This window comes from Halichoerus grypus, chromosome 2, assembly GCF_964656455.1.
Source record: "Halichoerus grypus chromosome 2, mHalGry1.hap1.1, whole genome shotgun sequence".
Classification (NCBI taxonomy): Eukaryota; Metazoa; Chordata; class Mammalia; order Carnivora; family Phocidae; genus Halichoerus; species Halichoerus grypus.
Genome location: NC_135713.1, coordinates 184,667,014 through 184,779,732, shown reverse-complemented (window position 1 = coordinate 184,779,732; position 112,719 = coordinate 184,667,014). Strand labels below are relative to the sequence as shown.

Below are 112,719 nucleotides of genomic sequence, written 5' to 3'. Positions count from 1 at the left end.
GGGGAGGGGGTGATGCAGTAGGAAATAGACCCCTCCCAGATTCTCCAGTCCCAGACACCCCTGACGTCCTTGTCGCTCCTGGGCGAGCAGACCAGCCACTTGGGTGTAACACTATCCCTAGGCTCTGGGCTCCCCCACATCTGGAGTCCCAGCTGCCGACCCACCAGAGAGGCTGTGAACTCTTCCCCTGAAACCTGCCTGGTCCCAACAACAGGAGAAGAGCCGAGGGGAGCAGCAGCTGTGTGTGCTGGGCTGTCTGGGCCATAGGCAGGCGCCGGGGTTCTCAAGGGGGGCCGGAAGGGGGGAGGATCCGTGTCTCACCTGCCTTTATGGTAATTTGGGGGCTTACAGTTGGTGTTAGGGTTGGGGGCGTGTTTGGGATACTGTTAACCTTATCCCAACTTTGGTCTGAATTCAAGGAAACCCAGAGACAAGGACCCCCAAACCACGTACCCCTCAAGTCCCCCACTGAGACCTACTGGACTCCACATAGGCTCACTGGACCACACCTCAATACTGCCAGGCCGGGGCTGGAGGTGGAGATGGGTGGGGGCTGGGGCAGGGCATGGGGTTCCCTCATACCCCATGACCCCCACCCCCGCCCCCGGCATCCTGCCCTGAGGTCGGTTGTTCTCAAGCCCCCTGGATTTGTTGCTGAGTAACAAAGTGCCACAAATTTAGCAGCTTACAAAACAACACACATTTATTATGTCATGGTTTCCATGGGTCAGAGTCTGGGTCCAGCTTCACGTCAGGGTCTCACAAGGCTGCGGTCAAGGTGCTGGCCAGGCTGCACTCCTTCCTGAGTTCGGGTCCTCTTCCGAGCTCCCTCTTTTCTTGGAAGAATTCAATCCACCTTCTGGAGGCTGCCCTCAGCTCCTTGCCATGGGGTCCTCTCACTACAGGGCAGGTGACTTCTTCAAGGCCGACAAGAGGCTCTTTCTGATCCCCCTCTTAAGAGCTTTCACCCGATTAAGCCAGACCCACCCAGAACCAGCTCCCTTTTGATAACTCGAAATCAACTGATTTAGAACCTGAGTTACATCTGCAAAAGCCCCTCACCTTTGTCATATTTTATTGGCTAGAAGCAAGTCACAGGTTCTGTCCACGCTCAGGGGGAAGGGATTATCTGAAGGTGTGATTCACTGGGCATCACCTTAGCCTTGCCTCCACCACACCATCCACTGAGGGTCTTTGTAACGTAACTACGTCTCCTTCGCAGACCCCTGCCATTTCTGGGCTGTGTGACAGCGACCGTGCCCCAGGCCAGGGGAAGGGGGCCAGGTATGGACACTTTCTTTTCTCAACTTCTACTTAACAAGGGGCAGTTGAATGTGCACAAGGCATGCAGATTAGTGAGGCCATGACTCTGGCCTCTGAGACCCTCATCCTCAAGGGGGAGCCCAACCCCACATAAAGAAGCCATTTTATACCTTTAGGGGCATCCAGGAAAGCTTCTGAAAGGAAGGATACTCTGAGCTGGCTCCGGTGGGATTGTGAAGGCAGCCAAGGTTGGGAGCCGGCAGGGGAAGGGCTGTTCTGGCAAAGGGACAGCTTGATGGCAGTAAATTTGGGGAGCATTATGGCTGCTGACCACAGGGCTTCAGACTGAAAGATCAGACTAGAAAGCCGAGAGGGAGGGCTGAGAAGGGACCAGCTGGGGAAGAAGCAGGGGGTCGCGAACATGAACTTCTACGAGCAGGGGAACGAGACATGACGATATCTTGTCAGGGACAACTCCTGAGAGTCCCGCCTCCCTCTCTGTATTGAGCCCCCACAACGAGACAGACACTGGGTTTGACGCTGTGAACCCAATATTGAATCAGCAGAGTGGGGACCTCAGGGATCTCAGACGAGTCAGGGACACAGACATCAACCAAGTCATCAGTTACATCTGGAATATGCGCTAGGACGTGTGAACGGGCTATTAAGAGCAAAGACCTGGACCCTGACCTAGTCTGCTGAGTCCACTGAGGCTGGGGGCGGGTGAAGGTGGCCCGTGTGTCACACCCCAGCAGCGCCAAGATCAGGGGAGAGCGCCTGGCCTGCTCTCCCACATGCATCTTCAGTCTGAAAGCAGACTGTCCCTAATGCTCATCCTCTCTCAAAGCAAGGCCACCAACACTGCTGCGTGCCCGGGACTGGGCCAGCACGCTCGCTCCCTCTGCCTTCCCACGCTGCACGGGCAGAGGCCACCGCCAGCTGGAGGAGCGCAGCCCTGGGCCCCCAGGCCCAGGGAGCCCCGCTGTGCCACCACGACAGCCCCAGGGACCCTGCTGCACTGTCTCGCAGCTCTGCAGACCCAGCGCCAGATGTTCTCACGCCCCGTCGTCCCAGACAGAGCCCCAGACAACTGCACAGCTGGCTGGCTGGCCTGTGGGACAGGAGGGCAGAGAGGGGACACCTCAGACACACAAAGCCAACTCCCTGAGCCAAAGCACACACAGGTCAGAGGCCTGAGCAAGCAGGCTTTGTGTGGGTTTGTGTGTGGGGGAGGTTAACTCCTTCTCTCCCAGCGCGGCCCCAAGAAGTCCCCCACGAACTCATCTCTGCCATTCCCCTGCCTCCAGCCGGATGTCTGCACTCCTTAACCGTGCCGGCGGAGACTCTTTGGGCTGGACAAGGAGAGTCCTCCCTCGCTCTCCAGCGAACAAGCTCACTCATTCACTCCTGTGTACAGAAACAAAACCCAGTTGTGGTCCCTCAAGGAGCCAGGGTCTGGAAGTTCTTTCTGTTGTCTGACCTTGCTCCCACCCTGCCTGGGTCACCGCTGTCCATCTGCTATGGCAGCGGCTGACCACCCCCCTCTCATCCCTAATTCCCCTCAGCCTCCAAGCAGAGAGCCAGGAGATGGGTCTAGGAACAGTCGGAGCAGAAGTGGGGGTGGCCGGGTCTGGAGGAGGCCCCTGTGGCCCCCGGACAGGCAGCCGAGGTCTCTGCTACCGTGTCCGTGAGGTGGCGTCCGTGCTGAGCCCCTAGACCCATGTCGGCACACCGTAACTGCTCTGCCAGCGCCCTCCTCGATCCTTCCCACAGCAGCAGTGCCTAGCTTTCGCCAGCAAAGACCCAGTCCGAACCATCTGAATCCACACTTTAGTGGCCGAGACGGACACTGATCATGTAAGCAACCAGCAAACAGGATCATCCCAGACTGTGACAGGTGACAGGAAGGGACTTAGAAGGTGGCGAGCAGAGCTCTGGGTGGATGGTTGGGAGGCAGCGTGGGCGGGCTGGGTGTTCATAGAGGGAGGCCGTTGGCCCCTCTCTCCAAGTCTGTGTCCTGGTGTGCGGACAGAGATTTGCAGGTGAGAAGCACCAGGCCCTGTGCCCAAGACTTCCAGGTCCTGATGGATGCTCAGAGAGACACAGGTTACAGGGGCCCAGAGCGGGCAGGGGGGAGGAGTGAGGTTTGGGACCACTGGGGAGGACTTTGAGGCTGGGATGATGAAGGTCTTATGAGGCCAGGTGTGAAAGGCTCTGAGTGCCAGGCAAGGAGTCAGGATGCTCCTGGGGCAGTGGGGAGCCATGGAAGGTTTGAGGCTCGGAAGTGACAGTTTCAGGTGCTTGTTTTGGAAGGACCATCTGGCTGTGATGAGAAGAGATTGGAAAGGCTGCCCCCCACCCCCTCAGGGGTAGAGGGAGCCAGGGAGCCCAGGCAGGGCCACGTCTGTGTTTAGGAGGAGAATCAGTAGCTCCTGGAGACTTCCTGGACCTGCAAGGGGAGAAGCGCATTCCCCCCAGAAGCCAGACTGGGACTCCCCACACACTGTTCACTTCAACACCTCTCAGTGAGCACCTGCGGGGGGCCAGGTGTGGTGCTGGTGCAGAGAGAGCTGCAAACAAGTCCGGTGAGGATCTCGTAGAGATCCCAGCCCCTGGGGGAAGACAGACATTACACAGATCGCAAGGGGAAAGATGGACTTACAAAGTGTCTGCTGTCGGGCTGTCTGCTCTAGACCTGGGCTCCCTGAGGACAGGGGCGGTGTCTCCCCTTCACCCTAGAGATGCCTGAGGTCAGGGCAGTGTTTTCTCCATGGGGCTGGAGGGTCCCTACGAGAGGGTCTGCCTCCTGCCAGTGCTGGGGCTGGTCACCCGCCCTGCTCCCCACTCCTCCCAAGGGGCCGAAAGGAGAGGGGAGCGGGTTGTGACATCCTGGAACACTCGCAGGCTGCCTGCCATTTCCTGGATGAGTCCACCGCCGCTGGGGTGGCAGGGCCCCCACCCCCACCCACCTCAGGCACACCTCTGGGGTGTGGCCGGGCCTGGGGACAGTCAGCTGCCCACCGAGTCTCCCCTGGGGCTCAGCCCTGCTGCCTCCTGCCCTCGCCCCAGCTGTAAGCTCACTCAGCTGCTGACCTCAGCGGGGACTGCTCACTGGGGCACTGGGCTGAGGCCACAGGTCTACACTCACCGTCAGGAGGGGCCTGAGGGCAGGAGCAGGGTTGGAAGAAGACCCAGGAGAGGTTGCTAGAACAAGGAGGGTCTAGGGACAAGTTCTGGGAAGCCTCAGGCCTCTCCCCTCAATTCCTGTGGGCCCTGGGCAAGCCCTTTCTGTTCTATTGGCCTGTTTTCCCACAATGGGTTGGGCTTAGGAGGGTCACTGCGGTCCCTTCTGGCCCTCAAGTTTTCCCCTTTAATTACAAAAGGGACAGTACATCTTGGAAAACTGCAAGGTCAGGAGACCTCATGTGAGAGCCCCATGAAGTCAAATGAGAGGAAGTGCTCCAGTGTGAGAGAGTTGAGGCTGATACTAAGAAGGACTTTCTGGAAGGAAGGGATATGGGTCCCTGGACAGGCCCTGTGTCACTGCTTCCCAGGACCCCACCTGGCTGAATAGCAGGAGGGACCTGTGGCCAAGGCAGCATGGGAGGGGGGGGTTGCGGGGCGAGGGGGTGGGGATACCTCCTGGCAGGATTGGGTCCTGGTCAGGCTGGATTTCCCTTCCAGGCACTCTGACATTTGACCTTTGACCTTTGGCTTAGTCATGCTCTAAGGCTGATTGTCCACCCCCCACCCCCTTAGGGTTAGGATTGTGCAGAGCCCCAGGCTGGCTCTGAGAGGGGCTGGCAATTGGTCCGTCTGTCCGGTCCGTCTGTCCAGTCCATCTGTCCAGTCCACCAGTCCATCTGCAGAGCCCCAGGTTGGCTCTGAGAGGGGCTGGCAATTGGTCCGTCTGTCCGGTCCGTCTGTCCAGTCCAGCAGACATAACCCCTGCTCTCGGGACACCCTCAGGGAGCTCTCATCCAATGGGCCATACTTGGCTTCTGCCTGCAGGGCCCCCAGTGGAAGGGAAGGGCCGTAGCCCCTGCCTCAGGGAAGAGAACTGTCCCGGGGAGATATGACCCAGGAGTCAGACAAACACCAGACCCCCGACTCTGGAGGCAGCTGGACCCCCAACTGCGTGTGAACCTGAAACTGGAGGCAGAGGGATGGCAGCGTGCCCAGCAGTGAGTGCAGTACGGCGGGGGGCTTACGGGGGCCAGGACACCACGCACCCCTCTGCCCCCCGCCTGTCTGTAGACATGTGCAGGGGTGCAAGGGAAGGGGGGTGGGCGAAGGCCCCGCTGCAGGCTGTGCGCACCTGTGGGCCGATGTCGGGTACCTGTGCTCAGGCCTGGGGGATGGGAGTGCCCAGGTGAATGGTTCTAGGTGCTGGAGCAGGCTCCCCACGGAGACTTGGCCATGCGCATGCGCATGCGTCAGGATGTGGACCCCTGGTGAGGTGGGAAGCCTGGGCCCATTGAACCCCATGAAGTCGTGCTGGGTGTTCTGCATGCCCTCCCCAGGCCTGGGGTCCCCTGCACAGAGAGGGGGGTGTCAGAGGGCTGTGTGAGTCTTCCCCAGCTCCATCGATCTGTGCTCTAAGCTTCAGAGCAAGCCCCAGGGGCACCCCCAGGGGGCCTGTACGCCCACCTCCAGGCCTTTTGTCTGCCCCTGATCCCTGTCCTGTGCCCACCAACTGTGCCTGACCATCGAATGCAGCCTGGGCCAGCTGTCACTGTGACATCCATTCTCCTCGGAGGGCTGGGAGCGCCCACCCAGCTCCCAGCCCCCCTCCCTCCCCCCTTTCCCCCTTCCCATGGCACTCCCACAGCTGGGGATCAGGCTGGTGGCACCTGGGAGCCTCCCTGGGCCATGGGGTCTCCTGGGGTTCTGAGCCTTAATCCCTGAGCTGGGAGGGAGCAAGGTGACAAGGGGCTCTGCTCCCGGCACCCCCAGAGCCCCCACTTTCCACTGCCCCTGTCCTGAGGACTGCCGGGGCCTCAGCCCAGACCGGGAAGAAGTCTGCTCATTTGCATATCACTCACATCTGATTTACATGTGCCTCCTGGCATGTCATTTCCAAGTAACCCCGGATTCTGATCTCAGGGGTTGCTGAGCCTTCTCTAGAGGCTTCCTGCTCTCCACCCACCCCATCCCGATGCGGCCTAAGGGACAGTCACACACACCCACAGCCCCAGTGCCCTCGGCACACCCAACTCAGCTTCACCCAGAGGCCCGGGGCCTGGGCTGGTCCCCGTGCCCCGGCTGGCTGCCAGACCCCCAAATGGGCAAGACTGGCAGGGGTCCTCACAGGAGGCAGCACTCATCAAGCTTCCCCCCCAGCGGGTCCCCAGGCCACTGCAGTCCTGTAGCTGGAACCTTCTCCCCACTGAGCTCCGCCCGCACTTTCTGGCCTCACGCGGCCGCGTGGCCCAGACCTTGCCCCAGTAACCCTCAGCACAGCCTCCTTGGGTGGCTCTGCCTTCTTCCCGGATGGGCTTCCCTCCCGACAGCACACGCCTCAAGTCCCCCCTCAGATGTCACCTCCTGGGTGAATCAAGCAGAAGTCACCACTCCTCACCCCACAGCTCCAGACGCTGAGCAGAGGGCTGGAAAGACAGGGCTGGCCCCGGTATCCGTACAGGGGCGGCGGAGGGCTTTGGGGGCCTGCGATCTTCCATTTGTAAGAAGGTGCTAGCAGATGACATGGAGAGCACTTGGGTCTAAATTATATTTTATTTTAGGGGGAGGAGCTCGTGCACCAGGGCCAGACAACGGTGCTTGCACCCTTTCTGCTGTGAGCCTTTGGGCGAGTGTCGCAGACTCGGGCCTTGGTTTGCTAGTCAGTAACGTGGGTTCACCGCAGGGGATTATGAGGACCAAAAGAGAGCTTGAACATTTATGGTCTGAATTCTCATTCATCAAACAGTACAGACTAATTTGGCTCCAAAGATTTCTTTTTTTTTTTTTTTAGATTTTATTTATTTATTTGAGGGAGAGAGAGAGAGAGCCAGAGAGCTGCATGAGCGTGGGGAGGGGCGGAGGGAGAGGGACAAACGGACGACTCCCTGCTGACACAGGGCTCCGTCCGAGGACCCTGAGATCGTGACGGGAGCCGAAGTCAGACACTTAACCAACTGAGCCACCCAGGCGCCCCTGGCTCCTAGGATTTCTGCGTACTTCTCTGTCTCCCACTGGACCCTTCAGAGCAAGGGCTCTGTCTCTATCTACAAAAATGAGGATAATAACAGAGCAACCTCATGCGCTCACAGAGAGGGTCAGATGAGTTAATTCGGGTACTACTCACTGTTTGTTCTGGTTATTACTACATACTCTACCGTTCACTTCTTCTAGCAACCTTGTGTGGCTGAAGATACTGTTTTCCCTACTTTACGGGTGGGGAAAGTGAGGCCAAGTGTGTAGGGCTGTCCTTGCCCAGATTTGAAGCTGGATTGGACAGAGTCTTCACCACGGTGCCCTCCTGCCGCCCCATCGCGGTGACAGTTCTGGGCGAACTGATCAAGCGCCCAGCCCAAGACTTGCCCATACAGCTTCTCCACACATGTCCACATCCTGCACTGTGTCTCTAAAGCACACAGGTGGGGGCTCCATCTGGACTCAGGGACCAATGACAGTGTAGGACACCCTGAACAGGAGCTGCCCATTGGCCCGATTCCCAGAGCCAACTGAGGTTCATCTGCATCCTGAGAACAGGACTCCACATGGGGAAGGGGACACAGGGGAGGGGCTTGGGGTGTGGGGTCTTTGTCCACCCGGGCCCAGGGTGCTGACCATTCAGTTCCTCCCCCCACATTCATTCAGCATCCCAGCCCCGAGTGCCTGGCGGGAGAGACACTCTCCACTCCACGTGTCAGGTGGCTGGGGCTCCTCCTGGGAAGTTTGCCCTGGAATGTGTTTTCCTGAAGCCCCACCAGCCAGGCCTCACTCTCACCACTGGCCCACGACAGACCCTGGACCAACAGCTTAATGGGGGCCCCAGTCCTGCGGGGGAGTGATCCTGAGGACCACAGGGGGCCGAGGAGGCAGGGCCACATGGGTTTCCCTTTTGGCAGCTGGGCAACAGCCAAGCCAGAGAGTGATTTCTCTACTTCACACATCAAGTCTGGACCTGCTCAGCCCCCGGAATCAGTGGGAGTCCCCTTTCCTTGGCCCACAGGCAGCAGGAGTCCTCCATGTTCTGCTGAGGACCTGGTCCACCCGTGTGCCCCGTCAGCTCCAGGGAGAGTAGCCCGGATGGCCAGAATCCCAGGAGGGTCAAACGAGGCGTCTGAGAGGCAGCAGAACTTCCTCTGATCCTGGGACAACACACGCCCAAGAGCCTGCCGGGTCTGGGATGGCAGAGCCAATGAGGCATGAAACAGGGAAGGAGGAACTTTCTTGGGATGAGATGAAGCAAGACACGGGAGTGAGAAGCCTGCAGCTCGGGGCTGATCCTGCACACAGATGTCGGGGCTGGGACCCAGCCAGCTCTGTACTGGAGGGGGGGGGGGAGACACTCCAGGGAGGGAGAGGAGAGACAGGGATTAGAGGCAGGGGCATGGAAGGAATGACTTCTTGAGCCCTTCAGGCTCCAGATCCAGCCTGCCCTCTTCGGCCCAGGCCCAGAGAACCGGACACCCGAGTCCTGTGGACATTGGCGTGACCAGGGGAGCAGAGAGGAGGGTCCGTGGATGGGGAGGCAGTAGACGCCGGGGCACACCCAGGACCTCAGCCCGCCGCGAGCGGCTCTGGATCGCGCGGAGTCGGCCGGGTGCGGCGGCGCCGCAGCGCCCTCTGTTGGCGGGAGGCGGGGGCTGCCCGTTCAGAGCTCTGTCATGGGCGGGAGGGGGTTCCGGGCAGCTGCGGGCTCTGGCCAGACGACGCGAGTTCCCTGGGTCCCAGGAGTCAGCGCCATTGATGCGGCCATCCAAGCTGGGAGAACCCTGGTGACCCCTGTGTCAACGCCTATGTTATTGTTGGAAAAGCTGAAGCCAAGAGAAGGGAGATGACTAGCCCCCACAGGGGCTTGGGCCAGGGGCTGGACTCTGGGACGGGCTATGTCCCAGGGATGGAGCCAAAGGATGGCCCCGGATTCCCAAGTCACCCCCGCCAGCCATGCTCCCCACCAACCACCCCAAATCAACCCACCTCCAGCTGACTCTAGACACGCCTCCCGGTTCCACCTCTGCCTCCCACCCCTTCCACCCAGACCCTTCCTATAACAATTCTAGAATCTCCCTGTCTGCCCCCAACCCCTCTTCTGCCACCATACCCTCCATCCTCTTCAGCTCACCCCAATGCCCAGCCTCAGGAGACTCCCTGCGCTCCCCGACACACCAAACCATTTCCCACATGAAGCCTTCCACTTTTTTCTTATGTTTCCCCAGGAAATGAAAACTTTAATTTATTTCCTTTCTTTTTTTTTTATTAACTTTATTGGATTTTCTTTTTAATTAGAAGCCATAATACTACATGTTCTTCGTAACAGCTTAAACAAACCAGAGGGATCTAGAGAAAACGTTGATAATCTCCTCTCTCCCTTTCCAGCCCCACACCCCTGAGGTCACCAACATGGTTAAAAGAGTGTTGTCTTTGTTTCTCTAAGGCCATTTGCTCAACAAGTAGGAAGCAATGAGACCCACCACACGTTCGCTGCCTGCCCTGTGCGAAGCCTGGACTCCCCGGGCAAATCAGCCAGCAGTCAGGATGCCCGCCGCCCTCACAGGGCTTTTGGAGGAGGGGAGGCAATAGAGAGGAAATGAGGATCTTCCAAATGGCGATGAACTCTCTGGGGGCGATGGTGGGGTGATGGGCTGGGAGTGATGGCTTCCGGGGCAGGCACCAGGCTGCTGTAGGGGGGCACTGCCAGGGAAGGGCTCCCTGAGGAGGGACATTATGAGTGGAGCCCCACTGGAGGGCGCTGGAGGCCACTGTGACGGGGTTGAACGTTATTCTAAGGGCACCAGAAAGCCACGGTCAGCAGGACAGGGTTTCACAAGTACCAGAGAAAGCTGTCCCTGTCTTCTGGGGAGGGAATGAGAAATAACAAAGTGACACGGGGCGCTGAGGACAGGTGACTCTGGGGGAACAGTGGTGGGAGACATGGCAACTCCATTTCAGGAAAGCTTCAGGAAGGAGATGCTGCCTGAGGGGGGGAAGCCCCCGCAGGTGAGCAGGGGCTGCCGGGCAGCTGGGACCCGAGGCCAGCGGAGCGAGCCGTGTGCATAACGGCACCAGGGCCAGACAAAGCCTAGTGTGTGGGGGCAGCTGCAGGCGGTTCCAAGGCCCCAGCAAGGGGGCGAGGGTAGGGACGGAAGGGGAGAGAGCTGCTGGCCGGGTAAGCAGGGCCAGAGCGACTGCCCTTCTCCGCGGAGGGCGCTCCCGTGTGCTCGCCAACACCTGGTCCGGGGCTGGTGCGTACTGAGCACCTGTCGTTCAGTTAGCGACTTCTCTTCCCTAGAGTGAAATTCAGTTTCAAGTGTATGACTCCCATAAATGGGAAAACAGTATCCCTTGCTGTAAGTAAAGGAAAGTAGAAGAAAAGCTGTAAACAGAAACATTTCTATGGAAATTAAAAGTGTTCATCTGTGCTATTAAAAAAAAGGAATCTCCTCACTTCCGGACACCCTGGCGCGGTGGGTGAAAGTGTGCGCTCTGGAAGCCAGACCGCCCGGGTTCGCATCCCAGCTCTGAAGAGTATTCACTGTGGATCCTTGGGAAAGTCACTTTGTCTCTCAAAGTCTGTTTTCTCTTCTGTAAAATGTGGCAGTAATAGAAACGACCTCACTGGGTTGTGCAATTCAATGAGAGAATTTGGGTAATGTTTAGGGAGTGTTCTCAGTCTGGCTTGGCTAGTTTGGGGCTGTGGCCAAACTTCCAAGGATTTGAAACAAGAGAGGGAGACCATCTCGTTGGCGTCTTGGAAATCAGTCTCCCTCTGGGTAGGGAAGGAACGATGGGGACAGGCCATTGGGGGGCTGCTGTGGCCCCAGTGAGCAATGGTGAAGCCATGAAGCCTGCGGCGTGGTGGAGAAAATGCTATTGGATACTGGGGAGAGAGGCCCACAGCGAGGCTGGCACCTCCAATGAGTTGGAGGGTGGGGCCCCTCGTGGAGTGGGGAACACAGGGGCCACATGTCTGCGGGTCAGCGTGTGCGGAGTGTGATTTTGCATTCCCAGAGTTGGCACAGTTTGTGAAATCCTGGAGGTGGCTGACTTCAGGCCTGGCATTCAGGAGTGAGGAGGTTATGCCTTCGGGCTGAGGTCAGGTCCTACCGGCCTCCAAGGGCCACGAGTAGGCTGGTGCTGAGTTGGCAGGAAGTGGGTGCGGCAGTCACACTCCCCTGGTGGTCCAGGACAGAACAGGGATCAGAAAAGCATTTCCAGGGGGCATCCCTCCCGCTGCCTCTCCAAGTCTGCTGCTGGTCCTTAGGCCTCCACGGCTGCAGACTGAGGCCCCCTTCAGGCTGTGGCTATTCCTAGGCTCACTCCCCACCCCGCCCCCAGGCGCTGCCCCACACCACTCCCACTGAAATCTTGGGGCGCTGAAGCACCAGAGGGGAACAATGATGACCCCAAATGGGGTGGAGGGAGAAAACTTAGGGAAGTCTTCATCTGAACTCCCTGGTGTTTCATCTGGCTCCTACCCCAATCCCCTCACTCCGCCTGCTCCATCTGTGATCTAGTTCGGATGGAAAACCCCAGATTCCATCTCTCTAACAGAAGCCCGGGTCCATGCGGCCCCGGGAAGCTCTTCTACCTCCTGGATCCCTCTGACAGCGCCTGTCCCCCATCCCCACCCCCCACTCCTACCTAGCGGTGCCCAGCGCTGCCCCTAAGAGCTTCTCCGCAGGGAGTCCTTGCAGGGTCGAGGTCGCGGTTGTCCCTCCCTCTGCCGCCAGGCGTCACCACAGGCCTGGAAATGGAAGGCGCAGCCCGGCGCGTCCAGACGCCCTGGCGACAACCGGCCGGTGAGGGGCAGAAGGGCCCCGCCAGCCTTTTGGGGTGGAGGGTGGGGGGTGGGGGGCGGGACGCTCCCCGACCTCCGGAAGTGGCTGCCACTTGGCGCTCTGGCCCCATTGTCTATGGGGGGGGGGTCCAGAGGGGCGTGCATCCCTGTATTCAGGGCGGTGTGGCCGCGACTCAGGAGGCAAACCCGAGGACCAGGGGTGCGGGAGAACGTGCGGCTCCTGGGGTGCCCTGTCTCTTCGCCCACCCCGCGCCCCTTCCATGAAAAGGAAGCGGGAACTTCTCACTGCAGATGTTATATTGACCCGTTTCATAAATTCAAAACCCGAGGCTCGTTTCCGGGCACCAAGTCATAGGAGCCCCTCTCCCCCTGGCAGCTGGGGCTACCTCCCCCACGGAGCTACCCCCCCACCCAGCGTCCGGCGTTTGAAAATCCGTGGTTGAACGAGTAACTGAACGCGAATGTAAGAGCCAGCATTTATTGAGCTCTTACTATGTGCCAGACGCTGTTCTCAACGGCCGTGGATACTGTTATTGTCCCCACGAGGGAGCTGAAGCACGGACAGGTGAAGTCATTTGCCCGAGCCATATAGCGTTCCCAGGGCTGGGACCCAGGCCATCTGGCTGCAGTCCCGGGGCGCGTAACAACGCCTCTGAGTAGCACTCGCCATGGGTTGTTTTAAGGGGTCTTTAGGAAGCGCCTGGACGCGGGGCGCGGGACCGGGGCGGGCGGGGAGGTCTGCGCACCAGCAGCCGCGGGGTGGGGGGTGGGGGGTGGGGGTGCGCTGCGGGCGGAGGTCCTCGCCTTCCCCGGGAGCCCCAAGTGCCCACCAGGTGGCGCGCTGACCCCACTGGCCTGGACCCGCCCCGCCCGCGCAATCTCTCCATCGCCCCCTGCGGGAGTTGGTGTTGACCACAGCGACCCGTGTCCAGCCGACAGGTGGCGGACAGGTGACCTGGTACCAGGTGTCAGCTCCCTGCCAACGTGTCCTGCAGTTTAGTGGCCCAGCTCGGGCCTTGTTTTCTCCCCCTTGCTCCTCACCTTTGAAGATACTGAGATGTAGCAGCAAGGAGCATGGCCAGACGCCTTTTGTTCAGTGCTTCTCTGTTTACAAAGCCCTCTCCACTAGCTCAGTTCTGACCAAAGACCGGGGCGGGGGGGGGGGGGGGTGTCTATGAGCCCAGTAGAGAGCTAGATGCTCTCTCACTCATCAGTCCCCACCCCATGAGATGGGCACTCTGATCCCCCTTAACAGGGAGGTTGAGGTCTGAAGAAGAGGAGAGATTCACCCAAGATCACCCAGACAGCAGATCTCAGAGATACGCCCTAATCCAGGCCTGCTGGATTCCATGTGCTCGCCCTCACCCCTCTAGGAGAGCACATGTGGGAGCCTTGACAGCCAGGAGAAGGTCCCTCTTGGCTGGTGAGATCCTGCGAGAGGCAGGGGCATTGACAAAATGACCTCTCAAAGCTTGAGGCATGCAGGCTTGGGATGTGAGTGGGCAGCTTCCCTCAGGGCTCTCAGGGCCAGCGGTCTCCCACCTGCTTCCCTGGCTCCTCTGCCCCTCCCCTGTCCTGGTGCCCCCCTCTCTTCCCTCACTCCTTCCTCTACGACCGGCCCTGGCAGCCTCATTTTACACACTTGCTGTGCTCTTGTTCTGTGCAAGCTCCTCCCAATCTCACCTCTGCTGATCCTCCAGGCTCCTACACCTCCCAGTCTGGTCCCTCTAGGGGTCCTGCACTGCCCCTGAGCACACCATAGCACCCGATACTCCATCTGTTGAGGATGGGCGCTGCATCTCCTCCAGCAAACCTGCTCTTAGTCCCGTTCTCTGGGCCAGAAATCCGGGGATCGTCTTTGCCTCCTCAACCCTGTGCCCTGAAATCAAACTCCTCTCCATCGTACCCCTTAAACATCTTTCAAGGCCATTCCATCGGTCCCATCCCCCTGGAGTCTGCCCTAAATCAGCCCACCCTCACCTCCCAGCCTCCAGTTTACCCCCTCCCAAATCCACCCTCGACGCTGTTATCAGAGTGATCTTTCTAGTGATTGTTCTGAGTGCAGATCTGACCCCGTTTAAAACTTGTAATCAACCCAAACCACCTGAATCACAGGATGAAACCCAAAATCTTTAACTAGATTCATAAAGCCCTGGGCCATCCAGCCCCGCCCACCCGGCTGGCTCTCAGTCTCCTTCTCCCCTCCTGGGCCACACTCCGAGGTGCTGGACTCTTCCTGGTCCCAGGGTCCTAGCATGTCTGGTCCCCTCTGCCTGGAAGCCCCTTCCCCCGCTGTGTGGCGGCCCAGGCCTCCTGGCCGTTGGATCCCAGCTAAAATGTCACGTCTCGCAGAGTTTTCCTGGCCCCTCTTGAGCTTCCGTCTCGCTGGGAACTTGCTGTTCTACCTTCACACCACTTGCCACCATCTTAGAGCTCGTGTTTCCGTGTGCTTGGCTGGTTCATCTCTGTCTCCGTCAGAGCCCAAATTCTGCGAGCGCGTAAGGACTGCCGATCACAGCTGTACCCCCACACCCAGCCCGGGGCCCGACATAAAAGTCGAGGCCCGATGCCTATTTGTGGAACAAATCATCCTTTCATCTCGGCCTCTCCGAGCCCCACTCCCATTGCTCTCATCTCTGGCCTTTGCAGTCGCTTCCTCTCCCAGAAAGCTTCCTTCCTTCCCCTCCCACCTGGGCCCATCCTCATATCACAGGACCAATTTCTCCGCCACGAGTCCTTGGCCCCCTCATTGGAATTAGGGTTTCCCTCTGGGCTCCCTGAGTCCCCTGTACATAGCAGCCCATCACAACACTTTCACCTTGCAAATTGCCACGTAAAACATGAGAGATTGTTAACAATCAGGATCTGCTGCCCTCCCCGCCCCCCCTCCCCGGCCCAAGACCTCTTGGCTCCAGCTGGCGCAAGGGCATCCACTCTCTGCCTTTCAAAGCATCAGGAACCCCATTTCCCATCCATTCGATAAGCGCCCATCAGGCACCGCCTGTGCTGTTTGCTTTCCTGCTGCACTTGGGGGGGCAGGAGGGGGAGAGGGAGGCCGACAGGACCCCGCCCAGGGTGAGGCTGAAGCAGGTGCAAGCGGAGGGGCTGAGCAAAGGCCAACCGCACCCAGCGCGCCGTGGAGGCACCGAGGGGGCCGGGACCTGGGGGCCAGGGGGCAGGCCTTGTGCCCTGAGTTCTGACCCTTCACTGAGCAGCTGCCCTGTGTCCCTGGCATGGTGGGGTCGCAGCCTTGGGGACACGGGGAGGTTAGCCATGCGGGGCGGGGGGGGGGCAGGGGGTGCTGTCCCCAGCACAGCTGTGCACAGAGTTCACTGTCGCTCTGTCTTCCCACCCTGGGGGCAGCTAGAGGGACCCCGGTGGGGTACAGCTACCAGACGAATCTCAGCCAAGCCCAGCGGTCACTTCTCCGTCCCTCCCTTGCCTCGGTTCCTTTGAGCGGCGGTTCCTCCCTCTTTCCTGACACTCCCCACACACCAGGGTTTATCGGAGTGAAGTTCAGAGGCAACCTCCATTGGCATCACCCGGCAGGGGCTTATAAAAATACATAGTTGGGGGCTCCCGTCTCCTGAAAAGCTCCCTGGGTGGGATTCTAGAATCTGCATGTGTTGTAAGAACCCCCACTCTGCTTGGCACGCTCAATTGTGAGAAGCCCACCGCTGCCACGGCTTCCAGGACCGGCCTGCCTGCCCTCCTTGCCCCTGGCGGCCCCAGAACCCACTTCCCTCCCTGCCCCCCGCCCCCCGCCTTTGGTGCTCACCTCAGCAAGCATCCTGCCTTGTTGCCCACGCCAGAAACTTATACTCAACTCCCTTTCTCCCTTCCTCTCTCATCTCAGCAACAACCACAACCTGATTATTTCGCCTCCTAAAGACGTCCTTGGCGTCCCCCCTCTCTCCCCAGACCCTTGCCTCCATCCCCTAACCGGTTCCCTCCCCTTCCCTCCCTCTAGTCTCTCCTCTTTCCAGTCTCTCCAAAATGCAATCTGACTATATTCACCAGCCCCCTGAAAACCCTTCAAAGGTCCTAGCGCATGACCCTCCCGCTCCTGCCTCTTCTCCCCCCCACCCTCCCCTCCATGCTCCAGTGACAGCACACGGCTTCTGCTTCCAGCCTCCTACCTCTGACCAGTCAGTGCCCTCTGCCAGGAATGGCCCTTGCCTGGCTGACTCCTCCTCACGGCTTCGGCGTCACCTCCTCCAGGAGGCCATCCCTGATGCTCCCGGATCCTGCCCGCACTGTACTTGGTGCAGCCATAATACCTGTTACAGGGATCCGTTATTCCACTCACCACACTGAATTATCATCATCGATTTCCGTGTCTCGGTTGCACACTAGCCCGTGAGATCCTTGAGGGCCGGGATGGTGTCCCATCCATCTCTGTATCCCAGACCCTGGCCTCGCACCTAGCACCAAGGACAGGCTCAGCTAGTGCTAGGTGGATGAATGAAGGGGGGGGGCCCGAAGGAAGTGAGAGCCAGAAATGGCCGAGAGGGCAGGGAGGGCAAGCCTGGCAGGAGGCACGGCAGAGCAGATGTGTGGGAAGTAGAAAAGCGAGAACTTCCCTTTATTGCACTCCCACGACTGCCCGAGAGCCATTGTGCCTGAGCTTTGTTTGCACATGTGTCTCTTTTAGTTCTTGCAACAACAGATCAGGAAACTGGCATCAGAGAACCAAGCAACCTGCCCAAGGTCACACAGCTGGGCCTGGAGTGGAATCCAGGATTGTCTGGCCTGAAAACCTGTGCTCGTTCTCCTGAGCCGCACTGCTCTCCTGGGGCTAGGACCTTCTGGGGATGGACAGGGAGTGGGCCCAGCTACGCCTCTGCCTGGCTGAGCGCTGAAACCAGCTGCCCACGCTCAGGCCAACAGCTTCTTCCTCCCAGCCGGACCCAGAGGCTCAGAGGCCAGACAAAGATTTATCAGTTCTTTTTTCCCCTGACTTTGGGGGTCTTTGACAGACATGCACACACACACACACACATCCCCCCACCAGGGAAGGGCTGCTGCATCCTGGTACTGCCCAGGGTGCCTGGGGAACGCAGGGGGCTCTGTGATGCTGTCTGGGTTCTGCAGAATCTGTCTCCCTCATCGCACTTGGCCCAGGCTGATATTAAGATTCATCTGCATTCCCCGCGCACCCGCCTGGCAGATGGTGGGGGAGGAGGCTGGGTGCGTGCTGGGGGCTGCGGCCAGAGACCAAGCTGGGCCTGGAGGGCCCCAGAGCCGAGTGCCCCCGCTCCGAGTGCTCCCTGGGCCCCAGCCCAAGCTGGGGCCACTCCAGCTGCTGGGGTACCTCCTCACCCTCACAGCCTCCAAGGGGTGCTAGGACTTGACCTTTGCTTTTCCTAAGGACTAAAGAGGTCCTGGAATGCCAGCAAGGAAACATGGATATGAGTGGGATGATGGAGGATGGGACCCACCATTGGGGGTTTCAGATCAGGGTCCTGCTCTTCCTCCTTGCCCTGGAGGTATGCAGAGGCCAGACATAAGGAAGGACCCCGTGGGGATAGGAGCACAACGTCCCAGCCTGGTCACTCCCTGAGTCACAGGGAGGGGAAGTAGGGAAGAAGGCAGGCACAGCTTCCAGGGAGACCTTGCCCGCCTCAGTCCTCAGCTTCTCAGGAGGCTTACCTCTAACCCCAGCCCCAGAATTCAGCCCGGCCCCTAGTGACCTTTTCAGCCCAGGGCTCTGGCCAAAGGTTTCCTGTCACAGTGATTGGACAGGGTGGGGGTGGGGGGTTATCCCAGCCCCTCTGAGTAAAGTAGAAGAGGAAAGAAACTGACATTATAACAAGGGAATAGAGGCTAGACACCTAGAAGAACTTCCTTCCGCACAGAAGCAAGTCTTGCAGAAAGAAAGTGACTTTCAGCTGTGGGGACAGGCTCCTCGTTATTGACGTTCTTTTTTGGCTGTAGGAATGGGTTTGGAGAAAATAACCTTTCCCAAGTCCAGGTCTCCTGGGGCTCGGGGTAGGGCAGCTGATTCCCAATGCCCGCTGCGGAGGAACAGGCGTCTTGCCAGAGGGATGGAAAGGGTAGGGTCCCTATCCCAGGGCCACCACCCTCTCCCCTCCTCGCCGAGAGTTCCTCCGCCCCCGCGTCCTGCCCCCCTCGTCCTAGGTCCCCGGGCTGCGGGCCGGCAGGGGAGGAGTTAACTCCGGAGGTACCGGCTGGGCTCACCGTACCTGCCGCCGCCGCCGCCGCCGGTGGGAGGGACGAGGAAGCGGGAGCCGCCTGGGCGCCAGGAGCGCTCCAGTCTGGCGGGGCGCTGCGCGGGGAGCGGGCGGCGGGGCCCGGCGCAGCCAGGGGCGTCCGCCAGGGGGCGCGCCGCGACGGGGCGGGAGGGGCCGTCTGGCCTGGGGAATTAGCGCCAGGGACGGGCGCGCGCGCGGGTCCCCAGCACATCTGGGCGAGAGCGGCGCCGCTGGACCGAGGGGGGCGCCGAGCGCAGATCTGGAGCGGCAGAGGCACCGCGCGGCTGGGGCCCTTCGAGGCGCTCGGGGCGCACATCTGGGACCTCGAGAGGGGGCCGCGCCGCGCACAGCTGGGCCGGGGGAGGGGGGCGGCGGCTGCACAGCTGGACCGGAGGGGGCGGGGTCGGTCCCGGGCGGCCGACAGAGGGGAGGGCCGCGAGCCGCCGGGGACTGGAGCATGGGACGGCGCGCCTGAAGGAGCAGGGGCGAGGCAGGGGCCTGGGAGCCCGGCAGGAAAAGAGGAGAGCAAGGGGCCCGAGAGCAAAGGAGGAAGATGCAACTGACTCGCTGCTGCTTCGTGTTCCTAGTGCAGGGCAGCCTCTATCTGGTGAGTGGCCCGCGGGGAGCTGCGCGGAGGGGCGGGGGCCCGGAGGACGGGGGAGAGCCCGGAAACTTTCTCCCTTCTTCCCCCCCTCCCCCCCGACATCCCCGGGATGGAGGGGAAGCCGGAGGCCGGGGGAGAGGGCGGGTCCGAGGACCCAGACTGGACCGCAAGGGTTAATAGGGGCGGGGAGAGGGTGCTCGCCTGGCCCACCCACTCGGCCGCCGGCGGCGGGCGGTGCGACCAGCACGAGGGAAAAGGCCAGCCGCGGGGCGCCAAGGGTTACTCGACCCGGTCCCGACGCCCCGGGACGCGCAGAAGGGGAGTGGGGGTGGGTGGCGGAGCTGACCACCTGCCAGGTCTAGGGCCATGGGCTCTTCTCTGACCTCGGGGACCCCGAGGGCCCGGGACCGGGGTCCCCCGGCGCGCGGAGCCTGTTCAGGCCAGGGGGGGCGGCCCCCCGCGGCCCCTGCTCGCGCCTTCTCCCCCGCTCCCTCCCTCCCCGCCTGTTGTTTTCCTCTCCTCTCCCGGCCGCGCGCAGCCCGAGCCCCACAGGACCTGGGCAGGCGGCTCCCGCCCCGGGCACCCGCGGCAGCTGAGCGGAGCGCCCCAGAGCCCGCTCCCCGTGCGCTCGCTCGCCGCGTCCCCGCCGCCCGGGACGCCCGGGAGTCCCACCCCGGCCCCCCGCCCCCAGTCCTGCCGTAGAGAAGCCTCGGCCCCACGTCTGGACCTGCCCGTTTCCTCAAAACAACCCCCCACCCCGTGCCACCTCCCCTTTGCCACAGTGTGGAAGCACCCTTCCCTTCTCCTGTCCGCATCTGCGGCCCTTCTCCCCATCCTCCAGCCATTCAGCGGCGACCCCAGGGCCAAGTAAACACGGGGCTGCAGCCCCAGGCCCTCCTGGCTGTCCCTCTACCCTACCCCTGGGGCCTAGCAGGGAGGGCCATCTGGCACACCTCTGAGGGTATGGGCTGGGGCCAGAACGGGGGTGGGGGGAGACCTGAAGACCCCGGGGCCCCTTTGGAGCCCTCCAGATCCCAGCCCTCGGGCATCCCCCCATCCTCACCCCAGGGGTCACCAGCAAACCCGAAGCTGCCTAGCTGTGAGCTGGTGCCCCAACTGCTGGTAACAGGACACATAGGGCGAGTACTCTCTTCAGAAGCTGAGTAAGCACACACCAGGCGGCTGCCCTCAGGAAACCTCGTCTACTCCCTGCCGCCCTCCTGAGCCGTCCGGTGTCTGAGCCGGGTCACGCTGTCCTGCTAGCCCTCCCCACAGTTCCTCCAGGAGGCCTGCCCAGGTGCTGCCAGTTGCCGGAGCCGACCCAGCAGAGGCCGGCCAAGCCTTGGCAGTTGGGCACAAGATTCCGGGTGGGGATGGGCTTGGATAAGAACCTCCACAAACGGACCTATCTTGTCCCTGAGGCCAGGAGTGAGCGGTGGAATGGGAGGGTGGACCCTATGTGACTCAGCCTTGTAGGGATGTCGCCTTTGAATCCTGGCGGCCTCATCTGTAGAATGGGCATAAGAACTCCCGTCTCGTGGAGCAAGTGTGTGGGCACATCCTCACTGGTGACCCCCAGAGTTTTTGACCTTCCATATCTTGGCCATCCTGGGTCTGTTGGTTCTCTTAGCCTCAGAGGACAAAATATCCTAGGGTTAAGGGCGGTGGTGTCTCATCCGACAGACGAGGAAGTGCCAAAAAGCAGGGCTGCACCTCTCCCGTCCACCCCGGGGGCTCTCCCAGCATAGGGATGGAGCTTTCCTATTCTACTCGGGGCTCCTTGAGGGCAGTGACTGTGCCTCCCCATCATCACCTTGTGAACTTCTCGGAGGCAGGGAGTTTCCTCTGTGAAATTGTGACCCTGTAGCCTCTCCTATAAGACTGGGGGCTCCATCAGCACAAGGCTACGCTTCTGACATCTGATGAGGACTCTCCCAAGATCGGGAGCTAGACCTCCCCCATCAGACTGGAGACTCCCTAGGGGGAGGGACAGTGTCTCTCTGGTCCACTGGAGAGAATTCTTGATCATCCTTCCAGACTTTGAGTAGTGGCCAAAGGCAGGACGGAGGTGGGGGGCTGGGGGGGCGACCTGAAAGTCAGAAGGTGAGCTGGGACCATGACACAAGGCAGAGTGTACACCCAAACCCTAGCGAAAGTGGGTGATGTGCGGGGGTCCCTCAGCCTCAGGTCAGTGGAAGGGACAGGCTGTTGATGGGGAACAGGGACCGGAACTCCTGGGTCCTCCGGGGACAGGGCTCTCACTCTCCTCCAAACTCCCCCCACAGGTCATCTATGGCCAGGAGGATGGCCCTCCCGGCTCAGAGGACCCTGAGCGCGATGACCATGAGAGCCAGCCCCGGCCCCGGATACCTCGGAAGCGGGGCCACATCTCACCCAAGTCCCGCCCCATGGCCAACTCCACTCTCCTAGGGCTGCTGGCTCCGCCTGGGGAGGCATGGGGGGTCCTTGGGCAGCCCCCCAACCGTCCGAACCATAGCCCCCCACCTTCGGCCAAGGTGAAGAAAATCTTCGGCTGGGGTGACTTCTACTCCAACATCAAGACGGTGGCCCTGAACCTGCTCGTCACCGGGAAGATCGTGGACCACGGCAACGGGACCTTCAGCGTCCACTTCCGACACAACGCCACTGGCCAGGGCAACATCTCCATCAGCCTCGTACCCCCCAGTAAAGCTGTAGAGTTCCACCAGGAGCAGCAGATCTTCATCGAAGCCAAGGCCTCCAAAATCTTCAACTGCCGAATGGAGTGGGAGAAGGTGGAGCGGGGCCGCCGGACCTCGCTCTGCACCCACGACCCGGCCAAGACCTGCTCCCGAGACCACGCTCAGAGCTCGGCCACCTGGAGCTGCTCCCAGCCCTTCAAGGTCGTCTGCGTCTACATCGCCTTCTATAGCACGGACTATAGGCTGGTCCAGAAGGTGTGCCCGGATTACAACTACCACAGCGATACTCCCTACTACCCTTCCGGGTGACCCTGGGCAGGCCACAGAGGCCAGGCCGGGGCTGGAAGGACAGGCCGGCGCACAGAGGAGGCCATCTGGCTGGATACTGGGCAGGGAAAGGAAGGGACCTCGGGCAGGGAGTGGGGGGTGGAGAGGAGGAGATGCCGAGCGAGGCCAGGGCCAAGTCTCCAGTGGTGGCAGGGAAGGGGTCCCGAGTGCTGGCCCAGCCTGAGGCTGTGGAGCGACTGGGACATGGGAGCGCCTGAGGAGCAGTGGGTTCTCTGCGCAGCCCCGCAGGGCTTCCCCACTGAGCAGCAGGGAGATGCTGGGTCCTGGAGGCTTCTGGCGAAGGCAGACCAGTGTGGCCCCAATAAAGGGATGAAGAGGAGCCCAAAGCCTGGGCTCCCTCCTTGCCATCCTGAGGAAGAGCAGCAACAAGGAGAGGGGCATTTCCTCAGCGTGGACTCCAAGCAGGCGACAAAGGACGGCAGAGATGGGGCTGCCCGGGAGCCAGCTCTGGGAGCGGGGAGGGGCGGGGGGCAGGAGGAGCTCTCGGGCCCCACCGAGGGGACCTTGTCCTGGACTGTGGACTGAGCTTGGCTTGAGGCTGAAGTGGTGACCCTTGAAGTCTTTTTGATGTCTTGACAAATAGACCCTCTGTTCCCAGCCAGGCCATCCCTCCAAAATTCCCTCTCCTGCCATGGCTGCGGACCCCGTCACCCCCGCCCACCCTTGTGCTGAAGGGACACCCATCCTTAAGCTGAGACAGAGGGTGATTGTGGTTCTCCCCACACCAAGGCCACAGATGGAAGCCCGTCCTTGCGCTGTGTCCCTCCGCCACCCCACCTCCTACCGGCTCCTCTGGGAGTGTCCTTGTCCAGCCAGCGAGCCTTGCCTGTCGGCCTGGGGCTCCCCTGGATAGAGCCGGCACCTCCCTTCTTGTCCTTGGCCGTGGGGCCGGGGGACGCCAGACTGTCCAGGGCGTGCTGGACCCGTTCCATGGTGTCTGTCTGTGGGCGCGGGAGGGGCGGGCGGGGTGTGGAATCACCTGATTGTCAACTTCTGTGTGCAGAGTCTTGTTCTGGAGCCGGGAATAAAGCTTTCCCAAGGCACTGGATTCCGAATTGTCCGGGGAGGGAAAGGGCCCTGGGCGCCCCAGCGTCCAGCCAGCCCCGCCCAGATGGCGGCAGGACATGTCCTGGAGACCAGAGCTCCGTGAGGGCTCAGGGCTTCCCTCTCCGGCCCCCTTCCTGGAGCCATCGGGAAGGCTGGACGGACACTGCCTGACGCTCCGGGCGGGGGGGGGGGGGGGGGGGGCAGCTGCAGAGCAGCTTGGGGAAGAAAAGCTGGAAGGTGGGATGGGCCCTTGTGTTCCTCGTTGCCTCCCTAGGCGGCCATCTGGGTGGGCCCGGGGTGGGGGGCCCTCGCTCTCGCTCTGTCAGTATTTTGCTCCGTGGCCTCGGATAAGTCCATTCTCCTCTCTGGGTCTCTTGCCGCTTTTTGTAAAATGAGGAGCTTGCCCAACCCCGAGCTTCTCCCGTGTGAGTGGGCCTCTGAGCCACTGAGAGTGTTGGTTAACACGCATTTCTGGGCTCCGGAGTGTCTAATTCGGTAGGTCTGGGGTGGGGTGTAAGGATTTGCCTTTCTGACGAGGACCCAGGGAGACACCGATGCTCCTGGCCCCAGGGACCACACTCTGAGGACCACTCATATGACCTCTCCGTTCCTCTCTGGCTCTGGTTCCCCGACATGGACAGATACCTGTGAGGCGCTCTCCCACCTGTGACTTCCAGTTGCTTCTCCTGCGCAAATCTCCTGGAAGGGTCCTTTCAGGGAATCGGGGTATTGGGGTTTCAGTCTGATGACGTGCTGGTGCAGGAACAGGCCGGGTTGGGGGGAAGTGGGGACAGAAGGAGGCTTGAAAGCAGCCATTGCCCTGCCCCCAGCCGAGATGAGGGCCTTGGGATGGGTGTCTGCCCGTGGCGCCCGGCCTGGGAGTCAGCTGGGCCCTTTGGGGCTCAGTGAGCAGAACGCTGAGCCCCAAGTACCAAGATCACAGTGCCCTCTCTGAGGTCATCCTAGGTCTGCTCGCTTGGGAGGGCAGCACTCAGGTCCCCTGGGTCCCTTTTGGCCATGCACAGCGAGGAGAGTCCTAGCATGAGGGGAAGGGGGTCCTGCCGCCCCCAGCCTGTCTCCCCCTGCACACCGGCACTCAGCACGGCCCAGTGCTCCCCTCAGTACAGAGCAGAGCTGGACGAGGCCTTAGCAGCCTCCTTGCTGTATGAAGTGACCCAGAAAGGGCACATGACTCAAGCTCACACTCCTGTTGCAGCGTTCCCCTGCACCATGCCTCCTGGGGCCACCTCTCCCCAGCAGAGATTTGAGACGCACCCCCGCCTCGGCCATGGGGACAGGTGCTCAGAATTCAGACAGGCCCAGGGGCTCAGGCTCTGCCCTGGGGGAGGGGGGTGCTGGAATCTGGTGTACTCTCTCACCTGCGGATGCCCCCCAGGCCCCACCACCTCCCACAGTCGTGTGGGCGCTGGAGGAAGAGAAGCAGGCCAGTGATCCTGAGGCCTCCTCACCTGGCCTGGTTGAACTAGCAGCAGGCCCCGGGGGACACTGCCCCACCCCCTCTGGCTCCTCTTTTGTGGAGAGCCAGATGCCACGGACAGCTGGAGGGCTGGCCCGCCTGGCACACATTCCGCCTGAGCGGCGGGGGAGGGGGGGTCCATTTTAATAACTTCATTTCACCCTCGCGCCCACTCGGCTGCCTCATCCCTCCTTTTCTGCCTTCCCCACTAACCTGGCTGCTCCTCTCAGCTAGGATCTTGCTAATAGATTTTCTCCTGAGTTGTAATTCTTTTGGAATAGACCTCTGGGCCCTGATATTCTCGCCACCCGCCGATATTTCCTATGCCCCCTTGGACCTCACAAAGGTAAGGGGTCTATCCAACTGCCCCTCGTTAAGAAGGCACCAACCTCTGCTCCCCTCGGTGAGTGATGTCTGTGACATCTTCCCAGGGGAGATGGACCCCCAGTCACTCCCAAGTGCTCTCTGATCGTCTGATCTTGCCATTCCAACACAGGGGAGTGGATTCCTCTGGAATGAACCTGTCTCCTCTCCCAGGAAGAAGCTCTAGGTCCTACCCCCACCCTTACCCTTCAGTGACAAAGCTTTTGGTCCCATGGTCCAGCTCCCCAGTCTGCTCAACCCAGCTGGGGAGCTGCCCCAGGGCAGAGTCCTTGTCTCCTTCATCCGAGTGGAGCAAGCTTTGAGGTCACGGCCCATATCGCCCTATGAGACTGAGGAGCCAGGGTCTGTCACCCTGTGAGGCCGGCACTGTGCCTCCCTCATCAGACTGGTCTCCCGAGGGCAAGAACGGCAGTATGGACACAGGTGGGAAAGCTTGCCCTCAGAGCACCCAGAGGCTGCCTCTGCCCTTGGGCCCTGGGCACAGGTATTGTCTAGGCCTCAGTGTCCCCGTCTCTGACGGGGTGAATCTTCCCAGCAGTCTGTGAAGCTAACAAGAGGGAATCCGTGTCGGGTCAACTGGCAGCAAAGCCGAGTCTTCCTCTGAATGAAGCTTGAGGCAAACGCAGTAGGTGTCTAGGTCCCTTCTCTCTCCTCCTTCCCCCTCAGTTTTCCTCCCTGGGATGAGCAAGCGGGAACTGAGTCACCCCCTTCCCCATCCTTGGCAGGGATGCTGGTGACCCCGCATGTGGCAGTGTCCCGAGGCGAGGCCCGTGGCTCAGAGCTGCACGAGGTGGTGGGTGGGTAGGGAAGTGGGGGAAGGGGTGTACGGAGGGTGGAAGCAGCTGAGGGTCAGGGGTTGACCGGGGACTGGGATCATCAAGTTGGGTAGGTGTAGGGGCTTGTGGGAGACACACGGGAACCAGGTGCTCTGGGTTGGGAAGTGATCCAATGCCATGGCGGGGAGTGCGGGAGAGAAATGTTACTTCCAGAGACTGAGTCCCGGGGTCCGGCAAGGAGAACGGGGGCTGGGGCGACAGGCGAGGAGAGGTCCCACGAGGCGGAGGCGAGATTGGGGGGGTGGCCCCTGCCAGTTATGCCAAATTCCTGGAGAGGCAGCTGCCGCCATCCGGCCATCCGCCGGAGGAGACCCGGCACTCGGTGGTCGGGGGCTGGGCTCTGGTTCCGCCGGACCCCTGTTTCCTGTCGGCCTGCCAAGCTCAAAATGCAAGCAACGGATGCCTACTTCAAAGCTCTCCAGTGCACCATGTCGGGGCCACCTCCCGAACCACGGAGGCCGCCCCCGAACTGACATGTGTGCCTGCAGGAATCAACATCTGCGTCCCCATTAGCTGGGTGGCTTTGGGCAAAGGACATCATCTGCCAGACCTCCTTAGGTGGAAACCTAGGGATCTACCTACATTGGAGCACTGGGGGGGCGGGGGAGGAATTAAGTGACTTCGTCGACAAATGTTACCTCTTCCTCCTTTGTTTTGGGATGTGGGTATACGTCCACTTCAGCCTTGCTCCTGGTGCAGCTGGAAGGGCCCCCGGGGCTGGAGCGAGGAGCCCGGGCTTCTCATAACACAGGAGGCCGAGGCCGCTAACTGTCCCGTATTCGCCATGTCCCCCTTTTCCGTAGGAATGGACTCCTCAGTGTTTAGCTGGGCATATGGCTGCCTGAGATAAACACTACATCTCTCTGCCTCTCTTGCCCCTGGACGTGGTCCCGTGACTGAGATCTGGCCAGCGACACGTAAGCCGAAGGGCTATTTGGCAACTTCTGGAAAGAGTTGATAAGACAGTTGAAGGACAGTTCTTGCTGCCATCAGAGACCATGGGCCTAAGAGTCACATCCCGCAAGTGGCAGAACAATGAGCTGGGGGAAGGCTTGGTTCCTGAACGCCTCGTGAAGTAGGAAGTGGTGTGGACCAGAAACACCATGCTAGCGCGCGGCTGCCTCCCCCTTCGGCCTTTTCTGTGAGAGAAAAATCAAATGTCTGCCTTATGGAAGCCACCGCGTTTCGGGTCTCCGTTTCTTAGTTGAATCTATCGCCACCTGACCCAGTGGATGTGTTTGAGCGCTGCCCTTCTGCGGACCTGTTTCCTCATCTGGGGAAATGAGAGAAAGCGCCCGGATCTTGCCGCACATCAGTCAGGTTCTGTAGGCTGGCGGGCGAGAACGAACTTGGGAAAGCTCTCCCCCGGCTCCCTGGCATCGGGGCACAGAGCCTTCGTTTTCGGGGTGCCATGAGCTGCTGCGGCGTGGCCAGGAGCCCCCGTCTGAAAGGCCTCCAGTCCCCAAGTTCAACCCCCGCACGTCTGAGTCCCCATCCGCATTCTGATGTTGGTGACACACAATCCTCGTTAAGGGCCTGGCTGATCCCAGCCAGATGGGATCCTAATTTAATTAAAACCCTTTAATTACCTGCAACAACACAGCTTTGGAAGTCCGGTGCAGGAGGGCCCCTGTGATGGGAGGGGAGAGGGCAGGACAGAAGGGTGGCTGCCCTCCCATCACCCTGCGAACCCAGGCTTTCGGGATGGTTCTCCCACCCGGTGGACACAAACTGCCCAGAACAGCCAGTGCAGCCCCCGGCTCTGACTTGGGCTGCAGCCAAGCCGGGGAGCCGGGCCAAGCAGGCCCCGGGGAGCAGAGCAGCAGGCTCTAGAAACATGCTGGCAGGCTGCAGAAGCTCAGGTCTCGGCTGCCTGAGACCCTGGCCCCGCCCAGGACACTGGGTAAGAACAGGCATGCTTCTGATTCCCCCCCCAATTAGCCCAGCCTATTCAGAAACAGGGGTACCTCCGCATCCACCAAAGCCATGCCCCCCCCCGAGAACAGGGTCTTCCCTCCAGGTGTCATCCCCCTGGGGAGGGGGATGAAAGCGAGAAGCTGAGGTGGGCTGCAGACGGCCACGTTGTTTCTTGGGTACCAGTAAGGACCGCCCTGGCACTGGGCCTTAACTGGCTCCTCCCTAAGAAGGCAGACGGAAGGGGCCCAGGCCAGAGCCCACCAAGCCTTGGCAGGGGCAGATTCTGTGAGCCAGGCTATTCTTAAGCCTTGTGGACATCATACACTAATACCCATCTGTTCTCCCTTAGTGCTCATTCATTCAACAAATACTGTTTAATAAAGCCTCTGAAAGTTCCAGCAGGTCTCCATGGCGCCAGGAGATCCAGAAGAGGTTTCGGTTCATACCTGAGCCACGGCCTTCAAGGAAACGCTCTATTGGGGTCAGCATGATGTCAGTGGTTGGATTTGGAGCAAGAAACCCCAAGGGGAAGGAGAAACGCAAGGGGAAAGATTAGGAATCATTAGGCCCTGCCACTCCACACCCCAAAGGTTCTCCTTCCAAAGCTGAGCTGGGGAGACTCCGTACTTTGCTCTGTTGGACACACTCCCTGGGACCTAGGCCTTTCTGCTCCCACCCTTCCCACCACTTTCCCCTCTTCTTGCGCTCAGCCTCACCCTGTGCTCCGTCCCGTGTCCTCTGCTGTCCCCTGACCCCCCACAGCTCTCTCTGAAGATCCTGCTCCTATCTCGGACTCTGGTTGAGCCTGCAGTGCTGTGTCCCTGCCAACTTGGGGACCGTAACAATAGGACATGTGGATATCCCCCCTAGACTAATGAGGGACTGGACACGGGAGCTGTTGCTCCCTCGGAACGAAACGGAGACTCCGTGAGGGCAGGGGCTAGGTGCCACTAGCGAGCTGGCCTGCGGGCTCCCCAGAGGCAGAGGCCCTTCCTCCAAGGCCTAGCTAATGAACTACCCGCACCCCAGTGTCCTGCACACCGAACCCTCCATGCCCAGGCATGACCACAGCTGGGGAGGGGAAGTGACGACAGGAGGACAAGCCGCTGTCCCCACTTGCCATGCCCGATCTCCTGGCTAGGAGAGAGCCCCACCCCTCCACCCACCTGTCCCCGGTATTGTATGTTGTCTTCTCTAGAAGGGTCCTCAGAGACCCAGGTTAGCTCCTGGGGCACAGTGAGGGGTAGGGTCTCGACCTGAATCACTGAGAGTCATGGGAAAAGCCAGGGCCCTCTGGATCCTAACCCAGTACCCGCTTTTTCCATTAAACCAGGCTTCCTTGCCCCAGATCCCCTTCGTGGCTTACAGGGTAGCCCCACCGGGGGAAGAATGGCCTGCTCAGTCCCAGGGAGCCAGGGCTCCCCCACCTTGGGGTCAAAGCAAGGCCATGCCCCAACTATGATGCATTTGGAGAGAGTGGGTATACTTCTTAGTTGCCATGTGATCTTGACCTAGTCTCACCGGGCTTCTCTGGGCCTTGGATGGCAGTTCTTTTCCCCACCTGCTCACATGGTTACAGTAACGGACAAACCGACTCTGAATGGCGGCACCATGTCAGGCAGGCCTACTGGCATCTAGCACCGCCCGGCCCTCCGACCCACCTGCCGGGGCCCAGGGGCATCCCAGAGCCTCACAGGAAGGGGGAGAAACCTGGTTTCTCTTTCTTTTTTTGGGTAGGCTGTGTAGGGTAGTGGTTGCGAGCATGGATCCTGAAGCCAGGCTGCCACTTCCTAACTGTAGACCTTGGGCAAGTTACTGAACATCCCTGTGTCTCGATTTCCCCATCTGTAAAATGGGGATAATCTTTACCTATCGGAGGGCTGTGGTGAACTGGAATGTGTGTGGCAATTGGAACTGTGTTTGGCACCGGGGCAGCGATCAGGGGAGCTGCTCTGAAGAGTCCCACAGTATGGCCCTCCCGATCTCGGCCCAGCCTGGGAGGGAGGGAACGAGGGAGAAGAATGGCCATGGGCACATTCATTTCTCGCTGCAGGAAGAATGCGCGGGAGAAAACCGCACAGGGGAGGTCAGAAGTCTGTCATGTCTACAAAGGATGATGCATACAAAGGAAGCTACTTTTGTTTTCCTTGGTTCTGCCTAAGAGACGGGGCCCTTGGTGGCGTTGCTACTGCTCCTTGGGCCCAGAAGCCCATGTCTGCACTCCAGAAGCCCTGTGGTGCACTAAGGAGGTTCATCTGTGTTCGCCCCGCCCGAGACCTCTCCTTGTAAACGTAACACAAGGCTCAGAGGATGCAGGTGGCCACAGGGTCTTTATTTAGAAGCACGGAATTACAGAGCAGGCAGCCAAGCGTATGGAGGCAGCCTGCCCAGGGCCCCTCCTGCCTTACGTCGCCCTACCCCCTACCTTGCCTGTCTTCGTCACCTCCACCCGTCACCTCCATCTGTCACCTCCACCCTACGGATCAGTTTCTCATCAGCCTGGAGGGCCCGTAGTCCCTTGTCGGTACCCCCCGAGAACTAGGCGTACGAAGCATGCCCATCTCGGACTGTACCCCTGAGGATGAGTCCCCCTGAGGACTGGGCCTGTGTGACCCATTTCTTCCACACTTTGAGAAGGGCCAAGGGCATGGGGTACACACACAACCTAGCCAGTCGATCTTGACTCACAGACGACCCCTGAACTTCATGGCTATCGTGGGACCATTTCACAGGGATAGGGACAAGAAGGGGAGAGACACAGGTCAAGAGGGAGCTAACCCCTGCTGGGCAGCATCTACACGAGACAAGAACGGTGCTGGTTTGGGGAGACAGGGGCTAGGCGCAGGATACAGGAGCATGGAAGGGTATACAAATGCCCCATTTACCAGTCTTGGCAGCACCAGGCCTGGGATAGGAGGGGCTGCTTACTCAGGCTCTGCCATCTGCCTCAGCTCAGCAGAGATCAGCACTGGAGGGCTCGGTGTAGGCAGGCTTTTTTATTTTTTTAATGCGGCAGGATCAGGCTCAAGATGTCACTCCAGTGAGCCGGACTGGAGACGGGGGAGAGAAATGTCTAGGAAAACAGGGGAGAAAGAAATGGAAGCTTCCATGCTGCAGGAGGAGGGAAGGACAGGGAGTAGAGAAGGAAGGAAAAAGGAAGAGGAGCCCAAGAAGGAAACTGGTGTGGAGATGGACTTGGTTTAGCGACTATGCCTCATCCATCCTTCCCCGGCCCCTCAGAAGCCAGCAAGAGCCCGAGAAACAGGGCTCCTGGGTCCCAGAGTTACTCTTCTCACATCTGCAAGCCCAAGGGCTTCTGCCCCGCCTCCCACCTTCCTCTCTGGAATGCCTAATGCCAAGCGCTGCTGGCTTTCTGAGATGGTGACAGTGGTGACAGGGGTGACCATACACGCGCTATCCCAGGTGACTGAAAGATTTGGCGCAAGCGGACTCCTTCCTGGGACCTCTGCAGACTCCCCCTCCTCCACACACGCCCGCAGCCTAAGAACTGGGAGCTCACAGGACACCAGGCTCTCGATGCAGGTCCTCTCCCCACAGGGAATTCTGCTTCAGAGGATCCCCCCATGCTCCCAAAGGTGCCCATTTCAGTGTCTCATCAAAGATTTATATTCCATTCCAAGAAATCCTAAAAGGGAACGGACTCCGAAGGCTATATATGGGGTAAGCTGGAACCAGCGCGAATTATGTGGTGATCACATTAACATTAGCAGCAGTGTGTCTTTCTTGTTCAATGGCAGTCACTGAATTAAGGACTTGACATATGTTTTCTCATTAATTTCCCAAGAGAACTCTATGCAGGATGCCCATTTTATAGATGAGAAAATTAAGGCTTACGGAGGCAAGTACTTTGGCCAGGACCGCGAGTGGTGGCGGGAGCGCAGAGCCAGGCTCCCGGACTCCAGATGCTGTGCCGCCACACACCGGCCCGGGCTGGACCCTCCGCGCTGCACTCAGTTCAGACCACTCCTCCACCCCACCCCGCTCCCAGCAATTCTCAGCCATTGGCCTTATTCCCTAGTAACACCGGAAAACATACAAGTCCCCAGAGGCAACCTTGCTCAACTTCCCACCCTCACACAAAGGCGCCTGTGTCTGCAGGACTCTCCTCACCCCCAGAGAGGGTCCCTCCTCTTCCTTCTTCAGCCCCCCAGCCCCCTGCGTGCTCAGAACCTCAGGGCACGGACCATCCCCTCTCTACTGGAGCCTTCCCATCAGCTTTAAACAAATAGGTTTTGTCCTCTGGAAAAGCCCACCTCCCTCTCCTCATTTCCCTCCTCCAGGCACTGCCCGAGCTTCTTCCCTTCACAGCCATACCTGAAGCCCGCGCCTGTCCTCCCTGCTCATCCGTGACCTCCCCCCGCCCCCAGTCCCTTCCCTGAACGACCCCGGCTAAGGTCACCAATGACTTCCATCTTGCTAGATCCAACAGGCATTTTTAAATCCTTGTTCTTATTTGACAGCATTTGACACTTTTAACTCTTCGTATTGGTCCTCTTGACTTTGATTTTCTTCCTATCTCCGGCCACTTCTCCTTCGTGACTCACCTTCCTCTACCGGCCTTCAGAGCTAAGGGTTCCTTACGGTTTAGTCCCAGGCCCCCTTCTCTCCACACTCTGTATTCTTCCTTGGATCCAACACACCCAGGGCTTCAGTTCCACCTATAGACCAGTATCTCCTGAACCTTCTCTCCAGTCCCCATTTCCCCTCTGAATGCTAGGCTCATACATTGAACAGCCCACGTGATGCCTCCACTTGGATTTCTCAGGACAACTCATGATCAGCAAGTCAGATGAAATCAGTGATCTCATTTCCCTCCAGCCTGTTTATCTTCCCATCCATCTCTTTTTGGGGGGACTCCATCCTGGTGGCTTCTTTGTCCCTACTCTATCCAACCACCATCAAGTTCTGCCAAATCTGCCCCCTAAATCTCTCTCAAATGGATCTACTTTTCAGCTCTACCACCTCCCCAGTGCAAGTTCTGTTATCTCTGGTCTTCCACTGTCGCCACTGTCAACATTAACTTTTCTAAACTCTAGCCAGAGATCTTATTAAAATGAAATCTTGTCACCCTCTTCTGCCTAAACCTCTTCAATGATTTCCCACTGTTCTCAATTAAGTACCTAAATCCTACACGTGACCTAGGGAGGTGCTCCCAGCTCCGGCGTCTAACTCACTGCCACGCTTGTCCGCAGGCCAGCCACCCAGCCTCCCGGGTTCCTCGAGTGCACCGAGCTCCCTCCCGATGCTCAGGACTTCACTGTGCCATTTCTTCTGGGCAGAATGTGCCTCCCCCACCTTCCCAGGCTCACAGCCCTTTACCCTTCAGCTCTCACTTCAAAAGCTGCTTTCTTAGGGAAGCCTTCTGGATCCCCCAGATGAATTCCCTACTCACAGGCTCTCGCAGTGCCCCATACATTCCTTTCAGAGCACTCAGCATGGTTTGACATCACGTATTCGTGAGATCATTAAGGATGCTCTCGCCTCATCAGACTCTAAGCTCCATGGAGGGCAGGGAGCAGTTGGTGGAACTCCCTGTTAACCCCTAAAAGCTAGCCCAGCCCCTGGCACATCATATATTGAATGTGTAAATGAATAATTAGCAAGGAAAAGGGAAGAGAATTCATTCTTACAAGGCCACACCGAGGCAAGGGTCTTAGACTTAGGTTGGAGTGGAAGGCCCTGGGGATCACCCAGTGGTATGCTGACCGCTCCCAAATGCTTGCGCTCCTTCGCTTTTGTTCAGAGGTCACGGGGGCAGCAAGGATACTCAGTGATCACATCCCTGGAATGACTGGAGGTTACGCCGGATCATGTTGTCAGGGGATATGCCTATTTTTCATTAGTGGTTCAATAAAATACTTCTAGTACTGATAAGAGATAGAAATAAAATGTTTATTTACCCAGAGAGATTAAAATGTGTAATAGGACTATTGGTTCACGTTATCAATGTCATTCTATCTATAGATTTCTTAAATGGGTTTGAACTGCATGGGTCCACTCACGTGCAGATCTTCTTTGATATGGTGCAGTACTGTAAATGCATTTTCTCCTATGATTTTCCTAATAATATTCTTTTCTCGAGCTTGAATACAGCATATAATACACATACCAAATATGTTCATCAACTGTTATTGGTAAGGCTCCTAGTCAACAGTAGGTTATTAATCATTAAGTTTGGGGGGAGTCAAAAGTTACATGCTAATTCTTGACTGCTCAGTGGGAGTGAGGGTTGCCTCTAATTCCCTTGTTGTTCAAGGGTCAACTGTACTTCATTTTACCATTAAACTAAGGAGTTTAAGGCATTTGTAAGTGCTGTGGGATAACAGGAAATAATGAGGTGCACAGATGTTGGGAGGACAGATTTGAACCACACCACTGGTGCGTGCTAGAGCTGGTTCACCCTGGCTGTCTAGGTGAACTGTGGACAACATTTTTAAGAATTTTGAGAGCTGGTTGTTAAATAGCCAATTAAAATTTAAATTATGTTAACGTGCAATTAACAGCAAAGGTAATAAATGCTCCAAATTCATCTCTTCCGAATTCTTTCCCATTCTACTATTGCCTACGCTCTTGAGGTTCTATATGTCTACTGTATCTGCATGGTGGAAATACTAGGCAGCAGTGAGCTGCGTGCTTTCCAATTCTGCGCTCCTGTGATGTCACCTTTGAAGTCTGAACTGGGCCCTGGTGGGAGTATTTACACCATGGAAATTGGCAAAGCTACCAATCACGGCGTACATTTTGGGGTACTAAATGTTATACCTTTTGGTAGCTCAACGCTGAGCCAAACCCCTGGCTCCTTAAAACATTTTAAAGGTCTCTAGTAAATGTGAAGCAAACTTTTACTTGGAAGATGGATAGGTTGAAGAAGTACAGAAACATATGTCTGTCTAAATTTAGGAAATCATTCTCAAAATTGTGTTAAGGGCTGAAGGTGATTGTTTTCTTCTTCAACTTAAAAGCTGTAATTATTCTACATACATTTTATTACAAAGATCAGTTACTGAAATGTAATTTTATGGAACAACCTGTACATGATGACTTCTAGACAAAAATAAACGTGTTGACTAAATTGAGGCGTAAGTCCTTAAGAGTGGGCGGGAGAGATTCCTTTTCTCTCTCCCTGCCAAACTTCTGGAAAGCGTAGCTTCTACTCATTCTATATTTGCTTACCTTCTCATCAGTCTCGGCTTCTACCTCCTGCCTCCACCATTTGACAGAAACTGCTCTCAGGTAACCACTGACCTCCTTACTGCAAAAATTCTGTTCTTCTCTTCAGTTCTCAATGTTATGACCTCTCTGCTTTGTTTCTGAGGGCCACTCCCCTGCCTCCCCCATTAGACTGAATTGGTAGAGCAGAAATCCCACCCTCCACCCCAATCCTAGCCTAGCACAATGTTTGGTACCTTCTGGGTGCTCGGCCATTGTTTGCTGAATCGCTGGCCTGAGTTTAATCCCTGTGACCTTGAACGTGTCGTCTCACTTGGCTGGATGTCTGGTTTGCTCAGACATCAAAAGGTGAACCGTGTGTGTGTGGGGGGCTTCTTTCCCTTTGGCTTGTCAAGACTCACCTTTAAGGTCTTGAGAAAGTTACAACTCTCCCCATTTCAACTGAGCCTTATGAGTAGGCGTGTGTCCACTTCACTGCCAGGCAAACTCTTGGATTTTCATTTTCTCTTTGGGCCTTGGGCCTAAGGCCCAAAGCTACTCCTTTGCCGTCTGTTGCTTATTAGCTCAGAGCCAGGTTGAGTGACCTTGAGCAAGTTACGTTATCACCTTCCCAAGCTATACGACTGGGATGAATGGGAGCCGGGCAAGACAAGCTGGCAAGTGTTCAGAACTCCTGCGAGCTCTGTAAACCGCGGGTCCTGATGCTACATTCCTGTACTTGAGTTACACGTATTTTATCTTCATAATGTCTTCCCCCTAGAGTTGATCCCCTTCAACTCCTTAATCATTTCTGTTGCTTGTGCTGCATTCCCTCAAGTCTAAAATTCTTTTTTTTCCTAGAGCTGCAGGAATCAGAACCAAACAGTATTCCAGATGCTGCTTTCCACTCCAGCATTATGGGATTTACAAAGGGGGAGCGGCTTAGCGGCATAAGGATCCCATCAGTCAACAACATTCAAGTTTCTGCTCTCATCTCGAGGTCAAAGCTTCTGGTTCTCCCAGCTCATTATCCCAGATACTGATCGTCCTACATTTGCTTTCTTGCTCACTGCCTCCGTGAAGTGTCCACCTATTGGGTCAAAGGCCTCAACGTGGTGCGGTCACCTCTGAAATTAAAAGGGGGAAAACACATCCACCCTGTGCATACATGTACATAAAGAGCAGTCCAACGATCCTCACCTGAATGTTAGATTAGTCAGCAAGCCATTAGAAATGAATCTAAATGATGTAGGACAGAGTTCAGTGAAAAGTCATGAGATAAAGGAAACACACGGGGCCCGGGCTGATTAAAAAGATAATTGGTTGTGGAAAATAAGGTTGGGCTCCAGCCAAGAGTTTGTCTTTGACGAAGATAAACCAAAGGATCCAATACAGTTATGTTGGGGGATTTAGCTGCTGTTCTTGTCTAGGAGTTGAGCAGCCAGAACAAAGCAACAGTCAGTTTTAAAGTGCAGCTCGACTCCCCCTCTGTTTGTTGTTCTGCTCATAAACATACAAGCTGTTTCCTTTCATCTGCACAGGCTCACACAATACAGAGAACCCACAATAGGTTTAAACCAGATTTATAAATGGATGCGCAGAATGGGGAAGCCAGAGATCTTTTGGCCTAAGAAAGGATCTTGACGTCCTCGGCTAGAATTAAAAAAAACAACAAAAAAAAACAAAACAAAACCAAAAAAACCCGCAAGACTCTCTTCTAAAGACCCGCAAGCCCAGCAGACTAGCCAGTGATAAGGAAGAGAGAGGCCTCTCTCACCTGAATTGTTAAATCCCATTAAGGTGTTGAAGACGCCTAATAGCAACACAGACAGGTTTCATCTGCACACAGGGAACGGGAAGATCTTCCACGGATGGCCAGATATAGGGGGGCTGACAACAGGGAGGAGGGGGAGTGGGGAACGATGCCAGATACTCTATTTGGACCTCAAACCTCAACTCCAAAGGTTCTGTGAAACCACTTGCCTGAAATATTGTTTAGAGAAATAAGCTATATCCTTGTGGACTTGCAATCTCCAACTGTCCCACTGGCACGGACATCTGTGCAGTGACAGCACGTGCCCCAGACTGTGGGGTTAACTTGAATTAAATTTCAGATGTGGGGGAGCTGAGGGAGGGGGTGGTGGCGGTGGGAGGTTTATGAACAGTACGCTGGGGCTCTGATGTTGTCATAACCAGATGGCTTCAACTGTATCATTTAAACCAAAACAAACATGTCCAGAAATAATGTAATAATGACAGGAGAAGCATCGAGCAGTTTCACCTGTACCTGAAATCTTAACAGCTTTGTACCCACAGTAAAGCCCATATTGGAGATTCCAAAAATATTGGAAAATCCCCAAAGAGACCTTCCTCCTGATGAAGCTTGGCACTAGGACTGCTACCCTCCCGAGGACATGCTCCCTGAACCCACAGCTTTCTATGAATGAAGAGGAAAGCAAATCTGAAGCCAGGCTGGTCCTCCTGGCCCCTCAGAACAGGACAGCAGACGGATCTCTCTAGAGAGCTTTGCTCTCGCTATTCCCATAGGAAGGAAGCTTTACCACCGATCTGGTACTGAAACTTTTCAGAAATGGAACTTCCTCCTGTTCCTTACATAATCTTTTCAGGGGACTGTGTCAGAAGAACTGTCACTTGACAGTTGTGGGATCTGACGCATGGCACTTGACTTCTCTGGGTTTCCACTTCTCTGCGCTATAGAATGGGAAGGTGCTGTCTGTCACTTGGTTGTTGGGAAGTTTAAATGAAATACTGTATGTGAAGGCTCAGTGAAAACCGAGAAAAGCTGAGTGAACTAGCGAATGCAGTGGCCCGAGAGGCCACACGGGCGGAGGAGACTCTGTGCATGCTAGAGCCCCGGGCCAGTGTGCTGAGCTGGAAAGCAGGGACGAGGCAGCACAGGACACTTCCTCACGGACGTGACCCACGGGAGGAAGCTGAGAAGTACCGTGGAGTGGTTTCTAATAAGCACATCCTGTGTGTGGTTGTATTGATGCCAGACCACAGCTGGTCCAGTCTACGACCGGCAAGATGAATGAAAACTGGAAAATCTGCAAAGGTCAAAGTCACTGAAGGGAAATGGAAGGTGGAATACGTTGAGTCTCCATCTAAGGTCAAACGGTACACACCCTGACCACATGGCCACTGCATTTTCCAGTGTGTCCCACTGTCCTGTCCTGTCCAACACTGCTGTGACAAAGGCGGAGGAGCCCCGGAGTGTCCTCGTGAGCCCACTGGGAATTCAGACATTAACTTTTCTGGAAACACATCAAGTCAGTGACAGAACCAGTCAGAGATAATGATTTCCCTTTATTTAATCTCCACATTCATGTCCCCTTGATCTTTTTATAGTTAGCCAGGAGAAGGGAGATTGGGAGTTAGGTGTTAGCACATGTAGGGTGTAGAAAAGCCCACTCCCATTACTTGCCTTGGCAGAGGCAGGAGCCTGATCCCTCATTAGAATGTGGCCTGCGAGATACTGTAGGAGGACAAGACTCTACTAGATGCTGGGAGCTCACAGAGGCAGCCTAGGATGAGGGAGACGCAATAAATCCCCACGGATAGCCATTTCTCAGATAATCTCTGCAAGCTGAAGGATCAAACTAGGCCTTTGCAATCCCTTGAGGAACTCAGACCCAAAAAACCAGCCAGGTGAGTGAAACAAAAGACCAGAGATACCACACAGTACAAAATAGTAATTATTTATATTTTCAAAAAGAAAAAAATTAACATTTGGAAGTTCTCCCCTGTAGGAAAGGGGTGAATTGGAAGGAACAGGACCGGCTCCTATGCAGGTGGCAAGTCAGGTACAAAGAGCTGAGCAATCTGGGCTGGGATTTTTGTCACACAGCATTAATAATAAAATTTCCTTTTCTTTTCTCTTCTTTTTGTTGTTTTTGTTTTGCGTTTTATTTTTTTAGAAAAGGGGGGTAGGGAGGAGAAATAAAATCAGAGAAAAATGCCAAAAAACATTTTCCACAATATCTAAAAACAGAGAACCATAGTTCTTGTCAAGACAGTATGAATTCTGGATGAATTATTTTTTCCAGTTTTCAACACCAATAAAGATTTTTTGCAAAAGCCACCACATCAGAACACGCATCTTCCAGCTCAAATAACCTCCTTCCCCTCTCGCCTTCACTTGTCATTTTTCATAAAAGGATAAAAGGATGTATTCTGTTCTTGCAAACAATAAGTGCTAACAACAAGAGAGCTCTTCTGATACTTGTATGGTGGTGAGGAGTTGTCACAAATATCCAAGTTTTAGCACAGCTGGATGGACTAAAATTTCTCTCAACATAAATACTACTGGAATCCACAAACTGATTTTTGAGAAATTCTGCAAAAATCCTTTCTTCTTTCCTTTTCGTTTCCCTTCTCTTAAAACTAAATGTCCTTTTTTTTTTTCCTTTTTCCTTTTTGCTCCAGGCACCTGACGATTTGTTCTGCTCAGTCAGATGCATACAGGTTTCTCCGAAGTACCACCGCTGGGACGTCCTCAGGGCCGGCGCCTAAACTGAACCCCCACAGTATCAAACTCGGCCAGGCCAAAGGGAACACAGTGACGCAGCAACAGGGTTTTCATTAGGTTGAGCAGCCCCAGGTCCCGGGCCCTTCCCTCCCCCCGTTTCCCCCAAGTTTATTTAGTGCTGTTTTGAAAGTCTGGGGGCCACGATGCAGTCTCCTGCCCCCACAAGAGAGTAAAAGCTCCACAGATCGCGCTGTCTACCTGGTGGTCAGTGGCAGCAACGGTGGCTGCGGCTTCAGGAAAACAAACGGAGTCTTACGACAGGCAGGATCTTAGGACTGCTTCAGGCGCTTGCGCGGGGGTCCCAGAAAAGGGCACTGTGCTGAAGCCAGAGAGCGGTAGGCCTCAGCCACCAAGTGCGGATGTGACACCACCATTGACTTCCACCCAGAGGTCTCCAAGACATCCGAAGCATGACTAGGAGAAATGCGGAGAGAGGGATTACCAAAGGCGCGTGAGAGGAATGGGGTCAACAGCCCCCGGGGCAGTCTAACCTCCCAGAGTTCGCTGGGAAGGGTGCCACTGGGAGAAACACTCAGGCAGAACCCTTACTAGACACTGAGTCTGTCAGACACCGTGCAGACAGGTGACCAGGCTGGGGCTGCCGCAGCTCTGAAAACCTGGACTTTGAGCCCCTATACTCTCAAATACGAAAGGTGAAATGTTCCTCAGGCCCTTCTCTATATTGTCAGTGCTCTTTATACTCACTGCTGATGCTAATACAGAGAAAGAGCCAGGGCTCTCTTGGTCAGGCAGCTCTGAGCTTCCATCTGGCTTTGCCATTATTCTGGTCCCTGACCACAGAGCAGATCATAGCCTGGGGCTTATTCGATCAAAAAGGAGGGGATCATAACCACACTCTACTGAATGGTTAACATCTAAAGAGCACCAAGCAAGTGTCCAGCACGGAGCGAGCAGTCACTAGAAGGAACATTTAGGGGTCTCTTCCCACCTGCCTTTGCCGTAACTGGTAAACTCCTTCGAAACAACCTTACAAACAACCTTACATTGAGGAAGTTGATTCCTGTTTGGGGGCATTTTCTGTGTTGAATAATGTTCACCCATCTACTCGGCAACCTTTTAGGCCTGCCTCAGCCCAGAACTGCTGCTGTGAAGGCTTTTTAAGGCCTGCTTCTCCCCTTTGGGTTTTTCCCTACTTTTGTTCTCCAACAGGCAAGGGAGCAGAACATGACCCACTGAGAATTACTGCAGGAAGTAGTAGGTCATTTGTCATTTAGGATGAAGGGACAGATCTACTGGAATGAACATTTTCTTTTCCAAACAGTATTTAACCACCTTGACTACTGGCCATCCCTTCTCTTTTCCCCATTCCACAATCAGCTCTTAGATACGTTTTACTACCTCATAAAAAACACACCTCTGTTCTCCCAGAGATTACACGTCTAAGCCCAAGAGTGGGAAGCGAAGGTGCTACCATTCGGGGCACACCGCCTTTCCAGGCCAGCCACTTATCATTTCATTGTTTCCCATCACCACGAGGAAGGAAAGCACCTCGCTCACCAATCGGATTAGCCCCACAAGAGAGGAAAAAAACATCTTCCATCCTGTCAAGCTGAAGAGAAAGATGAAAACCTTCTACTTACTACTACAAGGGGCTAATGAAGCCATTTGCCTGCTTTACTCGCTAATTCAAAGTCTCTCTCCTTTCTCTAGCTAGCCCAACTCTCCTGAAAGAACAGCTTTGAAGATGCCGACTCACTAGTTGATGAAATCCACCGCCTGAGTTTTCAACTGATCGGCGCTGTGGAGGTCAGCCAGGATGAGGATCTCTGCGGCGTTCTCCACGGAGAGGTTACTGCACAGGGCGTCCTCACACATGACCTTCAAGCGCTCCAGGGCGTACTGTAAGACACAAGCACTGCTGTGGTCAGGGCGGGAGCGCCTCCGGGCTGCCACCGCCGAAGCTCTGCTCCTCAGCGGGACCGCCGTGGAACTGGATTCCCAAGCAAAACTGCACAGAGCGTGCCGAGGCTACTGAACTACTCAATGATAAAGCACAAGCGCGCCCCGAGGCTGAAAAGAAGGCCGCGAAAATAACGTGCGTGGCTGCCATTCAAGTTCTAAAGTCCACCTACTAGAAAAATGGCCATCAGGGAATACACCCACACCCTCCAGGTCACCTGCCCCAAGAGAGACTCAAGTGTTTCTTGGACCACCACCACCTACCCTCCCTTACAATGAGGCATAACCCTGCTTCAAGCCAACAGGACATTACTTTTCACATTTCTGCTATCCTTTCAGTCAGAGCCAAACTAGGATGAAGCACAGTCCTTTCTACTTAAGCAATATCACCAGCCCGGCAGGTATCCCAACTGGCCCATTGGGCTGTAAAAAAAGGAGCCCCGTGGTGACTTTCACCAGCATCTCCGCCACTAACTGGTCCTGAATGAGGGTCAACCAAAAGCCTCCTTTTAAAGAGAAAGGGATAAATGGGAGTCCTCTTTAGTGGGGTTGAGGTTAAGATTCTCAGGGTAGGAACAAAGCAGCAGAGACCCTGGATCCGGTTTTGGTCTAAAAACTTCCTATTTTCCAAGTAAAGGGTATAAATGTTCTGGAAATGAAGGTGTAGGTTAACACTGGGCACATCTGATCTAGTTGATCTGTTTTGATGCCACTGTACTACGTGCTCTCAAATATGAGATTATGAACTTACTAAGGAACTTCAGGAGTAAGGAAGAGGAAGGGATAAAAGGCGGCACAAAATAAAACGTCATTAATCAGCTCATAGAAGGACGGTCTGCTTTAAGGGTATCCACAGCCTCCGTATCGGTCCCATCTTGAGGACCTCAGAACTCAGTGACACAATAACTCCTTCAGGCTGAATCACGGCAATCAAACCAAGACAATTTCACTTTTATGAGTTCTGGGTGAGGAGGCATATCTGTTGGCACTATGATCTCCTGCAGCAAAAGAAGAGTTTTATTGCTTTTGGTGCAGCTTTAATTTTTTACATTTGAGTAACTGGAAAACAGTTTCCATGGAAAACAGGAATGACACTAGACAAGCAAGAAATTAGGTTGCCGTTTTTGTTTTAAAAGGCTGGAAAAGGTGGAGAAAATGTTCAGTCCTTATACAGTGCTGCACAGAACATTCCTCTTATCCTTTCTCGATACATTTTTTTAAAAGGACTTTTACCGTGAATAGTTCTGATCCCTACTGCATAATTAGACAAAAGTAGCCATTCTTGTCCCTTGGGGGACAAAGTTTTTTTCTTAATTATGCTTCTGAAAAACCTGCCTAATGGCTGTACTTACCCAGGAGATTGAAATTGTGTCTCCCAGGCCTGGCCGACGTGTTTTGTTTTGTTTTTGGTCTAATTACACGTGTCCCCAGGAGACTGGAAAAGCTCAGAAGAAGCTGTTTCAGCCTCTTGGGTAAATTCTAGATGTTTAGATCCTTCCATGAACGATTTCTTATTCTGTTTTCCTGAAGCTCACAACAAGGTGTAAAGGTAAAAATGTTTTCAAATAAGCTTGGAGCAAAGACTGTCTGATAGAAAATTCTGAATGGAATTTGAAAATGTACCCTTCACTTACTTCTCATTCATAAATTTAAAGCACTGCTGTGATTCGACTACTTTATCTTTTAAAACTGTAAGTTAACACACTATACTGAAAATACCATCCACAGAATGCCAATTCAGGCTGATCCCCATGCTCTGTGTACTTACAGGGGGGTTCCCCAGTAGGTTCTCTGGCTGAGGAGCAGGAATTAAAACCCACGAATGACACAGACGTCAAACCCTGGCCCTGAGAATATATACCGCTGAGCCTCAGTATTTCTGTCTGAAAAGTGGGCTTTTTGATACTACTCATCCTTATGGGAGCTAGAAGATGAGGGAGGTAAATACCTGGCATGTATAAACTTCACTGAAAATCAGAAGGCAGGTGAGGCAGGATCAAGGATCATTATATATGCATGTTTATAAAAAGCTGTGTCTTCTACTTCTCCAGAGCTCACAGCGTATATTTTCTTACTGCCACCACGGAAAGCAAGATCCCTGTGGTCAGAATGGCAGAGCCAGACTGGGAGGGTAGGGAATGTTCGCATTGCCTAACTGGATTCATAAAATCTTGAAAGCTGCTATTCAATCCTTTCAAACCTAATCAGTGAGGTTTGATTTACGTGCCTCATCCTCTACAAACACTCCAAAAAGCTGATCAATAAAGATAAAGCTCCACTGTCAAAACATGCACTTCCTCTGTTCTCAAGGTGCAAAGGAAGGTGGAAGGAGACTCTTCCTACAGGGAAATCTTGGGAAGGCTCTAGTGCCCCCAGGTCTGAGCCAGCTCTGCCCCCAGATGGGTGCCACAGCACCACGGCAGGAAGAGGAGCAACACCTTCCAGCAGGGAACAGTCGTTCTTGCGGGCTCTACTGCTGGCCAGGTGTAAACGCTTTGAAGAAAAACTTCCGCAGGAAAAAGAGCTACCCACACCCCAGCTTGTGCTTCCTCAGACCACAGGGCCTTGGAGGACAGGTTACTGAGCTCTTTCTGGCATATCTACATAATGAAAGTTTCCCGAGGTGTGTCTTGGGGGACACTAATCCCCAGCGGTGATTCTTGAGGAAAAGGATTTCAGGGTTGACTAAGTTAGAGAAATGCAGTCTATCATATTCTTTTAGAAAACTCACACTGCACATTAACATACTAAAAAGATTCTGAGAAATCTTGCAGTTAAGACAGCAACACACAAGAACCCCAATTTGACTTGTTTAAACTCAGTGTTTCATTAACATTTTCCCCCAAACTTCTTTTGGGAATCACTGGCCTACTGTTTTTGGTCCTTGCTCTATTTCCTTGATTCTAAGATCCATACTTTAATTTTCACACTTTAACATTTCTCAAATCGAAATGGGTCTTATGATCAACGTACGCATTTATTGCAGTAGTATTTCTTTTTTCCCAAAGAGTTACTGATCATCTTGTAATTCTGAATGCGGTATATTTCAATAGCTACTTAAGTAAAAGTTGAAAATGCTAACGACAACACTAGTAAAAGATTATTCTCTTATTGACAAATTTAAATATAAGTTCATGAACTCAAGGGGAGGTGGGTGGGGGGAAGGGTGAAACAGGTGATGGAGATTAAGGAGTGCTCTTGTCCCATGATGAACGATGTATGGGATTTTTCAATCACTATATTGTACACATGAAACTGATATAACACTGTATGTTAACTAACAGGAATTAAAGGAAAAACTTTAAAAAAATAAATAAAATCCCTCACTATTTAGAAAGAAAAAGTTAATGAACTCAAAAACACTTTGTAAATTATAAAGCCAAATGTTAGTATTATCTGAATCTTTAGTATCACTGTGCTTACATGTGAGATGGGGAAGAGAAGGGAGGTAAACATCAAACTTAACCTTTTTTTCTATAATTAGGGGGACCATGTAAATTACTTCATTCAAAGCAGGACACTTTGGAAAATAAAAAGGATGCTATCAATAATTGTAATCCAGGACTGTCCTGGCCACACTAAGATACATGCTCATCTTACCTACTATGTAAGACAGAGGCCCAGTCATGAAACTCCAGAGGTCACAAACACTCCTCCCTCTTGTGATTCTTTTTCTAGTCTTATCTCACCTTGTCAGCAGCTGCCAACAAATCATCAGCCATTTTGTCGAGGTTCGGAGCCTTCCCCGTGTAAATGAAGCACATCATTTCCTTAAAAACTTCAGGCTCCACATCATTGATTTCAACCCGATTCTATGCCAGAAAAACTGAAAATGAGAAACATTCCAACAGAACAAAATCCCTAAACAATTTTCATGATTTTAAGCTCTGGTGAGAGAAAGGCTTGTATCGTCTAAAACCTAACATGGATGGGAACTCTCTCTTTGTCCTATTTCATTAGAACAGCCTTCTCTCCCATCATATGCACCACCTTTATCTTCTCAAATACAAGAGCAAGACAACTATATCTTTGATTTTTCTGGTGTTTCTTTGCCTGAGTAGAAACACATGTCTAAGACCCTCACCCAAAACTGGATGATCTACCTGGGATAGACTGAGTCTGCTTTACCTAGAATGCTTCTGGACCACCTCTCCCTGCTCTCAGAAAGTGTCTGTTCATAGAATGGTACTCCATTTTAATAACACGACTGGAAAAATAAATCTGGTGTCAAATTGGGAAATCATCTGGATCCAGTCACCTAGCTAAAAAGACATATCTTCATTCTGTCACATACCTTTTTGCTCTCCTCCATTTCATGTTCAAACATGGCACTAAAAACTGGAGAACGAGCTATAAAGTGAAAGGGAAACAGAGATAGATAAGGTTATCACACTGAAACCTCTTGGTTCTTCTGTTATGAAGAGGAGATCACTTTCTTTCCTGTCCCATTGCTACAGGAAAGGGTCTTAGCCTCAAATTATATAGGAATAATGAAATTCGTCTCTTCTTACATTACACCAAGAAGTGAATAATACGACAGAGGGGAAAAAAGAGATCAGTACTTTCAAAATAATTTCTCATTAGCTCCATTCCAACCATTCATATTTGAACGAAATTATTCAAATGACCTATGTTGGATGACAATGATCTCCTCTGGGTAGATCTGGGGGTTCAAATGGAAGATCCTTCATGGTCTAATAATAAGCAGGGTGTCCTAACACCCAGATTTTTGCCTAGAACAACGACACCAACTTTCTCCACCTCTAGGGACCACACGGCAAGGAGGCCAAGAACAGGGCTCGATGGCATCCATTAACTAGATGAAGTGCATGCTTGTTTACAGCAGGTGGTCTGTTCTTTCAAGCCATGCACTCACAATAGAGATAACACCCCAAAGAGGCAAAAAAAAATCTAAGGTATGACAACCATTTGTGGTCCTTCAAAGCTCAACCTTTCCTGACAAAATCTTAATCCTTAGTATTTAATGTCTCCCATTAGGAATCATTTGATTTTTTTCCTTGGGGGAGTGGAGATAATGAAAAAAGGTTGAGAAATGGTGTTCTAAGCCATGCCCATTGTGGTCTAATGAACACAGAAAAGTAAGTCAACTTAATTTCAACCATGAAAGTAATAAAAGGCCTAAAAACCTCAAATTTTATCATGTTGTCCAATAAATCAGAGGTTTTGATGAAGGCGGAGACTACCAAATTTCCACCTGAGAGAGGAGCACCAGATGGAATATATAGTAGGACTCTGAGCTAACAGGTAACCTGAACTTCGGCCTATAGTTTATGTCAGAAAGGATTAATTTTGGATCTGTCATTTTCTAACCACATTATCTTGGGCAAATCACTTAACCCTCTGAGACTCAATACTTTAATTTATTCCAAAGGGACATTAATTCTCACTGCTCTTATCTCAGAAGGCTTATCAGTTATAAGGTACTAAAATAAGTACATCACAGAAGCTGAAGACTAAAAGGACTGGAGGCTTTTAAAAAAAAGGGAAGGGTCCAAAGCACCGGTGTGCTTAGAGGGTCTTCAGTGGCTAGACACAAAGTGCTGTTGTGAGAATAAATAAAATCACCTGGGGGAAATAAGTAGAGGAAAAGAGAACTGAGGCAGACCCTTAGGGACACCTGTGTTGACAGGGACGTGTGAAGAAGAGGGAGGCCACACATCAGAAGTAGCCAGAGCACCAGGAGAAAACCAGAAGAAAGAAGTCAAATAACATATGAACTAAGGAATCCCTCAAATTCAGGAATTAGCAGGTCACAGAACTTTCAAAAACTGCTTTCGTGGCATGGAGGTGAATTGAGGATAAGTAGGAGGAAAGAAGTAGAGACATAAATGTGCTAACTCAAGAAACTTAGCTCTATTTAAAGAGAAAGGGAGAGAGAGAGGGAGAGAGACAGACAGAGAAAATGAATATGAATGAATAACTAGAGAGAGACGGCTGAGCCAGTTTCCAGGCTGAGGGTAAACAGGCAATCGGAGAAAGAGAGATGGTGGAGATACCAGACAACAAGGGTATAACTGGCAGAGTAAGGCTTCTGAGAAGGCGGCATGTGATACCAAACAGAAGCCGAAGAGACAGCCTGCTCTGGACACGAGGAAGAACACCTCCTCCACGGAGAATGCAGGGAAAATTCATGTAAGGCGACAGGCAAGAGCTGAGGGAGAAGGGCCTCAATTTTCTCTCAGAAGAAGTAGCAAGCAACTCTTTTAGGAGTCGGGAGATTAAAGGAGATTGGTAAACAGTCTGAAGTATCTATTGTTAAGGAAAAAGAAAGGGAGCTAACTGTGTATCTGTAGAAGAGTTCTTGGCAGTGCCAAGAGCCTAGCTGAGCGTGGAGACACTAACCTAAGAGTAGATGACTTCCTTTGGCAACAGACAGTAACACCTAGTTGAGAGCAGGAACAGGAAGACGGTTAGATTGAGCCAGACTGAGGTTTTGCCAGGTGTGTATTTTAGAATGATAGAGCTGAGAGTCTTGGTAAGAAATTTGTTGCCTGAAAGTTCACGCAATTTCCTCTTATATCTTACGGTCGGAACAGAAGTTTGTGGCTGACTGCTACATCTTCATGGGAAGTTGTCAGTCCTGCCTTATCAGCTCCTGCTCTTTGTCAGTCTTTCTGGTCTTAAGGACAACGGCCTATTATTAGAGCAAGACCTAATCCTCCACATCACTAGCAAATTCTCATTCTTCTAGTATGTCTGTACTGAAGGAAGGGCTAACACTCCAGGACTGGGGGACTTAGCTAGATGGTGGTTTAGTCCCAAGTCCAGAATCTTCTCCATTACATCCTAAGTCCCTGTCTAGGGGCTAATACCTGCTCTTAACCAGTGTTTTGACATCTACCCTCTAGGTGCAAAGGCATTTAATACACATCATCATCTATTGCTTGACAATGGTGGCCTAAGTCCCCTAGACAGAGGAAAAACAGAAACACCACTATTTTATGGAGAGTAGGATTTTTGGTTATGACAACGGATGTCCCCACCATAAAAAAAAATAAATTCAGTTGCAGTTTTTTGTGCACCAGTTCAAAGAGCTGATGTTATTCAAAAGGTGATTATGTAGCCACTGTTTTTCCTTTTTCACCAAAACTAAAGCTTCCTGTGAATAAAGACCAACCTGCCAAGATAGCTTTGTGAGCCTGGAACTCCTGGCCAGCAACGCACAGACAGCAGTCTGTGAACCGGGAGTTCTCCCACAGTCCTCCCAGCTCATCGGCCAGCCGGCACTCAGGGACCTTCACCATATTCATGGTGTTCTGGCCGGAAATGTTGACGGAATCTTGCACCACACTCACCTGTGAAAGACAAGGAAACACAGTCCAAAGGTTTTGTTACCAAGAGTTTTCTTCCCAGCAGAAGAGATGACTTTTACCTCGATGCTGTAGTACATTCAGATACAAACGTTAGTCATGTTCTCTTGAAACCACCTCCACAAAACAAGGCTTTATCCTGTGGATCAAGTAATTTCCAATCTGCCACAATCATACTTATTCTACACCATCCTAGGATGAGAGGCAAAAGCCCCACAAATCTCCTTCTCCTCCAAATGCTAATAAACTCTGCCTCCCCTGCCTTGAAAACCTGGGCAAAACCATGGGGGGGAGGGGAAGGATACTGACCTAAACACACATTAAACCTCAAGTATTTACCTTATTCTGCCTTAAGTAAAAGGTTAAATACAAAAAATTCTTATGGAGGGGCACCTGGGTGGCTCAGTCAGTTAAGCGGCTGCCTTTGGCTCAGGTCATGATCCCAGGGTTCTGGGATCGAGTCCCGCATCAGGATCCCTGCTCAGTGGAGAGTCTGCTTCTCCCTCTACCCTTTCCTCCTGCTCGTGATCTCTCTCTCTTTCTCGAATAAATAAATCAAATCTTTAAAACAAAGAATTCCTACGGAAACTACCATTTAAAACTCTCTAAAAGAAAAAAATCTCTAATAAGCCTAAAAGCATTTCACTTATTTTAGTTAGGTCTTGAACATGAAAATAAACTGCAGCTTCTCGGGGCAGCTGGGTGGCTCAGTCGTTAAGCATCGAAGACCTGCCTTCGGCTCAGGTCATGATCCTAGGGTCCTGGGATCAAGCCCCGCATCGGGCTCCCTGCTCAGCAGGAAGCCTGCTTCTCCCTCTCCCACTCCCCATGCTTGTGTTCCCTCTCTCGCTGTGTCTCTCTCTGTCAAATAAATAAAATTTTAAAAATCTTTAAAAAAATAAATTTTAAAAAATGAAAAGATAAAAATAAAAATAAAATGCAGCTTCTCTTGGGCCTGGTAAATAATTAGCACTTCCTCACAGATGTTAGTCTAATGAACAGAACTGGGCTTGGAAGATCTTCCCCAACAGTGATAACTGGGTGGGTACCCCACACCACTGACACCCTTCCTCAGTCCTTTGTGACAGTGACCTATAAGAGGGCTGGCTCCAGCCACATGTGTACTTTTAGCTCTGGAATAGAACGACAATAACAGATTTACAGAGGGATCCAAATCGCCCCCATGACTTCAACGGCAGCATGCTTTAACTAGTTGAATTAACTGCTCAGCCTAGATAAAAACCAAGGTCACTTCTAGATAGGTCAGTGAAACTCAGATAAATTTGTTAGGATGCCAAGTACAAGGATTTATAAATCATTTAGCATTCTAAAATAAATGGAAGCTACCAAACTGAAGGTAAGACCCAGCAGATCGGTCTTCTGCCTAACAAGCACTGCTATGCTTCACCTCGTCCATCATATGAGGTTAGAAATGGTAATATCAAAGCAGAATTCACAAACCTTGAGAATCTGCTCCTCACTCTTGCTATATTGCTACAAGTTAGATGAGAAAGACAGCTTAGGAATATCCTAAATGACCCAAATTTCTCTCAACCTTCAAGATGCAAGTCATCTCTTAAATGCAGTCATAAACCCAGAGGCAAAACGAATGCCCTGGCATCCAAATGACCCGTAGTCTCTTTTGTGAAGGAGTGAGACATTTACTATCAGGTCAAGAAATGTATTCGTTTGTTTCAAACTAACCATTATGATCTGGAGCGATGAAGCAGCCAAGTTAACCAATTATGAATGGACTTAACATTAGTAGCACATTTATCAGAGCCAGACTATAACATTATTTTAATAGCTCAGGACCCAGCACAAACTACCCCACAGAGATTTTCTCTTGTCCTTTGTAAGATCTCTAATTTGATTCAGTCACTTTCTCATACTAACACCAAAAGTAGAAGTTTCCTGTCTCTAGTTATAGCCTCAAAATACTGATTTAAAAAAAGGGACAAGGAAAAGACCGATTAAATCCAACTTCCTCACAGGGAAAAGCAGGAATCTCTTGGGATGGCCAATGGAGGGAACGGAGAATGCTTTTGGCACTGGGTTCCTAAGCTTAAATTAAACCAGGTTGATAGAAGCCCAGAGTCATTAACACTGATGGCAATTTACTAGATGGGGTAAAATGAACTGGCAAGAACTAAGCTGAATGTCAAACTATGGCTACCAGTGGCCCCTCTGCTGGTTAGATGCATGCTTGGTACTGAGTGGGGCCCAAAGACTGTGATTCGTCTCACTGGGGCAATTCCTCTCTCCAGACACAGACAGGAACACAGCAGGAAGGAGAATGTACCTTTACTGTCTGAGCCAGACTTGTTCTGTAGATATATGGATGCCCGGAGTCTCCAGAGCGCTGAATGTCTGGCACCTCTTACCAACATTAAATACGCTTAATTAAAAATAAATTTTAAATGGCATTCACAAATGAGTCTTCAGAGCCCAAACTTTTAACTTAGGAAGGGATTGTTTTCCTCTGCAAATGATGCTAAAGTGAGACCATTTTGAGAAAAACTAAAGATTTTTTTAATGCCTATAAAGTTGACTATGGAGACCCATTCAGAATTGCAGCTGTGAAGATGACGTGACTGTGACATTTATGTCGTCTTATAAATGACTACATGAAAATGTCTCAGGAAGGCTGTAGAACCCTCTACATTTCAAGTCGTAAACGGGCCTCACTTTTAAAGTCAATTCCTTTTCTTAAAAAAGAAAATTTCATAAAAGACTAAAGATTGTGCCAATTCTTGTACATTTTATCTAAACATAAAAAGTCAAAGACCAATGGAAATATATTTTTTAGCTTCTATATAAAACAATCAAGGAAAAAATAGACTCTGCATATAGATGGATTATAGCAGCAGCCTTACTTCTAATCCAAAGACTGGCCATAACCTAAATGTCCACCAACAAGAGAATGAGCAAACAAACTGTTGTATATTCACACAACACATTATCACATACCACTAAAAATGAAAGCACTATAGTTACACCCACCATATAAATAAATACATTTTAGATATATAATGTAAAAAAAGCAACGTGGCCTACACGACCTACATACATTCTGACACCATTTTTATAAAGTGCAAAAACAAGCATACCTAAACCAGTACATTGTTCGGGCATAGAAATACTAAACAAGGGAATGATAACAATTTCCAACAGCTACTTATTATCATCCTCTGAGTGGGGGGACAACAGGTCTAAGGGACAGTGAAGAAGCATACACAGGTTAGTTCTAAGTTATTGGTGATGCTGTTGGGTTGGGTGCTAGGTTTACTACAGTATGTTTATAACCTAAATAACGTTACATATTAATCACCATTTTCGTAGGTCAAGACCAATCAAATGTTGGTGTTATCATATAGTTCAACTAATATATCCAAATTATCCATTAATAAAATGATTAAAAAAAAGAAAAAAAGGAGAGACCCACGTATTTAAAATTTGGTAAACACACATATTCCCAGGCTATGAAAGGATATTCCATGTTTGAGAAGAAAAGGGATATTTTAAGAGTCAACTAGTGTCTGCATGGTTCATACTTGCTATTTCATACTTCATACGGTATCTCATATTTCAACTTTAACTGCAACATCCTAAATGGACACTGGAGTCTTCTACCTGTAAAAGGTATGTACAGTGAAGGGGGAATATCTGCACCTTTATTGTTAGTAACTATTTGTTTTCAATATAAACAAATAGGGAAGGGTCAACAGAAGCTGAAACATTTCATGCAGCTTTTTCTGTGAACCGAACTATTAAAGAAAAATTTAAAGTGTAAAGCTTTCCTGATTCTTTCATTACCAAAATAAATACTCTGTTAAGAAAATTTGGTAGAGCACATGTTTCCTTGGTGAATGGCATTCAGCTCCACTTAGTGCTGCGCAGCAGACTAGAGGTGGAAAATGCAGAGCTGACATGGCCTGACACTGATTTGCTGTACAATGTTAGGAAAAATTACATGACCTCCCTAGGCGCTGCTTCTCTCCCCAGGAACATGAAATGAAGATAACAGAACTAATCCAGCTCAAAGGATTGTGATAAGAGACAATTCAGGGAATGCTTTGAAAATGCTTCCAAATATGTTAACTACGCCACATCAACTTGGAAGAATCGGCACATTTCCTAACGGACAAAAACATCACTGAGAATTGGAGGTGAACCCAGTGTGGCACATTATAAACAAGACCAGCCATTTAGCATTTGGAGAATAGGCAATCTAATTTCATTTAAGTGTTCATTAACAGTAATACCACTGAAATAAGGCCCAAACACAAGTGATTCTCAGTCTTTCACATTAGGATTCCTTCCTGTGGCTCTAGGAACAGCCAAAAGAATCCATAGAACAACGTTCTTTTTTATCAAGATGCAATAAACTTGTTTATAAATAATCCATTGGCAGATAGGATGGAAGTGCCCAGGCCAAAGGCTGAGTGCGGAACAGAGCAGTGGAGAACTCATCACGTAAATTTGTATGTGGACATCAACTTCATAAAAGCCTCTGAATAATAACAAAAAAAAAAACCCACTAGCTAAACCAGTAATATATAAAATAGAAATATGAAGTAAAATACTTATTTATAAATAATCCACTGACAGAAGGGAGCAACAGGTCAAAAGGACAGAATGTGCAACACAGAATGATCTAGCTTTGAAAAGCGCTAAGAACTTAGATGAGCTGCAGACATTTTTAAAACCCACACATCCAACACACACCCCCACGCAACCGTCTTGCAATGCTGAATGCTACTAAGTCCACAGAGAGCCTTGGAACAGAAACGAGTCTCACTAGGCACAAGCCCAAGTATGAGAAGCAACACTCAGCACCTGTGGCCAAGAGAGAAGTGTGATAGGAACAGATGGCACACCTGGTTCGATGGGAAGAAACCGACGGCATCAGCAGAACTCAGCAGACGCTTCCCTGTTCAACATCTCCTCACTTCCAAAGTGTCATCTCACTTCCCTTCTAAGTCAGTAAGACAAATCTAAACTTAACCACAGGATTTCTCCTCAGAGAATTTCATATGGGGAAGCGAAGCCTTGGACTTAGCCACAGGATGAGAGACTGCCAAGTGAGGGCAGGCCAATCAGTTCCCAAATCAAGAATGTCAGTACAGGGGCTGGAGCAGCTGGAATGGGCTGGGGGGGAGGGGGTGGAAGGGGGATCATGGGAGAAAAGGCTGGGCCCACTGTGGACTGGAAAATGCGGCAATAAAGGTGAATACTTTGCCTAAAACACCAGAGGCAGTATTTAGAGGAGATTTCTCTTCCTTGAGAACAGTTCAAAGACTGGTTTTCATTTCCAGCAGAAATTAGAATTTTCCACTATTTTTACATCTTTCTGAAATACAGGTCTCTAAGGTAGGTGAAGATTAAATTGATGGTCTTAAGTTTTCATCGAACCTCACACGAAACCAACTAATTGTTCTCATTTCTTCACTTGGGCAACTCAATATGATCTGTAACTAGTAGGACTTGTATGGAATTCCAAACTCAAGTTCACAGACAAAAACAACTGCAACATTTAATATATTTATAGAGATGCCATCACTCCAGTATTTCCTTCTTTTACTTCACAACAAAAAAGAAAAGGAGGCAGCTATTATGTAACTATTCCATGTATTCGGTGTAGTACTTTAATAAAGTGTGCATCCAGACTTGTCTAACCCCCAGCAACTATTCTGCAGAAATACTCAATGAGCTGTGACTGGGGAGAGAAGCCGGCTACTGCTGGCTAGGCCTCTTCCGTGAAAGGACAAGATCCCTAAGGGACACCCTGCTCTGCTGCCCAGGTGGCAGTAAGCCTTTGGAACTGTCATTAACTCACAGCATGAGCCCATTACTTGGCAGAACACACCGGTAGTTGGGGAGCTTGCTAGCACCCTCCCCATGAAAACACAGTGGTCACTCTCAAGTGGTGCTGCTCAGGAAGTGGTTCTTGACCATACAAAGTATAGGGAGCACAAATTTCCCATCGGACTGGAGGTTTTATTCATTTATTACGCTGTGAGCTTATGAGTATTTGTAAATGATAATGGCATGAAGTGACTGATTAGAAATATACCCATTAAATAGGCCGCTTTCCAACTCACTCTTGGGAATACTTCAAGGCTTCTGCTGTAACCCCAGACAGGCTTAGGGCACTGCTGAGAGAAATCCTCTCCTGGCTGACGACAGATAACCCTCTTAGCTAAGCACGAGTTAGAGAGCTGGTTTACCCACCCTTCACTCTAGAAAAAATGGTTCTCTCCATTGTTTCACAACTACTCCAGCAAGACAAACTGGATCAACTCAACTCCTGGTAAGAGTCATCTAGTAAAGCAGAAAAGGAAAATGATCTGCGGTCAAACACAAGTGGACCTCATACTTCAGAAGTCAGAAAGTTTAAGGGACAGATCCACATAGCGAGTTGCTGGCCATTCTCCTCAGCTTGCAGTGCCAGTCTGTCCACATGCTACCTGAGAACACCCCCAGTGAAAAAGCCAGAATCCTGACCCAAGCAAGTAAAAAAATCGCTCATACCAAGGGAGTGCACAATCTTTGTTTTTAAGAACGATAACAAGCAGAAAGGTGAAGTGCCCAACAAGCCTGAAATCGTGACACAGTTTCAATCGTAGAAATCACATTTGTGCAGTACCACTCCACTCGGGGATTTTTCTCACTCCCCATCCCTGACACAATGTAATTAAGTCTACCGATACCCATCAGGTCTGGGAATTGCCAGTCTCACCTTGGGGTAAAGGACTCACCTCACAGAAGAGGGTAAGCTTGTCATCAGGGAGAAGCCCGTTCGCCTCATCCAAGAGAAAATCTCTACGGATGAATTTTTTGAATCCCCAGTCTTTGCCTTGCACAAACCTATATGCCCGTTGACTCTCTGGAATGAAAAAAAAAAAAAAGTCATATTTAGATTTACTAAAAAAACGAAACAAAACAAAACAACCCAGATCAAATCCATAACTTGTCTGCGTATGAAGTTGCTTGGTGTGAAAATTAAGAGTGGAATGAAGACGGGAACATTTACCCATAGCTTTGGTTTCTTCTCCCTTGGCATTCAGGATGGAGAATTTGAATTTTGCCCGAACTTCACTCTTTGGACAGCTGACCAGTAACAGGTAAAGTGACAGATAATCTTTGCTTTCTTCATCTAGTCCTTTTGGGTTTACTCGCAGACACCTGCCCAAAACAGATAGGGAAAAAAAAAAATATGTTGGAAGCATTCACGTTTATAGGCTTTGTGAAGTGACAGGAGAAATAGAACATCTATTTCCCAAGAGAGGAAGATGTTAAGAAAACCAATCCAGGCCCCATAGCAGGAGATGCTTACACCTCTGCCTCCTTCCTCATAATCTCCTAAATCACTCTTTCTCCCTGTAAAATATTTTAAAATTGAGCCTATTTCCACTCTGTTCTAATCCTCAATCTCAGAAAGGCAGCCCCTTCTTTTGTCAGGATTATAATGAAACCATGAAAACAAAATGTTGGGGGCACAGGGGTGGCTCAGTCAGTTAAGTGCCCGACTCTTGATTTCAGCTCAGGTCATGATCTCAGGGTTGTGAGATCAAGCCTTCCATCAGGCTCTGCGCTGGGTGTGGAGCATGCTTAAGATCCTCCCTCTCCCTCTGCCCCTCCACCCCTAAAAAAAGTGTCGTTAAGCCCTTTAATATCACCTTGGGAGAGAAAAAATATTCCAGAGAAATATGTGAATACTACATAATCTTTTACAGATATTTTATCAATCTGGCAATAATATCCTAAGATTGAAATAAAGAAGGCAGTATGGAGGAAGCACAGACAAAAAAGTAAACTCCCATTACACAGGACAGAGATCCAAGCTAGGCTTCCAAATGGAGTCAGAGATGACAATCTGTTGCCAATGAATCAAAACAAATTTCAGACAGATTTAATAGGTTCAATTGAGTTAAGTTGTAAATGTCATTAGTTGAACTGCATGTGGTTCACACTACTTCTACCACATATAATACATAGGCCATATGTATCCTTAGGCCTTGCCAGTGTTAGGGCACCTCTCTCAAACAGGTGGCCCAATCCAGTGCCTCTCCCGGAAGTGCATATACCATATACATTGTGCTCAAGATGTGAATTTGAATACAATGCCTAAGTAGGGCGCTTGTGTGGCTCACTCAGTTAAGAGTCTGACTCTTGATTTCAGCTCAGGTCATGATCTCAGGGTCATGAGATAGAGCCCCACGTTGGGCTCTGTGCTGGGCATGGAGGCTGCTTAAGATTTTCTCTCTCCCACTCCCCTTGCCCCCGTGCTCGCTCATGCTCTCCTCTCTCTTAAATAAATAAATAAATAAATGAAATGCCTAAGAATAAAGCATTCTCTCAGCACCTAGTAATACACTGCTTAATGCACACAGCCAACAAATACTAAAGGGAAAGAGAGTGGTTTAACTCTTCAGCGGGTTATCGGAGATCAAAACTGGGTGGCTGACACACATGTGTTCTGTTCTTGGCAGCAAAGATATGGTTGTATCCTTAACTGCCAGCTCCTCTTCAAGGGGATGCACAGTTTGGATGGGACTGACCCCCACTCTCAGATCATATTCCCCTTGCTGTAGAGATTAATGGAGGGAACCCAAACCTAAACCAGTCAGTGCATGTAGGACATATTCTTGGCCACAGAGTTAATTCAGAGAAAGTTCAAAGACTTCTGTTGGATGGTAGTGGATTACACCCATTGCTACTGCCAGTCATCCTTTAACCACAAGGGAAGCTAGACTTGAGATGTCCAACAGTGCAGAGAACAGAGAGAGATGCGGTCCTTAATCTCACCACTGGGCTGCTGGATCACACTACCTTCAAAACCATCCTACAAAAAAACAAAACAAAACAAAACAAAACCATCCTACACCCTGGGCATTCCGGTTACATAAGCAAATAAATCTCCTTCATTGTTGAAAAGCAGGCAATTTAAAAGTTGAGATTTTTATGCTAAAATCTAAATTTCTTGCTTTTCTTAAAAAATCAGCAAATATGATGGTCAGCCCTTATTCACACACAGCTATGGCGCTGAGCAGCCACCACCCCTTTCAGAAGGTCACTCAACACTCATACCAGGTATGAATATCATTTACAACACTGGCCCTCTTTACTCATTTATATTACCCTACAGCCATTTGAGTTTGCTGATTCCTGACATACTCACTGAATTAATTCAACAAATATACAGTGAGGGCGCCTGGGTGGCTCAGTGGGTTAAGTGGCCGACTCTTGATTTCGGCTCAGGTCATTATCTTGGGGTCCTGGGATCGAGCCCTGAGTCAGGCTCTGTGCTCAGTGAGGCATCTGCTTGAGGATTCTATTCTCCCTCTCCCTCCGCCTGTGCTCTCTTTCTCTCTCAATCAAATAAGTAAATAAATAAATAAATAAATAAATAAATCTTTAAAAATATATTTTTACAATGAACACCATCGTGTGCCAGGCAGTTCTAGGCACTGGAGAATATGTGAAGAACAAAACGAAGTCTCTGCCTTCAAGGATCTTACGTTCTAATCAGGCTCTGTCATAAAACCAAGCAAAACAGGCAACTTTTAGAAAAATTTTTACAGCTAGATATAGTCTTCCTCACCATTTCAGTTTATCATTGGCTCCTGATGAAAAGGTTGAACTTTTAATGACTTCACCCATTTCCTCCCGGCAAAAGCTAAAGTTATTGATGGTCCACATGTAGGAGAATTTCACTACCTTGATCTGTTAACAGAAAACCAAGAAGCAATTAAATAGGAAGTGGGCAACCTGAAAAACAGGCTGCAGATCAAATAATCATTTCCCTTCCTCCCTCTGTCTGTGTGAGTCCCATAGTAAGATAGCCCTGTCTGGGCGGCACGGAGGCTCAGCTTTTTCTGTCCCTCACCCACATTTTAAGAAATCTCACAGTGACCAACTGCTTTCATAACATTTTTCCACTTCTGAGAAACACTGGGTGGAAAGTGAGAAAAACATGGGCAGGGGTGGGCAAGCAGATAATAAAGCTGTACCTAAAACAAGCCTCTGCTCAGAGCACCGTTTGACAATTGAGATGCTGATGCCACTGCTTGGGGTTGCAAATCTCAAACCTGGTTTCCTGTGAGTTGCCCAAAGAGGAACACATTTCCATTAAGGTGGCTATAAGTGGATCTAGTTTCAAAGATCCCTCCCACTTCAACCTCCAATGAAAACCACCAGCCTAGTACATTCAGATGCCATGTGGATAACCAAGGAATGGAAAGCTGACAAGTACTTTATCTGCTCTTTGACAGTTATGTCCTAGAGAAAGCAGGAAACCTAATGAAGAAATCTTATTCTTTTCATTCACCAAAATCCTCCCAAGATACAGGATTTACGGGGTGAAAACATGAACTTACCTGTGTGTAGCACCAGCTCTCAGCTACAGGGCCACTCGACATTTCTGCCGGAGGTGGAGGACTTGGAACCCTTGACATCGCCAGTTTGAAGGTTAAACAAGATCTCCAAAGTCAGCGGACAAAGATTTCTGTTCTCTCTTCACCCTGATTGACCCAAGAAGCATGAGGATTTTATTAGATTAATGGTATACTATCCTATTTCCGTTTGACCTTGCAGACTGGTAACTGTGTCTCCTGCCTGGAATGCTCTACCTTATCATTCAAATGGCTCCTTAGTATTCAATGTTAAGGTCAGAGAAGACCACCTAATCGAAAGTAGCCTCCTAGTCACAATTCTATCACCCTACTTCCATCCTCTGCCCGATTCTTAATATTATCTTACCAAATGAATTTCCTCAAAGGGCATATAAAGTACACCCATGAAAAGGCTGCCAAAGAGGAGACAGCATAGTGAACCCCAAGTACAACTCTGCCACTGGCCCCTTTCTCGGGGGCACAAATATTCCACTCCTAAAAGAAAATGACCTTGTTACCTCTCTAACTACCGTCTCATCTCCTCCTACACTTCAGTGCAGACTTCTTAGGAGAAGTCTTCTATTCTTCAACTCAGTGCCGGCTGCTCTCTTGAAGGGCAACATTCACTGCTTTCTTAGATGTGTCCCTTTCTCTGCAGCACTAGAGATCTCCTCGCTTACATGCTCCATCACTATCCAATTTTCCAGATTCTTCTCCTTGTTCTGTTCTCTGATCATTCCTCAATCTCTCTTACTGGATTCTCTTTCTCCAGTGTTGTTCCCGTGGTTGAATTTTCCATCATTTTCTCAAACTACATTCTCTTTCAGTTTATCCACCCCCAGTGTCAAAGTTTTGCCTTTATACAAATGACTCCCAAATCTGTGACCTGTCTCATAAGCCTCAGACCACCTTCAAATAACTGCTGTACATCTCAACAGGATGTCCCAGCAGCAAATCAAATCCAAGTCCAACTTCTCCTCTCCAAGGCCTTTCTTTTTTCTTTTTTTTTTTTTTTAAAGATTTTATTTATTTTTTGACAGAGAGAGGGAACACAAGCAGGGGGAGTGGGAGAGGCAGAAGCAGGCCTCCCACGGAGCAGGGAGCCAGATGTGGGGCTTGATCCCAGCACCCTGGGATCATGACCTGAGCCAAAGGCAGACGCTTAACGACTGAGCCACCCAGGCGCCCCTCTCCAACGCCTTTCTAAACACAAAGCCATTCAAAACACTGGTGAATCTGGTTACAATTTTTAAGTACCATAAACAAAGCCAAAAAAACAAACTGAAAAAAAAAAAAAAAGAGCTTGCAGTGCATGATGAGGGGATAATTTATAAATTGATATGTAAGTTTTCTACAAAATTCATAAGAAAAAGGCCAACTACCCTGTAAAAATATTGTTCACAAAAAAGGAAATAAAATAGCTCTTAAAGTTTTACATCTTTCAAACCAGCAAGAAAAAAAATCAACCATGCCATGTAGGGGGACATGGGGACTCTCCTACACTGCTGGTAAGACCGTAATCTAGGATGTATTTTTGGACAGGAACTTCCTGTATGCAGTACGTTGACTATACATGCACCCTAAGACTTAGTAATTCTACTTTAACTGTATATGCGCTAGTGTAGGGGTTTCTCAAACTTCAGTGTGCATCAGAATCACCTGCTGGCCACCATCCCCAAAATTTCTGATTCAGAGGTCTAAGCTACGCCCACAAATTTGCATTTCTAACAAGTTCCCAAGTGACCTTGATGTGTAGGTCCTGGCACCACATTTTTAGAACCACTGCCCTAGAGAAACTCTGCACGTGGGCAGAAGAAGACAAAGAGAGGGCTGCTCAGTGTGGCACTGTTCATAACAGTGAAAAACTAGAAACAAACCAAAAATCCATTAGGAGGGAAACAGAAAACTAAATTGGGTTATTTCCATATAATGGAAAACTATATTTCAGGATTTAAAATTAATGAACTAGATCTGCAGCACCATGGAGATGAGATCAAACACAATGGTAATGAACAAAAGCAAGTTCTGGAATGTCATGTGCAGTACCTGATTTATGCAAATTTAAGATTTATATATTATTTACAGATATGATATATGCATTCAGTAGAAGTAAAAAAACAAAAAACAAAAAACACACTGACAAGCTATACATCAGATTCACAATGGGAGAGCAGGGGAGAAGAATGAGGCCAGGACAAGTTGCTCTCTCCTGTTTCTTTCCAAATGAGGATGGTCTGAAGCAAATATGGAAATATATATATCTTTAATTTGGGATGATATCCACTTGAGTATATACCATTTTTCCTATTGTTCTGCTTTATTTTAAAAAATATATTGTAGGGCGCCTGGGTGGCTCAGTTGTTTAAGCAGCTGCCTTCGGCTCAGGTCATGATCCTGGAGTCCCGGGATCGAGTCCCGCATCAGGCTCCCTGCTCAGCAGGGAGTCTGCTTCTTCCTCTGCCTCTCCCCCCTCTCATGCTATCATTCTCTCTCTCAATAAATAAATAAAAATCTTTAAAAAAACAAAAATAAAAAATATATTGTATTGTAAGAATAGTGTAAGGACGTATTCCATTACATCAAACACTGGCTTATAATATCTAAGGGAGAAATTTCGTTCCTGAACACCTGGTTTGTTTCCAGCTGTGCACAGACAATATGAATACAACTGATCATGTCGTCCTCTTTGCCTGGTTACTAGGAAGCCCTGAGACATATTTGTAAGCCGTCTCCTAAAACTCTAGGATCACATGCTCATTCTATAATAGCTTTATTATTTTCTTTTTTTGATTTTTATTTATTCATTTATTTTAGAGAGAATGAGAGCAGGGGGAGGAGCAGAAGGAGAGGGATAAGCAGACTCCTTGCTGAGGGCGGAGCCCGATGCACAGCTTGATCCCACGACCCTGAGATCATGACCTGAGCCGAAGAGTCAGATGCTTAAGCGACTGAGCCACCCAGGCGCCCCAGCTTTATTATTATTATTATAAGATTTTATTTATTTATTTGACAGAGAGATAGCGAGAGCAGGAACACAAGCAGGGGGAGTGGGAGAAGGACAAGCGGGCTTCCTGCTGAGCAGGGAGCCCGATGTGGGACTCGATCCCAGGACTCTGGGATCATGACCTGAACCCAAGGCAGACGCTTAATGACTGAGCCACCCAGGCGCCCAGCTTTATTATTTTCTTAACACTGTTACTCACTTTGCTATAATTCCCTCAACTGTTTACTCTTTTATATGTTAAGTACTTCTGGAAACCGCCCCAAACCCTTTGTAGAAAGAGGTATAAATGAACAAAAAAGATCACTCAACTTACACACATTCACTGGCAACTTAAGTAATAAGCATGGAAGGGGATCAATAAGATACAGTTGTATCCCCACAGAGTAATACCATTGGTATTACCAGAGTCCCCACTGGTTTTAAACACTATCCTACAGACATTTACAACTAAAGCATCCCATGTAATCACAGATGGGAGTTAACAGTTTTATACACATACATGCTATTTCACTTAAGCTAACAAACTAAGCAATGCAGTAGCATTTGGGGCTCCCTGGTTTGTGCAATTCATGATTCCATGATATACTCAAGAAACCAAATGCTACACTTGATCACCTGCGATGGAGGTATGCTTCCATTTGATGGAAAACACATTCTCAAGAACTATTTGTCTAATAATGAGTAAATGCACCTTAGGCAGTTTTACAAATCCCAGTTACCATTACTGCCAGTAGGAGCCAGAATGAAATTTCAAAATTCCCACTTAAAACTATCTTTTGGGCAGACTGGCAATGAAGATGTGAGTTTTACACATTAGTTAAGAGCATAAAATTTGGCTCTGGAGGTGTGCAGTGCAGCTCTACACTGAGGGATCATAAAATACTAACTTAGGTTTATTTTGAGGTTTTAAAAAATACTTCATATTTATCTAACAATTAATTTAAGGATTCTCTAAGCCTAAGAAAAAGACAAGTTTAAAAACAGTTTATTTTTTTTAAGATTTTATTTATCTTAGAGAGAGAATGTGGGGGAGAGAGCATGAGAGGGGGGAGGGTCAGAGGGAGAAGTAGACTCCCTGCTGAGCAGGGAGCCGTATGTGGGACTCGATCCCGGGACTCCAGAATCATGACCTGAGCTGAAGGCAGCTGCTTAACCAACTGAGCCACCCAGGTGCCCTAAAAACAGTTTATTTTAATGGCTTAATTGTTGTTACTGAACCATCGTCCATTATTACAACCAGGAAAAAAAAATACTACTTTGGTCTTGGCCATTTTTTCTATCTTTTTCGCTTCTCATTTATTTTGTAGCCAAGTCTTTTTGGTTTTTCTTTTCTTTTCTAATAATATCACCTTTATTCCAATTTTAAAGAAATGTCTAACCCAGCAGCTAGTAGCACTGGAAGATGAGCCTCAGACTCTGAGGAGCTTTAACCACACAACCTGCTGAGAGGGAAATTGACTAGGATAGCACAAGTCTAATTAATTTCACTCATAGCAGGCACCATGGGCAAAGTGTTCATCAGCAAAGTAGCCTAGGGTTACATTCTCTAGCACTTCATGCCAACTGCTGCAGGTGCTCAGCAGAAAAACAATTTCAGAAAAGAGGAGGTCTATTTGAGGGTCATGATTTGAGAACCTTTGTAGGAGACAACTAGCACCAAAATATAGTATCCCCAGCTTCAAACAAGTTAGGACAAGACCATCCAAGTTGTCTAGTGAGAAATTTCTTTTCCAAAGCTTAGCAAACTTCCCAGTATGCTGACAACTCTGAGGCTGAACATGTCTATGATATACCACCATTTATTTTCCTGTTTACTCTATTAAATCCTGACCCATGAGGTGATACCTCTTTTGCGTCACACCAAAAAATATACTTTAGAATATCTGTCCACTATAATACTGCTCAAATTCCAATGATGGTAGTTATCAAGTTAGCAACCAATAGCAATCACTAACAGAATGTGTCTTAACAGGTATTAGGAGTCCATAAAGTTGCAAGTTATTTTTGCCAAGAGACTCCAGTCAATCAATATAGTATGATTTCTTTTTTTTTTTTTTAAAGATTTTATTTATTTATTCATGAGAGACAGAGAGAGAGAGAGAGAGGCAGAGGGAGAAGCAGGCTCCCAAGGAGCAGGGAGCCCGATGCGGGACTCGATCCCAGGACCCCGAGATCATGACCTGAGCCGAAGGCAGACGCTTAACCATCTGAGCCACCCAGGTGTCCCAATATAGTATGATTTCTAACTAGAACATTAAACTCTAGAGAGTAGACAGAAATAAAAAAGATAATATTTTAATGCTGTCATGATGCACATGCATGATACTTTCAATCAAACCTATACAGTGTACTTCTTTTCTGCCTTCTTTCACACCTATGAACACTTCTGTTGCCTTCAGTAGTAGACTTGAAGCTCTTTAAAAGGAACTTGCAACTCTTCTTTGTGTCCCCTTATCACCTAGCAGAGCCTGCCTAAAACAAGGCATTCAGCAAAAATACTTTGATGACTGAAACATTTATCCAGTTGCATTCTAGTTCATTAACTTTTCTGCTTGTTTCTCTCACATATCTCTAAAAGAGCCTTTGAACAGTGCTGAGTATATTAGATTTGCAATGTAATGAGAATCATTAATTTGTTCTTTTGGATGAGTTACACACAAAGCCAAAAACTCCTAGCCTGGCACTCTCAAGTATCTGCTCTGGTAAAACTAAGGTTCTCATCCAGTACCAAGTGTATCTTCCTTCTACAAGGGGAAAGAGACCGGATATAATTTCCTTCATTTTGAAAACATGAATCAGTAATTTGAACTAAACTCTTATGTAATCAGGATTCTTTGAGGACAGATGAATTCCCTATACAATGGAGGGAAATGTCCCAATAGTTTAACCTGCAGTATATGCAGAGCTAGGCTACAACACTCTCTGAAAAGTCTTACAAAGACAGCTTCTGCAGTTCTTTTTTATCTTTCTTTTATTCCCTATAAGCATTCCTCTATCTTCAATCTAATCCAGTCATCCAGAGAATTAAAAAAAAAAAAGGAACATCAACAACCAACAGAGGCCTATCACATACATGATACCTGTAAGTTAGCCATATAGATCCATCGGTCTTAAAATTACAGGAATAAAAAAAAATAATTACAGGAATAAGACTGAGAAGATAATATGAGACTGAACCATGAAACTGTTTTGTAAGCCAAAACTAGTCAAACATCGGCAATTTTATGTGGTTCAACATAATACACAAACATGCACAAGCTAGACGGATGGGAACATAGCTTCTTAAAAGAATGGTTTATTAGGGACTTTGCAGAAGTCTATTACTTTTTTTTTCTTTTGGTTTAAAGCCTTGTACAGTTTCCAAGTAAGGAAAAATCCCAATGTCATAACTATTTTAAACCTGAGAGACGTTGCATTTTCCCAAACAGAAGATGCCAAAAAGATTGTTGACCAAAAAAAAAAAAACCCACAAAACTATGGGAAGACTTGGATATATTCGTTTTTGAGAAACTGATGTGACCTCAAAGTAATGTTTGTATTTCTCCTGTTAGTGTCTTCAATAATATACAGCCTGTGAGATAGTAACTTCTTTCTCATTACCCTAAGGATAGATTATTACAGGTCATACTGACTTCCTCTGTTGCAAGGTTTGAATGACTTTTGAAAATTTGTCATTGGTAAACTTATTACAATTCAATCTAGTCTAACAAAATACTAAATGTAGCTTTTTTTTTTTTAATTTACAGACACTTCTTAAAATGAAACTAAGGGTACTCAAGAGAGACCTCAATAAGCAAAGGAAAGACTGGGGTTTCTCTTATATCCCTTTTCAGGTTCATGCTTTATAAAATTTACAAGTTAAAGATGACTGTTTTTGTCTTTATTGAGATATAACTGACATTTGTTTTTGGTTTTTTAAAATTCTTTAACAAAAGGATTTCGTATTAAGTGAATCTAAAGATCAAGAAGAAAAAGTCAACAGCCTAATGGAAAAATGGGCGAAGAACAGCCCATGGTTTGGAGAAATGTAAATACCAGTGGCTCTGAAATATATGAAAACATGTTCAACTCTCATTCATAATAAGATAAATGCAAATTAAACCACACACTGATTCACCAAGTGAATTGGCAAAGATCAAAATGTTTGATAACACTTGCTCAGGGTAAGGAGAACACTTCTGATTAGAGTATAAATTGTTACACTCTGCATGAAGGGAAATGTATATCAGAATGAATAAGAAATGCACATACCCTTTGATCCAGCACCCTACTGATATATTTAATATGACAAATATAACAGATTTTTTCACTGTGGCATTATTTGTAATCACAAAAGAATAGAAACAACCTAAAAGTCCATCAACAAGGGTTTGATTAAATGAATTATGATACAAACAGACAATATAACAAAATCTGTTTAAAATGGGGAGGTTCTTTCTATTTAAAAAGGCAAAAATATTTATTTATTTTAACATATACATAATATTCTCTGTAAAGCTATACAAGACCCTAGGGACACTGGTTACTTCCAACAAAGGAAACTAGGGTACATGGGTGGGAAGGAACTTTCCATTGTATTTCCCTTTTGTACTTTTTGAATTTTGAACCATGTGAATATATTATCTTTTCAAATAAAATTAAAAAAAATTTTTAAAGCAATTAGCAGCCTTTACAATTAATTTTTCTAAGTGAGGAGATGGCTTATAAATCAGACCCTTATGAAAGACAAGATAGGAATTATCCAGTGGTTTCCATTGTTATCTGAGTAAAATCTACCTCTGTCATGACTGCCAAGACCTCAGTCTATGTCCCTGACCTCATCTAACACTTACCCTTCACAGTCACTATGCTTTAGTCACTCAGGCCTTTAATTCTACTTAGTGAGCACACCAGGCTCTTTCCTGAGCCTGGAAAGCTCTTTTTTCCCTCAGATCTTTTCATAGCTGGCCCCTTGTCATTTAAATGTTCTATCAAGTATAAGATCTTCAGAGAGGCCTTCTCTGACCCCCTACTTCCACCCCGTCCCTCTCATTACATTACCCTATTTTATTTTCTTCATTATCACTACCTGAAATGATCTTGTTTCAAGTTTCTTACTTGTCTATTGTCTTCCCCACCAGAAGTTAAGCTCAATCAGAGAACAGCATCCCCTGTACCTAAAATGGTATCATAACAGGCACTCAGTAAATATTTGTTCAGTGAAATGGTTGTTGAATAACTAGACTACTGTCTTTGGGGATCATATTCTCCCTTAGTGAGCTCCAGTTAAAAGGTTAAAGTTTGGGAGTTGCTGAGTGAATAACAGCTATAGGAATCCAGGCACACTTTTAAAACAATAAAACATTTTCAAAAAGAAAAGCATCAGTTCATCTCACTCCAATTTTAAATAACTCATTCAATATGTTCCAAAACTAGGGACACCTGGGTGGCTCAGTCGGTTAAGCGTCTGCCTTCGGCTCAGGTCATGATCCCAGGGTGCTGGGATCGAGCCCCACATCGGGCTCCCTGCTCAGCAGGAAGCCTGCTTCTCCCTGTGCCACTCCCCCTGCTTGTGTTCCCTCTCTCGCTGTGTCTCTCTCTGTCAAATAAATAAATAAAATCTTAAAAAAAAATACGTTCCAAAACTATACTCTCCTTCGATTAAAAAAAAAAAAAAAAAGTCCAGGAAAACTTGGGATAAAAGGTAAGCCTGTACAGCTAAATGGGGGAGTTCCTAAATCCGTAAGACAACAGTAACATAAGCAAGTTTTCTAGAATAGGGCAATCCTGGTTATAGAAAGTACCACTACAACAGCTGCCAGGAATTCAGGCTAGACCTTGAGAGTTCTTTGAAGTTGAAGCCTATATAATAAAATTCCAGTATATTGATAAAACTGAGGTAGATCTTTAGCATCTTTACTTAGATTTGACCTTAAATTTTCACATCTGACATGAGGTTTGATTCCCTTAAAATTGACATGTAGAGAAAACATACTTAACATTAAATATATACACATGTAAACATGTCCATGTATAAATACATAGAGACAGACATATCTCTGAACACATAAGTAAGTTTTTTCTATAGCAGGCTAATTTGTAGAACATATTTTCTGCCGTAGCCAAATATTTACCTAGTTAAGAGGTTGAATTATTCTCCCAACTATTGTTATTTAAGGAAAACTCAGAAACAAGTATACTAGTATGTATGCAGGTCAGTACCTTTACGATTCCCCAGTTTACAGATACCTTAGGCAAGCATAGACACTGAAATGATTGTTAAGGATTAGATATACTTTTAAACATAAAAAGGCTATTTTACCTTCTTCTCCTCAATCTAAGTGTTACAAAATGGGAGATTTACAGAAATAGCCTGGCTAGTAAGGCTCATCCAAAGCCAAGATGAAGATGAACAAGAAGGTACATGAAAGAATCTCAAGTCATGGAAAGCAGTGGAATAACCAACAGAGAGCTCCCACTGGCTCCCAAACCTTAGTGTGTGCTGGCTGTTTACAGGCTTTTACTGCCCTTCTCTACAGGTTATAAATAACTGCAAAGTGTCCTTGTCCCCAAGGAGACCTTTGCAGCCAGCTCAAAGGTTAAAATATGGAATAATTCTCACTTTGGATGAAACTCTTCCAGTTACCAGAAAAATGAAAGAGCAAAAAAATTTATTGCCCATCTAAGTTAAAGGCTGGGGAATCATTCCCTCTCCCTATAATCTATCAATTATATAAAAGTTGTTATACAGACTTATTAGCATAGTTCACCACCCCAAAAATATATCCAGGGAGAATGCAATACATGCTCTGTTCCAAAAGCAAAGGTCTGTCCTGGAAAGGAGCAGATGCCACTCAACAGTCTTACAGGATAGCATCTCTTCAGACCTCATCTCTTCAGACCTTAAAGAAAGACTTCTTGAATTCTTTTGCTTTTTAATTTAGGTAAAAATGACTAACTGAGCTAAATGCATCTTGTCTCCACTTGGATGAGGGATCCAGCACAAGCAATCATGGTTGCAACAAGCACAGGTTTCACAAGGTCTGGGCTAATACAATCAGGTGATGTGCTAATGTTGTTAATTACTGAACCCCTGCTAGGAAAAAAAGTAAAAACAAAAACAACTCTTCCAACTGCTTAAAAAAAAAAAAAAAGGCAGGGTTCATCAGATCAAGCTTCTCCACACATCACTTTCAAAATCCATCATTTGGGAGATGTCTGAAATGGAAAGACAGGAATCCAAACAAATCTGATTATAAAGGGGCTATTTCACTTCAAAGTGGATCTCAGTTCCAAAGGAAAACACCTTCAGAAATGAAGTTAGATAGGCAGAACCAAATAATCAGCAACTTCTCTCTTTTCACAAATTATAATTATGTGTTGATTCCACTGATGACTTGGACAAAAATCTCCAGGGCCACAAAGAGCAAACTTAGGAAAGATGAAGATTTTAACACATCCCACGTGTTATCAAAGATTTCTCCTCTAGGTTGAGAAAATTCATTCTAAAACAAGAGCTAGAACAGAATTTAAAAAAAGAAGGAGGAGGAGGAGGAAGAGGGGAAAAAACCTTATGGCTAAGAAGATATGTTTATTATATAATTATATTCTCAAAGCTGTTTCGAGATTTGGGAGGTTATAGTTTTTCACCCTCTCCCCTCACTACAAACTATGAAGAACCTTATAAAATTCAAATAGTAAACAGATGAAAGGCTTGGCCCTAATACAATTTAAATGTGTCCAATCTGCAAGGAGTTCAAAAACAGAAGACTCATTTCATGAAACAAACAGGCAGAGGTTGCATATCCCCACAAGGTCCTCTGGCCTTTCTGGAAACCAAATTCAACAGGCAGTTCTCTTCGGCCATCTATACTTTAGTCAAGCCATTTAAAAATATTTCTTAGTAACACAATTTGGCTACAGAAAGAGCTCAAGGAATACATAGCAAAGAAGATCATCTAAACTGGTCTTAGGGTATACTATGTGGACTAAGTTCATTAACTTCAAAGCTGAAAAGGCCCATCTACTCCAGAAAATTTGGTATACTACAAGGGCAACCAATTCTCTTCAGCATTAACTACTACTATCTAGCAGTACAGAATTTCGTATTCTCTGGAGACACTGTTCTTTGTAAGAGACACTAAGGTCTCCCTTCAACTATGAAAGAGAGAGTGAAGTGTATTTTTGCTTTAATCTCCTTTAACCGTGGTCTTACTAGAAAAAATCTGATGACTGTTCACATGGATCCATGTCCACGCTCCTTACTTAGAAACCATTTGCAGAAAATAAATTCCCTCTTCTTCTAAAGTTATTAAAAATAAGCCAATTTCTATGTTAATGTTAAGGTTCTAACTAAGCTAAATGGAACAAAGGACAGGCAGGAAGTTCTCAGTTTTAAATGTTCATTCCAAAATTCATGACACAAGGAAAAAGTAAAACCACACAGGCAGACAAAACAGGGGCAAGTTAGACAGAAAGTCTGTCTTAACAGAATTTCCTGGCTCCCAACAATTTGTGTCAGATTTTAAAAGACTAAAATGCTGTAATACCTATTTTACCCAATAAAACTCTGTAAAAACATACATAAACATTTGAGGCATGAATCTCATATGAAAAAGTAAAATTTTTAAGATGCTGGCCTGAATGGCAGGAACATTTTTTTAAGTTACCCATAAAGAGATGAGCTCTACATACATACACAAAGGCAATTTGCTCAGAATCAAATGTCTTGAACAGAGTAAAATGAAGCCCATGGCTTGCTTTATTTCCTTTTATAAACTGTAATTCTCATTTCCCTGAAGATCTTTTCTAGGGAGAAAAATCATCTTACTCTAAGGTCTCTCTCTATATCATGTATTATCAACCACTGATTACAAATGTAAATCCCAACTTTTCTCCCTTCCACCATTAGGGCAAAAGCCTTATATTATATGCTGCAGTCACCAGAGAAGATCTGAACAAATAGCTATGGTTTACTCCAGGAAAGAATATTTAAAATAAAACTTCTTTTCAAGTCACATATGAAAAATGTTTCTTTAACATCATTTGTAATGCTCATTATTAAAAAAAACCAACAACAAACCTTACATGTTTACCTTCTATGACTTCCAACTTTACATACCATCTGCACTGAAATGAAACCATAGATTGCACTCAAGATGTGCATTTTTTAAAGTCATGGTAAATATTTGTGTATTTCATTCTGCTTTTTTCCTCATGATCTTAAACTATGTTTAAAAGAAAACTATGTAAAAACTCACCAAGTTAATTCAGTAGGAAGACTCTAATTTGTCTTGTCTAACAGGAAACCTCTGTTGGAAATAGAGATGATGAATCAGACTTAACCAGATTCTGAATCTCATACAAGTCTTTACTTATTTTGGCTATTCTGAAAGGGAAAACCTTACAAAAGCAGGTAATACATTTGCTAGGAATTCCTAGTCAAAATCACCATTCTTATATTTTATCACTAGTTCTGGATATGCTATTTTTTAGTCATCTCTGAAAAAGATTATACTTTGATATGGAAGTCTGAAAAATCCAAGCTAATTCTTTTAATCAACTGGCCTATGAATGCAGCAAAAATGAAATAAATGGTTTGCTTCGTGTCAACATGTACAAGAGGGGGGTCATCATCACATTTGCCAGTTACCTCACAAACTGTTGAAAGAATTATTTCGTTTTTATGTCAAATGTCCTTTATAAAAAGTGCTTTGTGGGTCAACTACATGAAAGCAAGATACATTTAAGCAAAGCAATGTATTCTATGGTTTTAACGAACAACTACCATAATGAGGTTCCTGGTGAAGACTGAGGAGATGTCTTGACTAAAACACCACCACCACCCTAATTATCTACCATAGCCTACAAAGTAACTCAAAACAGAAACAGGGCTAAGAGTGGTTGCCAGGCTTCCAGAAGCCTAACATAAGCAGAAAATTCTAGCACTCTCTTCCCTTTTGTGGGAAAACGAAGTACTGCATACATACTGGGTGATTCCTTAAAAATAGATCTTTTCTTGAAAATCTGAACACTAATTTTAACTGGTACACCTACAAATAAGCTTCTCTTATTTTCATAAACCAGTCTAGTTACTATCAATAATGGAAGGAGCCCTCACCAAAATCTGTCCTCAACTACTGATGCTAAAACAGGCCAGTCTTGATCAGCAGAGTTTAGAGTAGCAAGAGTCAGGCTGAATTCATTTAACAAATATTTACTCAACACCAACTGTGCAAGGCATTCTTTCAGACACAGAGGTTAAAAAAAAAAAAAAAGACAGACAAGGTTCCTGACCCCCTGAGGGTAGACAGACAAATACCTCTTAAGACTCTGTAAGTAGTCCCAGGCGGAAGATGCCAACCAACTCTAAGAAATGAAAATGCTGAATGTTGGTGATTCTTAAAACAGAAACCACTACCTTTAGTCCCTTACCCTGTAAAAAAATTTTTTAAGTGTAAGGCTTTGGTTTCTCAGTTAATTTGTGACAATGAACATTTTCAGGCCCAGTGGATCAGCAAAATGTAAGGAGTCTGACAATACTGATGAGGACTGGGAGGAACAGGGACACCTCTCACAGGTGTAGGTAGGAGGGCAAATTAATACAACCACTTTTGAAAAACAGTTTTATCTAATAAAACTAAAGATCCAGCAATTCCACTCCCAAAAATGGCCCAGAGAAATTCCTGCACATCCATCAGCACACATAGACAAGAATGTTCATAGCAGCCAAAAACATCAACAGTAGAATGGATACACAAATTATGGTACATTCATATAACAGGAAGCTATATGGCAGTGAAATTAAACTACTGTTCTACATAACAACATGGATGAAAGTTACAAACATATTGTTAGGTTCTGAAAGAAGACACAGAACAACACATACTATATTATTCTAATAAAGTTCAAAAATAGACAAAACTAAATTATAATGGTTTGTAAGGATTCCTAGGTGGTAAAATCATAGAGAAAATGATTATCACAAATGTCAGACTCTCCACAAGAGTATGGGTTACAATCTAAAAGGAATACACAATATAGCAAGCTTCTAGGTGCCGGCAATGAGATATTTCTAGGTCTAACTGGTGGTTATATAGGTACTTTCTTTTTATAATTCATCTTTAAACTATAGTTATGTTTTATGTATTTTTCTATGTTTTATATTTCATAATAAAAATGTTCGAGACATGTTAAAATAGAGTAGCTACGAAGGTACATACATACACACACACATATATATATATCCTCCTATATCTAAGGGTGAATACAATGTCTTACACAGAATACACCCGTGTTTTTTTTTCCAAGACAATTCATAAGGAGAAATCAGTAATAAAGAAGGGTCACCTAGGAATGAACACCTATAGACAGACTTTCCTATCATACTTTCTTTCTTTGAATTTAAATGAAATACCTAAGGTCTGTATTTCAGGGAAATTTATAGTACTGACACAAATGTTTAAATCTGGCTACTCACCAGGAGCCATTAGTTAAAACCAGTCATTAGTTAAATAAAAAAATTATTATAAGAAATAATCCAGGGGCGCCTGGGTGGCTCAGTCGTTAAGCGTCTGCCTTTGGCTCAGGTCATGATCCCAGGGTCTTGGGATGGAGCCCCACATCGGGCTCCCTGCTCCGCAGGAGGCCTGCTTCTCCCTCTCCCACTCCCCCTGCTTGTGTTCCCTCTCTCGCTATCTCTGTCAAATAAATAAATAAAATCTTAAAAAAAAAGAGAGAAAAAGAATCCAAAGTTTCTGAAAGCAAAGCCAAGATACAGTATTTTTTGGTATTACCTTTTTAGCTTAATCATGGCCTCTCATGGAACCTCCAATGACTTCCCATCTCACTTGGAGTAAAAGCCAAAATCCTTGTAATGGCTGAAAAAGGACTGCACAATCGGACCTCATTACCTCTCTGGCCTCACCTCCAATTATGTTTTCCTGACCTCACTATGTTCCAGTCAAACTGCCCTTCTTTGCTGTTGTTCCTGAGACAGAACAGACCCATTCCTGCCTCAGGGCTTTGTACTTGCCTTTTTCTCTACCTGGGTAACTCTTCCCCTAGATATTCTCCTGGCACGCTCCCTCACCATTGTTGGGTCTTTCTGTAATAGTCACCATCTTAATGACTGAGCCACCCAGGCGCCCCGAAAAAGGTGTTTTTAAAAAGTATTATGTAGGGGCGCCTGGGTGGCTCAGATGGTTAAGCGTCTGCCTTCGGCTCAGGTCATGATCTCAGGGTCCTGGGATCGAGCCCCACATCGGGCTCCCTGCTCAGCAGGGAGCCTGCTTCTCCCTCTCCTCCTACTGATCCCCCTACTTGTGCTCTCTCGCTCTCTCTGTCAAAAAATAAATAAAATCTTTAAAAAAAAAAAAAAAAATTATGTAAATAAAATATAATTTCAAGAACAAAGTTCTTTATATTTTTACTCCCACAAAAACGGAAGGCTTCTGTTATGTATCCTGATGTAATATCCCAACAAGGTAACTACAGTTAGAGAAAAAAAATTATTTTTGAGTTAGGTACCAAAATTGTTATAGTAGTTTCCAGAGTGAAAGGGAAAAAAAAACTCCATACTGTTAGTGTATCATATTATCCTATTCTAAAGAAAGATTTAAAATAGGAACATCTCTCCCCAGTATAAATTGTGGGATTGATGTGATAAAGAGCAGGTAAAGAACTCCATTCAAACTTAGTGATTACAGTGGCAAACGGGAAATAATTCTCTAAACAAAACTGCCTATCAGGTGACATGACAGATATATCTGAGCATACAGACAGAGCTTATACTTTTGATGGAATGCTTCGCTCAAGTTAAAACTGGAGTAAACTTAGATCCAAAGGTTACTTTCCAACCACAATACTTGTGACCTGAACCATATCCTAACACATGAATAAATCTGCGAGAAAATACACAGGCATCTGATATTCCATGGTTACACTTATTACTAAGGCTTCAACATTAAGGTCTGATCAATTGTTAAAAAAATACTTCACACATAAATTCTTATCAAATTCTTAAAGATAGTTCACATATTCATGAGGTGAAAATATCATGACTATATATTCATACATGACGTGGCGGCCCAAATTAGTTGTTAAGAAAGGAAGTCCTACTCAAACACTTGCAGCAGGCAGAGTGTATTATTAGAGAAGAGTAACAGTTTTCATGTGTAACACTTCAGCATTCCAAGCGCTCAAAGCTCTGAATAGCATCCACGTTTAAAGGGGAAAAGACACAGAGCATAAAAATTAAAAATATACTCAACCTTGCAATAATTAAGAAAGTATAGTGGATTAAAGACTCCAGACAAAAAAATTATAAACGAAAACTCTGATCACTGAAACATATGGTCTCTGAACAAAATTTATCGGAGGGCTTATATTTTTTAATACTTAATTTGGCTAAGAATGCTCCAAGAAACTCTTTCATGAATATCAGCTATGTCTGGATCATGCTGAATTTAGAAGGTAACACAAGAATTCCCTGAACTGGACTGGAGATCAGTGAACAGTCCTACACTTGGTGGGACGTATTCTAGGAGTTAAAAAGTAGTAAAAGAGGAAGGGTTTAAAGGAAGAGGTGAGGAGTCATTAACATTTATGAAAAATAGCTACTGGGTATGAGCCAATAAAAATACAAAATACTGGAATGTAAAAGTTGCCAAATTTAGCAGATTCCAAAAAGAATGCATAGGAAAAGAAAATTTTAGAACCTCTGACCCTAATAAAAGAAGTTGGCATTCTCAGTTATGAAAGGGTCTCCTCATCCCTCCCCCTCCCCCAAGTGATGATATGAATACCTAGGTGGTGGCCCAAGTGGGAGAATTCAGGTAAGATACTGAGGAAAAAAAAAAAGTCAAACCAGGGAAGCAGCAAGAACAACTATCACAACAAGGAGGAGGAGGAGGACAAGGAAAGCATAGGGATCCACATGAGGCTGTTGTTCACTGGAGTTCTGTAACAGCAAATAAATGGCAACAACTTAAAGATCCATCAAAGGGTTTGGAAAAACTGAAATATTCATAGTGAAATAAAAATTAAACAGCTAAAATGAGGGACCTAGATTTATATGCATCCAGATGGATAGATCTTGAAAAACAATAAGCAAAAAAACAAATGACTGTCATAGAATTTATATATTCACACACATTCTCTCTCTCTCTCTCTCTCTCTCTCTCACACACACACACACACACTGCACTGCAAGGATGCACACTAAATTCAGGGTAATAGTTGTCTCTGGGGAGTGAGGGTGGGAAAAAGAACAGAGAAAGTAAATAAAGAGGGATTTCAGCTAGAGAGGTTTGTCATAATCTCTCCATTTTATTTGCCTTTTTAAAAAATGTTTCAAAAACAATGAATTCAGAAGGAAAAGTAAATTAGAAAAGATTTTTTTAAATCGACATCAGGGAAATATTTTAAGTAGACAATAATGTAGTCTGAATCAAACCAAAAAAAGCCAATGAATTCAGACCAGATCTTCTTAATAATGAAAAAACTAGCTCTTGTTGGTAAAATACTTTTCCCAGTTGACTGGAATTACATAGCACTGGGCTTATTTAAGCAGAGGGAGGAGGAGGCTGACTTCATATACCTCAGCAAGAAAGCACATTTTATTATTTTTATTTATTTAATTTTGAGAGAGAGGGAGAGAAAGCATGTGTTGGGGGGGTGGGGAAGGTGGGAGAGGAACAGAGGGAGACGGAGAAGGGAGAAAGTGCTGGGCGTGGAGCCCCACATGGGGCTCAATCTCATGACCTTGAGATCATGACCTGAGCCAAAATCAGACTCAGTTAGTCAGACGCCTAATTGACTGAGCCACCCAGGCACCCCCAAGAAAGCACACTTTACATACAACTAATACAGTAATCCAGCCTATCTTCAGGTTGTAAATCCTTATAAAGGAACCAGGTTTCCACAGAGGACCTTATCTTTCCTCTCCACCATCCTACCTTCTAACCTCATGAAGACCTGTCCTCCATCCTTCCCTAATTTTATTCATTGCCCTCATAGGACTAATCCCTCCTTCTTTAATCACCTCAATTTTTAGTGCCTGAACTCAAAGACAGATTTATTTTTAAAGAAAACTTGAGACTTTTTGAAATGATTTAAGCTTTTTCTCCTCTTTCAATTACGTTTTTTCCTCTCTCTTCCTTTGCTTTTTGCCATCCCCAACCTTTTCTCCCCCCTTCCATTCTCTTGCTGACCAACAGTTGCTTTCAACTGCTCGTAACCCTCTGGCATATTTATACTTTTTGCTTCTTAAGGAAAAGATACTCCCAAACCAAACAAAATCCCATGCCATAGCCCAAAGGTCAACTAAAGGGGAGAAAACTTAAAGTCAAAAATACTAACCATATTTTGCTGTCTTTCATTTTGGCATGAAGACCAGGAATACAGTTCCAACTACCAAATAAGACAGCAAAACCAAACTTCCTTTCACATTTTATCATCTTTATATCATTGAAATATATCTGGGGCCGTCTGTTTCACAAGACACTTTGGTTAAGAATTATAAGACCACTGAGAATAGGTCCGTACAGTTAGGTATGACAACCTAGTGGAAACCGCAGCCTCAAGATTCACAACAGAGGTACGATCCATGCACTACTCCCCCATCCTCCTGGTCTTCGTTAAAAGTACTTCTGAGGTCATCCTGTGTTAAATGCTTTAAGCTATATAACCATTTCCTCACAAATATCAGTCACTGCCTCAGTCTCCAAAGTACTCTGACATTCATGATCTTACTTGGGATTTTTAACAGCTCTGCGAGGCATGTGGAGCAAGTATTTTACAAATAAGGAAAGAGAAGCTCAGAGATCATGATCACATGGCTATGAAGGGATCTGAATTCAGAACTCAACTCTTTTGAGTTCTCCTAACCCAAAACTTCGTCATTCCTATGACTGATTCTTAGATCAGGTATGGTCTTTTATTCAACATGTAGGAAATGGAAAAATATCTGATAGAAGGTATATTTATGTACTCTAGCTTTCAATTCCCATTTCATTTTCAAGTGGCAACTCTGTTGAAAAGTATGCTTTTTTTCCTAATGAATTCTGAGCACCACTATTAAGGGAGACCTGGGCTAATCATTGACAGGCTCATGCCTACTTTCAAGGCTGGACCCTGGGAACAAATCATACGTTCTAATACTTTAAGAAAGACTTTCCATACATTAGCACGTAATCATCATTAATTTTTTTAAATAAAATGCGTTCTAACATGCCAGAGTAATTTTCTACCCTGAGTTTCCAAGAAACTAGCGTCTTTCCCCTGAGATCTCTCTCTCCATTGCCGTAAGCTCACAGAATTAAAAAGCCCAATTTCTATCATTAATATTTATTTGAGATGTATACCACGACTAAAATACTAAACACCACCATGTTCCACCCAACTGCTTAAGCCAAAAAAAACCCCCTCTTTTCCTAGGGTTCCCATCTATCAGCAAGTCCTGTCAGCACTCTTGCTTCCTAACACATTCCACATTTATCCATTTCTATGCAGTTTTCTCTCACCTGAACTGGTGTTAACAGGTTTCTAATTGATCTCCATTACTAGAAAGGATACTGGCAACAAACCAGGAAACACTAACATTGGCATCCTCCAATCTAGCTTTCCAGTCTTACCTAATGTGACTGTTCAAATTCAGTCAACTGCCAGACTATCCAATTCCATTGCTCAGTCCACGTTCACAACAGAACTAACGTGGCTATACAGACTGGATTCCTCCCTAAGGATGTGGGATTACAAAGATAAATTTGCCACTCTATCTGTTCTTGGCCCTATATGAACCTCTTTTCCCTTTCAAATTCAACCAAAACTTTACTGATTAAAACTGCACAGACATGATTTGACTCTGATCTTCAAGATGTTTTTATTTTTTTTTAAGATTTTATATATTTATTTGAGAGAAGAGAGAGCGCGCTCACGAGAGAGAGAGAGAGAAAGAGAGCGCATGCATGTGCGCGCGCAAGAGTGGAGGAGCGGGAGAGAGAGAAGCAGACTTCCCGCTGAGCAGGGGGCCTGACGCAAGGCTTGATCCCAGGACCCAGGACTAGGACCTGAGCCGATGGCAGACCCTTAACTGACTGAGCCACCCGGGCGCCCCCCAAGATGTTTTTAAAAGGCTCCTTTATTTCCTGAAAACCCTCTCCTTTGAAGCAAAGATTCACCTTATCAGCCTAATCAAATTATTTTCAAATAAAGGGCCCATTTTGAGAGGCTATTGATTATTTAAATTTTGGAAGAGTAACTTCTCCCCACCTATACAAGCAAAGACAGATATTTATCCTAAATCCAACAACTAATTTTTTTTTAAGATTTTATTTATTTATTTGAGAGAGAAAGAGTGCGCGCGTGAGCGCACAAGCAGGGCAGACGAGCAGAGGGAGAGGGAGCTGCAGACTTGAGCCTGACGTGGGGCTCGATCCCAGGACCCTGAGATCATGACCCGAGCAGAAGGCAGACACTTAACTGACTGAGCCACCCAGGCGCCCCCCCCAACAACTAATGATAACATTACTAAATATGTTTCTATTGCTGGAGCCCTAGAGTCAATCAACCATAAAAAATATTCATTGAATATCTCCAGTCCCATGTTGAACTACCAGCTTTAACACTACCAATTTCTTTGCCTGTTTTTTTTTTTTTTTAAGATTTATTTATTTGAGAAAGAGAGACAGTGCAAGTGCAAGGTGGGGCGGGGGGGAGAGGTAAGGGGAGCAGAAGGAGAGGGAGAGGGAAAGAGAGAATCTCCAAAAGACTCCCCACTGAGCGCAGAGCCCTACACAGGGCTCGATCTCATGACCCTGAGATCATGACCTGAGCTGAAAGTTGAAATCAAGAGTCGGACATTTAACTGACTGAGCCACCCAGGCACCCCTACTTGGTTTGAATAAAGAGAAAATTGTTTCTGACCTTGAAGAGCCAGGAAAAAAGACTCAACTCATAGTTAAAAGAAGAACTGCTCATATTTTCAGGAACTGAGAGCTTCTCCTCAATATATGTTTTCTTCCTTTAAACAATTTCCCTACCATCTTTCACAGTACACTTCACCTTTAAATAGCAAGCCCTTTTGAAGTCACAAAAATTATTTCTCCATCTATTCAACCCCTGGATACCAGATGGAATGAAAACTCAGTAAAATCAATTTAAAAAATCTAGAAGAGTCAGCGAGGTATTCAAATCAAACAGGGAAGCTTTGGACTCTAAACACAAATTCATTCAAATATTAAAACTTACAGAACTCATAAATGAATTCACTTTTAAGGGATTGGGCCTCCAAAGTTACAAAATGTGGCCAAAAGTTACCACTATAACTTTATCTTTACTGCCAGAGGTAGTTACCTTAAGAACTATCTTACATTACAAAGGTCAACATTTTATTGGGTCTTCCAAAATCAATTCTTCACAATGAGAAATGGACATCAGTTAGATAAATAAAGTAACAATAGAACAAGTCAATATATTCATAAGCTTCTGCTGTCCTTGGGACCCAAATTCTAGTGCAGGTTTTGCAGATGCTTTCCTAAATCTGACTTTTCTCAGCCTTAAATTGAGGATGAGTGTCCAAGGTCTCTTTCAGAGCACAAGTCTATGCCCCTCTAGAAATAATGTTAAAATTACATCTGCCTTGGGGCGCCTGGGTGGTTCAGTCGGTTGAGCGTCCGACTCTTGGACCCTTGGTTTTGGCTTAGGTTGTGATCTCATGGGTCAAGGGATCAAGCCCTGCATCAGGCTCTACCCTCAGTGAGGAGTCTGTTTTAAGGATTCTCTCCCTGTGCCCCTCCCTCCACTCGTGCACAGACACACACACTCTCTCTCAAATAAATAAATCTTTTTTTTCAAATAAATGAATCCTTAAAAAAAATTGTATCTGCCTCTCTTCATATGTGCTTTCTGAAAACTAAAAGCAATACATAACGAGTACAACTAATTCAAAAGTGATAGGAAGCTATAAATGAAAAGTAAAAGCTTCCTTCCAGACACCCAAATCCCTCTTCTAAAGCCTAAAGACAACTACTGTTTGAAACAATCCCCCAAAATGCACAAAACCAAAAAAAGGCCATGTACCAGCAAACACACACACACACACACACACACACACACACACACACACACATTCCCTGGAGGCACACATAGACCTATCCTTTCTAAAGGTTGTAAAGAACTCCAGTGTACCGTGATGTGTGGTTTCCAGGGGTCTGCTACAGCAAACAACCCAGCAAACTGGTGTATCTGAACATACATGCAAGCAAGCCCAAGAGCCTGTACATTGTTTATTTTGATAGATAATGCCAAACTGCCCTGTAAATGTTTTATATATATATGTATATACTCCCCAGATGATTGCCAGATTCCTTGCACCTTTGAGCATCTACCCACTTGACAGATATTCATCCAGGATGGCCAGAGACAAAAAAAACAGAAACAAAAAGAACCAGTGAGAGAGACTTAGACCCCCCCCCCAAAAAAAAGCTCAGAAATATCTATTATTAATTAAGTGGACAAACTTCATCCAAAAATACAGCAAACATGATATGTGATACTTGTTTGTTTGTAAGATTTAAGTGCTGCTGTTTCCTTGAGATGTTTAAGAAGATATTGATAGAAAATAAATTTCAGGTAGGAAGCAAAAGGAGAGTAGGTGAGCAACTTGTATTGCAGCGTCTACGTGAATCCCAAGAACACACAGTTTTTAGATCAGGATGTGGATTTAATAACATGTACAGCTAAATTCCTTCATATATAAACTGGCTATTTTCACCCCAGAAAGGTTTATCAACACAGAAGTCCATTTAGTTCCTTATCTCTGTCATTGGCAAAGGATCCCTATGAAGTCAGCAATTTATCCCCAAATTAAATGGGATAGTATATGATTCCAAAGGTGACAAAACTGCTCATAAACCACAGAGGAAGCAACTCTTGATGTATTCTTAAAGTGTTCATCCACTTTGAAAATTACCTTAATTTAATAGGAAGTATTTACAAAAGACCATGTAAACATCAGGTGACTCTCAAAGTGTGTGTGTGTGTGTGTGCGGGCAGCACATGAGTTTCTAAAAACAAAATAAATATATACAAAAGTTCTTGTTTTACTTTCCTATAATTTATTATCAGTATTACATCTCTATCGCTTCTTGGCCTTTTGGCTAAGATCGAGTGTAGTATTACATCTTCAATTGCAGTACGCTATCACATTTTGGGGGAAAGACAAAAAATATGTTAGTGTTACACTGAAATGTAAAAAAAAAACCCAACTTTTTAAAATTTTACTATCAGGGAAGTGCAGTATGTCTAGTGCAGTATGTTCTGTTTTCAGCAGGAGCTCCCTCTAACTTTATAAGAACACTGGGAAAATACACTTTAGGAACACCTACTATGAGATTATTCCCAACACATTCTTTCCTCTCCTCACTCAAGTAAACCAACCACACCCAACACTAAATATCTCAAGAAAATTGCCCCCAGTTTCTTACATTATCAGGGGATCACTAAAAAAGACACACACAAAGCCTCATAATCTTAAGTATCAATCCAAGCACTCAGAATCAAGGCCAACCTTACATACACCTACATACAAAACTAACCAAGCACAGCACATCCTACACTGAGAGCCAGAAGCATCTCTTTCAAAATGAGAGTTAAAAAGAAAAAAAGAAAGAAAGAAAAAATAAATAAAAGAGGGTGGTTTTCTCAGCCCTTGCTCTGAGTACACCACAAATGATCAATGGGTCCCAACTCCAGACACTGGACTCCAAGCAGATAGTTCCAGGTATCCAATGAGCATCAACTGGGCAAGGAAGGGGGAGTTGAACTAAATGCGATGCAATGTCAAACACAAGGATTACCTGGCAAGGGTCCTATGATATTATCAAAAAATCACTTGAGAGGTCCGTAAATTCTGCCACTAATTAAGAAGCCCTTACCTGTAAGACTTATGATTTGGGTAGGCCCTTTAAGATTGCAGCTGTAGAAAAATTAGTCTTCTAGGAGTTGGCAAATTCTACCTAGTGGAGTTTAATGCCCCATCTACCAGACTGAAGTCCACAGCTTAATAGATAAAAATTTTAGGTTAAGAGTTTTCAAATAAAAATTATAAACCAAACAAAAACAAATATTCTAATCACATAATTAAAGAGGCAGACCTCAGACTGAGACAAAATAATTACGTCCTTCACTGCAATCTACTGTTTCCAAGACAGTTAAGAATCTGTTTCTTGGATTTGAGATTGGTATTAAGTGGCAATGAATCAAGGACAGAAAAACAAATGACTATTTGAAACTAATCCAAAAATCAAATACAAAGACATTCAATTTAACACTGAGCTTGCACATACTGTCAAGAACAAACTAAAGCAGCATTTGGGTTGAGTTGCTATGTTGAATGGCAGACTACTATGACCTAAGAGAACGCAATGGCTTATGATTGGCTACAGACAGTCTGGGAACCCAAATACATATATATTGGTTACTGCCTATCCTTGCCACAAAAGTTTATCCAATCAGATCATGTAATACAAATAATTTCCAAAAGTAAGTAGTTTGGGTTTTTTTCCGTTGTATCGGTTTTTAATTAACATGTACTCTATACAAGGCACGGCAGTCTAGGCACAGTCCGACAGAGAAAGGGAAGGCTCTTAGTTTTCTACTGCTGCATAATAAACTGCTAAAATCTGATGTCCAATGTCCTTGAGACTTCCACATAATTTAAAATTAACTCAATCGCTTCTATTTTTTTTTTTAAGATTTTATTTATTTATTTCACAGCGAGAGACACAGCGAGAGAGGGAACACAAGCAGGGGGAGTGGGAGAGGGAGAAGCAGGCTTCCCGCTGAGCAGGGAGCCTGATGTTGGGCTCGATCCCAGGACCCTGGGATCATGACCTGAGCCGAAGGCAGTTGTTTAATGCTGAGCCACCCAGGTGCCCTCTATCACTTCTGTAAGTATCTCATGTCTATAAACTCTGACTTTTCACAACTGACATTAATTTAGCTAATTCAAAATATCTTTATAGTTGGCAATAAAGATGATACTGTTATCCTAATTCTTTATTCTAGAATGAAATTATGACCTCTACTTCAATCCCTACAGTGCTTGAAGGAGATGAAAAATTATTCAAAAAGAAAAAATTGTTTAATTATTTTAAAAAGTACTATAAAAAAGTCCTATACACATTTACAGTGAAATCATTCACAATTTATGGGCAGGAGACTGGAGTCAGTATAGTGCTCACTATCCAGTTTGTAGACTCTTCAGATCTTTTCTTGCCTCTCTGCCTTCAAGTAGTGATAATCAAGTTAAGAGAAGAATGGATAAATTTAAATGCACCCATTTTAGTATTTGTGAGCTTGGTTAAGGAACTGGAGACTAAGTTTAGAAAAAATTGTTAAAATGAGGTTTTGGCATTATATAAAGCTCTAACCAGATCCTTTTAAAAGGATCCAAACTTTGGACGTACTTTTTTTTTTTTTTTTACAGTTTTTATATACAGTAAAATTAACCTTTTTGTGTACACTCTGTAAATTTTAACAAAATTCACGTGTAAGACCACTGCAATTAAAAAAAAGTTTTTATGTAAATTTTAAGACAACAACCATAAATAAAAGAATTATTTGAAGCACTTACTTCAAAAGACAAGATTTCTACCAAGTCAAAAGCAGACAAAACAGGACCTAAAAATTTAAACAAGGATTTACTGAAAATAGAGGAATACCAGCCCCTCTCCACTTTTGCTCCTGCCTTCTAGCCAATCCAAATCACTACAATTGCCCCCATTTCATTAATTCCCATGGCTTCAGTCACCACGTACATGCCTCTCTCTTCTCTATTGCAAACCAGCTTCCTGCTACTAGACATCATGTGACTATCTCATAGGCATCTTAAACTCAGCAGGTCCAAAACGGAAGCCCATCCTCCCCCCAAAACCTGATTGCTTTGAGTGATCCTACCATTCACCCAAGGGCTCAAACCAGATATCCTGGAGTTAGCCTTAACTCCCCACTCGCTCTTACAACCCACACCTCCACTTCCCATACCCCAATTTAGTCATTCACCACGTCTTGTCAATTTTACCTCAGAAATATATTTCAAGCCCATTTGTTTCTCTTGATCCCCACAACAAACAGCTTAATTAGTTCAGGACATTATTATACTGCAGTATTACCTTAATTAGTGCAACACTTTGTTTCATTCCTGCAGAGTAAGCTAGTGCTTGGCACAACATCTTTGCACAAAATGTTTTCTCTATCCAGAATGCCTTTTTTTCACCTTTGTAAACAACTAATCTCTCCAAGTAGAGTTTAAATGCTTCCTCCTCCCCACTTCCAATGTGTAAATCTCTTGCTGCTGTAATTACCTGCCTTTCTCACTAGACTCTGAGTCCCAAAAGGGCACTCAACTATGATATTTACCTTGGCAAGTCTGGGGTCTAGGCAGTGCCCAGCAAATAGTAGGTGCTTAATAAATGTTTGAAAAAGGAATGACTCTATCATGATCCAGATAAAATGGCCTCAAGGATTTTTACTTCCCTTTGCTAAGATTCTATGCTTACCAAGTGACCTTTTGCTTAATACAACACAGTAGTTACTAGCTGCATGATCTCAGGCAAGTTATTAAAAGAAACCTCTAGGCCTCAGACTCCTCACCTGTAAAATACAGGTTAAGAATACTTCCCTCATAAGGTTATTATGAAGATCAAATGACTTATACACATGTAAACTGCTTAGAGCAGTGCCTGGGACAGAGTAAGTCAGTCCTCAGTAAACATTAGCTACTATTAGTTTTTGCTAATAATACCCTGACACTAGAAGGGGAATGGACTGAGCAGACATACGTTTTCTAGGTCATGGAAAAGACCACCCCTCAATGAAAATTAATAAAATGGCATTCTTGGGGTGCCTGGGTGGATCAGTCAGTTACGCACCGGACTCTTGATTTTGGCTCAGGTCATGATCTCAGGGTCCTCAGATCAAGCCTCATGTTGGGCTCTGCGCTGGGAATGGAGCCTGCTTAAGATGTCTCTTTCTCCCGCTGCGTGCCACCCCCCCATAAATAAATAAATAAACAAATAAATAAAATGGCATGCTGGTTTATCTGTCAGCCCCTTATGAATTTGTTTAGCCACTTTTCCCTGAGACCAATCAACTCTGGTGACACTGAAGAGACAGTTCACTTGCAAAACTTTAGAATGTATCCTGAATCCTGAAGACCCCATCACACTGAAAGCATCCTGGGAGGGCTTATCAGAAGAGCTAGTTGGTCACCTTATGACAGCTTACCTTGGTTCTCTCTAAAACACAACATTTTGGTCAAAGGCACTACAGTTTAGTTAAAAGAATGTGATGCTAGGTGGGAGACACTTAAAGTATGCCACTAATTAGCTGTGAACCTGATTGTGCACTTTATTAAGTTTTTCTTTTAATTCCAGTTAGTTAGCATAGTGTTATATTAGTTACAGGTGCACAATATAGTGATTCAACACTTCCATACAACACCCTGTGATGATTGTGCACTTTAAACAGAGTCTCTGAGTTTAAAAAAGTACTAGTCAGTTCTCAAAAGGAGGTAAAAAGTGGTGTAAGTAATTCAAAACAGAGAGTAAAAAAGAAATCCTTAACATTTTGCTTTGGAATGTATTCTGTAATTTTTCCTATAGATTCATATCCAAAATTTTATCTGGGCTAAACTTACAACAAAATGTATTTACATAGCATGGCCATACATTAAAGTCATCATGGGAGTGAATTCAAAATAAAAGAAGGAGGCCAGCATGAAATAAATTCCTATGGATAGTAACAGGAAGATCATTTAAAACTATTATTATATCATAATTCCTCTCAACCTCACAGCATCCTCTTGAGGCTCAATCTTAGCCATAAAATTCTTTCAACCAAAAATCTCTAAATGTCATTCAGAAATAAAAGATGAGAACAACTGAGTTTCCAAAGGTGAATCATTCTAGACCTGGGGAGCTAGGAGACAATCATCCAACTGAAGATTTTTGCTCTCACAGATGTGGGGGTGCAAAGGAGCTAGAAGTGGGTATCAGCCTAACTACAGGCCAATTTATGTCATAAAATCAAGGTATTCTTGAAAGGTTACACTGCAACCTCAGCACCAGAAAGTACTTCAGCGACCACCTTGTCTAAACTCTTTGATTTTATAAAAGAAACTAAGATCCACAGAAGTTGCAACACATCTGTGAAATTACATAATAAATATTTAAGTACTGGGTAGTTCACCTATTTATTTATCTATGATATAATTGACATGTAATATTGTATTAGCTTTAGATGTATAACATAATGATGTAATATATGTATAATACTACAAAACGATCACCACAATAAGGTTAGTTAATGTCCATCAATACACATAGTTACAAAAATTTTTTTCCTTGGGATGAGAACTTTTACGATCTATAGAAAGTTCATTTAAATAATACACTTACATAAATAAATAAACTTCTCCTACACTTCTTGAAAAAAAAAAGAGACTTTAATGCATTCAGTTTAAATCGGGCCACATCTATATATCTGCTCTATCTTCCAGTTCTATACTGAACAACTTCAGATGCGCTAAGAATAAAATCAGTCCTCTGGAATATACCTTAACTCCCATACAAGCCTCTCCACTACATCACCACATGAAGCCTCCTCTCCAACTAGTCTGTCGGTTAGGCTGTAAGCCTGCGGGTCAGCTCACACACACAGTCATGTGCCTTCCGCAAATCTGGTCGTACCATTCTGAAAGCCAGGAATATTCTCCCACCTCTTATTTGAATATTACCCTTCTGGATCCAGGTCAAGTTCTATCTTGTCTTGAAGCCTTTCCTGATCACCCCAGCTCCCTCTGAATTCCTATCATACTTATTGTCACTTTCTTGGCAGTTAACAAAGGTTACTTAGAATCCCTTACCTGATAATGTAGGATGCTGAGTACTGTAATTCTTCTGTGTATGTCTTTCCCTACCCCCAAATTCTCTTTAGGTAGGTCTAGTGAGACCTAAGAATAGGTACTTAAGAAACAAAACAAGTTATCAGATGGAAAGGGGAAAATGGCTGACAGAATAATAGATTCCTTCCTTTATTAAAATGTTCTTTAATGCTGTTTAAATATCTTTCCAACTATAAAAATATCTGAATAATTATGAAAAAATGGAACACTGCAGACCCTTTAACGCAGAAATCCCACTTCCACTTCCAGAATCTATCCTAATGAATCAATCTGATCAGTATATACAAATATTTATGTATTAGGATGCTTATCAGAGCATAATTTACAAGCAAAAACTGGAGAAAAAGGAAGTTCATTTGTAGGGAATTGACCAAATATGATGCATTCATACAACAAAACTCTGTAGAGGAATTCTATGTAGTTATTTTAAAAGATTATTTTTAGGGGCACCCAGGTGGCTCAGTCGTTAGGCGTCTGCTTTCGGCTCGGGTCGTGATGCCGGGGTCCTGGGACTGAGCCCCATATCGGGCTCACTGCTCTGCAGGAGGCCTGCTTCTCCCTCTCCTACTCCCCCTGCTTGTGTTCCCTCTCTCGCTGTGTCTCTGTCAAATAAATAAATAAAATCTTAAAAAAAAATAAGACTATTTTTAGTGACATGTAATGTTTTAAGTTTTTATTTTTTCTTTTTTACTATTTTTCTATTATTTTAAAATCAGAAAAAGGAAACCTTTTCATTCTGAAAAAAAAAATACAGTATAGATTTTGCAATTATATACATCTCGTTTTAAGGACTCATGTGTATAGTGCATTACTCACATTTACTGCTATCACCACCACTAAAGGAGTGATGCACCAGCCCATGAAGAGAAGTAGTCCCTAACAATGGACCAAGGTCAACGTGCAGTTCATTTCCCTGCTGTTTTCATGTTGTTTCTTCAAGCCAAAAGTTTCTGAAATAATTTACCAGCAGCTTTCAAAAAGGAAGTTTCTCACCTACACAGAGGACATTTCCATAAGTGGTGACAGGAGGGCAATGAGTCAGGTTATCATCAAGTTGAGTTATATTCCAAAGGTCGACCATCACTTCCACTGCCACTCCATCGTCAGACAGCCAACGTGGAGGGGAACTACCACTGACTGAACCTTTCTGGTGAACAGATTCGAGTCCGGGGGACACTAAGACCAACATGGCACTTGGTGCCTTTGTGTTGACAGAACTGCAACAGTCTGGGGCTCCCATTGCCATTCTATTTCAGATGCTCATCCAACACTCTCTACCTAACCAAGGATCTCTTGGAATATTCTCTACTCCCCAGATACCAACTTCTGAAGTTTTTTCTCGGAACTCCTATTCCCTCTACCAAGTGGAAAAGAAGAGTCAAGATGAAAAAGTGCAAAAGCCCTGAAGGAGGACTTAGCTGGATATACTGGAAAAATAAAAAAGCCAGTGCAGCTTGATCATGGTAAACAAAGGAAAACACCGTACACGAAACAGGCAGGAACCACATCACAGAGGACCTAACAGGTTATGATAGAGACTTCGGATGTTTATTTTCATAGAGTTTGCCGCTCCCACGGTGAATCAATTTTATATAAATGAGACCTAGATCTATCTTTCAAACCTCACCTGCTCTGCGAAAACCCGGTGCAATAGATTCAACTGCCTGCCTGCTAGGCAGCCTATCCTAAATGTCAATACATGCAAAGCCAAACACTATCTTTTTTTCCAAAGCAGCTCCTCCTGACTATTTTATATCTGCTAACAGACCGATCATTCACCCAGGCTTGGTATCTCAAAGCTGTCTTGCATTCCTGGCCTACTGTCCGCCCCCACTCCTTACAAGCTCCCCGGGGCCTCAAATCTCCAACTTACTCTCTTTTCTCTTCTCTAGTCCCACCGCCACGATTCCAGTTCACACTAGCACCAATCCCTGTGCAGTTTGCTGGAACAGGCTAACCAGTTTCCACACCTCCAGTTCATTCCATCAAATCTATACTATGTGATGTCATTTAGATACTTTTAAGACCATCATAAGCACATGATAATACAAATTTATTACCTCAAGTTCTTACTTCAAGCCCCACTCATATATCTGCCTACTTAACATGTTTATACTTAGCCACATTCGCATCTCAAATTTAACATGTCTAAAATTGAACTCCTGATTTCTGATCTTCCCTCCAAATCCCACACCTACCCCCCCCTTTCTTATCTCCCACTCCCATTTCAGTAAGCGGCACCTCTACACATCCAACTGCTTAAGCCAGAAAACTGGGAGTCAGTCTTGACACTCTTCTTCCTCAACCCCCACATCCAATCTATAATTAAATAGATTCTTTCTTTAACAAATCCATCTACTTTTCTCCATTGCCACTGAGTCCCACGTGCAAGATTCTTATTTCAGCAGTATGAGGTGCAGCCCGGGCACCGGGATTTGTAAAAGCTCCTCGGGTAACCAACATGCAGCTCCAGGGGAGAACCACTGCTCTGCAGCTTCTGGACCCCCACTAGCCTCTCTGATCTCACTTCGGTTACTTTCTCCCTTGCTCATTTAACTCCAGCCACGGCTGGCCTCCCTGCTTGTTCCTTGACCGTGCCAGGCACATCATTCCTCATGGCGTTTGCCTTTGCTCTGGTTCACTCCTTCAGCTTCTACAGATATTTACTCAAATATTACCTTTGTAGTGCTTTATTGAGACATTCCATGGCCATTCCACTTAAAATTATAACCTCCACATCCACCCCAACATACCCTATCACTTTCTTCGGCTTTATTTTCCTCCTTGGGACATACTGTCTTCTAACATACCATATAATTTATTTATCTTATTTACTGCCTGAATCTACATTTCACGAGAGCTGGGATTTTTGACTCTTCTGTTCCTTATATATCCCCAGTACCTAAAACAGCATCTGGCACAAGGGAGGTACTCAGCTCATATCGAACTTCCCCAGCAAGGCCTTTCCAGATTCCCCCAACTAAAGTGAAGTACCCCATTATTCCCCAATATTAATTTATTCCTTTCTTTCATTAACAATTTGTAATTACATTTGTGTTTATTTGTTGAAGCTCCCTTCCTAGACTGGAAATTCCAAGAGAATAGGGATTTTCTATTTGGTTCACCATTATATACGCTGTTTTTCATGCTTAAGTGGCACCGAGTAACTATTTTAAAAAATAGTTAATGAATGAATTAATGAATGGGGCTGAATACATTTTCTGAAAGCACACTCTGATCGTGTTATTTTTCAATCAAAATCTTTCAAAGTCTCTCCATCATTTACCACATTAAAGCCTAACTATCTGGCCTTGGTAGAAGACCTTTCATGTTCAGGGCCAATTTCTCTCCTATCTTAGCTCCTATTATCTCAGGCATCTTTTGCTTCAGCCATACTGCATGGTTCACATTTCCAGTACACACCCTATACTGACAAACACTGCATGTCCCCACCTCCACATTTTTGCTCATGACATTCCTTCTGCCTGAATTCCCTTCCCATCTCTGCCAATCAAAATTCCAGCCTTCAAAATACCTACCCTTCAAAACCCAGCTCAAAGGTAACCTTCATGAAGACAGTCCTGACTCCCACCCCAACTTCCCCAACTAAATGATCTCTTCCAATTCTAAACACCAAAATATGTAATACTGGTTTAATTCCCCAATCATTTCACAACATACCCCTTCTCCACCTTTTATAAGACCTTTCATTTATAGTCACTCAATAGATATTCGTTGAAATGAAGTCAGTTAACACCACTACTCCTGTCTGTCATAAAGCATATTTAAATGGGGGGGGGGGGAATGGAGGTTCTCTTTAGCAAGACCTTTAATAACCAAGAGATATAAGGCTGGAATGGCAGATTCCCAGCCTTAACCTCCCCTTCTATGCCTTTTCTGCAAAGGCAAGATCTTCCCAAATTTTTGGATCTCAAGTTTTTTAATGTATTTAACTGCTTGAAAAAAATATTAACTTGCACGTGCTACTACCAGCACAGAAATCCTATAGGCTATATTAAACTGGGTTAGCTGGGGAAATCGGAGGGGGAGACGAACCATGAGAGACTATGGACTCTGAGAAACAAACTGAGGTTCTAGAGGGGAAGGGGTGGGGGTATGGGTTAGCCTGGTGATGGGTATTAAAGAGAGCACATATTGAATGGAGCACTGGGTATTATACACAAACAATGAATCATGGAACACTACATCAAAAACTAATGATGTAATGTATGGTGATTAACATAACATAATAAAATTTTAAAAAAGAGAAAAATAAAAAAAATGGGTTACCTTAAGATTATCACATACTTGAAAGAATATCTGGCTGAAAGATCTGGATAGCTTAAGCTCTGCTGTTTGAAAATGATCATGACTAGGAAAACACTTCTGTTCAACAAGAAATCTGAAACTTTCAAAGTATTCCATTCATTTCTACATCATGTTAAATGATGGCCAAGAACAGCAGTAGCAATGCAGTAAAATCCTACCACGAAACATTTGTTGTACCTCAAGTAATAGGCCTTTGTTTCCCTACCCACACCCTCTCATAAGGCTGTGGTTCCCAAAATGTAGTCCACGGATCCCTGGAGGCACCTTTCAAGGAGTCCATAAAGTTGAAACTATTTTCATAATACTAAGAAATCATTTGCCTTTTTCACTGCACTGACATTTGCACTAGTGATACAAAATCAACCATGGGTAAAACTACTGGTGCTTTAGCATAAATTAAGGTAAAGGCATCAAACTGTACTAGAGTCTGGTGTCTTTCACCATCATATACTGGTGATTTTTTTTTAAGTCAATTTCACTTAAGAATGTTTTTGATGAAGCAATAAATTTTCTTGGTAAAATTTGAGCTTTTAATAAAAAATTAGAATTCTGAAAATCTTGTAGCTGCCTGACAGATTCCCAATATTTACCGACTTCTCTGATGAGATGGGTGATGATATTAACTAATGCGGTGTTTTTTTTTAAAGCAGTCTCCAGGGGCGCCTGGGTGGCTCAGTTGGTTAAGCGTCTGCCTTCGGCTCAGGTCATGATCCCAGGGTCCTGGGATCCAGCCCCGCATCGGGCTCCCTGCTCCGTGGGGAGCCTGCTTCTCCCTCTCCCACTCCCCCTGCTTGTGTTCCCTCTCTCGCTGTGTCTCTCTCTGTCAAATAAATAAATAAAATCTTAATAAATAAATAAATAAATAAATAAATAAATAAAGCAGTCTCCATGCCCAGCATGGAGCCCAACGAAGGGTTTAACTCACGACCCCGAGATCAAGACTTGAGCTGAGATCAAGAGTCAGTCTCTAAACCGACTGAGCCACCCAGGAGCCCCTACCTTGTTTTTTTTTTTATTTTTTTGCATTATGAAATGTGTCATCTGGAAAATTTGCTTAACTCAATGAACCAATATTTCCCAAACAACCAATGCACGTTATCAAATCACGAATGGGTAAAAAACCCATTCAAAGTGTAAGACAGACCAATGGATTTTTTTTTTAAGATTTTATTTATTTATTTGACAGAGAGAGAGATAGCAAGAGCAGGAACACAAGCGGGGGAGTGGGAGAGGGAGAAGCAGGCTTCCCACCAAGCAGGGAGCCTGATGTGGGGCTCGATCCCAGGACTCTGGGATCATGACCTGAGCTGAAGGCAGACGCTTAACGACTGAGCCACCCAAGTACCCCCAGACCAATGGATTTTAATGTAACAGTAACATCAATGATTTCAGTTTCCACACTGCAACTTAACTTTTAAGAAACTACCAATTGTTGGGGCGCCTGGGTGGCTCAGTCATTAAGCATCTGCCTTCGGCTCAGGTCATTAACCCAGGGTCCTGGGATCGAGCCCCACACAGGGCTCCTTGCTCAGCGGGAAGTCTGCTTCTCTCTCTCCCACTCCCCCTGCTTGTGTTCCTGCTCTAGATATCTCTCTCTCTCTGTCAAATAAATAAAATATTTAAAAAATAAAAAAAAATTAAAAAGAAACTACCAATTGCCAAGTTCTGTGTAGAAGAATATGCACAACTGTCTGAAAATACTTCTCCCTTTTCCAACTACATATCCCTTGCAGTTATATTTTCTTCAAATACTTCAATCAAAACTATCAATCACATCAGACTGAATCCACAAGTAGATAAGAAAATCCATCTTCTCTTAAGCCAGATATTAAGAGATTTGCAAAAGTGTAAAAAAAAAAAGTCACATTCCTCTAATTTTTTGAAAAAGTTATTTTTCATAAAAATTTTATGTTAACATGAGATAGGGTTTTTTTGGTAATTATTTATTTTAGAGAGTGAGAGAGTGCACGCTCACGAGCGGGGGGAAGCAGAGGGAGAGAGAGAATCTGAAGCAGACTGCCCGCTAAGTGCGGAGCCCGACACACAGCTTGATCCCACGACCCTGAGATCATGACCTGAGCAGAAACCAAGAGTTGTATGCTTAACCGACTTAGCCACCAAGGCACCCCTAGGTAATTAATTTTTTTAAACTGTTTTTAATTTTAATTTTTAGTTTGGTAAATATCAATAGTTATAAACCACATAAACAAAAGCTCTTGGGGTCCTCAATAATTTTTAAAAGTATAGAGCCCTTAGACTAAAAAGTTTGAGAACCACTGCTCTAAGAGAATCTGTCTCTGATTCCAGCCACCCCCAAAATTGCCATTTGCAGCAAATCTTCCATTCCCCATCCTCACCCAGAGTTGAACTTGGGGCAGACATCTGGCCCAGGGAAAATCATGCCTTAGATTGGCCAAATCAGATATCATTCAGGAATCTGAATTAAGCCTCATGGATACTGAGGTCTACTTATGGCAGAACACTAGAGTCCATTAAGTCTTATTGCTGAAGTCCTTGGAACTGTTTTGGTTCCAGCCTTAAGGTCTTGTTGTTCAGCTTTTCCTTGGATTCTACTACAACTACTTCCTTTTGAAAAATCTTTTATATGTTATTTTAAATAGGTTTCTTTTTTTTTTTTTAAGATTTTATTCATTTATTTGACAGAGAGAGAGACAGCGAGAGGGAACACAAGCAGAGGGAGTGGAAGAGGGAGAAGCAGGCTTCCCGCGGAGCAGGGAGCCCGATGCGGGGCTGGATCCCAGGACCCTGGAATCATGACCTGAGCCGAAGGGAGACGCTTAACGACTGAGCCACCCAGGTGCCCCGTTAAATAGATTTCTTTTCCTTATGATCAAGAAAGCCTTAACACCACAGAACTTCAATACTGTTACCAAGAATGTTTTATTTGGTGTCCTTATCTGAGACACCAAATTATAACACGGTTCTCCTCCATTTGAAGATCATATCCCCATATAAAATGAAAGTCATTCCAACAAAACTAAAATTTGAATGGAAATTATAGGCTTATTCAGAACAAGAGATAACCTTAATGGTCAGCTGCTAGATTAAGGGAGGCTTGGTTTGTTGTTTTTTTTTTTTTTTTCTTTTTGGAGAAGGCCATTATATATTATGTCAATGTATTTTAGACAGCAAATGGCTTCTTTAAAATATACTAACCTGACAGGGTTTTTCAGGGAGGCTGATGAACAGAAAAAGAACAAGGTAGGGAGACCTGCCCTACTAGATATGAACAATTATAAAGCTAAGATAATTAAGGCAGTGTAGTACCAGTACGAGATACGTAAACGGACCAACATTACAGAACAGGGAATACAGAAACATGTAAGTGGCATTATAAAGTCATAAGGGGCAGACCATGATGCTGGGATACTGGGTTATCCTTAGGGAAAAAAAATTAAATTCCTACTTCAGGGTTATCCTTATGGAAAAAAGTTAGATCCCTACTTCACAGCAAACATCAAAATAAATTCTACGTGGATCAGAGACCCAAATGTGAAAAACAAAACTTTAAAACTTTTAGAAAAAAATATAAGATATAATTGTTACCTCAGTATAGGGCAGGATTCCTTCATTAAGACACAAAAAACACACATGATCATGGAAAAACATAATAAATCTGACTCTGTTAAAGTTTAAAACTTAGTTTCAATAAAAGATAAAATTTTAGGGACGCCTGGGTGGCTCAGTCGTTAAGCGTCTGCCTTTGGCTCAGGTCATGATCCCAGGGTCCTGGGATCCAGCCCTGCATCAGGCTCCCTGCTCAGCGGGAAGCCTGCTTCTCCCTCTCCCACTCCCCCTGCTTGTGTTCCCTCTCTCGCTGTGTCTCTCTCTGTCAAATAAATAAAATCTTAAAAAAAAAAAAAGATAAAACTAAAAAAAATTTTAAACACACCCTTAGGATGGCTACTATCAAAAAAACCCCCAGAAAACAGTAAGAGTTAGTGAGGATGTAGAGCAACTGGAACCCTTACGCACTGTTGGTAGAAATGTAAAATGGTGCAGCCTCCATATTAAACAGTATGGCAGTTCCTCAAAGAAATTAAAAATAGAAATACCATATGATTCAGCAATTCCACTTCTGGGTATATACCCAGAAAAACTGAAAGCAGGATCTCAAAGAGATAGCTGAACACCCACGTTCAGAGCAGCATGATTCATAGCGGCCAAAAGGTGGAAGCAACCCAAGTGAACACTGATGGATAAATGAATAAACAAAATGGGGTGTATGCACACAATGGAATATTATTCAGCCTTAAAAAGGAAAGAAATTCTGACATGTGCTACAACACAGATGAACCTGGAACACATTATGCTAAGGGAAATAAGCCAGATACAAAAGGACCACATGACTCCACTCATATAAAGTAACTAAAGTAGTCAAAATGATAGAATAGTAGTACCTGTTTCTAAATACCAAAAATCGTATAAATCTTAAATTAAGAAGATGAACGATTACATACGTTTTTCTTACAAACAGACAGACACACTAGAGAGAATGAGAGGCTTTCAGAGAACTACTGCAAGCCCTTCTCTAACGTAGCTAGTGCCACAGTAGAAAGATTTGTGCCAAGAGCTTCTTAGAAAGAGTCAAGAAGAAAGGTCTTCACAGTCAAGGAAGGGTTACTGCCTGAACGTTTAACTCCCATTCTGAGTTCTGCACCCAGCTCTCCCCAAGCAGCATGACCAGCTTTGCCACACAGAACAACTAGGCAACTCCTGCCAATTCTATTAAAACGTGACTACAGTTGTAAGAATGAAGGCCCAAGCATTTCCTGAAGAGGTTATACTTCAGAATCTTTTTTCCTATAATGTGAGCTTGTCAAAAACAAAAGGAAAAGAAGCTATTGGATCTTAGTGGCAAATGTGTCAGCATAGCCTTTCAGAGTGATTCACCATGCCTGAAAACAAACACACACAAAAAACAGGTATGCTTCCCTGAATACACAACCAGATTTTAATATGGGGCCAGTATTGTTATGAAACCAGGTTGAGAATAACCTCATTAAGTCTGGAAGTAAATATGACAAGATAGTAAAAAAAAAAAAAAAAAAAAAATTTCGGATACATATTACAATACTCTTATCATCAGGCCTTGAGTAACTTGAAATCAGTAAGATTACTCAAAATACCACTACATGGTAAAAGTCTAATAAAACATTTCCTGCTAAGGCAGGAATTAGTCCAGCCCCTAAAACCAGCTTTAGAATGCAGTTCCACTGTACCTTTTGTTTGTATTAACCTTCATTAGTATGATGGATTTTAAGAAAACACTGTGGATGTGCCAACATTTCTCCTGAGTCTACAGTACAGGACAGAAATCCACAGGATTCAGCACTGTTCCAGACCCTGAGTTAAGACCGCTAGATATCAAAGTTCATGGCCTATCTGAAAAATTTCCCTAATTAAGAACAATTTGTCTCATTCCTTTTTTTATGAAGAAAATCTAGTGATAATGAAAAACATATGCTATCACAGCATAATCTTACATAACGCTCCAACCGTGTGGAGAACCGTGTAGAAATGAGGAAAAGGGAGGAAAGACAAACACATACTTGTGCACGTACACGCTAAGATGCTTTTACAGAACACTCAAACCCCACATCTCCAAGAAAGCTTATAAACACAATTTCCATCTCTAAATTCCATTTTGTGTACCTTTCATCTCGGAAAAAAAGCAAGGTTGCTCATGAGAGAAGAAATTCCCAGTCTCCTCTACAGCTAACCTTCTACTGGAGAGCTGGGGGAAGGCAAAGCTGTCTTCAGAGGTGCTGCCTGTCCTTCACAAAGAGTATTCAAAACAAGGAATCTGGGAGGTCTAAGATCCAGAATCCAGCAATGTCAGTGGCACAGAGGTGAGTCAAACACTAGGTGCATTGTGTTAGAATAAAGGCACCTACAGTTTTTAGATGTTGGCTCCAGAAGCTCCATGATGAACAACATAATAAAAGGGAAGATGTGATATATATATATATATATATATATATATATATATATATATATATATAAATCCTACATATGGGTGTGTATACACACACATATATGTATCTCTCTCTCTCTCTCACACACACACACACACACACACACACACAGATGAGGGTTCCACAACTAGGACAGGAAAAACACAAAGTGAGGCAGGAACTTCTTGTACCAGACGGCAAGGAAGCACTCATAAACCAAGCTTAAAAGGTTTCTACAAGCCAAATATGGAACATTTTGAGCTTCAAAAAATATCTATAATTGTTGGTAACATGTAGAATAAATTAAGGTCCATGAATTTACAATGATACTAAAGCAAAGAAAGTGAGAAAAACAAACAATTCATTTGCCACCATTCAAGGTGATTATTATACCATCTCCTTACTCAGGAAATTGTTAAAAGGAAAATTAAGAATTTACCTAACTTTTGATAGAAATTATAATTATTCCATGGGTGCCTGGGTGGCTCAGATGGTTAAGCATCTGCCTTCGGCTCAGGTCATGATCTCAGGGTCCTGGGATCGAGTCCCGCATCGGGTTCCCTGCTCAGTGCAGAGCCTGCTTCTCCCTCTCCCTCTGCCACTCCCTCTGCTTGTGCTCTTCTGTCTATCTCTCTGTCAAATAAATAAATAAAATCTTTAAAAAAAAAAAAAAAAAAAAAAAAAAGAAATTATAATTATTCCTAACTGATGAGGGAAATTTTTACAGAAGATTGAAGGCTAATGTAAAAGGAATAGCAGAATTAGAAAGTTATCATTTTGCAACAAGATTCAGACAAGGATCACTATCATTAGGTGACAGACTGCTGGAGAAGTAGAATAGTATAGTTCCAAAGTGTCACCACTCTACAGATTACCTCCTAACTACAAAGGGAAAAAAAATGTCTACACTGGAGATATGGTATTTATCATTTTAAACAAATTATCAAACAAACTAAACATCATGAATAATGGGATATTATGACATTATTTCTCTTATTGTGACCCAATATGAGATACAGAGCAACACCTATGAAGAATTCTTACCAAAAGTATTTAATCTGAATCTAATCAGACCATCGACTTAAATACCAGTTTATAGGAAATACGGGCATAAAGGAACAAATTAAATGAAACCGTGAGGAAATAAACAGAAAATTCCAGAAGTGATATATTCTACAAGACAAATGGCTTGGTCTCTTCATAAAGGCAATTTCTTGTGGCTCTAGATTTAAATAAACTGCTCTAGATTTAAAAAGACTAAAGATACATGTTTGAAGAAAAACCTGAACTTTAACTGGATATTAGATGGCTTTTAGAAAATTAGTTAATTCCCTTAACTATGACAATATATCCTAAGAACAATTAAGCAAAACAGTATCTTTAAGAAGATGCATCTAAAGTATTTAAAGTATGAAAGTATTAAGATGTTATGATGTCTGCAATATGAAAATTTACATATTATATATATAAACATACATGCACATATATACATAAAGCAAATATAGCAAAATGTAAATTATGGAATCTAGGGGATAACTGGTATAAAGGTAATAATTGTACTATTCTTTGAATTTTTCTGTATTTTTAAAATTTTTTACATAAACAGTTGTAAAAGGGAGGGTGGGGAAGGGCTCAAAATGCACCTCCTCCAGAAAGGCCTCCCAAAGGAACTCTCCTCTAAACCTTATCACTCTCTTACAAAGTCCTCTCAACATGGGACACAGTGTATTACGTTCCCATTCTAACTGTTCTCTATTTCACATACTCAGTAGATTTGGTTTTTCTAACAAGACTGTGAGCTCCTTCAGGCCCATGCATTTTTAAATTCTTTTCCATTTCCTCACAGCTCATAGTGAAATATTCTACAATCAGCAGACTTTTTTTAAAAAGTACTAGTACCAATATCTCGTGAAAGCACTCAGGAAAGCACCTTTAACTAACTGGGTTACTTTTCAATTCCTCAACAGAATGGCAGTTCACTTGTACAAACAATTTTGAGTCAAAGCTATCAAAAGGAGATCATAAAACATCACTTATGGGCTTACAGAATTTTGCATAGAGAAACTAGCGTCTAAGAGTTAAAGGAAGCGTAAGTTTTACATGTCTTCTGAGAAGTGTCATGGATTTGCTGTGTTATCCAGGCATATGACTTTAGTCCCATGACATTACTCTTCAGTCGAACACTATCTTCCACCACCACTCCCATCTGCAAAACAGTTGATGGTATTTATCCACAACTCCTGGGTATAATGAAGCTTAACAAGCTACATAATGAACTTAAAATCTTAGATAAAAGACTGTACAAAGATAAAAAAACATTTTGGTAATACAGTGCTGGTGAGGAAAGAGACTCACAGCACTGCTGGCAGGAATATAAATTCGTACGACCTCTATGGCAAGCAATTCGGCAGTATCTAACAACATTAAAAATGCATATATCCTCTGATCCAGCACTTCCACTAGGAATTCACCCAAAAGATACCCATGTACCTAGAAAGTACATACAAGGAATTAATTGTAGCACTGGAAACAACCTAAGTATCCAATAATAAGAGCTGGCTGAATGATGGTACATCTGTACAAGGGACTATCTGTCATCTTTCAAAAAGGAAGAGGTATTCTATTACTCTATAGAATGATGGCCAGAATATACTAAGTGAAAAAAGCAAAGTGCAGAATAATGGCTATAATATCTTACCATTTGTGTAAAACAGTAAATATATACAAAAACTTAAAAGGGTACATAGTTGTATATGCTTGTAAAAGCACTGACTATCTCTGGAAGGGTAAACAAGATACGGGTAACAACAGTCTCCCTTGCAGAGGGCTTAGGAGGGTTTAACTAGATGGATGAAAAGAGGACAGAGAAGGAAGATTTTTCTCTCTGTGTACCTTCTGAATTTTGTTTCATGTGTGTTACCCATCTTATTTTTTTAACAATTTATTTTAGAGAGCGAGCGAGAGAGAGTCTTAGCAGACTCTGAGCTGAGTGCAGGGCCCTACGCAGGGCTCGATCTCAGGACCCTGAGATCATGACCTGAGCCAAAACCAAGAGTGGGATGCTTAACCGACTGCGCCATCCAGGCGCCCCATGTGTTACCCATTTTAAGATTTTATTTATTTGACAGAGAAAGACACAGCGAGAGAGGGAACACAAGCAGGGGGAGTGGGAGAGGGAGAAGCAGGCCTCCCGCGGAGCAGGGAGCCTGATGCGGGGCTGGATCCCAGGACCCTGGGATCATGACCTGAGCCGAAGGGAGACGCTTAATGACTGAGCCACCCAGGCGCCCGCATTACCCATTTTAAAGAGACTTTTTAAAAATGGCTCTGCACCAATACAAAGTGAGGATACTCATCTTAATCCTAAAAGCAATCATGCCTTCACACCATAAAAATTCCTGAATAAGGCTTCAGTAAATTCAACCAGATGAAATGCTTCCAGATAAAAACAAAGGATCACAGATGACAGAAACCTCCTGAGAAATGGGTACTTATTACCTCACAGTTTTATTTCACTTGCACCAGAACCTGATGCAAGTCTGGATGTAGGCAACACTGAACATCTTCCAGTTCACTAACCACTATGAAGAGCTCTAACAGAAGTCACCAAAGTGCCAATGGACACCAACCATCCCCAGCCTAAGTGTGGAGCTGTCACAATAACTTATACTCCTTAGTCTTCACACAAGGAAAACAAGATGAGTCTCCAGATCTTTCCAGGAAACAGAATGATCTATGCCCCCCAAATTCCTGTGCTGCTTCTGTGTCTTCTCTTGGCTCCCACTGTAACCATGGCAACAGAAAACAGCACAAAAGAAAACTGAACCTTGCAAAGGCCAGGGTTAAAAGGGGAAGTGAAATATATATATATATACACACTTTAAGGCCCCAAAACATAAGGCCCTACAGTTAAGAATGGCAGCCAAAAAAGCCTTCCTAGAATACCAAAGAAAGAACACAAAGGGAAGAAAATAGAAAATAAGGCTTACTAATATCACTCATCCTCAGTTATCCAGATAGGAAACAGGTCTGGTAATGATAACTGAAAAACACACAAAAAGCTGCCCCCCCCCAACAATTCCGCTATTCATTTCATTGCTATTCAGCAAACCTTCTGTTTGTAAGAATTTATCATTTCCTCACCCTGTTCTGATACCAGAGGGAAGCATCACCCAAGTATCCAAGAGTGGCCATAGAGCAGCAAATTAAGGACCATGAATAATCTGCCAACTGAAACCTAGCTCCTAGATCACTGAAATATTACTGTACTTTAGAGTTCCTTATTTTACACTGCTCTTCCTTATTTGCAAATGGGCAAGAAACATCACTCCCACTGCTTAAAGTTAAAACCTCCACTGGGTAAGTTATCCTCCACTAGTAGTTTCAGATTGCTTTTGTTTTCGTGTGATGTTCACAGAGCATCAATAATGTACAGCTAAAACGAAAGTGCTAAGGAAGATCCTTTTTTTTTCTTTAAAGGAAGATCTTTTACAAAAAAAAAAAAGAGGTAAATAGGTCACAAGAAGTAGGAGGGCTAGACATGAGAACCCTGATGTCTTGATTTACAGTTACTGCTCTAAGCCTTACACTGTGTTCTTTATCTCTACCTCATCTAGTTCTACGATAATAATTAAGAATCTTACTAAAAGGTAGTCCCCTTACTTTCTTTTTTGTGACCCTTAGTCCTCCTTAGAAAAGCCACCAAAATCCCCTGCCAGGATAACTGAATGGGTTGGGGCACCTACTCCTAAGTTTAGGGGATGTTTGTATTAAAAGTACAGCATGACTGTGGGAGGAAAGAAAAGTAATGCTGGAACTAGAAGTTGCAGTGACAGTTTCAAAAGAAGGGTCAGCGTGGGGCACGTTGGCTCTGGAAAGCGTTAGTAGCCTGGGAGTCTCTAGGGCAACACGAGATGCAAATACTGCTTTGTCAGTAAGTCCGTCAAATAATTTAAACTCTCCCTTTTGGATAGGAGCAACAGGCGCGCTATCTGGCAGCCCACTGTCTGGGCAGAAGGCGGGCGCGTGGTCAAGGGGCTCTTTATCCCGCAGGTCCCTGCAACACAGCGATGCGCATGCGCCCCGGGGGCAGCGAACAAGCACCCCTAGCTTGTTCACACTCGCGCATGCGCAGTCACCCATCTCGCCGCAGGCGACAGCTCACTATTTGGCAAGGGGGATGGGGCTGGGAAAATGATGGGGGGGGCTGAAGGCAGGGGGCGCATTTGTGTCTCCTGAATGCTTGGGATTGGGAGAAGGAACGGTTGATTAGGCTCTGGCATTCCCAGGCCACGTAACCCAGGATGTGGGATATGGGACAGAGAAGAGTATGTGTGTGGCGGGGGGGGGGGGGGGGGGGGAGTTGGGGGTCAGTCACCTCTTAAGGGAGGCGTCCCCTCACACTCCGACAGGACAACCCTCTCCCTTGACTCTCCTCCCCCCACTCACCTGAGAACGGCGGCGACAGCTGCTGGTCCCCGTACCCCTGCGCTCGCTTCATACTGTCCGCAACATCCGGGACCTGCGGGACCGCCGATACACAAATACACACACACTCAGAACGCGCACACTCACACACACACACACCGACACACACCGGCCGGGGCGTCATGGCGTCAGCACGTCGACGCAGCGAGCGCGTACCCGCCGGGCCCCACCCCGCGCGGCCTCCGCCCCTCTTCTCCCCTCCCTGGGTTCTCCTGCCCCTCCTCCCTCTTCCTCAAGACTCCGCCTACCTCCCTTAGTGCGCGTGCGTCCCGCGGGCTCCCCGGGGCCGGGGGATTTGAGGGGAAGGAGGGGCCTGACTGGAAAGAGGCGGGAGCACGGAGGGGGTGGCATGCCCCGCGCAGGAGGCTGTGCGGAGGTGCGAGGACCAAACAGAGGACTACCAAGGGTTGTGGGGGGGAGGTTGGGGGGGCAGCGTAACAATAAAGGCATTGAACAATAGCAATTGATATTTGCAAGAAGTGTATGGATTACCAAGAACTTTAACTTGCATTCCCTAACTTTTTCCAAACAGCTTTGTGTCAGTAAACTATTTTTTGGACTTTATGGTAATTGTAAAGACTTTTAAGTAACTTAGATTTTGGCATTTGGAAACAAAACCAAGGACCATCCTCTTGGGGGAAGACGGGCATGTGGATGGCTTAACTGAAAAGGACTTGATTCAGTGACAACTTGTTATCTTGGACGCCTGGGTCCCCAGCCGGCCTCACATCCTGGCTCCCAAGGGCCATCAGTGACTCCTGAGTTGAGTAAAAGAAAAAAAGCCTCAGCATCTTGGCCCTGGGAGGAAAAAAAAGACATCCCCATGTTAGAGTGTCAATGTCAGTGATGGGATATTTGTTATTGCTACAATCCTTCCCGTTCGCTTAAACTTTAAAAAATTGTTCCTACTGAATCAAGCCAAATAACCCGGAGCAGCTGTTGTCTCTTTTCCGCACTCTGATAGTGTCATTACACAGACACACGCATTCAAATGTCAGAGGCATTGGACCCAAAAGCGCAGCTGGATGAACCTGCGGTCATGGGGTGATAAACTGTGGGCCCTGCCTAGGGAACAGCTTCCGGAAGCTTTGCTGCCGTGGGACTGTCTCCAGGAGACTGTGCTCACTTGTCTCCTGCCACATGCATCCTGGCGCCAGGTGGCCGGTGAGTCTGTTCATTAGGGAAGGCCAGGAGCCCATGAGCAAAGCCACAGGGGTTTGGAAAGAAACCCCTGACGGTGTCAGGCTGCCTTCCACTTTCAAGAACACAAGCATACCCTATAATCCCACAATTTAAAATGTCCTAGGAATCACAGACAAGGCCCTCCAAGCTCCTAGAGCTTGCTCCAACTGTATTTCAGACAACATGATCAAGAAATGGAGGTCCTGGGCGCCTGGGTGGCTCAGTTGGTTAAGCGGCTGCCTTCGGCTCAGGTCATGATCCCGGAGTCCCAGGATCGAGTCCCGCATCGGGCTCCCTGCTCAGCAGGGAGTCTGTTTCTCCCTCTGACCCTCCCTGCTCTTGTGCTCTCTCTCTTTCATTCTCTCTCTCAAATAAATAAATAAAATCTTTAAAAAAAAAAAAAAGAAATGGAGGTCCTAACTTCCACCGTCATGTGAGTACTGGGCCTACCTTGCTTAAAACAAAAAGCTTTTGTCACCTAGTAGGCTGATGCTTGAAACTTTCCAATTAGGTTTCACTCATCATCATCCTCAACAAACATTCATTCCTTTAGCTGAAGCCAGCAAGGTTTTTGGTCCTTGTAAAAATTCAGAGTGCCCCATAGGTAATCAGGTAACCCGGTTCAAGTAACCGGGTGTCGCTGAGGCTGTTCAGTTCCTGTTCTCCTCACTTCAGAGTTCACAGGTTGGCAAGGAAGAAAGAAAAAAGGTGCTCCTTGGAGGGAGGATCATAGAGGGGTAAGGGGTGCAGAAAAAGGAATCTGGAGGCGGGGACAGCATAGTTTAGCTACCTCACACTTGGGGCTAATCAATATGGTGTAGTCAGATTCTGCCTGGCACCTGGGAAGGGACTCCTCAGGGCTAGTGAATCTGTGCTAGCAGCTTGTCCAGGCTGGCCCTGAATCTCCAGAGATCTGGAAGGACATGAGTCCTAGCCCATCTGTAGCCTGGCGCAATGAGGCTCCCATTCTGCTGTGGGGACCACCCCGCCCACCTGAGATGTGATCCACCAGCCTCAGTACAAAGGGCTTTGATCTGGTGTGGATCTGATTCAATGACTGTAGATGTCCTTGGAAACACTGTGTGGAAGAATTTTAAACAGCTTCTCCTTTTTAATATGCACTTCCTCTTCGGTTTTAATTATTTTGTTCCTACATTTTCCCTTTCAATTTACTAAAATCTAGAAATGTAATTAGAGCAGAGGCTGGGCTCAGAGAAAGCTGCCAGGATTTCTACAGCATGATTAAATATACGAGGCATCCCTTTAGTGTGGGACTGAAAAATAGGATTCTCATTATTATCTTTCCCTTATCCAGGAAAGAATCAGCGCCACGTACACATACGGATTTATTGAAAACGAAGCACTAATTAAAAACTCACCCAGCCTCTTGACGAGATTTGGGGGGGAAAAGTGAGGTTATTTCATTATTTCCTCCATTTACTGTTCTGTTGTTGTAACTGCTGACAAGCAAGAAGCACCCCCCCCCCACTCCTCTCTCTTCAAAATAAAATTCTTTTCTTCTCTTGAGGGACTTAATGAGGGTTTTATCTATGCAACAACAATCAAGCTTACAATGGCACCAATTCAATTCACTGCTCCTTGCCGTGGTAGGAAACGGGCCGAACTCAGTTTTCTTAATTCCAAAACACAAATGACAAAGTATTCATTGGCTGGCATGAGCCAGATCTGGGCAAGGGCTCTGTCTCAAAAGACCGCAACACATCTGGTCTTTATGCTGCCAACGAGGATCTTCAGCTCCATTGTACAGTCCAGTAAGCAAAGGCATGATTTCCCTCGAAGCTGTAGGGGAGGTGGAGACAGGCAGGACTGAACAGAAGATGAGTCCAGACTCCCATCTGGTTGTAAGCACTGTAGCAAGATACAGTCCTTCTCTCCTCTCTATACGGTGATTCAGTTGACCAGTCAATGCACCCCAGCCTGAGGCCTGCCATGGCGGAGCCCCACAGGGATATCAGAGATGTGTATGCAGGAAGGAATATCCTCAGTGGGGAGGCCTGGTCCTGTGCTCTGGAGGTTCCCAGTCTAAAGGAACAGAGACGGGGCACCTGGGTGGCTCAGTCGTTAAGCGTCTGCCTTCGGCTCAGGTCATGATCCCAGGGTCCTGGGATCGAGCCCCGCATCGGGCTCCCTGCTCAGCGGGAAGCCTGCTTCTCCCTCTCCCACTCCCCCTGCTTGTGTTCCCTCTCTCGCTGTGTGTCTCTCTGTCAAATAAATAAATAAAATCTTTAAAAAAATAATAAATAAATAAATAAATAAATAAATAAATAAAGGAACAGAGACAGATGACATACTTTGGGACACAAGTGTAAAACCATACGCAAGGAGGCATGCCAGCAAGAACACATTGATGAGGTGGTGCTGAGGCCACAATGGGGTTAATGGAAAATTGGCAGTGGGGAAATACTGATTGATTAAATTTCATAGCGAGGTAGCTATGGCTTAATGAATGAGTTCCAGCCTCCTTGTCTAGAGACCCAAGTTCAGCACTAACACTATAATATAAATGTGGACAAACCTCTGTGAGCCTGTTTTCCCACCCAAACAATGGAGAAAATAATGTCCACCATATCATATTGTTGTGTGGATCAACTGAGATAATATTTGAACGTAGCAGAGTCCCTGGCATAGAGCAGACCCCGCTTGTTTAGGGGTGTGTTACTGAATGTGGGTTTGGGGGTAAGTGTTCAGATAGCCGCTGGTCTCCAAGCCCTGCTCTCATCTGCACACCATGCTCCCTCTTTTTCTTGGATTCTTTCAAGTTCTTTGGGAAGCAGGGAATCAAGGAAACAGCACAAGTTTCTCAGCCAGAACATTGCCACTTGCTAGCTGGGGTCCCTGGACAAGACCTGGAGTCTGTTTCCTCACAGATGGGTCAGGCTTTCTGGTTGCGAGAACTGCACCAGCTCCGGCTCTGTCAACCCAAACTGGAATTTACTGAAGAAATACCTCTGCTCTCCAGAACTGACAGGACCTCAAGAATCAGATTCGGCAATCTGGCTGAAAACCAAAGGCTCATGGAGGAAGAAAAGCCTTCTTCAGCAGGACATTGTGGCCAGGAGGTCCTGCTGCCACCACCAGGCACATGGCTTCCACGGCTACTGTGGCAAAAGATGTCTACACTCCTTTCATCTTTGTGCCTCGTGCTGCAAACCCCAACCGCAAGCAGTAGCACCAAGTTGGCCAGTCTTGGTCACCGTCCTGGGCCCTGACCACCATGCTGCCACGGTGTCTGTGGTGAAGTGTTTAGCATTCCTTCTCCCTGATGTTATCCACAGCAGAGCGCTCGCCGCAGATCAGATGCTGGATGACCCGTTCTCCCGTCTCATCTGCGACGTGGGGCATCCATCAGAGGGTAATAAGCAGCATCGAATGACGTGGTATTTGTTCACAAGGGCTTGGCATTCGAAGGGCATTATGTTACTTTACTTCCCTCTTTAATAAAACAAAAGGGTGGGGTGCCTGGGTGGCTCAGTCATTAAGCGTCTGCCTTCGGCTCCAGTCACAATCCCAGGGTCCTGGGATCGAGCCCCACATCGAGCTCCCTGCTCTGCGGGAAGCTTGCTTCTCCCTCTCCCACTCCCCCTGCTTGTGTTCCCTCTCTCGCTGTGTCTCTCTCTGTCAAATAAATAAATAAAATCTTAAAGAAAAAACCTAACTAAAGGCTTATAATGGTGTAGCTATCTGAGGATTTGACTGATGTGCTTATAGATCAATTGAAGTTCTGAGTTTTTAACGTGGAAAAATGGCTGGCAAACATGATGTCTGAGGAGTGAAGTACCAGGCAAAGAAGCAGCAGTGGGAAAGAGAAGAGAGGAAGTAGCAAGTTTGAGTCCTAGCTTTCCTCTGATTTTTGCCTTGGCCTGGCAACACAGTCATCTCGTGCATCTTTAACTCAGTCTAAAAATAACATGAAGTCATTGCTTCAAAATAAGTTTTAGAGGGCTGATATTTTTTTCAACAAAGAATGTATTAGCAAATAGAGATTATTCACTGTTATGAATTATTTTCAGTGGGTTTTTTTTTTTGTTGTTCTATCTGAATGGGATTGATCCACCTATTGCCATTTGCCTTATGATAATATATACCTAAATGTAGATCATTAGTTTAGCAAAAACACATTTTTTTCTCTGCCTCAACTCAAGTAGAAATTACTTTGGATTTTATAATTTTAGATTATCCTTGCCAGGGCTCTCCTTTATCAAGGTGAATTGATTTCTTTTTTTTTTTTTTTTTTTTTAAAGATTTTTCTTTTTAATTTATTTATTTGATAGAGAGCACAAGTAGGTAGAGTGGCAGGCAGAGGGAAAGGGAGAAGCAGGCTCTCTGCTGAGCAGGGAGCCTGATGCGGGGCTCGATCCTAGGACCCTGGGAATCATGACCTGAGCTGAAGGCAGCCACTTAACCGACTGAGCCACCCAGGCGCCCCAAGGTGAATTGATTTCAATTGAAAGTTTACTCTATGTTAGAATCCTATTTTTAAAAAAAGAATTTAATCTAAAATTCAATTACAGAAGGTCTGTGCCAAAGTGAACAGTCAACTAGCACTTACTGAATGCTCCCTGGGTACAGAGCTCTACCAATGTAACTACAGGAGAAGTCGAAAGAAATAGAAATATTTTCGTTATTCACATAGGGTTTTCAGTTTCGAATTTAAAGAAATCCCAAGCTGGAAGGAACCATAAAGATTCTCCAACCCGGTGGTTTTTGAATGACGCTTCTCAAGCTCTGGTCTTCTGAAGATTTGCTTCAGGGGCTCCAAGGAAGCGGGTAGAGGGACAAATGAGGCTGGGCAGGTCAAGTCAAGCCAGCCCAGTTCTCTTTCCACTCAGTCAGGCCAGGAATCAGGCATCATCCTTCAATTCCTTTTTTCCCCTGTCACCGTACAATTGATCCATCAGGAATTCCCAGAAACTCTAGTCTCAAAATATCCCTTGAATCCATCCACTTCTCTCCATCTTCCCAGTCCCAGTCAAGTCCTAGCCATCACCCTCTTTTGCCTGAACCACAGTGAGGGGATTCTACTTAATCTCCCTAGTATTTGGTTTGTCCCTCCATCCATTCTTCACTCAGCAACCAGGGCAACCCAATTAAAACTTAAGTCAGATTGTGCTGCGCCCCCTGCTCAAAACCTTTGAATGCTTCTCACTGCACCAAGAATAAAATCCAAACTTTGTACCGCCGCCTACAAGAGTCTCAGGTTCAACCACATCTCATGTCCCTTCTTCCCTGTCTTTGCATCAGCCGTGCTGGCCATGTGTCAATTCTTGGAACTGGTAAAGCTCATCAAGACCGTTCCCTCCGTAGACATTTTCGGTTACTGTTCCCTCTGCATGGAACACTTCTACCCTGGCTTCTCACATGGCTGGTTCTTTCAGGTCTCAGTTTAATTTCACATCCGCAGAGAGCCTCCTCTGACCACCCACCCTATCCCAAACAAGGACCTTCTGTTATCCTCAATCATGGTACTCTGTTTACTTCCCTCACAGTACTAACAACAATTGTTAATTTTTTGAGTATTTACTTGTTTATTATCAGTCTCGATCAACTGTCAGCTCCATAGCAGTCTGGTCTGCTCTCCAAGTAGATATCCCAGCATTGGGCACAGTGCGGACACGTGGACAGCAGGTGCTTAGGACACACTGAACAAACAATTGGAAGGAACGAGTGAATGACAGAAAGCCCTGGTCTTGTCTAGAATGTCAGGGAAGGCTTGAGCAGAGGCTGGAAGCCTACGTGGAAGGTCAGTAGGCTAGGGATGTGGAGAAGGGGAATGAGGAAGGAAAACAGCCCAGAGACACAGAGATCCTCAGGCCAGTGGGGAGCATGGAGACTTTGTGAAACTCAAGGGAAATGAGTGGCTGGAGACAGAGAGCAAGTGGGAGTGCTGTGGGAGGTGGGGCAGGAGGGTTAGGCAGAGCCAGCCAGCGTCTCTCCTCTAGGACCCAAACCCCAGGGCCCAGAACAGGGAGCAGTGAATTCCTGAAGGGAAGTCAGGGCACTCTTGGCAGGAGAAGGAAGACCATTTCTCCTGGTTTTCCTTCTGCTTCCCTGGCTGCTCCTTCTCAGTCTCCTCTGGGGGCTCTGCCTTTGGTCATCCTTTTTATATCCATTTTCCTTGGATTCTATTCGGTTCCTCTCCTTCTCACACTGTCCTCACTTGCCTCGAGATCCCTCATTCACTTTCATGGCTCCACTGCCACCCATCTGCTGAAGAATATTCCAAATCCGTCTTGAGCCAGATCTTTCTTGAGCTCCCGACTTAACACGCCCAACTAGCAGCCTGATATCCTCAGGTGGATGTCCCCCAGGCACCTCATAGCAGATCTAAAACGTGCTTCTCTTCCAGGTTTCTCTGTCCCACCAGGTAGCTGAGTCTGGGAGCTGGGAACGATCCCCAATTCCTCCGGCACACTTTGGATGCACCCCCATGTTCTGACAATTCCATACCTCAGTTATGGCCCAGCTCTGCCAACTTCCTTCCATCTTCACTGACACTTCCCCAATTCTTCCCTGGATGACGGCGACCTCCTCACTGGCCTCCCAGCCTCTGGTCTTCCCCTTCCAGTTCATTCTCTGCTCTGCAGCCAGAATGAGCTTCCTAAAATGCCAGTCCAATGGGCTCACTTCTTTACATGCAACCCTCCCACGGCTGCCCGTTACCCTCAGGATAAAGTCCATACTCCTTAATAGGGCGAAAGGCTCTTTCCCAGGGCCCGTGCCTTTGTCTCCAGGGGCTCGCCCACCCTCCCCACCCCACCTAGCAATACACATTTCCATCACACACAGAGCTACTTTCAATTCCCATGAGTAAACCAAGTTCTCTCTTTTTGCTAGTGCTGTTACCAGAACAGTCTTCCCCACACCTTTCCCTGCCCCCACCCCCACCTTCCCCTGGCCAATTCTCTGCTGCTTCTCCAGGCTTTGATTTTACCCATCTGTTCCTCCAGGAAGCTATGCAAGTCTCCCAACCCTAAGCTGGGGCTCCCCGCGCTTCCCCTCCCTCTGCACTCTCCCCCTGAATCATGCTCACCCAGCCCCTGTCTGTGTCCCTCGCTAGGTGGTAAGCTCCATGAGGACAGGATTTCTTTTTCTTTTCCTCTATCTCGTTTCTAGCACCAAGCAGCGTTTCTAGCACATAGTAGGTATTCAGGTAAATGCTTGTGTGATGGATAAACAGATGAATGAGTGACAGAAACATTCCTCTCGGGACCTTGGTTCCTGAGGTTTCAGGCACAGAAGTCTCCAGGAGCTTCCTCTTCCTGCCTCCACTGTTTGGCCACAGGTTGGTCAGCAGGCTGGTCTTAGGCACTCTGAACACTCACTCAGAGGCTCTTTGACTCACACCCTCTGCTTGGGAGCCCAGTCTTCCCTTAAAAGGCCACCTTATCGGAAAGTGTCTGTGATGGCATTTATGAGCTCTATTTTTATCTATGTTGGAAAAGTCTCAAAGTTAATTCCCAAGCCAAAGACATTAAACTCAGGAACGTGGATGAGCAAGGAAGCATCTACGTGATGCCTTTGAGTCACGGCTTCGTTTTCTGTGGCAAAGGCCTCCAGTCCTCCCTGTCACTGGGCCCTTGTTTTTAAGGACTGGCTGGCTGACTCTAAAAAGCTTTTGATCCCACGTTCGTTAAAACTAGATCCTGCAGCCCTTCACGCTCTGGG

General features: G+C 46.7%; 2 protein-coding genes across 4 annotated transcripts; one reads left to right on the top strand and one right to left on the bottom strand.

Annotated features, from left to right (window-relative positions):
- The first annotated feature begins 18,843 nt into the window (after positions 1-18,843).
- On the top strand, positions 18,844-23,123 carry NXPH3 (neurexophilin 3). The gene is made up of 2 exons (XM_036094979.2): positions 18,844-19,054; positions 21,337-23,123. The coding sequence occupies exons 1-2, from the start codon at positions 19,001-19,003 to the stop codon at positions 22,039-22,041; spliced, it is 759 nt and encodes a 252-aa protein (XP_035950872.1). The 5' UTR covers positions 18,844-19,000; the 3' UTR covers positions 22,042-23,123.
- Positions 23,124-38,614: 15,491 nt separating this feature from the next.
- Positions 38,615-103,999, bottom strand: SPOP (speckle type BTB/POZ protein). 3 transcript variants are annotated; one of them, XM_078065601.1, is made up of 12 exons: positions 103,813-103,999; positions 84,728-84,774; positions 71,352-71,402; positions 59,094-59,237; positions 58,319-58,440; positions 55,748-55,899; positions 55,473-55,600; positions 48,519-48,696; positions 45,675-45,730; positions 45,070-45,192; positions 41,178-41,320; positions 38,615-39,874 (listed from the first exon to the last, which is right to left on the bottom strand). In XM_078065601.1, the coding sequence occupies exons 4-12, from the start codon at positions 59,169-59,171 to the stop codon at positions 39,730-39,732; spliced, it is 1,125 nt and encodes a 374-aa protein (XP_077921727.1). In that variant the 5' UTR covers positions 59,172-59,237; positions 71,352-71,402; positions 84,728-84,774; positions 103,813-103,999; the 3' UTR covers positions 38,615-39,729. The 3 variants fall into 3 exon arrangements, with proteins under 3 accessions (XP_077921727.1, XP_035950812.1, XP_035950787.1); XM_036094919.2 differs by lacking the exon at positions 84,728-84,774; XM_036094894.2 differs by lacking the exons at positions 71,352-71,402; positions 84,728-84,774.
- Positions 104,000-112,719: the final 8,720 nt, after the last annotated feature.

Coding starts and splice junctions, on each gene's coding strand:
- NXPH3 (XM_036094979.2), top strand. CDS start 19,001: ATGCAACTGACTCGCTGCTGCTTCGTGTTCCTAGTGCAGGGCAGCCTC. Junction 19,055..21,336: donor TGCAGGGCAGCCTCTATCTG/GTGAGTGGCCCG, acceptor CTCCCCCCACAG/GTCATCTATGGCCAGGAGGA.
- SPOP (XM_078065601.1), bottom strand. CDS start 59,171: ATGTCAAGGGTTCCAAGTCCTCCACCTCCGGCAGAAATGTCGAGTGGC. Junction 55,900..58,318: donor GCCAATGATAAACTGAAATG/GTGAGGAAGACT, acceptor TGTTTTGGGCAG/GTGTCTGCGAGTAAACCCAA. Junction 39,875..41,177: donor GCGGTGGATTTCATCAACTA/GTGAGTCGGCAT, acceptor CATTTCTCCTAG/TCATGCTTCGGATGTCTTGG.